This window comes from Xyrauchen texanus, chromosome 49 (genome assembly GCF_025860055.1).
Source record: "Xyrauchen texanus isolate HMW12.3.18 chromosome 49, RBS_HiC_50CHRs, whole genome shotgun sequence".
In the NCBI taxonomy this organism is placed as follows: Eukaryota; Metazoa; Chordata; class Actinopteri; order Cypriniformes; family Catostomidae; genus Xyrauchen; species Xyrauchen texanus.
Genome location: NC_068324.1, coordinates 8686050 through 8807945, shown reverse-complemented (window position 1 = coordinate 8807945; position 121896 = coordinate 8686050). Strand labels below are relative to the sequence as shown.

Sequence of the window (121896 nt, the reverse complement as noted above, 5' to 3'; positions counted from 1 at the left end):
TAAAGATATCTCACCCTTTCTCAGCTGTCCTCATTGCCACCGTATTGTAGATCACCACAGTCCCACAGGTTTACAAAATGTGTATATAAGAGGGGTGCCCCAAACCCCTCTAAATCACCCCTCTAAGATTTAGAGGGGTTTGGGGCACTTGTCAGCTGGTCCGTATGGAAAACCAGCAGGCCAACCATCTAAACCAGCTAAACATCAGCTTAGCAAGTATGGGAGACCAGTTAAACCAGCTGATAACCTGCTTGGCAACCAACTAAACCATCTAGTAAACAGTGTTTGAAATAACAAGAGGCAATAATTATCAATGGTATTTTGAAACTATGGGTTCCCATGGTACAAATTGCAAGGCTAGCTAGCCTAAAACAAATGAAGCTAAATGCAGCTAATCTATGGCACCATGTTGTTTAGTTTAGTTTATGGAGTTATAGGTTACTAAATATTGTGGGTCTCTTAAATTAAATTATGTAAAATATCACTGTGAAACATATTTGGCTATGTAGTAATCTTCATAAAAAGGCTCTGTAAATGTTGATTATATAGAAAACACTATGTAACACAATTTTTGTTTCTGGGTAGTAAATGTTATTTCCTAATTGCTTATGCCTCAATAGTATAGAAAATTGCTATTATTCCCCACAAACTTTGCTTTTGTGACCAGGACAGTGATATTTGGAAATGTTATGAATTTGTGTCTTTTCGTTCACATAAAGTCAGAAAAAAACAACATATGAATCCAACGTAACATGTATTTATACTACAGTAATACAAAAATGACTATAAAAGATTTAGAAGTGAGTAGTTTTTTGAGATTTAAGATTATACTGTAAATCACTTTCACAAATCAGCCCCCAAATGTACTCATCATACTTCAAGACGTCCAGCAAAGTCTTGATGCTGTTGTAATCCTCTTTGAGGTGCACTGAGTGAGCCAGGGAAAGAGACGGGTACTTGTTACCATTGTGGAGCAGCATGGCTTGGAGGCTCCTGGATGAGCTGTCAATGAAGAGGCGCCACTCATTCTGGTACAGGTGATGCCGATTGCCTTGAACAGACTGGTCACATTGTGACAGAAGCAGAGCCCATCTTGACGGGTGAAGAAGCTGGAAAAAAGTTGGTGATGCTTCCTCTGATCTGCGACTTGCACACTTTCATCCAAGAAGTTCCACTGCTTGAGCCTAGATGTCAAAAGCTCAGCATTGAACTTGGTGAGACCAAGATGTGGGGTAGTATGGGTTTCTCTCCTCAGCTCCACCTCTAAAATTGTCATCTGGATCTACAGCATCTTCCTCGCTCTATGACTTGCTGCTCTCTCTCCGGAGGAGTGGGGTCGGGGAGCTCATGGCAGTGTGGCACTGGGGCGATGGATGAAGGAAGGTCCGGATACAGGATAGCAGGTGCATTCTTGCCAGTCCGATATTTGGAAGGGTCCACCATGCAGAAGTTCAGTTGCTTGAGTGGTCAGTGGGTTCCCGCAAAATTCTTGGGATAGCGAACTTCATTGCTCTCTTTTCCCCTCTGTACAACCTATGACTAATGTGTAAGAGATTCTCGCAACATTGAAAATTGTAAAACATTTTAAAATTCCAAACTTTTACAATTTTAAAAAATTATCAAATTTTCTAACAAAATTCAGAGCAACAATTGTCCATCTTACCTAACAGAGTTTGTTTGTAGTGTTCACAGGTGAAATTAGGTTCCCAGGGTTTGTCTTGATCCCCCGACAGGCATGAAATATGAAATATGCCTTGTAGGCCTCACACATCTTAGTAGATGCTTCCATGGAGTACTTTTTCACTCTTGTCTTGATAAATTGGCCGCAGACATAGCAAAATGCGTCTGCCGGATACTTGCAGCCTCTTGATGCCATCTCAGAAAAATGCAGATACGTATGTATCCACTTAGGCAGCTGGAACTAAACTGAACTGGTGGGCTTAAGACCCCTGTATTAATACTACTTTTTATATTACTGGAAAGTTCTAGAAAGTTCTAGAAGTTTTTCCAAGTTTACTCTTTAGCACTGAATCTATCTGGAATGTTCTGGAAAATAGGTACATTTCAAAATATCACTGTTCTGGTCACAAAAGCAAAGTTTGTTGGGAATAATAGCCATTTTTTATACTTTTGAGGCACACGCCATTAGGAAATAACACTTGCTACCCAGGACCCCCCCCCCCAAAAAAAAGTTACACGGTGAAATTGACACGCTGCTGCCTCCTGTCGGCCATCTTAATAACGTCTCTTCAGAATTCCGTAAACATCCCGACGTCACTTCCGCTTACATTCGCCTAAAAATCGGCAAACGCTTATTTTGATTATTTCGTAGAAAGCGCTTTTTCATTTGAACAGTACTGTTCGTGTTCTCCATCAATATTAAAGTGCAGAGACGCCCCGTGTAAAGCACGGCTGTATTAATAGCCTCAGTTATGAAGGTGAGTGGAGGATTTGTTGTTGTTTTGCGTGTCGGGACGGTGCAGTATTAAAACGAGCACAAACTGTTGAATATTTCCGTTCATCAGCAGTTTTGTTTTGCATACGTGTCGCGTTTGGTTCTCGATTCATTCGGAAGACTGTTGTCATATCGTGCACTGATAATAATAGGCTATAATAATACATTCTTAAGCAGGTTAGCTGCTGTCATTGACTTGGGTCTTAAATATAATATTTCATCATCATCATCATCATCATCATCATGATGATGCAAAATGCTTTATTGCACAGAAAATTGCAGTATGCTTTTATGCATTATGCAGCCATAAGGTTTATTATTTTACCTAGGCTTTATCATAAGCTTGAAGTTGTTTTGAATGTTTCATTGTTGTACTTATTTTATGCATTGTAGATTGTTTATTTATTTATTTATCAAGGGCCCCAGTGAGACAGAGGTGATAGAAGAGAATTCAACACCTGCTGATCCAAACAATGAAGAAAATATTCCTCCTTACCTGCAAGATGAACCACCTGATGGTATGTTTAGTTAACATTCTCACAGCCTTTTTTAATATTGATGTTGTGTACTTAAATATTTACTTGCTATATAAAAAATATGTTCTAAAAACACCTTTATAGGAAATTCTAGAATCATTACAACGTTTTTTCTACAGTCATTCATAATGAACATATTGATAATGTACTTCGGTTGCTATAAAAGCACAAACATGATGGTAATTTTATTCATTTTGCAATGGAATTCCTATCTAGAAATAGGCTAATTTAGAAGTTTCTGTGGCAATTTATATGCATTTGTAATAAGGATATACTGTATATATGTGAGTATGATGAATATGTATTTGCTTTTGTAGAACCTTAATACACTCAAATTTTTTTGCAAATTTTTAAGATTTATGCATCTTTACTTCATTACAAAATTTCATCAAATTTGATTGTGTAATGTTTAACAAAATTATTTTTACCACAAAAAATCCCTTCTGTGCTTTAAAAAAATAAAAAAAAATAAAAGATTTTGTTACAGTGACACATTTACAATGGAAATGAATGGGGGCCAATTTTTGAACATTAAAATACTTTTTCAAAAGTGTAGCCACAAGACATGAACAATATGTATGTAAACATGATTTTTGTGTGCTAAAATTACATATTAACCTTTTCTGTGTAAAGCTTTAGCCAATTTTATAACTTCGTTGCCATGAAGATGTAATGTCAACAAACCCTATAACAACTTTACAGCTCAAATAATGCATGAGATTTTACTGAAGAATTAATTTAAGTGCTTTCATAAAATTACAAGCTTCACATTTTTACCTTTTAAACCCTCCAAAAATTGTCCCCATTCACTTTCATTGGAAGTACCTCACTGTACACTCAATTTCTGCTTTTTTTTTTTTTTATTTTTTATTTTTTTAAGTAGAGGAGTAGCAAATTGCAATGATTTTTTGTGGTACCACAAATGCTGTCGGCTGAGTTTAACTTGCATTGAACCCAGAATATTCCTTTAATGGAATTTTGTAATGAAAATGAAATCCATAAATCTTCAAATTATTTTTTGAGTGTAATCTCTTTAGTTTGTAATTGATCATTATTGGTCTAGATCCAGGACTTTATTTATTTCAATATGTGCTGCATTAATGAGATGTTAAGAATTAAAGAAGGCAATCATATGTGTTGGTTATTAAATAAGTTGTTAGTTATTATTGGGAGTTAATAATTTTCATAAAGTGTCATGTTGAAAAAGTCTTTGAGAAATATAGCCTTTGTTATTTTGGTGGGCCCCAATGGGGGATCATTGGGTCTGTTGATGTTAAAAACCCCTGTTGATCTAGATCATGAATCAATAGCAAGAATTGTCATAAATACACACTTCAATTTATTAACTTAAGGAAAAAAAACCTGCATACAAATCTTAAGAGTTTATCATAATTTACCAAAGAATACACACCAGTCCTGTTTTTTAATGCTGCAGTAAACCGAAGTGATCTGCAGAGGGCCACGCTGACTAACGGAAGACAAAGGAAGAGTTCAGTAGTTAAAAATCGGTCTAATGAGATCGCCTCTGGAGTGCCAGATTATACACAGGTCTATGTTAATTCACAGACTGATAAATCACAAATCCAGTCATTTTACAAAGAACCCAGAGAACCTCGCAGGTTCCCTCTAGTACACAGCTTGCTAATCTATATTTTGCATTGCTTGGTCTGTAGTCCACTATTGTGCCTTTCATTAAGAATTAAAGATATTTCAGTAACTGGGCATCTTAAGGTTAAACAGGGCTTTTGTAACCACTCTATGATCAGTGTCCTCCCTTTGTTCTCTCTGCTATTGAATCTTTATGTCCAGGGACCCTACAAAGACACAAAGCTCTCTTGTCTTGTCTCTTTATAAACTGTCTATTCGAAGTGAAGGCTCTGATGCATCTTCTTTGCCAGAAACAATCTCTTTAGTCTAAACGGCTGCATTAAATTGCTTTGGGATCCTCTGTGGCTGCTGCCCACCAGTGTATCACAGGTGGTTGCGTAATAGCTAATGCCTGCCCTCTGGCTTTTTGGCTGCTGCGTCAATGCAGTTCCTGAAATAGTTTATTGTGTCTCTTTGATTCTATAATTTTTTTTGTTGTTGCTGGAAACGCACATACCTATAAAAGGCTTGCAGGATCCATGCTGTATGCATTCAATTGCATTGTTCTGATTTAGGGATTGTTGTTTCTGTGGACATATAAAAAGCTATTTCAGTTGATTTTGATTGAAAATTGCATTCACGATGACTGGCGTGTTATTTGAAATTAGCTGGTGGTGAGCTTAGGTACACAAGTGCATTGAGTCTGTCAACAGGGAGGAAAATTGTTCAGATCAGGCTTATTATTGCTGAGAAAATAGCAAGAGGGATGGATGGATAAACACAATGATTTTAGATCTGTATCTCAGCAACCTCACCTCTACTTTGGATTTCAAAATCTGAATGGCATGTTATCTCAAATACATTTTTCAAAGATTAATCATAATGTAATAACGTTTTTGCCACACCTGCCAATGGTGAGTAAATTTACCAATGGTACATTTTTGTATCAGCCATGTAAAGCTATTTTGTATGATTTTTATTACATTTTATTTAAGTACATTTTGTCAAGCCTGATCCCATGAGGAAAATATATATTTTTTCAAAATGATATTATTGTGCTGCAGTTCAATGGTGAAATGTCCACTGAGTGACGTTAAAAGGAAGTTACATTTCCCCCAAACAGATGAGGTTCATAATTCAACAACCTACCTCCCTACCCTAAACCTAAACTTTTTATGATAGTGTCATAAAAAAAACAAGATAAAAAAACCTGCAATTGCTGATGGAACCAGGGATTACAATCGTTCTGAGCAATAACAGTATTTATTTTCATTCTGGTTCAAAGGTTCTGCAGCCTCCGTTCCAAATCGTAACCAGTTAGCTCAAAATAAAATAACAGTTAACAGTGTTCTTTTTAAAATGACTGTACTCTGAGCTAAGGGGTGGGTGAAATACCAATTGTTGTGTTGCCAGATCTCGCAAGAGAAACAAGCAGCCTGGTCTGGAAAAACAAGCCCAAAATAAGGCACTTGCCTCACACAATTATTTTTATAGCATAGAAATCATAACAATTATACCATTAATTAACAGTTAAGTCTAATTTTATTTACAGCTTCTCAGTCAAAACCCATCTGCATCAAATCTGTATTAATACATAATATCTAACAATAATTGAGTGAAGACTTTGGAACAACTGAGAATTTTTTTTTTTTAAATCTTTTTTCTTCTTCTTTTTTTACCTCTAATAATGTTTTACTTGTATCTGGATTAGACGTGCATGTACAGTATATGAAGTAAATATACTTGGGGTGGGTTGCACCAATAAGTATTAAATAAAGCAGAGATTAGAGCTAATCCAGGGTTTGCTGAATCAAGTTTTATTTTAAATTGATTTGCATTACACCACTTAATTGTAAATACTGAGATTAATATGTTTACCTGTGATTACAACCTTCACCTGCAAATTATGAATTCTGAATTTAGCAGTATCGTTAGTACACATAGCTGATCAGGTAGGTTGAGGAAATGTATCGGCAGTGTGTACAATGCCACAAGCCTTCAAATATGGCAGCAAGTAGCATAATTAAGGAAATGTTGTGTCCATAAATGAAGAGCCCAGGCTGACGACTGTATGAGAGAGAGAGGGGAGCAAAAATTATCACTTGATGCTTATAACCGCTCACGTTAAATGCCAAACTAACACAGGCCTCTCGCTTCTCTTTGAGAGACTGGTCTCTGTCCCGTGTCCCTGCATGTACAAAAAATTTTGTTCGTTTTTGGTTTTCATTTTCGGTTTTCATTTTCATTCCTTGAACCGTTTTTAGTTACTAAATGGAACCATAATACTTGGCGACTTGCGTGCTCCTCAGGATGCATATCCCGGTACTTTGAACAAGCTTGTAGATGTAGTTGGTAATATAATACAAACGTTAAAATGTATCATCACCTTTCAAGTCATGCGCTACAGTAAAAGTGTTTAGATGTCATGGAATAGCATTGTGTGAGGAACATGGCAAAAAGAGCTTATGAACTGATAATCTGCTGTTTTTCTCGTGATTTGTGTGAAAGGAAATAAAAGTCATAGTTGGTGTTGCGCCTCTAGTGTTCATTGCACCAGGAAAACGTTGCGATACAAAGAATGAGCCACGTCAAAATCAAATTTAGCAAATATGTTGGTATAGTCATGAGACCAGGTAGGTTTTGTCCTTATTTAAAAAAATAATAATCATTTTGTAACCATTTATACCAATTGTGATATGTCTAGTCGAGCCAGTGAGGTTGATTTCCTGTCCATTTCGCTATGTGTCCCTAATGTTTAGAGTATATGGCCATCTGAGGTCAGACATGCTCACAGAGAATTTTAAGCAGAACCAGACAGACTAGCCCACATGCTAACATTCATGTGGAGAAATACAGCCAAAATGGAGCTGTTCACCCTGAGGAGAGTATGCTACAGCAGACCGCACGAGGTTTACAGACCGTTTCTTCTCTTGATGCAATATTTGCACCTGATTTTCATTGCAAGCTCGCTTTGTTACCTCATCTCTAAATGTAAAATGTGAGGACACTTAGAACAGAATGAAAGGCAGGATTGTAATTTCAGGCAAATTACAGGTGCCGCATGTAGATGTTTCACAATTATGTTCTTTGTGTGTTTTAGTCTAGAGAGTGTTGGCAAAATTCAATCAGGGTTAGATTGACAAGCCCTGTCAGAATGATTGCGCTTTATTTTCCAAGCAAGCAAAGAGGTTTGAACTGCTGTAAACCTGAGAAACGCAAGGGCATAGATTCTCTCAGTGCACTAATTTGTGCTTTTGTTATATAACTGAAGATATTTGAACGCTGTGGTGTCTGTTCAAGCATTTTTAATGTGTTGTAGATTTAGTTGGGCCACATACATAAAATGACTGAAATAACTGACCAGTGGAATGAATGAAGTGAAAGTATTAACTTTTAATAAAAAAAATAATTGAATGGAGAAAAATATGCATTAAAAGTGAATGATGACTGAGACAAATATACTGCCATCTCCCTTGTGTTCCACCAAAGAAAGCAAGTCTTACAGTTTTAGAGCAACATGAGGGTGAGAAAATGATGACAGAATTTTCATTTTTGTTTTCCTTATAGAATGTGGTTGTCACTTTCTTTCATAACCAAACTATATTTAGACTGACAACTGTATTCTGCTGCTATGTAAAAAAAATGTCTACCTTTTCAAATAAACTGTATCTTCACCTAAGCACAAACCCTGCAATCTTACAAAACCGCCCTGTTCAATTACAAATCAAGGTAGGTAGCACTTGCCTGTCAGAGCAGCCGAAATTAAATCAATCTCACTATTAGGTTGAAAAGAAGGAATCAGGTTAATAACAGGTAAAAACAATGTATTATTGAGTTTGTGCGACTCTGTCCTGTTTGCTCAGTGCCGCATGGATAGTTCCATCATCTTGACAGATCCAGTGCACATGAGGGGCTCAATCTGATGTGCTGTAAAAGCATGATGGATGGACCATCAGGTAGACGAGACTCACGGTGCAGTGTCCACCTGCGGTTCTACCTCGCCGTTTTCATTAGGTCCCCACAACCAAAGACACAGATCAACATGTGTGCTGATCAAAGAACCTGAGCAACATGATGGATAGGTGCAAGTGTGGGGAGAAACTTGTAGTTTCGAGTTGGTTGCATTTTTTGGCATACAGTTGTTTTTTATCTTAAGTGATGTGTTTAATTAAAGGTAGTCTTACATAGATGGATGACCTAAGAATGATCTGATGCTTTGGTGCATGAGAAATTGTTTGTGTTGGACTGCAGAGGTATAGAGAAGCAAAGGCAAATTGAATTTTGGATAATTTAGCTGAGGATTTGTAATTTTTCTGGTTAAAAGTTTGTTTAAAATATGTTGAAAAAATTACGAAACCCCCTTAGTTAACATGGGAAAACATGTTTGAAAACAGCCATTATTTTTGCAAGAGCGCCGCAACATTGCTAGCCCACTTTTTTTTAACCATCTTGGATACTGAAGTGTTTTTCATGTTCATTTTGGTTTTTCTCATAGAGATTCTTCTAAGCCATGAACCAAACAAACCACCTTCGAGGTGAATTGCAAGCTTTGATTTGAAGGTGCAAGACTGTGTTCATTAAGTCTTTAATGAGGGAATGAAGTATAATGCCATGAAATGTTAAAAAAATAAAAAATTAAGGAAAAAAGTTTTTTTTGAATTAAAGTTGGTTATAATAGATTTTAAGTGTATTGCAAAATATGAAGATAAATACAAACATATAATAGTAGGGAGACTTGATTATGTAATTCACAGTGCGTCCCAAGTAGGTATATCTGCAGGACGGAGACCTCCAAATGGGGGCGGGATCTCCAAAAGAATGTGGGGTTACTCCTAAAGGGGGTTTGGGTATTTTATTCACCAAAGTGGCATTTAGCCAGGACATTAATAATGTGAAAAATTACTATTACAATTTGAAAAAATATTCAGAACTTCTTAAACTACTTCTCGTCAAACGAGTTCTCATCAAAAAATCCTCCACGTGCAGCAATGACATCATTGCAGATCGTTGGCATTAAAGCCGTCAGTTTTCCAGATTCTCGGGTGACATTTCACCCCACACTTCCTGTAGTACTTGCCATAGATGTGGTTGTCTTGTCGAGCACTTCTCACACACCTTACAGTCTAGCTGATTCAACAAATACTTGATTGGTTAAGATCCATAACACTCTTTTCCAATTATCTGTTGTCCAATGTCTGTGTTTCTTTGCCCACTCTGAACTTTTCAAACGTGTCTTTTTCTTTGCAATTCTTCCCATAAGTCCAGCACCCCTGAGTCTTCTCTTTACTGTTGTACATGAAACTGGTGTTAAACGGGTAGAATTCAATGAAGTTGTCAGCTGAGGACATGTGAGTTGTCTATTTCTCAAACTAGAGACTCTGATGGACTTATCCTCTTGTTTAGTTGAACATTCAACATCTCTTTCTGTTCTTGTTTGAGCCAGTTGTTCTTTGTCTTTGAAGACTGTAGTGAACACCTTTTGTATGAAATCTTCAGTTTTTTGGCAATTTCAAGCATTGTATAGCCTTCATTCCTCAAAACAATGATTGACTGATGAGTTTCTAGAGAAAGCAGCTTCATTTTTTTTTGCCATTTTTGAACTAATATTGACCTTAAGACATGCCAGTCTATTGCATACTGTGGCATCTCAAAAACAAACACAAAGATAATGTTTAGCTTAATTTAAAGAACCAAATAGCTTTCATCTGTATTTGATATAATGTCAAGTGATTTTCTAGTACCAAATTATCAATTTAGCATGATTACTCAAGGATAAGGTGTTGGAGTGATGGCTGCTGGAAATGGGGCCTGTCTAGATTTGATCAAATATTACTTTTTCAAATAGTGATGGTGCTGTTTTTTTTTCACATCAGTAATGTCCTGACTATATTTTGTGATCAGTTGAATGCCACTTTGGTGAATTAAAGTATCAATTTAATTACATTATTATTCCAAACTTTAGTGTGTGTGGGTGTGTGTGGGTGTGTGCATATATATAAATGAAGTTAAAATAACGTGGACTGATGGCTTCAGCAAAAGCATATATCATTATTTTAATAACCTGGTAATATAAGCTCATGGTAGGTCTGCTTTTCAAGGTTGAAAAGTTATCGTTAAAAACCAATTTTCCCTTTGTAAAAAATTCATGAGATTTTTACTTCTTTAACCAGACTGTTGCGGTCTATTCCATTTGGTGACACATACTTTTTTTTCTCAACAATTTGGAATGCCCAATTCCCAATGCGCTCGAAGTCCTCATGGTGGCATAGTGACAGGTGGTGGAGGACGAATCTCAGTTGCCTATTCATCTGAGACCGTCAATCCATGCATCTTATCCCGTAGTTTGTTGAGCGCATTACTGCGGAGACATAGCGTGTGTGGACGATTCACAATATTCTTCGCGGCATCCACGCACAACTCCCCACATGCCCCACCGAGAGCGAGAACCACATTATAGGGACCACGAGGAGGTTACCCCATATGACTCTACCCTCCCTAGCATCTGGACCAATTTGGTTGCTTAGGAGACCTGGCTGGAGTCACTCAGCATGCACTGGATTTGAACTTGCGACTCCAGGGGTAAGCCCCCCACCCCCGCAATTCACCTTTAATGTTGAACCCAGTTCTTTTGGACGGATGATGGCACAGTTATTCCATCGCCCACAAATGTAAGTGAACCTGCCAACCATATTCTTCATAGAAATGCATTAAGGAAATGCAGCCTTTTGTTGTTTTATTTAGCTGTTTGTTTTTTTTGGCCAGAATCACTCTTTAAGCTGATGCCCCCAAGCCTCTGACTTTAATGGTTATAGATGAATGGAACCTGTCCAGTGTAATGATCCACAAATGCATAACTCGGCACCCAGGTATGCACATACAGACACACATAGATTTTGTCCATTTACTTTGGACAGTAGCTGTAGGCACCATCTGTGGAAGTTGGCTCTCCATGCTTGTCTGATTGCAGGGAGACATTTGTCACTTGAATGCTTTGTCACAAATCAGAGGAAATGTGATGCTTTTGGGCCATTATATGCACGGTCATGCTGGGCCATCTCACACACTCAGTATAGAGACTCAGAAACCATCAGGACTGATGTGCATCAGCTGGCATTACGGTCCACTTCATTATCTGTCATAACACAGCCAGAACTGGAACTTTCCTCAACTTTTTGATCAGTGTTTTCTGTAGCTTTTTGATGAATTTTCAGTGTGCATGGCTGTGAAGTTTGGCTTTAAAAGGGATACATGATGGAAAACTGTATTTGCTTGCTCTTTTTAAAATCTGAGCGTTTAATGTACTTTGTAGACATACAACATTCACAACGCAAAGCTTCCTTCCTTGTCTATGCAGACCATTTATGGCAGCTAAGCTATAAAAATGGGTCATATAGAAATCATCATTTTGATGTCACAGCCACCAGTACATTAACATCTACTACCAGCATTTAAAAATTGCTGGTAGTAGATGTAAAAGCATTGAAAGATCGCCAAAAGTTAATTTTTAAGTAGCAAAAGTAAAAATTCACCGGAATGCTAATTTACATCTCTGTTTTTAGTGTTCATTTAAAACTAGGCAAACTCTGCATTATTTTTTGTCATTAATCCATGCATTATTTCTGCCAATGCTGTGGCTTTGTTGTGTAGTCATTGTCAAGTGTCAAACTTATGGCTATAATATAGGTGCTAATAAATGGCTTTTAATGACATAATATTTTAGTTTAACTTCTATTTATTTTAATTAGATCAGATACAGTTGTTAGTGGATGATTTTAAGCTGTCATAACGGTCATGTTACATTGTAACATTTCACTTTCCTTTTTTCCAGGGAGATGGCGAAAAAAGTATATGCTGTCAGTGTTTCCCATTAATTACCTACACTGTGGCGGTGATATGGCCTTCATATTCAGAAATGCATTCAAATTAGACCTGGTAAAGATTCTAAAGTATTTTATTATTATAATCTCTTAAAAATGTTAGGATTCATATCCTGCAATAGTCCTTTGAGCATCAAATTGTGGGATGAAAGAATGCACCTTTTGTGAAAATGGTGCAAACAACATTTAGAGAATTAATATTTAGTGATAGAGAAAAAGGGAAAAGTGGATATGTATTACATTCAAACATTTTAGATTAAGAAAGGCAGAGGCTGTCTGTGACTGAATGTTGACCGTTCTTTTCACATCCAATTATTTCCTCTGCCACGACGAGCAGAAATATTTTTTTAGAATGGGGAATGATACATAATGGTGGGTGCACTGATGGGTTGAGTGCATGCATCACTCTCCACAGCTGTTTTCAAAGGCTTGACAGTTGTTCTTCACCGGCTCCTTGGCATAGTACAATGAAACACAGCAAGAAGCCGACTTACCATCTGTTGTACAACTGGTAAATTATGACACTTCATTACAGTTTCCTCTTCCTCTATCTCTTTATCTCTCACTCTAGGTCTCTCACCCCTATCTGTTCTTTTCCTCACTAACTACCTCTCAGTCTCTTAGGTTTTTACTAGGGGTGTAACGGTTTTCTGTAAAAAACAGAACCGTACGGTTCGCCACCCACGGTTTGGTAAGCATTTGCACCGCGGTTCACCTCAAGTTTAATGACGCATCTGGATCATACAGTTTGGCTAAGAAAATAAAGCGTCAAATAGACATGCGCAGTTATAACCTCTGCTAATGCAACTGTATCGCACTTTAGACACGCTCTTCCTGTTTCACATGGGTCAACTTTCTACAGAGAGAAGCTGTACTATTAACTGTAAGTATGTTAAATCAGTTGGTGACATCACAGTTCTGCACACGTTAGTGTGAAGTTGAAAATGGCAAGCTTAGAAAACAAGCCCCAAGATAGAGAAGCCTCTGTGTCATTCAAGTCTCCTGTCTGGAACTTTTTCTTTTTGCAGTCAATCACAACAGCGATGGTCATAAATCCTTTACAAAACAGGCACTGTTTGTAGACATTGCTTGACACGAGTGCCGTATACTGGTTGTAAGAGCCATTTCAATGTTTATGTCCAGGTTTGGCCATTAGGTGGTGACATGTTCATGGTATAGCTATTGGGGCTCAACTACTTAGGAGGATAGGTGTAATCAGACACAGGTGTTGCCAGAGGGAAAATGCCAACTAGTTTTTGACCGCCAAAGGAGGCTGTGGCTGTATGTTTGATAATGTGACAGTGTCGATGAAGATGGAATATTGTTTCGTTGTGGATAATGAAGACCTTGTGTAACAATAAATCATATCTCTCACGACAGAGAAGAAATCAGAACTTGAACTCCTGTAACATTATTTCTGTACCGAACTAAGCGACCACGGTAAGCGCGTCAACTAGCCTACTTCAACCCTCTGTGTAACCCTCAGCTGTTCTAAGCTTAGGCTGGCTTAGCGGTTACACTGGTAATACATCAATGTTTGATTATTTATTTACGCCGACATTACCCGTGGATAGAGAGCACGTGGCGCACACTGAGCCGCAGGCGAGCCCAAAACTGCACACAGGCACACTCCCTTCTGTCTTTAAGGACCTCCGTACTAGTTAGGACATATAACAATAACTAAAGCACTTGTAGTGTTCATTGCCAAAGTTATGTTGCCCTACTACTCCATTGATGAAATTGTGGGATTGCCACGTATGATTATAACACTTGTGTTGCGTTAAAACATCCGTGCTTGCATCCATTTTAACAGCAAGGTTTTTCCTTCTGCAGTGATGTACAGCTTCCGAATGTTGAATATATGTTGAGTATGAAATGCACTTTATGTTGATGCATGTAGCATAATAGCAGGTATTAAGTTAAATGTTGAGTTAGTAATTAGAAATAAAAACAATTTTTGTTAAGGGCACTAATGGAAATTACTTTTATTCAGTAATACTCTAGTAGCCATATAGTAAACATCTATCGAGAGGTCTCTCCTATTGCGTAAGTAGCTTACGCTATGGGAAAACTCAGTTTCTCGAGAAATATTGAAGTCTTTATGTAAAACGCATTGCAGCTGCACAGCAGACAGTGATGAGCGAGGCAGCTCGGTCATTGGCTGTGCCGCGGCAACTGCTCGAACCAATGACGGGGCGACTCTGAATTCGCGCGCTCAGAGCCTGCCGAAATTAGCATAGGCAGGCTATATAATGGGCACCCCGTCATGCGAGTTCCTTTAGATTTAATCTCCTTCAGCGAAGACCTTCTATTCGCTGGATCCTCCGGATTGTTGGAGTCTTTCGACGCCGTTGACAAGCTTACAGCGGGACTGCTAAGAGGACGGCGGCGCCTTCAGCCGCCTTCGAAGCCTTCTGCTACGCCATCCGGCGCGCATCGCATATCCTTTACTGCAAGCACTCACCCCCGCGACGCTTTTAAAAGTAAAGAGTAATTTTCCAAGGCATTGTTTCAAATGCCTTCAGCCTGCGCCTCGTGCAGAGGCCCTCTTCACGACGGAGATTGGCACATCATCTGCACTCGCTGCCTGGGTCTGGACCACGCAGAAGCTGCACTCTTTCAGGGCGGATGCCCCGAATGCGACTCCTTGGGCCTCGCCGAGCTGCGCTTCGCTTTGCCGTTTTCACCGCAAGCGAGCCGGCTTCCACCGTGCTGCCACCTCCGTTCGAGCAGCGCAAGAAAAGCGCCGCTCACAGAGGCTGCCAGAGCACGCCGACTCGGTGACGTCACGCCCGGCCCAGTCCCGCGTGCATCACCGCTACCAGAAATCTCCCGCCGCCAGTCCATTTCACGAGGCGGACCTGCACCCCTTCAACAAGGCGGTGGGTCTCGTCTCGTTCGGCACATCAGGGGCGGCGATGGAAAGGATGACAGCCTCTCCTTGACGCTGCATCCGGCGACTGGCGGGCTCGTTCGACCCAGCGCCATCGACATCAGCGGACACGAGCGCGGGCACCTGCATGGACTCGGAAATCGTCCGTATCCTGTCAAAAGCCGTGGAAGACCTCGGGCTCGACTGGTCTTCCCCGGAAGAACCCGCCCGCAGCCGGCTGGACGAGTGGTTCCTGCAGGGCTTCGAGGGGTGAGAAGCTCTGGCCTTCCATCCAGCGGTGGATGGTGGGCATAGATGGTTGGCCTCACTCTCCTCTTTCTCTCGCGCCGTCAGCTCTCACCGGTCACGCATACGCCGCCGCCGGCCAAGCTGCGTCAGCGCTGCATTCGATGGCGGTCCTACAAGTTTTTCAGGCCAAACTCCTCCGCACCATGGACGAGTCTGGACCTGAACCCGAGGTTTTCAAGGACCTGCGCAGCGCTACGGACGTAGCCCTGCGAGCCACAAAGGCCACCGCCCAATCCATCGGCCGGGCCATGGCTAATTTGACCATCCTTGAGCGCCATCTGTGGCTAACGCTAACGGAGATGAAGGACGCGGATAAGGCACCATTTCTTGACGTGCCTGTCACTCCAAGCGGCCTGTTCGGACCGGCGGTGAGAGAATTCACTGAGCGCTTCACTGAGGCTCGGAAGGATTCGCAAGCTATGCATCACTTCCTGCCCAAGCGCTCCAGCTCGTCTCAGAAACCGCCCCAGCAGCAGCAGCGAGCCAGGGCAGAGCCGCCCGTCTCCCAGCCGAAGAGCAGACCTGAAAAGGACGCTTGACGCCGCTCGCGTTCCGCTGGCCGAAGAAAGCCGCACGAGCAACGAGGTCCTCGGCCAAGAATCACTCTGAACACGGAGTCTCGTAAGTCTTCCTAGCAACAGGAAGAAAAAGAGATAGTATGTGTGTCACAAAAACCGCTCTCTCTCAAACATCTAAAACATTACCCAGTCCCCTTACAGGCGGCTGGAAATGTCTATACAGCAGTCAATGGGCCAGTCATAAAACTCGCTCACCTGCAATCAAATGCCGTTTTTACGGCGACACACAGAAATCACGAAAATAGTCATTTTCTGCCTGTGTCACTAAGGGTTCACATGTCCACACTAAAGTGCGCATTTCCACATATCAATACTGTCCAAATAGTGCCAAATACCTCCCCAGTTCAGGCTGATGTCCCAAAAATGTAGATCGTGTGCCTATTGTCATGTATGCACCACTACACACAAGCACTGTTCCCACAGTTATAAACACTTCCCCAGTAAAAACGGGAAATACTATAAGTGTAGCGCGCGTGCCTGCTGTACTGCACGCACCCCTACACACAGCTACCCATACAGTTTCAAACAGCTCTCTATTTCATGCACTAAGCATCACAGATGCAATGCTGCGAGCAAAGAAACTCCCCGCTAAATCGCGGAAAGCTTTATGAATGTGGCGCGCGTGCCTATTATGATGTATGCACCCCCACCCCAAAACAGTGTTCATACAGTTTCAAGCATCTCTCCGACTCATGCTGTGAGCATCTCGGAGATAGCGCACGTGCCTGTACTCTCACACGCACCCCTGCACTCGGCATTCAATACGGCTGCTCAGTGCGCACCTGCGCCTCTGAGAGCCGTAGACTCTGTGTTAGCACAAATCGATTTGCCGGTGGGGCCCATATGTCACTGTGACACGCCCCCAGCCAGCATTCAGCCCATATCTGTGCGAGCAGAAGCCTGGGAAAAAATCCCTGACATGCCGAAATGGGTTTTGAACATAATAAAACACGGATACTCACTTCAGTTCGCTCGCAGACCACCCCGCTTTTCAGCAGTGGTCGAGACGAAAGTGAGAAAAGATGCGTCACATGTTCTACGCACCGAGGTGCTCAAACTGATAGAGAAGGGCGCTATAGAAACTGTTCCTCCCTCTTTGAGCGAGGCAGGTTTTTACAGCCGCTATTTTCTCGTCCGAAAAGGACGGTGGCCTTCAGCCCCATCCTGGATCTCAGACATCTGAACAAAGCTTTAATGATTCGCTCGTTCAGAATGTTAACAACCAAACATATCCTCGCGCAAGTTCAGCCCGGGGATTGGTTTCTATCAGTGGATTTGAAAGGCGCTTGCTTTCACATTCCGATAGCGCCTCATCACAGGCCCTTTCTGAGATTCACTTTCGAGGGACAGTCATACCAGTACACAGTACTACCATTCGACCTATCATTGGCCCCCCGTACATTCACGAAATGTATGGACGCTGCACTTTCCCCCCTGAGACAGCGGGGAGTGCGAATACTGAATTACCTCGACGATTGGCTAATCATAGCACAATCAGAGGACCAGTTAATGATGCACAGATCTTGGATTATCAGCCATCTAGAATGCCTGGGTCTGAGAATCAATTTTGCAAAGAGCGTGCTATCCCCCAGCCAGAATATCTCTTTTCTGGGAATAGTGCTAGACTCAGTGCAGATGACAGTGCGCCTCTCATCAGAGCGTACGCTCTCTATTCGACGCCTTGCAACATCGTTCAGAACGGGCGCGCACACCCCTGTCAAACGATTTCAAAGAATGCTCGGTCTCATGGCCTCGGCATCAGCTTTACTCCAGCTAGGATTGTTGCACATGCGTCCTCTCCAGCGCTGGCTCAAGAGCCGTGTCCCCACTCACGCGTGGCGCTCGGGCCACTTTTTGATCAGAATGAATCACGGCTGTATAAAAGCCCTGACGCCCTGGAAAGCCATCAACTGGTATCAAACCGGCGTGAGTCTGGGCGTGAGTACGCGGAGAAAAATGATCATGACAGATGCCTCCAAAATAGGATGGGGGGCCCTTTACGAGGGCAGGCCTGTCTCCGGGTTTTGGTCAAACCCGGAAATGCGCCTACACGTAAACTGTCTGGAAATGAAGCGGTCGCCTTGGCTCTCAGAGCCCTGCTTCCGTACCTAAAAAGCGAACACGTCCTGGTCCGAGCGGACAACATGACGGTAGTTTCAGTATATAAATTGCCAAGGTGGACTCAGGTCGAGCTCCCTGCACTCTATGGCCAGGAGCTCATCCTATGGTCACAACACCACCTGCGCTCGCTAAGGGCAGCGCACGTGCCAGGTGTCCTGAACCAAGGAGCGGACATGCTATCCAGAGACAAGGTTCTCCCAGGAGAATGGTCTCTCCACCCTCTGACCGGTTCAGTGGTTATGGCAAACCTTTGGCGAGGCAGAGGTCGACCTCTTCAGCCTCCAAGGAAAACGCAGCACTGCCCTCTCTCTTCTCAAAAAGCACGGACGCTTCGCCCAAGTTTGGCCGAGCCGCCCCTTGTATGCTTTTCCCCGATCGCGATGCTACCTCAGGTCATCAGTCGGATCAGGGAGGTGAAATGTGCAGTGCTCCTGGTAGCCCCACTCTGGAAAAACCAGACGTGGTTTCCAGAACTGATACAAATGATGCAATCTGCCCCATGGCCGATTCCGCTGAGGCAAGACCTCCTCGGACAGGCCAGCGGGATGATTCTTCATCCCGGCCCCGATCTGTGGGCCCTCCATGCATGGCCCCTCAACGGCTTCCCGAGAACCTCCCCAGTGGAGTTTTGAGAACCATTACTGAGGCGCTTGTATGCCCGAAAGTGGAAAGTGTTCAGTGACTGGTGTGATACCAAGAGTTTGAACCCCAAAACGTGCGAGATACCAAGTGTACTCGCCTTTTTGCAGGAGCTGCTGGAGGCGGGCCGCACACCCTCCACGCTCAAAGTCTATGTGGCTGCCATAGTGGCGTCACACAATCCTGATAAAGGACATTCATTAGGGAAAAACGATCTGATCGTTCGTTTCTTAAGAGGCGCTAGGAGGATGAACCCTCCTCGCCCACCTTCGGTGCCGATCTGGGACCTGGCCACGGTCCTGGACGCACTCAAGGGTGCCCTGTTCGAACCTCTCCGAACCGTGCACCTTAAGCAGCTCTCGCTCAAAACCGCACTCTTGCTGGCGCTCGCTTCAGTTAAAAGAGTGGGCGACCTGCACGCGCTGTCATGAAGCGCTGCTTGCCTGGAATTTGGACCTAACGACTGCAGAGTTGTCCTTAGGCCAAAGCACGGGTATATTCCTAAAGTGCTCTCTACACCCTTCAGAGCACAGGTGATATCTCTGGCAGCGCTATCGTCCCCAGCAGACGAAGGCGACGCAAATTTAGTCTGCCCGGTCAGGGCGCTCAGAGTATATTTGGAACATTCTGCCCTGTTCAGACAGACGGAACAATTATTCGTATGCTTTGGCGGCCGAACTAAGGGTCTCGCTGTCTCAAAGCAAAGAATATCAGCTGGATAGTGGATGCTATAGGCTGGCTTATGAAGCCAAGGGCCTTCAATGCCCCTTAGGCATCAGAGCTCACTCTACGAGGAGCATGGCCTCCTCGTGGGCATGGTCGAGTGGGATACCCATTGAAGATATTTGTGCGGTGGCAGGCTGGGCCTCGCCTGACATTTATCAGGTTTTATAACCTACAGGTCCCCTCATTGCATTCCAACATTCTATCAGCCTGACTATAGAATGGAATAGAGTGTGTGTATGCTGGGCATCACCTCCTCCCTTATAAGGTCCGTCTCTGACCGACTTAGAGGATTTATTATGCGTACCAGTACATAAAAAGCTCAGTACATAAGATGTGTGCTTGTGTTTGTACAAAGAGTGCCCCGCCTTGGGCAAGGACGCTCTGTAATATCCCAGTATATAGCTCGCCGTTGGCCGGCTCGGGGAATAATCACTTTGCTTTAAAGCTCAGGCACCTGCCTCTTGTTTTATAGAGTGAAGTCAGCACGCACGGCGTTTTACATGGTGTTCCCATAGCGTAAGCTACTTACACAATAGGAGAGACCTCTCGATAGGGAACGACTCGGTTACTAGCGTAACCTCGGTTCCCTGAGAGGAGGAGCGAGTATTAGCGTAAGCTGCCGTGCTTGTTCTTGGTCAGTTCAGCTTCAGTCGATTGAACCTAAAGGAACTTCGCATGACGGGTGCCCATTATATAGCCTGCCTATGCTAATTTCGGCAGGCTCTGGCAGCTGAACGCAGGCGCTAGCCCATTGGTCGCGCGTTCAGAGTCGCCCTGTCATTGGTTCGAGCAGTTGCCGCGGCACAGCCAATGACCGAGCTGCCTCGCTCATCACTGTCTGCTGTGCAGCTGCAATGCGTTTTACATAAAGACTTCAATATTTCTCAAGAAACGGAGTTTTCCCATAGCGTAAGCTACTTACGCAATACTCGTTCCCTCCTCTCAGGGAACCGAGGTTACGCTAGTAACCGAGTCGTTTTACTATAGTAATATTGTATTAGCCATGACTGAGCAATGACTGCTGTCACCATTGATTTTAGGGCTGCCCCCCGATAGTCCACCAAACGTTAGTTGATGAGTCTTGGTTACCAAGTTTTGATTGGTCGGTTTGTCGCAGTAAAAAAAAAACTTCACATGAAACCGACGAACACAAGTATTACCGCTAGTCGGACGCTAGATGGTACTATGGGGTAATTTGCTTTAAGCAGGGTTAGGGTTGACCCTACACAATTAAGCAAGACACCTTGATTTCAAACTTTGAACTTTAATTTTTATTTATTTTAACTAAAATTCTAATAAAACTGGAAAAACATAAGTGCAATTAAAATGTGTGTTGTTCTACAGTACTTTTTGAAATATGGTTTTACAACAGTTGTGAAGGGCAACATCTCTCTGGCAAAAAACCTACTTCATTTCGTTGTCTAGGAAAATACATCATATGTGTAAATACATTCGTTTTTTACCCTCCTTCACGATATATGCATATCATATATATATGTATGTGTAATCTCGCAATATCCGATTACATCAGCAACCCCAGAGCTGAGGGATTGGTGAATATTCTTGCTTTTGTGATTTTGCATTGAAAATGACATTTTATTTATTTAAAAAACTAAAAACTTCAATCAAATACATTTCTAAATTCAAATTGCACTCCAAACGAAATGAAAAAGCAAATAAAATAAAGAAGTGATGAAAAAAATTATATATATAAGTAATCACCTTTCCATTTACCGTCAGGCAAGTATCTGTCTAAACATGCATGTCGGAAAATTACTTGACAAATGAAGACATAAAAAGAATTCAAAATGTAAAAATAATCATTATGATGATAATAATCACTGAAATATAATAATATATTTATGATAATAATCACTGAAACAATGGTTTGATGTGAATGTGTTTTTGTATTATTTTACAGTATGTTTTAATCACAGATGTAGGCTATAGGCTGCAGAGTTGTGGTCACAATGAACTGTCATTTGCAGCACTCATAGATGTTACTGTTCTTGCAGTAATGAATATCAATAAATAAAATATTCATAACACAGAAACAAAGAAAGAGTGAGAACTTTATATATATATATATATCTACAAGTCAACTAGGAAAATCTTTGGTCTGGGGCAGCCCCAACTGATTTCTTATCAGAAATAATAGTTTTGACACAATTTGATACCATTGTTTTACAACAGTAATACTGGTTAAACTATGGTTACTTTAGTAAAACCATGGTGATTTGTAGTGAGGGCAAATCCCTTGAAGTGTTTACTGTAATATTTGGATTTGGCAGTAATATTTGTTTTTTCTGAACATACTGAAACCATGAGATCCGAATTGTGAGAAATATGAACCATTACACCCCTAGTTTTTACTCACTCTCTCTGTTGCTCTCTTGCGCTTTGTCTATCTCCCCTGACATCTATACTCAGCCATGTGCTGCTTTCTGTAAACTAGTAAATCAGGACACCGCAGGGCTTGTGGGCTGATTCGATGGCAAATATCTTATTTAGTTTTTTTGCACAATTACATTTTCTGTCATGTACAGTATCATTGATACATATTTCATACAGTTCAATGCCATTTTAAACAGCACAAAAAAAAGAGGAAGATAAAACAGCAGATTTTGGCTGGGATGACGAATTAAACTTGAATAACCCAGAGTTAATAAATAAAATTTGTTTAAAGAAAAGTGCTTGCTAATGTGTTGGTTTTTTTTAAGAGTGTTGCTATGCCGTTTCTAGGCATTCTGGGTGGTTGCTAGGTGGTTGCTTACTGGCTTTTCTTTTTTCCTTTTTTTTATTTTGATGTCCACTAGTAAAAACCATTAGCCGAAATATTCAGAATAATAAGTGCACATCTCATGCATGATTTGAGGGATAATTAATTTCCATAGCACAAATCATTTAGGACGAGTTATGAAGTTCAGTACATAAGGTTATGAGTTGAAATCCTCACATATGCACAGTAGTAATTGTCATGGCAAGAAACTTTGCAAGAAAAACAAAACTTGGAAAAACACTGGAACATAATTAGAATAGTTTACTTGTTCAGTTCGATTTCAAAGTATGCAGTCTGTGTTTTTTCACTGAATAATTACTTAGATTGGTGTAGTGGTGTAGATGCTTTTTCCTGCATTTCCTTGCAGTCATTTTTGATCATATCTGGTTTTGAGAGTCCTAACCAGTGACCGTGATAAAACCGCAGCAGAACATCTGTCCTCAAAAAATGAAAGAATATTAAAGTTATTTCCTGCACGTCTCGCCCCTGGTCAGCAAACCTCTCGTTGGCACGTTGTTGCACATTTGCTATCATTGCAAATCCCTGCTCGGCAAAACTGACAGTAAACAAACAAACAAAAAAAAACAAAAATGTAGAGGGGGGTGTTTGCCTGCACTGAATTATTTAAGATCTTACCTTGACTATTCTGCACACCATCTGCTTTGATGAATTATGCAAAGGACATGCTTAAGGTGGGAGGCCTTAAATGAAGCACTCTACACTGAATAGCCATGGTGTGTTGTGGGTCCAAATATTATGTAGCCTAAATCCTTTGATGTGTGTGAGATGAGAAATCTCCTCATAAGAGATCTCCACTTTTAAAAGCCTTTTAATATATTTTTCAGAGCCTGTACCACAATTTCCAGTGACACATGGGTTCTGTTCCAAAACTTGGTGAGCTGCTAAGCGGCCTTTCACAACTAAATTATTTTTGCATACATCTGCACTGCTTTTCAATCGTTTTTTTGGTTAACGTGCACTAGATGGACATCTTTATTTGTTGCCCCGTTTTTTTCAGTGTCTCGCACAGGAGTGGGGTGTTTAAGACAACCTGTCAAGTAAAATAATTTGTTATTTTTTTTTGTCTCGATACCTGAGTTTTATTTGTTCATTGAGCTGCGTCTAACGTTTGTTTTAGTGCTAGAATGCTTTCTGTCTGAATGGCCTCTAAGACTGTATCCTAACAGAGATGAAACCTCATAAATGGCTGATTTGGTATGCTCTACATTGACAGCAACTCTGTGCCACACGGAAGATTTAAATCATGATTGATTCCGATAGAGTTTGACGTTAGCATGTTGCTAAGCTACAAGTCTCTTTCTGGAAATGACATGATGCCCTAATAAGCAGAAAAATACATAGCACACACAAATATTGTGTAAAATAGTCTATTTTGTATTGTTTTTAACTATATTTTGTAAATAATTTTTGGTATTGAATGAATGTTTATTTTTTTTATCAACATTTATGTTGCTTCGTCCACCATCTTGGATTTATTTTTTCATAAAACATAAAAAAATACTATTTTTGTTTTTAATTTAAAGTATAATTTTAAAATACTCTTTATTTTTGTATTTTTTAACTTTATTTTTGCGCAAACTTTTGGTATTTCATTATTCGTATATTTTGTATCAATATTCCTCTCACTTCATCCACCAACTTAGATTTATTTTTCATAAATCTCTTTTATTTTTGATAATAGTCCGTTTTTATTGTCATTTCAACCATATACAGTTAGTACAGTACACAGTGAAACGAGACAACGTTCCTCCTGGACCATGGTGCTACATAAAAACAACATAGGACAAACACAGGACCACATGAGACTACACAACTAAATAAAATACCTATATATATATATATATATATATATATATATATATATATATATATATATATATATATATATATATATATATATAGTGCACGTGCAAAAAGTACGGAAATTTCTAACAATGAACAGGACAATAGGCACAATTGTTTTGTAATATAATCTATTTTGATTATATTTAACTGTTTTAGTAATAATTTTCAGTATTAAATGAATACGTTCATTTATATTCAACATTTCTCTCTTCATCTACCAACTTGTATTTAATTTTTCATAAATCTATTTTATTATTTTTTTTTTCATTGTATTCTTTTTCTGTGAAGGATACATACGATGCTGTCTTAGAATTTGACCAAAACTATGTGTCTTAAGGGCAGCATAATGAAGTTGCCTACTTTTTAAAACAGCATTCGTGTCGGCAGCGAGACGATGATGCCTTAAAATATTTACCTCACTTGGTTTTGGAACAGAGCCTTGGCGTTTCATCTGTGAGAAGTAAGGTCCTCTGTACACTGTGGATTGACATGTTTTTCTGAATTCCCAAAGCACTGGGTCTGCAAACCCAGCTCTCCTCCAATAAGCCCAGCAGGAACAGGGAAGCTTTTTTTTACTCCCTACATCTGTAGCTACTGAAGTGCAAGTGTGTGCCATGCACCTGCCAATCATACACTGTATAACAAAGAAATTTGTTTGGGGGAAAAAAGAGATCCCTTGCATTATTAGTGTTGGAGTGCCAAAGCCAAATCATTATTCTTGCACATCCAGTGACTTTAGTTCCTTATGACAAAGAGAATTTGGATTCAAGATCAGTGTCGTTGCTTTAACCAAAAAATGGAGACCCTGGGTTTGGAATCAGACTCACTGTCTTGGGCTCTCTGTGACTGAAAGTTGAGATTAAGAACTAGTTTTTGACATAAGCGACACTGAATGGAAATCTCTGTGAAGGAGGAAGCTCCGGTTTTCTTTTAGCTTGCTGTTTTGGGATGCTGTGAACTGCTCTTTGAACCTAAAGTTAAGGCTGTTGTAAGACAGCAAGTTTTCAAAGCTTTTTTATGGAATAAATTGACTTTCAAGGCACTTGTCCCTTAAATAGGAAAGAATAACATTTTCCTCAATGTTAACAGGATTGGTGTATTAGCAAATACATTACAACATTTTCTGAAGGAAATGTAAGTTGTGTGTTTCCATGCTCTAACAACAGCAATGCTGAGAGTGGCACAGAGCCACAGTGTTTACTTTTCAGAGAATGAAAAATACCTATGAATTTATAGTTGACTCTGCAAATTAAGCTGGGATTGGAGAAGGTATTGTAATATTAAAAAAAGAATCCTTGCATTGGTGCTTGCGTTTTCTTTTTTGATGAGCGCATTTGATTCACATTTGCTTGTCTTGTTGATGTATTCCTACTTGCTTAATTCAGATGGTATCAGTTGTGGTTGATTTGATGTCTCCCTACGTTGACGTTTTATGGTAGCTGTAAAAAAATAATCAAAAAGTGTATTTCTCTGAACTCCCCATAGAAACGCTTGACGCTCTCACTCCATTAGGAAGTCTTTTCTCCCAAAAGTCATTGTCATGATTGACTTGGATGGAGAATGTTTACATAACAGTCTGTCTTCGCTGAGTTAATGACTCAGAGAATGTCCACAGAGATACAGACTTTTTTGGACCACATTCACTGCATCAAACTAGACATCTAAGCAGAGCTTAACAGAGAATCGATTCCTCTCAATTATGGCTGAAACTAACGATTATTTTGATAATCGATTATTCGGCGATTTATTGCAGCGATTAATCATTAGCTCTTAACCTATTATTCAGCTTGTGGCCCAACTTAAAAGGTTGTATTAAATGTGCTTACTAACAATAGAGGACAAAATCATCTTTTAAAAATACCTCTAAATGATATTCACTGAATTAAAGGGGAAAAAATACTTTTTATTAAAGGTGCAATATGTAATATATTTACTATACTAAAGCATATAATTATCATAATATGTTATCAGAGATTTAGGAAACATGCTAAGTTGAAATACTGGCTTCTCCGGAAACAGTGCTACAGCCAATATATTCTACTTTGAAATGTCCGTTCAGTTTTTGTTTGTGTTTTGGCCTTTGTGATCCAGTCCACTGCCCATTTCCCAATAGTATTTCGACATCCTGGGTTGCTAGGTGCGCTGCAGCCGTGCAAGCCAGAAATACACCTAGTTAACAGTGACAGAGTAATACAAATCCACAAGAGCTGGTTTATAATTTGCAAACAGAATAAACATTGCAAACATATACATTAGCTAATCAACTTACACTGTGAGGCTCGTTGCTTGCCATTGTCAGTTTGCTCGTTCCTGTTGCTTGTCCTCAACCTGGCAACCCATGTGAGCTTCAAGTCTGGGGAGGAGGGGGCGAGGGAGACAACTGTCTCCAATATTTAGAATTTGTACTGCAGTACCCATTTTAAACGCTTTATGTCAATGTTACTTATTGCTACTTGAAGTCTAATTCAGTAAAGAAATTCACTGCAAAAAAATCCTATTGTTATCAAGTGTTTTTGTCTTGTTTTCCATTTAAAATTGTCTAAAAATCCTTAAAACAAGATACATTTACTTGAGAAACAGCATATACGATATTTAGACTTGCTGGAAGAGAATGTATTTTGTGTATTTTTTCACTTGGTTCTAATTCTGCAAGTGCAGTAAAGACAAAATATACTAATATTCAAGATCTGTTCTCTAAAAGCAAGTCTAAATATCTTATATGCTGCTTCTCATGTGAATGCATCTTTTTTTTAAAGGATTTTTAGATATTTTTAAATATTTGTATTTTTAATATTATATTCAACATTCTCCGATAACAATTTTTTCTTCTGCAGTATAGCTGCTAAAGAAAATGTATGTTGTTTTCGATATTTATATTGTAAAAAATATATTTTGTTGCGGTGTATAATGTGGCAAACACTACCCTCTCACACAATTCTATTCACTTCAATCCATCTTTAACTCACAAAAGACAAAGTTTCTCTTATCAATAAAGCTGCGTATTGACAATTTTCTTCACGATAAGAAATGCACAGTGACATATATTATGATTCAATAAGTCACAAGCCATCACGTTATAATCTAGCTGTATTAAGCATGCGCACTCGAGGGACAAGCGTCCCCGTGACAGTATGCCTCAGCCGAGTGCAGTTTCAGTCTCTACCCCTTAGATCGGGACATTCGTTCAACTCATAGAAGAGGTGCTGACAGCACAGAGAAATGCCAGTTTCAGAGTTTGTAGTTATTTACATGACTTGCTTCCTTATTATATAGCCGGGGTGTTTCCTTTAAAGGGGTCATGACATGAGAAACCAAATTTGCCTTGATCTTTTGGTATATAAGAGGTCTTTGTATCATTAAAACGTCCTGCAAGTTTAATATTTTAAGACGTCCTCCCCATTCTAAACGAATCATTTATTTAATCAAGCTCAAAATACAGCTCGTTCTGGATTCATGGTTAGAAGTGACGTGACGGTTAGAAGTGACGTACCAGCGTTTGCATATGACCGCCTCCAGCACAAGATAACTACGCTTTAAGCGCCAAGACAACTACGCTCATTTCAGTATCGCCGTGCGCCTCACAAATGTTCAGTCGATGGACAGCGAGCTCTGACAGAGACTACTTGTGCACAGGAAAATTACGATGCCACACAGATGTGCTGTTCCTGGCTGTGGTCAAACAAAACCTCTGAATAAGCTGCCGAAAGATCCAGACGTCAGGGAAAAATGGATGCAGTTTATTTTTGCGGACGTCCCAGTCACGGCAGTGTTAACTTAAGCGTTTGTTCTGTACATTTTAAGGATGACTGTTTTGAGAACAAATCTCAATATGATGCTGGCTTTGCCAGAAAACTGTTGCTCAAAGATAAGTCCGTGCCGACTATTCTGGGAACAACGACGATGCAAACTGTAAGTAATCTATTTTAAACTTTAAACTACTTTTTAAAGCGCAATTTCATTCATTATGAATAATCACAGTGTTTTTACTTAGTTTACTTGCATATTGTTCTGGCTGGGAGCGTCAATAATTGTTACATAGGCACTGACGTTAGCCAATCATAACAGTGGGCGTTAACACTGAAGTCTTAAATGGAAAACGCCCCCAAAACAGACTGTTTGAATCAGAGGATGAGAAACAGGGTGGGAAAAGGTCATAAATCACTAGATTTTAAAAGTTTTTCTTAAAAAAAAAATATATTAATACTATAATTGCACCTAAGGGAACATAATAATACAATAAAAAAACCCATGTCATGACCCCTTTAAAGATGCTTGACACACATGTTTTGCTTCAGCGGAGCGGCAGCTCCAGCTTTTATTTATTCCACAATGAGGATGCTTCTGTATTTACTTATTTTGTATTTTTGCATTATAATTACCTCATATTTTGCGATCCATATCACCTGAAGCTGTGAAAGTTTAGAGTGCATCTGGACTGTGAGCTGTGTAATTCTTCCTCTCCTCAGTCAGGCGTGAACTGCAGTGCTGTTCTCGCTCGTCATCATTAGAGTTTAATATGATCTCATGTTACACTAAATGAGATCAAACGACTATTCGACAACGACATGAATTGACAATTAATTTTTTTTATAATCGTTTCAGCCCTGCTCTCAATGGAATAATATCTAATGACGATTTTAGGTCTGTGTAAAGTGGGTTAAGGGAAAGGAGGAGGCGAGGCTTGGAAATATAAATAATAGTTTTGATAATAAACTGAACGATAAACACAGAGCAGTTGCATGTCATTCTCTCTCTCAAACCATTGTCACTGGCCGCCTTTATCCCTCGTGCGCCCCCATCAGGCTGATTGGGGAACGGGCGTGCGTTGTTCCAGCCTGGCCCTGCCCTCCTCCGCTCTACAGTCTGTTCTAAACCCTACTGGGCTTCCTCGCTGCCTACGTGAGCTGCTGCCTTCTAAGTTAAGTTAGATAAAGTATACTCTATAAAGTAATAGAACCTCATGTGGCTGCTTTGGAACCTTCTAGATAGGAAGCAGCTCTGTGTGGTACACAAATGGTGCTCTGAACGGGAGACACAATTCACAATTGATTCCAACAGTATGTTGTTAGCATGTTGCTAAGCTAACTGTCAGCGTAGCATGCACAAAGCAGCATACCTTTCTGGAATCGGTGCAGTCCCCTGATAAGAATAAAAATACATAGCATACAAACTGAGCTAATGTGTCCAGTGAGCTATAACAATGAACTTTGTAGGGTGTATCGAAGACACAAATTCATTAAACTCCTAGTATTTGTTCCGAAAAGGGCATGCTTGTGAATTTTAAAAGCTTTGTTGGGATTGACATTGTCAAGATGACATCCATGGATTTCTGTCGCAGGCTTGTGAAGCGACTTTGCTGGCATTTAAAATCACAATAGATCTTGCAATAAATATAAACATCGAAGGGGAACATTTCTAGTGAGTCATTTGCACACATTATCAGATCCTGGCTCCGCAATTTGGTGGGAAATGGTCCTTTTCTTCTTACTGCTAACCTACATTGGGAGGACTGGGATGAGAGAGCACAAAGGTTTGAGTGTCATGCATGTCTCTACTGATAGGTCAGATGCAAGCAAGCTTGTGCACCCGGTGGAAAAATTGACCTTTTTGATAAGTGGTTCACCGGTAGTTATTTATTTATTAATGCAGCTGGATCAGGCCAATGGGGGAAAGGTCACATTCAAACTCCATTTCAGCCTCTTGTTAGTCCCATAATTGCCAAAGCTCAACATTGAACAGAGCTTCTAATCATAGCAGTGTTGACTTCCCCACAAGTGTGGGCTCTGAAGAGCCAGCTGCCATTGAGTTTTTGAAGACTCCTCCAGGCTTTTTCTTGTCGTTTTTCAATGCGTACTTGCAAATCAAACGCACATCATGCACATGTGTCCATTGATCTACTTGGATGCTGGAAATGCACTGATATGCAATTTTTGCATCCATAATGATTTTGGGTAATCAACTGCTGCTTTTGGCTGTTACAAATAATTCAGAATTTAATATTTTTGTTTTTTTTAAATAAATTATGCCTAGACCATTTTCTCTCTAGGAATGTTTGGATTTGTATGTGAAAAACGTATAGTTGTCGCATTTTTGTTATTACGTCATGAAACAGAGAGCACAGAGAATTTGGAACACAGAATATGGAAAATGGCAGATTGTTAATATCAGCAGATGATACCATTGAAAACAAGCACAATGCAACACGGTGCACAGATCATGAAATAATCCACAAAGAGGGACGACATGCTAACTTGGTGAAACTCGGGTCGCTAGTGGCTTTACGTGGTTTTACGTGCACATTACAGAAAATAAAACAATGCCACAAATGTCATGAAACACATTATTGGTTCAAATTCACAGCTGTAATTCAACTATTTTTATTGATTAAGCATAATTACATATTCCCAGTTATCAGCAAATAATATATCGGGCATGAAATATTGTGCTTCTCTAATTTTAGTTTACTGAATCCACGTCAGATTTTTTTTTATCTTTTCCTGTTTGTTAGCAACTTTTTTGCATATTATTCTGACTCCTTACACCTTTTGAACTAACAGCATGTTTGACAAGATCCAACAGTAATTCGGCATATTCCCTTCCAGCCCGTTCTCATTTTAACTTGACCCTTCATTGTGTTTTGCCCAAGGCAACTTGGGCACAGGGATTAAAAATAGAGACCTCAACAGGGACGGGGCTGACATGGCTCTTGTTGTTTAGAGGAGTGAAGCGTCAGAGAACTGAATCCCGCTGGGGGTTTTTATCACTGGGGAAGGTCCTATTTACCCCTCCCTTCTCGTACTCTTTCTTATTTCCCTCTTTCTCTCACTTGCTCTCTTGCTCGCTGTAAATCTTGGTGCCAATTGAGGGGAACAATATTTTCACCATTATTTTTCTGCACTACAGAGAGATGATGCGGGTATTGATATGGACTCATAAATTTACAGAGGCGACAGATTTACGCCGGAGGCTGGCAGCCCACCTCTCGTTCGAGAGCATGTTCGGCTTTGACTGGTTGGGAATGGATTCGAGGCTATCCAATTCAGCTTAGGCCAGGCAGGTCTAAATCATGATGACTTTATCATTGTTTTTTATAGAGGCGGCAGTTTGGTACATACAGTAAGCACAATACTACAGTAATTTGTCTCCCCATCAGGAATATGTGTCCTGCTGCATAACACTTGCTAATGCAAATTACAGATTCTCTTTTTAAACCAGCACTTTATTATTGCTCATACTTAGGGTTAGGGGTTGTTCTAAACCCCTATTCAAAGTATCAACAACCCATACTTTTCTGTGACCGAGTTGTATTTCTTTGAATTAAAATTAAAGCCAATTCTGTTCAAATTTCAGCTTATGAATTGGAAGGAAGTCTATTCTTAAATTTTGAATTGTATCCAACCCTGATGGATGGTAGAATTTCTTGTAGTGGCAAACTAGAAAAGACAGGTTCTGTTTGCCAGTCGGTAAACAGTAACACTCTTCTAGAGTTCTTTATTCAGTTCAACTTGGACCTAAGCAGAAATCTATGGTTCTTTAAAAGCTTTTAGCACTTTAGCATACTCCATCCAGTCTTTTTGTGAATGTTTATTTAACTGTCAAAGTGAACACTGTAACATTTGTATTGGGCTTGTTGAGTGGGTTTTTAGCTACTGATGATCACCCTTCACAGAGCTCAGGCCATTTTTTGAAACCGTAAAACACCTTAGAATATCTTAGCCTTTTCATCTAAGCCTTCAAATTTCACTGTTCTCTTTACAGCATCTGAAGACAGTTTTACATTTTCTCTCTGCCATAGTTTTGGATTGATCTTGAAGGTTCCTGTCAAAAATAATAAATTGGTCATTCCTACAAGGAACGGAAATGGTTTGGTGTTTTGTTGTGATTAGACTAGGGATGGGCGGATCGATACTAAAGTATCAATACTTCCGTTTCTGATATCGATCCTCACAGAAAATATCGATTTTTAAGTTTTTGGGGTTTTTTTAAACACGTAATCTTATTGTTTAGATTACATGAATATTAATGCGTCTCATAAACTTCAAAGTGGAAAAAAAGAATTATATGAGCGAATAGTTGCATGGCACCGATACAATTTTTTCTTCTGCTCATCTTGACGCACCAGAAATTCTAACATACACTAGCAGTCACAGACAGCGCTCACCCATTCAGTCATAGTGCTTGTTTAAATAGGGAGCAATGCTTTCCTATGGTAATTACAAAAAAGAGCATCTGGAGCTATACACACCAAGTAATAACAAACCTAGACGTGACATGTATTATAATGGGGCTTCTGTGACCATTTTTACAGGATTATTTAAATTCAGAGTTATAATCCTCGTTAATAAATGATACTTTATGAAATGATTATGCAAACTACCCATGGATTTACTGTAGTAATATTGTATTTACCATAGTAACCACGACTTTAGTAACCTTGTTTTTCTTTTTGGCAGTAACCAAAGTTTTGATACAATTAACCATGGTTTTACCACAGTGTTACTGTAGTATCCATATAGTAACTTAGTTTTATTAATAGTAACCATAAAATAATATTTATAGTTAATTATTGAGGTTTTATATGTGGCTTTTATTTAATAATTTGTAAATGGTAAACAAAGCAGCCTAATAATGTTCTGTTTAGCCCTATAAAATTTATATATAGTAATAATAAAGTTACTACTTTTATCCACAGAATTCGTAAAAATGTAATTTAATTGAGGTATTTGTATCAATATCGGTGATACGGGCCTAAAAGTACTTGATATTTGATCGAAAAGAAAATAAGTGTTATCTCCCATCTCTAGATGAGACATGTGCTGGTGTTCGTTATACAGTATATCACGGTAAATAACACGCACAATATTGTTATCGTGGGCACTTAAAAATATAAAAAATATTTCTAGATAACCTTTTGGCCAATTTTGTTTTAGGGTTGTGCCGATGGACGATATCATCGTCCATCGTGATGGCTGACCAACATAACGATGTAGAGCCACCATCGTGATGCCACGCCCCCTTTTGCGAGTCTTGCTAGTGTGACTCACTAATCCTAGTCTCTTCTATAGTTAACCTAAAAACTTTGCAGGGATTGCTCTGTAAATTAAATTGAGAATATAACTAATGCATATATGCTATTTTAAATACTGTAGTATATGCCAGAGACATGACGTGTTAGTCTGTGAAAATACCGTGTCAGGCAGGCTACACAAATATTGATCTTGACATTGTTAGCTTCTTGTCTTTTTTTACATGTCTTACACTGTACATTTAGATTAAAATATTTTATGTTGTAGGCTACAAGAAAATAGCCTTTATTAATGAATTATTAGTAGTTGTAGTGTCTCAGAAAATCTTGCTCATTGTCACATAGCTCTTGTATACACTGAAGCGGCAGTTTAAGATAAACCCAGACCAGCGAACGTCAAATAACTTTTGTCTGGTTAATACTTTTATAGAAAAATTTCCTTGGCCATAAATCCATAATGTCAAATCAAATGAAAGAAACAAGGTGAATATGAATAACACACATTTATTAAAACATAGAAGAACAACAAGAAAACGGGAACAACACTCAGACCGAAACTCGGCATTAACATTTCACTTATAATTAGCAGCACAATTAACTTCAGCACAGGCTACAAAATAAATTATGTTATTGAAATATTGTAAAGTGGTCATATGAACTTGGTCATTTCTGCCTCGACCTTTTGCTCATCAGTGAGTAAAATAACGAAATTATAGTTTTTAAGTGGAAAATAGTATTTATGTAAAGAGATATATTAAAATAAAAAGTGCACAAATCTTAAGTGAAAGCTAAAAAAAAAAAAATGCTTCACGTGTCGTGCAACCTACGGATAAAGCGCCGACGAGTCATTAGTTGGGTTAGTAAAATAACGAAATTATAAATTATATAATACCCCCACCAACGATATCATCGTCCATCGCGATGTTTTACTGTCAACATCGTCAACTGCCAATTTAGGGGACATCGCCCAACCCTACTTTGTTTATATTTTTCAGATTGCACTGTAGTTTGCGACTCGGACGTTTCACAACACACGGCACAAATGACACGTGTGCCTTCTGATGTTAAAAAAACAGCGTGGAAGAGAAATGTAGCTAAAAGGAGGAACGCTGCTGACCCTTTATCCACATTCTAATAGGGTTAAGTCAGTAGAGTGGAAGTATTTTGGGTTCCATAAAAATACAGAGGTTGGATTGTGCATTGTTGGTTGGAGATGATTTCCATTTGAGTAAAACATGTGGGCGCGAAACTGCCGTAGACAAATGTCTGCTTATCCACGTGACAATCATTGCGTTCAATTCAGCGAGATAAAGGCAAGTTATGACAGTTCTGCGTGTTTTTCCAAACTGTTTTTGAAAACTGAGCGACAACAATTTAAGAGACAACTAACTAAGTGACAACTAAGATGAAAAACAAAGTGAACTCCTGTTGCCATTTGCAGATAATGTGTAGCTTGATTTCTAGTGGCCAGAGAGTAGTTCATTAAAACTCTGCTATAGCTACACAATAAAGTTTGCCTCTCGTAGTAACAACTAAAATACAGTTAGAATCCAATAATACTAAGTCCTGTAATTAATAACGCCAATGTGGCACAATGATGATTTCAATATTAATTTCAAGTTTGAACTCAATGCAATCGTACGTTCCCAAACAGTGAGAGGGAACTTGCAGTTTCTATAGTTGTAGCTGGTGCCTAGCTATATATTAGCAACTGGCTTGCTATCCAGAAAACAAAAACATGCATCCAATTGTTGTACCCTAGTTGATGGCTCGATAAAATGAGTCTAGCCTTTCTTTAACAATTGCCTCAAGGCAAGATCTGTCCTGATCTGTAATGATCAGTGGCCCTGTGGCAGAATGATCAAAGTTCTTTGTTATCTGTTATTTTAAAGGCCAGTTTGGTATAGAAAATGTAATTAAACTTTTTATTACGCAGTGTAGTATGTCTCCCACATTCGGATGCATTTGAATGGGAGTAAATGGAATACAAAGTGGAGTGTGACTGCCCCATTAGGGGAATGCATCAGGTTTGATAGAAGTTAGTGCTGCATGATTAATCACATCGCAATCGCAATGTCAGCCTGTGCGATTATATGATGGCAAATGCTGTGATTTTATTAAATAAATAAGTGCATGTGTGGACGTGACAGCCCATTCTCTCGGAGAGCTGTTTGCCCATTTTCCGCACCGCTAATGAAAAGATGACCAGTTAGTCTCAGTTTAGGGAGTGGCACATGTGGTCATGTCATGTGAGATTCTGGTGTTCAGTGTGGAAATCAGGTGAAGATGGATGCCGAGCAGACCGACACTGAACTGGTGGCCAGAAAAAATAACACAAACACAGATCACAGCTTGGCGATATGTATTTATTTCATCAATAATTAAAGTTAATATAATACGGGAGAGTGACATGTAAATAAGCTCAAACTCCAAAACTGTCATTCTCTGTGCGGTTAAAGCTGCTTCAACCAGTCGCAGAAGAGACCCAATCTGAGCGGGAGTCAAAACCGGGAGAGATTTAAAGTTCTGCCGGCTGATGCGCACTCTAACACGGACACGCTCGTCTTTCACCCCCGCAGTCTGCATCTTGCAACGTGTTGCATCATTGATGAGATCATCATAAGATCAATCTTATATGAAAAATAACATTCAAATTACAACATAGTGTGTGTGTGTGTGTGTGTGTGTATATATATGTATGTATGTATACAGTGTATGTAACAACAGTTTTAGTGGTTTGATTGAGTGAACCACATTTTTATATCCAGTTTCCTTTTCAAAAGAGTTTATACAAAGTACATGTTACATCCTGCTTAAATGTCATATGTTCTTATTTATTGTTCTGTTTTATTTGGGTGAAATATTGAGAAAATAACAAGTTTACAGTAAATGCAAAGATATTATATAATTTTGTAAAAATAATTTAATTCGAAAAAAACTGTGCATCTAGATTTGTTGCTAGTTTGTATGTATGAGTTGAAGAATACACATTTCAGCATTATCAGTAATCTATTTGTGCATTTTCCTTAATAGCCAAGCAAGTTGACTCATGATACCATTTGTTTATTATATCGCAATATTAACCTCAATAATCGCAATATGACTTTTTTCCCAAATCCTGCAGCCCTAATAGAACTAGATAGAATAATAGAATAGATCTTCGACATGTCACCATACCATATTTAATTCCATCTCACCAAAAACACCAAAGGGACATGACGGAACATTCTGTTTACATGGAGCACATTCAATACATTGGAATTGCATTGATTTTGCATAGCAGTTCATTCACCATCCTCTTAGTTGTGCCATCTCTTAAATTGATGATTTAGACAACTTTACTGCTCAATCATTGACACAATTTCTACAGAGAAATTGCTTAAATACAATTTTTTAAATGTAACATTTAGGCCTATATAAACATTTATTTCACTTAAACAATTTTCCTTGTCATGTAGACTCCTTACCAAAAAAAAAAAAAAGGAAATTATATTTGAACTAAGGACTATAAAGATTTTTGTTTGTTTGTTTTTGCATTATTTGAATGAAAATGATGGAACTCGTTAAGCACCACCTCTGCTAAACATAACATATTTTTTTTTAAATGTATAAAAAAGAATACACATCATAGTAGTATTTGATGTTGTACTGAATTTAATTTATGCTGATTTTATTTAAAAAGAGCATTGTTTCTAAAGGATGATTGAGAGTAAAGGGATATCGTTCAGATTATAGTAATGAGAATCTTAGGGAAAATTGTGCTTAATTGTAATAAATAATAGGCTTCATTATACTTCATTGTCTTTATTCAAAATATAATGTAATTTTTTTTTTTACATTTAATTAGTTATTTTGTTTTGGGGGGTGATGGACATTAAACTGAGGGACGAGTCAAAATTATACATTTGCTTGTAGTTATTGACAGCATGTCACAGAAGCTGTCAATAGACACATTTTGAACTTTTAATGTTGTGATGTACCACACTAATTTGTTGGCCTTAAGTTGAGTCATTTGAACAGTTGAAATGACTCCTCCTAATGCTCTGTACATACCACACCCCAAATACAAACTTTCTCTCTCTCGCCAATGAGATTCTACCAGCAGTATGTGTCCATTCTTCCTGGCCAGTAAGTGGTTAAAACAGATTTAGGAAAAGGTCTTTCCTCCCTGTGCTCAACAGAAATCATAAATAATGTAAAAGATGTAAACATGCATTTGTCATTGTGTGTTTGTGATTAATAATATATATTAATGTTACACAATAAAAAACAGAGAGCTTTTTGCACATTATTTGCATGTTGTGAGTGATTAATTTGGCTTTAAGGTGTGGTGATGGCTTATGCCATATCCTATTCTAAACAACCATTTGTGTGCTAGATAGACATTGCCAGAAATTTATAATATTTATACATCATGTTGACACATGTTGCTACTGAAAACATTGCTGATTGCTTTAGTTTGCCTTAGTTATTTGCATTTGGTCTCCAAATTATAGATAAGTCTAATAGTTTTTCATTTGTTTTACCCTTGCACAAATAAGAAGTTCCATATTTACGTCCTGTTGTTCAGTTGAACGTCCTGTTGAATGAGTGGTTATCTCTGACTTTATCATTATGCCTGCATGGAATGACGCCCATCATTCACCAAGTTCTACATATCTCCAATCCTTGTGTGTTCGTTTTAAATATTGTTGAGCTAGTTTCATAATGCCTTCAGCTAACTTTAAAAGCCTAGTACTTTCAAAGTTTAACATGTTTTAAATTTAAAGGAATGTTCTGGGTTCAGTACAAGGACAGCTCAATCAACGGCATTTGTAGCATTATGTTACCACAAAAATGTATTTCGACTCAAGAAAAATCTAGGTTACAATGATGCACAGGAAGTGAATGGGACAATGTTTTTTAAAAGAATCTGAAGCATACATAATATAATTTTACAAAAGTCCCTGCATTAATTATTCTGTTTAAACGTGTATTATTTAAACTGCAAAGTTGTTTAAATCATTTTTGTGGAATTTCAATGTTCAATGTTACATCGTCATGGCAATAAATTTGTAAAATTGGATATAACTTTACACAGAAAAGGTATGTAATTGATTTTAAACACACTAAAATAATGTTAATGGTGCCGCAAGTGATTTTTATAAAAATATTTTTAAAAAATTATGACTCATGTTACATGTCAGATATCACTGAAATAGGTGCCATGAAATACAGGGCTAGATTTCGATCCCGATTCACAAGCTTTCGATTTCATTTCATTTTGATTCAATACGATATCGATTCATATGGGTATACATCGATCAGCCACAACAATAAACCACTTGCCTAATATTGTGTAGGTTCCCCTTGTACCGCCAAAACAGCGGCAACCTTCATCTCAGAATAGCATTCTGAGATACTATTCTACTCACCACAATTGTACAGAGAGTTACTGTAGACTTTGTCAGTTTGAATCAGTCTGGCCATTCTCTGTTGACCTCTCTCATCAACAAGATTTTTCCATTTTTTTGTTTTTGGCACCATTCTGAGTAAATTGACTGTTATGTGTGGAAGGAGATCAGCAGTTACAGAAATACTCAAACCAGCCCATCTGGCACCAACAATCATGCCACGCTGCAAATGACTGAAATCGTATTTTTTTTCCCATTTTGATGGTTGATGTGAACATTAGCTGAAGTTCCTGACCCGTATCTGCATGATTTTATGCACTGCTACCACACATTTGGCTGATTAGATAATCACATGGATGATTGTTGGCTCCAGATGGGTTGGTTTGAGTATTTCTGTAACAGCTGATCTCCTTTCACACACAACAGTCTCTAGAATTTACTCAGAATGGTGCCAAAACCAAAAAACATCCAGTGAGTGGCAATTATGCAGACAGAAATGCCATGTACATGAGAAAGGTCAACAGAGAATGGCCAGACTGATTCGAACTGACAAAGTCTACGGTATCTCCGATAACCACGTTTTACAATTGTGGTGAGAAGAATAAAATCCCTGAATGCTATTCTGAGATGCAGGTTGGTGCTGTTTTGGTGGCACGAGGGGAACCTACACAATATTAGGCAGGTGGTTTTAATGTTGTGGCTGATTGGTGTATTTCAGTTACAAAGTCCATTTTGCTGTCATATCAAAGAAATTCTCTCTCAACTAATGCTGTTTTAGAAGGGGACCGTCTAACTTTGTACATTATGAAATTATTAATTTTGTAAACTTTATTTTATTATTAGTTTTTCACAATTTTCGGTCACATTTTAGCATTTTAAAAATGCACAGATTCCATGTATCCCATCAATAAATATGGTGTCTTAATATGTGATAAATTGTAGATATTGTTACATGTTTATTATTTACATGCTTAATTTATACTATTTGCATAATTTTTGAATCTGGAACATTTTATATTCAACTCTGAATTTTTTACTTTGTGAGTTCTGCTAGTAAAAAGGTTTGTTTTCCACTCCATACATAATTTTCTTCCATCAGGCTCCTAATGATTGAGGTGAAGTAATCATACTGTGGTAAGATCATTGTAAATATTTAATTTTTACTTTTTGCCACAGTTGTAATAAAAGTGTATAATAACATTTCTGTCAAATTATCATAGAGTGACACAAATTGAGATAAATTTAAGCAAAGGTGATGTGTAATTTAAAAAAACTTGTAGAGTGTTGTCTGTCTTCCTAGTCCGTACTGAAGAGAATGTCGGGGCTGTCCAGCTATTTGAAAGGTTTGACTTCCTCGATAGTGCTTTAAATGAGAAATTTTCAGAATTCAAATGGGACTTAAGTTTTGAAGTCTGCACAACAATATCAAGGTAAGCCTTGTGATCATCAAGGGAAGCCGCAGCGATATCAAATGATCAGCTATGCACTATCCCATCTCTGGAGGGCTGATAGTGAGGGAAGCCCGGTTGAAGCACTCAATCCAAAATGACAATAGAATAGAGCTGAGCGCATCACTTGCGCAAGTACTGTGATGTCTCGCGCCACACTCATGTGAAAACCAGGGGTCAACTGCACTGCGCAAATGCGTTTAGAGCCCATCAAGTGGCGGACGCCAGCTTTGGCGGCTCGAAAGTGCAACATTTAGTCGCATGTTCTTTACTTGAATCTATCTGAGAGTTTAATCATCGATATCGAGATCGTTCAGATAAGGATTTTGATGCAGCGGAAGATTCGTATTATTACCCACCCCAATGACATATGTAAAAGCATCTTTAACAGCCCTAGGCTTGGTAAACATTAAAAGTAAAAGCAGTCAGATCATTTGTTTAGCCAATAAAGACTTTCTGCCTGTCAATCATTGTGTGCGTACACATGCCAGCCCGTATACAGTATGCTCGTATAAGTGCCGGTGCACATGTTCTTGCAAAACGTGCAGGGTCGAAAGGTGAAATGCTCAGGAAGACCCTCCATATACTCCAACCCAACCATCTCCACATGTCTTTGGAGTGTGGTGATTTGAAAAGAGGGGGCGTGGCTTAAGCACAGAAAAGTGGCTAAAATCACTACCAGCACATTTAGCACGCATATTATTTACCTCTTGTGGCGATACTTGTGAAACAGTGAGTATTTTAATGTTTATCGATTGGCCCCATTCACTTTAATTGTAAGTGCCTTACTGTAACCCAATTTGTTTTTCTCCGAAAATTTCGTTCGTTTTCAGTTTTCGTTCCTTGAACTGTTTTAGTCACTGGTATTTATCTTAATTTAAAAAAATACAAGAATTGCCATTGTCCTTGATGTAGTGTCTATCCCCCTCTCATTCTTTTAGTATAAATCATTGTAAACAATGCAAGAAAATGCCACACAGATTTTGCTCACTCAAGCTTAATGTACAAATGGATGATTTCTGAAAGTACTGCTCTTTCCCCAGGCCCAGACACTGGTAGCTAGTTCTTAATTGCATGTGTGGATGGGAATCTGTGGAGGTGTAAGTTATCTACCCACCAACACCATCAGCGATGGTTGTTTTACCGCAATTGTCATTGACCACCTCCGCTGCAGAGGTTCTTCCATCCTGACATGATTGTTATACTGCTGTGCATTGACTAGAGGGCATGATCTGTTGCATGATTTGAAGTTGTCTAGATGTTTGACTCTGTGAGACACAAAAAGAGAAATTTAAGAATATCTTGGCTGATAGTTTTCCCATATTATGAAAGCAAAAGGGGACTTTGGCTGTTAAACTCCAAAATTATAGAAAAAGCACAATTAGAGTAACCTACAAGCAGTCCGTAGGACTTATGCGCTATGTTCCAAGTCTTCTGAAGCCATACAATAGCTTTGTGTGAGGAAAAGAACAAAATTATTATTCAATGAAAATATTCCACTCTGCTGTTGGTCTAATCAAATATGGCCCCATTGAAGTTAAAGACGTTTGGTCACGAGACACACAAGAACCAATGGCGTAGAAGTCCCGTTGTTGTTGTTCATACAGCTTTTGTAGTCCATTTTAAAGCTTTTGCGGAGGGGGTAGAATATCAGTAAATAATGACTTAAAGGGGCCAAGATATTCCACAGCAAAATAAAATTCATACAGGTTTCAGTTATCAGACATTTAAACATTTAAAAAAATAGTCTGTTTCAGGGCTTTGCTGACTGAGTAAGCAACTCACAGTATAGGTACAGTGTTTGTAGCTTTATATATCCATATTTTACATTTTGATACTATATAGATATTTGCGAGAGTCCGGGAGGAAAGGAAAGCAGGTTATAGTTAAATCTGATCATCTCCTCTCTGGTCGTGTCCCAAAAATGTTTCACATTAAGGTCACTTCTGTTTATCCCTGCATGTGTCTGTTGTTGTTTATGCGTGCGCACATCCGCGCGCACGTATAAACAACATGTTGTCTCGCGGGACTCATCTGAAGATGCTGCTTGTCATTCATGCTGCTTCTATGTGGCTCATCGATTCATGGATGAGCTCATCGTGCAACCCGACCACATGGTCCTTGACAGTATTGAATGAAAGTAAAAGATATCATTTGTGTTGCAGGTGTATAAATGCTAGTTGTCTGGTGGAAGGAAAAGAGTGTCTTGTTTTCTGTCAGTGGAACAACAAAGGGGAAATATGATGCCATTTGCAGGGTGTGTTTGTGTTTCAGAACACATCTGCTCAGTGTACTCAGTGTGTCAGGACTGTAGATGTGAGCTGATTTCAAAATGTTTCTTCTAAGCTTTCAGTCTCACTAAACGCCACAGAGAAATAGTACTTACAGGGCCTGTACTAGGATGCAATCTTTGGTGGGGCACTTGTATGTTACGGTGGGCAACGTTGATTGTTTCACCCTCATTCCAAGACGCAGTCCCATCCATGCCTACCTACATATGGAAAATACTATTATTTTTGTCTGAGTGTCCTGTAGCAAAATGATGGCCTTAGAAATGAATTGCTCTTACCTGGAAAATTGCACTGTTGAGAAAGTTGATAGTGAATGGTGGAGATCATAATTCTATTTGCCATGGATTGATCCCTAAATATGTTTTGTGGCTAAAGAAAGATCCAGGAACATTATCATGGCACCGGTTTTGTTTAGATCTATTTGATTTGTGCGTGCGTGCGTGCGTGTGTGTGAAAATCTCTTGAAATTTAGGCAGGGTCCAACATTCATTTTTTGCCACACATGCCAATGGTGCAGGCTTCCAATGGTCATTGAACACCTGGAAATATCAAGGAATTTTTAAATTGTGTTTTCCAGGCCAGGAATAAAAATAAATTATTAAAAAAAATTTATGGAAATATCTATAGTCTACAAATAAATTTTCTACTAATGCACTGCTGTAAAAACAAAACAAAAAATAATAATCTGCTAGATATTGCATAGGGTCCAATTTGTGTATTATAAGTAATCTTATTGAGCAAACTGGATTGTTTCATTTGTCTGAAGAAAATTTGATTGGTGCTTGTCTGTGTAAAACTCTGTGGTTACTTAGGCATTGCTTTGTGGTTGTTAAATGGTTGCATACTGGCCCAAGACAAAAAAGACTAAAGCCCTTTTCAGTGTAAGACCAGAACCTAACTTTATTCAAGAATGCGTACGCAGATGTGAGTATTGGCCAGTATATTGCCAACATGTGGTTAACACGTGTTGTTACATTACTGTGGCAGTAACAAACCTCAGTACTCAAGGGGGTGATAGGGTTACCTTCAAAAGTCTGTACCTTTAATTTGAACATGTTATTTATTTAGGTATGTTGCTATAAATATATTGCCTTGAAACTGTTGCTCTGCCATGACAGTAGTTGATTTGGAAGAGAAAATTCACCATGAAGCGACAGTTCACATTAATGACCGCTGAAGACTTGAAATGTATTTCATTTTCCCTGTTGTGAAATCACAGAGCCAAACACCAGTTACTTTGCCTAGAAAATGTAAATGTATTAGTTTTAGTTATCAGACATAGGAGAGAAAGTTAAATAATGGTGTTATGCGATAGTCTTCTCTGCATTTCCCATCTTTCTCTGAAGAGCATACTCAAACAGGCCATATTTAAGTCCATCCGTAGGAAAAAAAACCACAACATGGTCTTCCGTTGTCTAAAGCAGACCCCACTCTTCCCCCTTAATTTGATTTGATCTGTTTACCATGAGGTAATGTAAATAACTTATGTAATACTTGCAGTAAATAATAAGTACATTCTTACAGCCATGTGTAAGTTAAATTTACATAAGACACATGATGTAAAAGGATAAGTAGAATAATGTAATGCAAATGATCAGGGATTTTACAAAATAATTACAAATACTGATGATAATCAATAATACAGACAAACATGAAAATTTTAGTCATCAAGCACCACTTGTGGCAACAATCTACGAAATCGAGCTTGCATAGCTAGAAGCATCTGTGTTGGCATACTTGAGGTCTGACATATTTTGGAATACAACCCACGAATTAGAGATTGCGTAGCTAGAAGCGTCTGCTTTCATGAACTTGCAGTCTAACACATTTCGTAGCGTAACAACGCACAAAATCAATCTTAGTGTAGCTAGAAGCATCTGCATTACCATACTTGATGTTTGATACATTTCGAATGTGCCATGTTTTTTGTTTTTTTGTCGTACAAAGTGTGCTGTGGCAGAAATAAATGTTGGGAAACATTGGCATAAAGGATGTTTCTTTCTTAAGAAAATATTTAGTCGCCCTGGTGAAAATCTTAGAATGGTTAAAGTAATCATCATTCATGTGCATTGCACAAATGGTGTGGGAAAGTTATACAGTTTAATACTTAATTTCTTTTCAGATTATTAGTGGACATATCAACGAGTTGGAATATTGACTATGTATCGCTTTGAAAAACTCATTGCATTGTTCACACTCTTTACACTTCTCTTATGTCAAATGTCTTCTTTTTCCAGACTTGGAGAAGGACCATCCCAAGAATGAAGCTGGCATGGTCTGGAGAATGACAGGTGGGCTATTCAACTTCACCAAAGGAGCGGTGGGTGCCACCCTCGGAGGCGTGGCCTGGGTAGGCAGCAAGAGCTTTGAGCTTACCAAGACGGCTGTGACAAGTGTTCCCGCAGCTGGAGTGGGATTGGTCAAAGGCGGTGTCTCCGTGGTAACGGGAGGGGTCGGGGCAGTGGGGTCTGCTGTGGCCGGTAAAGTTACACCAAAGAAAAAGGACAAGTCAGATTAGAATGGCTGCTCGCTTCCACCCTTTGTTGCTTGTCTGGGTTGTGTGTTCTCACTTTCAATGGTTTTGGAGAGGTGGCAGGTTCATTTAAACCATGTGAAAAAACAGTAACTGGTTTACATTGATATCTGACAATAAAGAATTTTGGATGTTCATCCAAAAATGAAGTTCTGGCCAATATTCACCCTCTCTCATGTTGTTTCAAACCTGAATGAATGAATATCTTTTTAACATGGAACACAAAAGTCCCTAACATTCTTCCCAATGTCTCCTTTTATGTTCAACGGAAGAAAGAAAGTCATACAAATTTGGAACAACATTAGGGTTCTGAAAATGTTGACCGAATTTTCATATTTGTTTGAATAATCCCTTTTAATGTAAAGAACTGCAAAACTGGTCTCACATCAGTTCAACTTTGGCCGACATTAAAAAGCTACTACTACGTTACATGTGACGATTGAGATATTATTCCTTTTGTTTGCTAATCAGTTTGTATGTGTTTTGTGTATTTTGATTGTTTGTGCGTTGGCGGAATTGTTTATCTGTGTTATCGGTGCAGGGGAAAAGTAGTTTTAGGACAAAGAGGGTTGACGTAATATCAAACATGTTGAAAACAATTCTCATGAATCTAAAATAAAATAATACATTTCACCTTCATTACCATGAAATACATTTTATATAGATTCAGAGTCAGACAAATTCTCTCTCACCTGAAACAGACTAAATACTTGGTTACATTTAAATTTCTGCAATATCAATTTAAAATGGCATATGATGTACACACAAAATAATGAAAAATGAGATTTCTGTATTAAAAGTGTCAATTCAAGCACACTTCACAGGTTCCTTCAAAATGTGAGTTTGATATTTTTTCAACAAAAAAAAGTGTTATTATTTTTTTGTTTAATTAATTGAAATAATGTGAAACTAGATTACTTCACGTTATCATGTGGGATTTACTCAAATATTCTTTGATTTGAGGTTGGCACAATGCAATGCAAAATAAACTGTGTATGAGTGACCATAGAGTTTCTTTGAAAGAGATTTCAGTGCACCACAAAATGTGTTCATTGATTAGTCATTTGGCTATGTTACGTTCCTAGCGGAGGATTGCATGTTATCATTTAAATCACAGTTACTGTAAGTGTACTGAAGTCTCTTAAGTGGTCTAAGTTCACACATTCCATTTCCTTGGCATAGATTAAATTTTCTCCTTGACCAAAATGCACCATTAATGGTGAATTTCCAGTGTAAACACTCCATTTTCTAAGACAATGGTTTAAAACATTAAAATTCAATCTGTTTCTAGGAAACGGGAGCCTGGAGTTTAATTATGAAAATAAATTATTTGAATCTAAAAGGATGCTTGAGAGATACAGGGAGGTAAACAAGCCTGACTAGAGAAACCATTTTCTTCAGTACATCTATAACAGCTTTTTAGGAAGTTTGTATTGCTCTATCTCTCTAGAGCATCATTCGTAGCTCATTTGAGATGTCATTTTGCTGGCCGTACATGTGCCTGAATGTCTTGGGAGTTGTAAGAGCTTGTGGTGGGGTGTTTAGTGTTTCATAACCGTACAAAACAATCACATATGTATTTTCCACCCCCAGTTTACTGCTGTTTACATCATAAAACTGCCACAGTTGGAAATGTGCAAATCAAGTATTTGTTTCATTTGTTTCTGTTGCTTTTTTTTTTTCATTGCTTAAATGTTTGACTAATTTTATTTATGCAAAAACCTCATATGGCATATTATACTGTTGCAATGCATGCTTGAAGCTCTAGTTTTGCTCTGTTCAACATGCTGTTCACCTTAAATGTGACAATGTATATGAAATATGCTTTGTCCTGTTTTTGTCCTGCTATCTACAATCTTTCTGGTAGGTACCCATGTCTTGAAGATGCTGTTACTATAAACTGGACTTTTAAGACCAAGTCGATTTTGTCTATAATAGAACTATTTTTGCTAAATTGATGCTGTATTCTACAAATAAAAGCATTCTGTATTTTAGAAACGTTTGCCTTTTTTTTTTTTTTTTTTTTTGCATTTGCATTTGCATTTGGTATTTGATGCATTATTTGATTGCTTTCTTTCATGTCCAACAATGTGAATGGAGAAAAAGTAATTATCTCAATAATCTGGCTCTGGCATATAGGTGTGTGGAGATATTTCTATACCATTGATCTATTATTAATTTCAGCTTCAATAATTGATGTAACATTTAACTGCACTAGACTGCATTAGCAGACCAGATCTGGATTGCATTAGCAGTTTATAAAAAGTAAGTGACCCACATAATTCAGATCACATGGTAAAATAATAATTATATTAATCCTCCAACACTCATTGGCAAAAGGTAAAATATTAAACTGCATCCACATCTACATATACAGTACATCAGGTGATAAACAGGTTTTTCATCGTAGAATAGGTGAGAAGGTTTTGTTTCTATGAGATGGAGATAGAGAGATGTTCTTATGCTTGCACACTGCATTACACTCCCAAGTCCATCTTTGCCCTTTATATTTCTCAGTGCAGCACCGTTCCCCTGCCATAATTTGTGACCCTCTCCGTTGTCATTGTCCAGTATGGGCAGACCGAGGTGCTCATAAACCTGTGTTTCATTTTATCATGGCATACTGAATCAGCACAAAAATGTATTGGACCAGTCAGGTGTTTTATTTTCAAAAACAATTGCATGGCTCAGCAACATCATTGTTCCAGAATGTTAACCAAGATATCAGTGATTTTAGTATCAAGTAGTAAAAGCACCATTTAAAAGGTTGTTTTGTGGTCTTTAACCTTACATTTTATAATACAAGGTGACATACAAATACTGTCCCTGTTATGAAACTACCTGCTTACAATCAACTGTCAAGAGCCACAAACCAAAAGGCATCTCTCATAAACCGAGTAGTAGTAATTGGGAGAATGTCATGACAAAATGGCCTGATCACATTTCACCCCAAAATCGAAAGAAATAAGAAATGTTTAATATTAGGACCAATATAATTTTTGCATTGAGACATTATTTTAATGATAACCACATTTCCTCTCAATTCTCTTTTGTAATTTTGTTTGTAAAAATGACCAAACGTCATCTTAAAAAATTGGATAAAGCAAGAACTTTGGATCCGTTAATAAGCTGGTAAGAATCCTGGTAAAGGTGTTAACATGCAATGCAAAATCAAGGAAATAGGCAACAATGTTTGTGTGTCAATCGGTTTATACTTAAACCATTTATGACATTACCTTGATAAAGGAAAGCTGTTTAAGACAGTCACTTGCACTTACACATTGTTGGCTTATGAAACATATTTGGTGTGAGACTGTGCATGTAAATGTGGTCATTGAGAACGTTGACAAACCAATATGCTGATAACTACCAAAAATAAGTTTACTGCAAAAATATTACAAAGAATGTGAACGGTAAAAACGCTGGTAAATGTGTTTCCATACGATGTGAAATCGGGGTAATGGGCAAAAATCAATGTGTGTCGTTCGGTTAATGCTTAAACCGTTTATGGCCTTACCCTGATAAAGGAACAGTGTTTACATGACCTTACACAGTGTCTGTTTATTAAGCATAATTGTTGTATGTCTATATTACCCTCAGCCAGGTGATTAATGCAAGAGCTAGAGCAAAATGTTCCAAATATAGTTGCATCCTGGAGTCACTTAATCACTATAAGTGGTCTCAGTGAACAACATCTCTTTTTAAAATATCACAAGCATACAAATGGGAAGTTGTTTGAAAAACTTGCCTCATGAGCACTGGAAAACTGGCTTTATTTCTACAAAAAAGAGGTTAAGTATATGTTGGTCTTATTTGGTTTTCCATAGAATGAAAGAGAATGATGACTGACTTTGGAACAGAATTACATAATTCACATTTTTGGGAGAATTTTCCCTTTAAGTGGGTAATTTCCTTTCCTTACAATTATCACATTTTACATCCCATTATCCATTACCATGTGATGTGCTAAAAATGACAGTAAAGCTGACTTTGACTTTGATTTAAGTAACATTAACACCCTGGTTTTAAAACTTCCCAGCCAGCTCATTTATTTGCTGATTGTACCATAGTCTGGTGTGATTAAAATCAGGTTCAGACAAATTATTTGTACCCTTTCTGGCAAAGTGTTATGGGAGATGACTCAAAGACCCAATTACTTATGCACTCGTCTGGGTTAATGGAAGACGTTCTCCAAACAAATGCCTTCAGTAGGAGAAATATTGGTGATATGTCCAGACCTTGGGTAAAAGAAAAAGCCACCTGCCAAGAAAGTGTATGTGCACAGCTTCTTAGAAAATTAAAAAGGCCTTCAACCACTTGTTTTACTGAATTACAAATTCCACACTGAAACTGGTGTGTGATATTCTTTGTTTCCAAGCAATGAAACTCCAAATGAATTTTAATGTGACATTTTATTATTTTATTTTTGGCCTTCTTCCACTTTTATTGACAGGAATAGTCAAGAGATGCCAAGAAATGGTGAGTGGGAAAAAAGCCAGTTTTGAACTCAAATTGCATGCATGCGCACCAAGGCTCAAAGTCTCATAGCTTCGTGCTCTAACTACAAGGCCATGACTTTGACTTAATGTGACATTTTTCTTTAAAATAATATTCATTTGTCACTAATTTTGATGTAACTGAAGTTCTTTTTGCAGCAACCGTGGTTCCAAGTTATTTTTACCCTTTTTGTCTTATGTAAAATTTTGCATCTTGCACAAAACAGTTACATAATGGGGGCCCATGGTGACACAATTGTATCTCCAATGGTTCAAGATTAAGTATACAAAACAAATTCCGACCCTCAAAAAAAAAATCATATGCATGCTTATTACCTGAGATTTATTACTTCATTCTGCCCTCATTTTGTACTCTCTCACTCACACTTGTGCAAGCCACATATACATGAGATTCTGGTCTAGCTGAAGCACTGAGGACACAAATATTTTGGAATTCACTGGAAATGTGGCCCATTTCTATTTATAAGCTTTCAAATTTTCTGAATAGTTTTGAGAGATTTACTCTTCAGAGACTTTACTCTCAACAGTCATATTTCAAAGTCTGTTTTGAATATTTCATATGGATTATTACATTTCCTGTCACACTCTACCAACATAATATTGCAATAGTCCTTGAAACAGCCACACTGTAAACCCTAATGGTGTCATTACTGGAAAAATGAAGTTCTCTTAAATCACTCGAAACATCAGGTTTGGGGCTCATAACTCATAATGTTCCTTGAACTTTTTTCTTAAAAATCAAAAGACTTCAGATTTTAAGTGTTAAAACGCAAACTATTGAGTACAAAATCAAGGCTATGGGGAATACCCAAAATGCCTTTGTGCTTGACTGATTCAATTATGATGAAGAGAACATATGGGGACATCTAAATAGTTGTTATTAGGAATTTAGTTTTTTTGTAGTCTTATTTATGTTGTTTTGTTGAGAATAGTTGTTTCGTGTGATGTCACCATGGGTCCCCATTTGGTCAAGATGGATCCTGTTAACAGTATCTCAGATCTCCTTGTGCATAAGCAACTAAAGTACAAGCATATATGCATTTTTATGGAGAATTACCTTTATTTCATGATTTACCAATAATCTTATAGGTAATCTTCATTTATTAAGCTGTTATTGTATGACATATATTTGAGTCTGTTTAATTAAAATTAAGTTCAAACAACAACATTTTAATAACATACCCGAGTTAAGAATACATGCTTCTAGTAGTTAAGTAAATAGTTAAGTTCATCTATATGAACACCAAGTTTTAGGTGAACCTTCATGCACAAGTTATGTAGATGCCATTACTCAATTCCATTGAAGGAAAGAGTTTACTGAATCAATTGAGTCAAATTAAAGTTTTCAGTGCAGAATATGTCAACACGTTAACAACATTTTGCCTTGTAATCTATGTATGCTTAATATAACCCTGAACTCGTAAACTATCAAATCCAGAACTGTATTCCCACATGTACACTAGAAGTCAGAGGTTTACATACACAGGTTGACGTCATTAAAACTAATTTTTAACCACCCCACAGATTTAATATTAGCAAACTATAGTTTTGGAAAGTCGTTTAGGACTTGCACAAGTCATTTTTCCAACAATTGTTTATAGACAGATTGTTTCACTTTTAATTGACTATAGCACAATTTCAGTGGGTCAGCAGTTTACATACACAAAGTTAACTGTTCCTTTAAGCAGCTTGGAAAATTCCAGACAATGATGTCAAGGTTTACACAATTAGTACATGTGGATGTATTTTAAGGCCTACCTTCACACTCAGTGCCTCTGCGGGAAATCATGGGGAAATCAAAAGAAATCAGCCAAGACCTCAGAAAATAAATTCTGGACAAGTCTGGTGCATCCTTGGAAGCAATTTTCAAATGCCTGAAGGTATCACGTTCATCTGTACAAATAATAGTACATAAGTATAAACACCATGGGACGATGCAGCCATCATACTGCTCAGGGAGGAGACATATTCTTTCTCCTAGAGATGAACGTAGTTTGGTGTGAAAAGTGCAAATCTATCCCAGATTAACAGCAAAATACCATGTGAAGATGCTGCAGGAAACAGGTAGACAAGTATCTATATCCACAGTAAATCAAGACCTATATCAACATAACCTGAAAGGCTGCTCAGCAAGGAAGAATCCACTGCTCTAAAACCGCCATAAAAAAGTCAGACTATAGTTGACTATAAGTGCACATGGAGACAAAGATCTTGCTTTTTGGAGAAATGTCCTCTGGTCTAATGAAACAAAAATTGAACTGTTTGGCCATAATGACAATCATTATGTCTGGAGGAAAAAGAGTGAGGCTTGCAAGCTAAAGAACACCATCCCAACCGTGAAGCATGGGGGTGGCAGCAACATGATGTGGGGGTGCTTTGCTACAGGAGGGACTGATGCATTTCACAAAATAGATGGCATCATGAGGAAGGAAAATTATGTGTTTATATTGAAGCAACATCTCAAGACATCAGCCATGAAGTTGTAAATGGGTCTTCCAAATGGACAATGACCCCAAGCATATCTCCAAAGTTGTAGCAAAATGGCAGAAGGAGAACAAAGCCAAGGTATTGGAGTGGCCATCACAAAGCTCTAACCCCAATCCAATAGAACATTTGTGGGCAGAACTGAAAAAGCGTGCAAGCAAGAACTCAGTTACACCAGTTCTGTCTGAAGGAATTGACCAAAATTCCAGAAACTTGTTGTGAGAAACTTGTGGAAAGCTACTCAAAATATTTGAAGAAATTTAATGGCAATGCTACAAAATAGTAACAAAGTGTATGCAAACTTCTGACCCACTGGGAATGTGATAGAAGAAATAAAAGTTGAAATAAATAATTCTCTCTACTATTATTCGGACGTTTCACAATTAAATGTCCAAGAACTTGTGAAATTTTAAATGTATTTGGTTAAGGTATATGTAAACTTCTGGCTTCAACTGTATATTCCTATATATTCTTAGAATTTCAGATGTGTATTTGATAGCCCTATGAAGAAGATTTTGGAATTTCATAAGCTCAACACAATAAGTGAAAATCAGTTGGTTGAAAATGACATCACATTTAGTCAAAGACCTGCACCTGTACTGGCTGTATTACTGGTATTATTAGGTATTACTGGCTGGTGTAATCGGTAGTGGGCAAGAATGATCAAAATTAAGTTGGCACACAGGGATAAAGATGCTTGCCAAGACAGTCCTGGAGGCAATTCTCATTATTTGACCACATTTTAAAAACTAGTTTGATATGCTCAAGACGATCTAAATCCGAAAATGGGACTATTAAAGGAATATTGTGGGTTCATTAAAAGTTAAACTCTATCAACAGCATTTGTGGCATAACAATTACCACAAAAGCCAAATTTTTTTTTAAAATGTACTTGTCTCAAATTTATTTAAAAGAAAAGGTGACTATGATTACAGTGAGGCACTTACAATGGAAGTGAATCAGGCCAATTTTTGGATGGTTTGAAGAAATGTGAATCTTATAATTGTATAAAAACTCTAATATTAATTCTCCTGTTAAACTTGTGTGTTCTTTGAGCTGTAAAGTTGTTTAAATTGCCGTTTTTGCAGGATTACAGGGTGTTACGTCATCATGGCAGCAAGTTTTTAATCGGATATAACTTTACATAGAAAAGGTCAGTTGACAAGTTTATTACACTGAAATTATGGTAACAAGCATGTTGTTTGTATTTTGTGCCAATATTTTTTAAAACAGTAAATATTTTAACGTTTACGTATCGGCCCCATTCACTTCCATTGTAAGTGCCTCACTGTATCCCATATTAAATTAAAATAAATGTTTGTGATAATCAACATTATACCATAAATGCTGTCTATTGAGCTTAACTTGTTTTGAACCCAGTATATTTAACTTTAAATCCCTCCATTTGAAACAGACATGGGTAAGGAATCTAGAGAGTGAGGATCAAAAACAAAATTTGTTCACTGGTTTACTTACCTAAATGTAAATCCAGATTATCTAGATTATGTAAAATCAAAGACGGATTAAAGCAAATTAAGGTCAATGTGACAAATCAAAAGTCACATACACAAACTACAGCAGGCACAATGTAAGAAATAGTCTGCATTCAGTTATTTACACTAGTTATTTTACATACACTGAGCCAAACATTTTTCCCATGGACACTAAATATAAATCTATATGCACTGAATCAATGAAAGACACAAATTAGTGATATGATGATAAGGGATAAAGAATTAATAATACCATGCATTTCATATGGAAATGTATCATTTATATAATATAAAATGTTATATTATATTATATAAATTATATAAACAATTATTTTTCCACACTATAAACTGGATAGCATTATGTTTCGCTGTAGTGGTTTTATGACATCTAGCAAGATATAACAACCTTCTTATTATTGTGTTGTAACAGTAGTTACTGATTATTAAAATCTTTTGTAAAACATATCCAACCCAAACAAAACAAAACAAGCAGATATAAGAGCACAAGTTTACTTTTGGTTACCCCATTTTTAATTTTTTCCCCCTGGTTACAGCACCAATTCATTATGCATTCTAAAAGCAAAGCAAGTCATATACAATCCTGAAGGGATGTTCAATACAAATTAAGCTCAATCAGCAGCATTTGTGGCATAAAGTTGATTACCACAAAAATAATTTTGACTAATGATAACTTTGAAGTTCCCTCCTTTTCTTGAAACAAAAACAAAAAGGTAAATTGAGACACTTACCATGGAAGTATTTTTAAGGGGTTTAATGGCAGAAATGTGACACTTATAATTTGATAAAAGCACTTTAAAAACTTGTGTATTATTTGAGCTGTACAATTGTTTAAATCATAATTTTTACAGGAGTCTTAGGGTTTATGTTGTAAAACTGGATGTAACTTTGCACAGAATATCATGTTAACATGCACACTGTTTACATCTAGTGACTATACTTTTGAAACAGTGAGTGTTTTAACGTTTACGGATTGGCCCAATTCAAATTCATTGTACTGTGTGTGCCTCACTATAACCAGACTTTTGCTTTTTTTTAAAGAAAAGGAAGGACAAGTCAAAATACTTTTTTTTGGTAATGAATTTTGTGCCACAAATGCTGTTGATTGAGTTAACTAGTACTGAAACCAAAATATTCCTTTAAACTTCATTCCTAATTGTGGCAGTCAAGAATTTACACTGAGAAACAACCTGAGAAATAGTCTGGACCGTAACATTCACAATTTTATTGCACGGCTGTTATTATACATGACAGCATTTCAGTCCACATTAGGTCTGCTTTTCTTGAAAATAGTTTTTGGGTCCTTCACATTCACTTTTGTCGAAGCAATGACCAGCATACAGAAATTTTCTTCAATAGTGTGGTGCTCTGTTCCAGTATATAAATAATGAGCATTAAAGTTCAAGTTCCGATCTCTTTACAGCTAAGTGTTTTGGTTCTTGTGCTGGTCAGAAAATCATAGGGTGACTGTGTAGGGGGTCTCCAAAGTACAAAAACAGTTCATAGTGCAAATGTCAATTACATTAAGGCAAAAATATAAATGTAAAAAAATAGCCGTGCATGCACACCGTTACCTTTGTTACAAAAAAGGAATGAAGGTTTTGTCCTCAATGAGTGAGAGTGACATGTTTTTCAGCTCCTCGGGGGAGTTGACAGCTTTGTAGCCTAGCTCGTCTAAAATGTGCTGACAAACATTTTGCGTGTAATCAACTATGTCATGAGACAGTTTCAACCTCCAGCTTTCCGCATTGGCCGCTGAGTCCCTCAATGTTCCATACTTATGCTTTGCTGACAAATCATTATTACCTCTGGTGTTATTGTGTATCCAGTCCACCACGCTCTTTTCCATAGAAAGACCCAGGAATTCGTAAACCTCCTTGGTTTTTTGGAGTGGGTTCCTTGCCAGGTCCTCATACCTCACTAGCATGTACCTTCCCCGAAGCCATGGCGGCCGGCTTAAGCCTGTGGACACTGAGTTCAGGAAGTCATCACACACTGTTGTGAGCTGGCTCAAATCCAAGTTGTAGGGTTTACGCCCTGTGGCTCTCCAGATTCGCCACAGGCGGTACGTGTCCCTAAAGGTTTCAATCCGTGAAGATAATATCCCACGTGGGTCCCTCACCAACTGGATCACTTTCAGGTTAAGCCGAGGGTCTTCGATTAGCGCCTTGAGGTCACTGACCTCCGGTATGCGCACTGTTTTAATGGCCACGTGGCGTCTTTCTCGACACGATTCAGTAGCTAGGGTCAAGTTGAGGGAGGCACACTTTCGAACACAATCCCCCTCATCTATATTGCCTTCGCTGGGGCTGTAGGCATCACAGACCGGCATTGAGCAAAGGGCTTTGCTGGCTCCTCGTCGAAAGAGTTTGTCCGTGGTGTGGTTCGCAGGCAGCGGTTTGATGTAACTCTCCAAGAAATACAAGTCACAATTGTACAAGCTTCTCAAAAGGTCACGACTGGCTCCCAGCATCACCCTGCGCTCGACAGCATATCTGCTGGGAGAAAGGTGAGGGATTAAGGTAGTTTGAATGTGATAGATTGGTTCAAAAAGATAGAACACATCTGAGTGCTGGTTGAACAGCTGTCCAACGAAAGACGAGCCGCTTCGGGTGGTCGCCAAGATGAGGATGTGAATCTTCCTGGAGGAATTGTAATTGAAATACGGGTACTCATCACACGTCCGATCGAAGGGCTCCACATCCAGTCCCAAGCCGCAGTTCAAAGGGTTAGCAACCGGGCACATATGAAAAGGCTTGGCTGTGAAAGTCCTGATTGCTGTGTATTGGATCGCTATTGAGACCAATGCAAGCAGAATCAAAGCCTTCCAGGAACATTGCATGGCTGGGTAACTTCATTTAGATGATGCAGTCTGGTTTAATCCAACCAACAAAGGCACAGCTGGGAAATAAAATAGATCTCAGATTGATAAAATAAAAAACAGACCATAATGTAAGAAATGGGGAGCTTTTGAAAAATATAAAAAGTATAACAATGAATTACAGTTTTGAAAATCCATTTACATTCAGATCTAAACTAAAGGAAATGAAGGTTTTGTAAACTAAATCAGTTATTGTAATTTCCAAGTCTAAATTTAAACTGTATAGACACATCATATGTTAATTTCTAGCACTGAAAGACTGTAAAAAGAAAAACTGTAACATTAAGGAACAATTTCTTGCTTTTTGTGCAATCTAGTGAGGTTGACTCAGTCATAAGAAATAGTAATATTTTGACTTGAATAAAACCAGTTAATTTAGATGTTCCCACATGAAGCGCATTATTAGGTTATCTGACACAACACAGAGTACATGTCCCTTCAAACTATAGCTATTGTCTTAAATCCTCCAAGCACTTTGCCTTTGAATTCGATAAAGTTGCCACTCTTTATTTCAATAGCTACACCTGAACTCTCAAAACAAAACTAGCTCCTGTAGACTTTTATAAGTCTATGGTATTTTGTTTTTCCCTTCTGAAAAAGGTGCATGCAAACCAACATCTAGAATGTAGACTGGCTCCTAAATCTTAGCAGAAACTGGCACCAGTTCAGGCACCTGTAGAGAGATGCATTAACTGCAGTCTTTCACAATACAGCATACCTAGATTTGAAAGGCAGCCGCCGACTACAGCGCGTCGATTTACCGCAGTGCAACACAACTCAGTATTCAGTCGGAAATAACCAAAAAAAATTAAAAAAACAGTAGGCTACCAGATCTGACTGTCGGCTATCTAAAACGGCGACCAACTTAGTTTCGTTTATTCCAGCGCGAAAATGTAAGGCATCCAATGGACTTGAAAATAGCATAAAATAAATAGTTCAGCTAGATATACTTGCCTTATATTAAGCTGTGTGAGAGCATGCTGAAAATTTCAACAAAAGAAAAAAATCTCCATAAGCCGCGATGTCTTTGCGTAGTAGCCCCGTAACGCCCGTCATAAACACTTAACGCTTTTTGCTCATGTGTTTAAATATCGATGGGCTCCTTATTGCCTTAAAAACCGCCGGCGGCGGCGATGAAAAGGGTCGTATATCCTCAAGCAGCCCCATTCATGCTCAGGGTAAAACATTCAAAGACGGGCTCCGTGGGAGAGAAAAGAGAAGAATAAGGTATTGATGCGCATCCTCGGACATCTCTCTGTGACTAAACGCGTAACGCCGGACGTATATTTCATTCGTCGTGAGGTAAAGAGTGAAGAGAGGCGTGCCAGTCGGTCCCAGATTAAGTAGAACGTAAGCAACACTCTACGAATATTCATTCCCTTCCCTCAAAACCACAGTTGACAAAGGAGGAGGGGAAAAAAACAGCATGGGGGGAGGCAGATTAGGTTCACTTCTCGTCCCCCTGAGAACATGTCTGTGCTTCATTATGATGATGATGATGATGAATCCTTTCAACGCGGAGTTAGTTTTGGATGAGGTGAAGTCGCGAGGTCTAGAAATTTCAGTGCACTTTTGTTTTTCTGGTCTTCGGTACATTTTTTGACGACAGCTTGATATAGAGAATATAATTTATGGAATATATGCGAGTAAAAATGAGCCAGACATGGCCGGCTGTTGGATTTCAGTGCTGACTGACTGAAAGGCTGAAAAATTATTATGTAATGGTACAGTGTGTCTAGGAAAAACAGCATTGTGGTTTAATCTGGGTATTCTGTTTCGTCATAAAATCAATTATATGTTGATATATATTCAACTACAGTATTAGGGCTATTTTGTTTTCTGTCTAAATTAAGCTTTTGCTAATGTAGGCTACTGTTACAAATTTTAAGGGTTTGTGCACAATGTTTGGCATATTTATTTTGGTTTTAGCTGGAGAGAAGAGTATTCTTTACTATAACAGTTTTTAATCCCCTTCTCTCCCAGTTTGGAAAGCCCAATTCAAACTATTTAGTAGGTCCTTGTGGTGGCGCGGTTACTCACCTGGTGGAGGACAAGTCTCAGTTGCCTCCGCTTCTGAGGCCGTCAATCCGCGCATCTTATCACGTGACTCGTTGTGTATGACACCGCAGAGAGTCCCAGCATATGGAGGCTCATGCTACTCTCCGCGGTCCACGCACAACTTTCCACACGCCCCATTGAGAGCGAAAACCACTAATCGCGACCACGAGGAGGTTACCTCTTGTGACTCTACCCTCCCTACCAACCGGGCCAATTTGTTTGCTTAGGAGACCTGGCTGGAGTCACTCAGCACACCCTGGATTCGAACTGATAGTCAGCATCAATACACACTGAGCTACACTGGCCCCCAGAGAGTAGAGTATACTGTAACTTGTGCACTGCATTCAAAGTCTTCCAAAGCCATACTACAGCTTTGTCTGAAGAACAGACAAAAAATGTAATTCACTGTTTGCTAAAAAATATTATCAGTGTTTGACAATAATCTTACAAAAAAAACAGTCATTAGGGTAAATGCTGACAAAATGTTTAATTTTGGTTTAACTAACCCTTTTAAATTATGTATGTTAAGTGATCCAAGTAGATTAATGTCTATTGGCATAGCAACCAATCTAACCTGGCAGAAATTTGGAGTTTATTTGACCCTTCCAATCAACACAGAAAAGCTCTATTCAATCTTATACCAAATATTGCATTCTATTCCATTTCTCTCTTTATCTGTTGTGTTTTTCCTCTCTGTCCTTTTACCTGAAGCCACATACTGGCATTTGAAATGGGGTTTTCCCCCAGTTCAATGTCTTGCAATCCTAGGAGCTGCCAAATGTGAGATTATGGTTGGCTTTTGCTAAATCAGTTTTATCTTTTGTGTGCTCAACGCAACCACAGTTTCAATCAGCGTGTGTGATCAAGCATTCGAAAATGTCGGCTTGCATATTGGCAATGCACAAAGTGTGCAGTACTGGGGTGAAGATGGGTGTGTGTACTCTTTATCCTCACTGGTGAGAGCTGGAAATAAGCTTTCAAACGCAAATGATCTTCCCAATTCTGTCCACTGAATTGCACAATGCTTTAGTGGTTATTTTCTAGGGCTCTGAATATGTGGATCATCCATGACAACCGTGTCCAGAGAAATGAGAAAACCCAAAGCATGAAACATGATTTCAATGTGTGATTGTACTGTCTGCGTGAGGCAGATGAAGCAAAACCATAATAGACTTACGAGAAACTCTGAAAGCTCTCACATACTGGCCTGGTTTAATAAACTAGCTGAAAAGCCCACAATTAAATGATCTGTTCAAAATTTCTCATTTAATTCCATGAATTGTACCACAACATTATGCTTTCTGCGCAGCCAACATGTCATATTATCGACCAGTAAAAGCTTGTCAGGCATGCAGCCAAATTTCCCCAACTCAATAACCCAAACTTCACCTAAACTGGCTTAATGAATATAAGAACAGTCTGAGCATTGTCTCTCTCTTGATGGTTCAAATGCGAGCCAGGAACATTCGGGTCTTGTCTGGTCAAGGTTGTTCCTCTTCTGGCAGCTTTGGATTGGTGCCTCTTGAGGAGACAGCTGACTTTATTTAGTATAATTAAAAAGAGTCTGTCTGAGAGAGAAAGAATAGGAAAATGGTGGGCCGTTAAGGCCGACTCTAATTAAGACAGGAGCTGCCATGTTGTTTTCATTAGACCAGATAGCTCCTAGAATTGGAGAACAAATGACACATACTGTATATGTGATTAGCTGACTTAAGAACAAGATGTATTGTAAATAATAAGTGCCTTTTATTTATGTTTACTTTTTAATTTTGTTTTCTCGAACAGAGTAGTCTGATTTTATTGGGCAGGGGCTGAAGTGTCTAAGACAGTTGTTGAAAAGATGTTGAAACAGTGTGGGTAGTGTTGCATGTAATTGTGTTGTTTTTCAGCAAGATTTGCCACACAGAGCTCCATGCCTGGTTGATTTTCTCTTAAATCCGAGTCAGAGGTGTTGTGCACACTGGAAAAACATAATTTTTTTTCTCCTGGATTGTAGCATGTCTTTTTCCACCCACTGATGATATAGGTCTTAAGGTGGGCCTTCATTATTGGCAGAAATGTAGGGCCAAGTGCCTTTGTAGGCATCGATCCAGATGGCAGTCTGTTGCTTAGGGCACAGAGCATGTCAAGACCAGGCTTCCTGGAAGATATCCTGAGGTCTCGGGACAGCAATATCATCCTGTTCCTACTCAAAGATTGTTGGACCTGTCCTTGGTGAGCAGGAGAAAAGCCAGACATGTTTAATGGGCTCTTGTAATACATTCTCCCTTCCTTCTTGCAAAGTGTGTAGTGGTTTTTAGGGTGCACAGAGAGCATTTTAAGTAGGCAAAAGCCCTTGACGAGGGAGTAATTGGCCAAATCGCGTATTGATATGTAATGTGTGGAGTTCTTTGGCTATAGTAAATGACTGCACAATTTTTGTAATAGGTCAGTGGAAAAGGACAGGGCCAAGAGCATGAAAATGAATACCGTAATTTCCGGACTATAAGCCGCAACTTTTTTCCCACGCTTTGAACCTCGCGGCTTATACAATGACGTGGCTAATATATGGATTTTTCCGCTTTCAAATGTTATTAAAAAAAAATTAAAAAAAAAACATTCTGTGGCGTGCTCAGTTTTTTGGCGTGAAGCTTTCATTAGACCAATGAAATTGCCGAGCGGGTTAAGGTCAAAACAACTTTTTTTGTTTACTGTTTAGATTAAATCGAGCGCTCAAACTTCCCATCATTCTGATTACGGTAGTAATTTTGACACCCTCACCATGGCAAAGACATGGAGAAACGCATATGATGCTGCTTTCAAGTTGAAGGCGATTGATCTGGCTGCTGCACGGGAGCTTGGTCTTAATGAGTCGATGATAAGACGTTGGAAACAGCAGCGTGAGGAATTGACTCAGTGCAAAAAGACAACTAAATCTGAGGCTATTCAACTCCGACACTGAAGGAGATGACTTCAGTGGTTTCAGTGCACAGGACGAGGAAGATAGTGACCAATGACTTTCTTGGTAGGCTACTGTTTACTGCAATGTTTTATTACAAGCCGTGTGTGGCAGCGGGGGCATGGTCAAGTGCCCGTCCGGGAGAGAAAAGCTGTAAGGGTGCTTACACCTGCGCTAAATTATGTCTAACACCGTGTCTAATTTCAAGTGCCCTGCTTCACGTGTCCTTCTTGGGAAAACTGTCACACGGGCACCAGTGTGACAGTTTTCAGCAGAGCACTTGACGTTCCAGGTAAGGCTTTTAATGGCCACAGCAATGTTTACAATCAATTTTATAAAGTTTCTCAATTCTTCTATGCGCCAACACTAGACTGACGTGTGTCACTCTCTCAGCTCTGTGGCTGCTGCCTTTTTATGCCGCTCTCCCCATGCTTACTGAAATTAGACACCGGTGTTATACATAATTTAGCTCAGGTGTAAGTGCCCTTACCGCTTTTCTCTCCGGACGGCGCTTGACCACGCCCCGCTGCCACACCGTGTTTCGTTAAAGCCTATTTATTTTTGTTACAAGCCGTGTTTCGTTAAAGCCTGAGTAAAGTTAATTTGTTTCAATGTACCGGTAGGCACCTGCGGCTTATAGACAGGTGCGGCTTATTTATGTTCAAAATAATATTTTATTTAAAAATCAGTGGGTGCGGCTTATATTCAGGTGCGCTCAATAGTCCAGAAATTACGGTAATTCAGAGTGTCCTCTTCAAGATGAGGCTTGCAATTGTTATTCTTCCATGAATAACAATAATTCCCATTAAAAAAAAACACTGTTTTACAACATTGTTGCCATGATGGTGAAAAATAACTAGAAGTACATCCATCTAAAACAGTACTCTGCTGCAAAAAAAAGTACTTTTATAAAATAAAAAAAAACTTCACATTTCTACTTTAAAATCCTCTACTTTTAAATTGGCTCCATTCACTCCATTCAGAGCCTCACTTTAACCTCAATTTTTGCTTAAAAAAAAAGGAGGATGAACGAAGTACATTTTTGTGGTAAACAACATTATGCCACAGATGCCATCCATTGAGCTTAAGTTGTATTGAACAAGGAATATTCATTTAATGTTAAAGACTTATGCATTTCTGCTACACAACAGAAAATGTCACCCATATTTTAAAATGCAGAAGAATTTTTTGTAATGTTGTTGATGAATTTGTCTTGTATGTCTGGTATTTAAGGTCACTTCATAAGCCGCTCAGGTCTAACAGTGTTAAAAGGGTTATTAAGTGTGACAAGTTTGGTGGCATTATGATGCGGAATCACAGAAAATGAGATCGAAGGGAGAGGAGATTGAAGGGAGATTGCGTAGTCATTTGCACTTAAACGAGAGGCTTAATTACACATTCTAAATGACTGTAGTTGAGGGCTCATCCCTGTTTCTAATTAACCTCACAGAACCATGATGACTCTCAGATCACATAAATTACAGCCATCAGAAATATTATTTTTTGCTCAAATGTGACCGTGATTTCAATGTGTATGACATTTATGGACCGCTAATAATGATGTATGCCAAGCAAATCGCTTTTAAGTGAGAGCAATGGCTTTCTCAGCCCACTGCTCTTGTGCTTTGTCTAATTGAAAGAGAGTCATAACAAAAGCCATATCATCCCTAATGCTACACGAACAAGAACTGTAATGACTTCACAGCAGAATATAAGGTCTCAGGGTGTTTAGTAACACTTGGTCCATGGATAGTTTAAACATTAATGGAGATGTTGTTTGTGCTATAGAATGAGTGGAAGTGCTCTCGATTCAGGTCATAAAAGAAAGAATCATAAAAGATTCCCAACAATTGCCACTGGTGTAATAATAGATTTCCTTTTATTGTTTATTTATACTGAAAGTGACAATTAATTGGTAACAAAAGGAAAAGGCCCTTCACTCATATGCCATTAGTTTTTTATTCATGGAATGGAAATTTGTCAACAATCTGAATAAATGTTTAAAGTTCCTGTTGAAATTTGCAACCCAGTCTCATGAAAATCCGTACACATTTTACAAGTTGGCTATTTTGTATGATTTTGAAGTTCATTCGTATAAATTTGTATGGTTTCATCACATGCAAATGCCCGGATTTGTAATGTAGAAGAGTGTAATGCGTGAGTTTCACGCACCAGGCGTTAAGGACATGCTTATTAATATTTTGCCCTTACCAAAACCCCTTATCTAAACTTAACCAATCAGTAGAGTGTGTAAACATGATAGGAAGCTGTTGTGTGTGACAAAAGCAAGTAATTGTTGTGTATTAGATGAAAACGATGTCCACCGACGTCATTGGCTGTAGTGAAAGTCATACGATTTCATGCGAATGCGGTCATGTGATATCATCCGAATTAGCCAAATTTAGAAAAGTAATTTGATTTCGCCATGAGTGTGTAGGAAATTTGAGTTTACTCAATTGTATATCTGTTTACTTATTTTTATGGGCCTCATTTATGAATAAAAGTAGAACAATTTTCTGTTTGTAAAACCATTCTTTGGTAAATTGTAAATTGAATTGCACTCAAATGTTTTTACACAGATATTCATTAATGAGGCCCTTCTACCCAGTCTCATGCAAATTGTAAAAATAGTACAAAACAGCGAAATCGTAGAATCAATGGCTTGTAAAAAACATATATGACTTTACGTCCATAGAGGAAAAATAAACTAACCAAATGAGTGGTGTTATTACAATTGTTCTTCAATTTAACCCCTCACCCAAATCTAAACCTTACCATTAAGTCACATTAGGTTAAATGTTTTTTATTTATTTATTTATTTTTGCCAGGGGCTATTTGCACTAAGTGTAAAAAGCAACAAAAAGCATCTTCTTTGCATTAAGTGCAAATAGCGTTAGATGCTGTTTTCACACTAGTGCAAATAGTGGCAGATATTCTTACACCCTTGTTTAAATACTAATACCGTATAGTGACGCTGCAGTATTTCCTTTGTTTTATTTACACAGATACCCTATACCAACCCATACCCCTAACCCTACCTTACAGAAATTAACCATGGTTTAACTACAATAAGCTTTGTATAACCATGGTTATTTTTTTAGTAAAATCATAATAACCACAAAATTAAACATGGTTACTATTAACTACTATTAACAACATGTTACTAAAATAACACCATGGTTAGTACAACAGAACTATATAGTTTCCACCAAAATGCATGGTTACTTCAATATTACTACAGTAAAACCATGGTTCATTTTATCACTCAACTCACTGTGAACAAATCACTGCGAGGAATCTCTTTCATTTATTACTATAAGTAGCATTATAGGAAATATTAAGAGTAGAGACATGGGAAAAGTATATCAAGGGGTGGGATTCTAACCCAGCTCTCCAGCGTGACAACACATACACATACCATAACACCCAGAGCTACTACAGCTATGGGGGAGCAGTTTGTTGTAAAATTCTGTGTTTCCACCAGACTATTGGAATGCAAATAGTGATTTAATTATCCAATCTCTTAATCCACGAAATGTCTAGCCCGTTAACCAATTTAATGTCTCTGCCCCATCGCGAAAAATATCAATATGCCCGCCTACATTATATCAGCAGTTAACTCCAAATAAATCTATCATGTGTGTCTTGAGTTTGGTCAGAGCAGTAGTGGGCTGAGTAAGAGAAATAGCCTCTGCTAACAAGATGGGCTATTTGCACTTAGTGTAAATATACACACCTTTTTTTTTTTTTTTCTGGTAATGAAATGTAAAAATGTTTTATCTCTGTGGTGTTATGAGTCGAATTTGACCAATAGTGGCTCATGGAAAATGGTAAATAGTTTAACAAAAATATTTCAAATGAAAAATCATCCAACACAATTTTGTCCCAGATTAACCGCATCTTAATCACAGATATACAGACTGTATACTTCACTCCTAAGTAGGGTTGCAACGGTATGAGATTTTCACAGTATGATAACTGTCTCAGAAAATATCACGGTTTCACGGTATCACGGTATACGGTATTACACAATTACTATTATCAGTGAAAACAGAAGGGTTATTTTTTATATATTTATACATATTTTTGAGCAAACACTTTATTATAATTGAAACTTGAAACCATTTATTTTATTGAAGTATGTGTAAAAAAAAAGTCTCCCTTTTGAAAATAAAATAAATAGAATAAATAAGAAAGCTAACAGAATTATATTAAACAGAATTATAAACATGATAAAAAATAGCATGTAACTATAACATGTTATATAACTAAAGCATGTTAGTTTACATGTTAAATGAACTTCTAAATTAAAAATAACATCAGCTGTGTGAGCTTTTAAAGTAATGTCCTGTGATTACTAACAGTTAACATATACTGTAGGTGCACGACAGCGAGGACAGACAGCTCCTGTCTGTACCTTTAACTCAGTTAAATGGTTCTCAACTAGTTTTGCTTCAGGACAGATTGAACATTGGATATCAAGTGTCGACCTGCCATAGATTAAACATAACCTGTATTTAATGTATCTTGGGTTGCATTTCCTTTTATGTTGCATAGTTTTGTTCATGGTTTTCCAGTACAAGGACAGGCATCAAGTGACATTATTTTTGTTGTTGATGTCAATTTTTGACTTTCATCACACAACTGAATAACACAGACTGCATGACTATTAGAAATGAATACTGCAAGAGTTAGATTAACATACAGGCGTGAAGGGACTTCAACGTTTCTAAATTGCACAAATAATAAATACATAGGCCTATACATATTCGTCTCTGGCTTGCTTTTGCTCGCATATCAGTGATTACTCCTCCGTGTGTCAGTGATGCCGAGATCTACTTTTATTGCTGTAAACCTTACCAAACATCACAAGCAGCCTCAAGAATGGACACAGAGTAGCCGTATAACACTTTTCCTAGAGCAGAATATTGCACTACAGATCAATTTATGCAAGTATAAATCTCAATCTGGGGTGTTTCGTCTCTTATCTGGCAACCATGAGCATGGTAAATGCTTGTGGAGACGCGTTATGTCAAGTTAACTGAAATATCCAATGAAACATAAAAACGCTTTTACGATTTCCCCTGCTGTCCGCGACCCAGACCGAATAAACCAGTTGAGAAACACTGCTTTAACTCTCACTCTCACACACACACACACACACACACACACACTCATGTCAGACCCCCTCAGCTCGCATCTCTGACATTTTCTCCGCTGCATTTGTGTATGTGTGTGTGTGTGCCGCAAGTTGACCAGTCTGACAGGCAGACGAGGAGGAAAGGAGATGCGCACGCACATGTGACATTCTCCGTCGGTTGCATTTTTTCTCAATACCGTAGATAAGCAAATGTACATGGTATGATAACCGTCAATTTTCAAACCCTGGTATACGCGTGAAACCGGTATACCGCTATGGCAAGCCGATTTTAACTTTTATTCATTTCCAGGATATGAATTCTTGATATTAACAATTCAATTCAGTTGTCACTAGTTGAAATGTCTATTCTTGATATCAACAATTGAATTGCTACTAGTAACAATGTTCATTTTTGATCTCAATAATTAAATTTTCACTAGTGACAATGTTCATTTCTGATATCATGAATGTGATTGTTACTAGTAAGAAAGCCATTTTAGATATCTGAAATTGTATTGATATCAGAAATACATTTTCAGATATCAAAAATTTACATTTTTACTAGTAGCAATTCAATTGTTGATATCTAGAATATAAATTTTTACTAGTAACCACGTAATTCTTGATATCAAGAATTCACATTTTTACTAGTAACAATGTAATTATTGATATCAAAAATAAAGGTTTTTACTAGTACGAATTGTATTTCTGATATGTGAAATTGGAATTTCAACAAGTAAGAAATCAATTCTTGATATCAACAATTGATTTTGAATGGCAGCCTATGGTGACATTTCACTAGTGAAAATACAATTACAGATATCAAGAATTATAGTTTTTACTAGTTGAAATACAATTCTTGATATCTAGAATGAGCATTTAACTAGTAAAAATGTAATTGTTGATATCAAGAATTAGCATTGTTACTAGTGGAAATTTAATTTCTGATATCAAAAACTGCCATTGTTACTAGTAGATATCGAATTCCTGATATCAATAATTATCATTTTAGCTAGTGAAAATTGAATTGTTGATATCAAGAATTCATATCCTGGAAATGAATAAAAGTTAAAACGGCTTGCCATATACCGCTGCAACCCTACTCCTAAGTATTGTTGTGCACGTAAACACAAAACATGTTGTGACAACCGCCAAAGGAAGGGACGGAAACAGGCGTCAGCTTAAGGGGTAAGCTTTTTATTTTACTAAATATACATGTATTTTTGAGTCACAGTCTTTCTTGGACGGGTTGTCGGGCTTCCCATGCTCCGTCGCTGCTGCACTTTTATGCCGCTCTCCTCATGTTACTGAAATCAGACACAGGTGTTAGTCATCATTTAGCTCAGGTGTGAGCGCCCTTACCGCTGTTCTCTCCCGGACGGGCGCTTGACCACGCCCCCGCTGCCACATACCCCCACCGCCCGACTCAGGCCGGGGCGTCATCCGGCCTGCCTACCACTCCCCCCCATTTCTGGAGAGGAAGTCAGCGGCAGCCATCTGCACCCCCGGTCTGTGGACCACCTTGAACTTAAAAGGCTGGAGGGCCAGATACCAATGGGTGATCCGGGCGTTAGTATCTTTCATGCGGTGGAGCCACTGCAGTGGGGCATGATCCGAGCAGAGGGTGAAGGCCCGCCCCAGCAGGTAGTATCGGAGGGTGAGGACCGCCCACTTGATGGCCAGACACTCCTTCTCTACGGTGCTGTACTTAGTCTCCCTCAAGGAGAGCTTCCGGCTAATGTACAGCACCGGGCGCTCCTCTCCCTCCACCACCTGCGAGAATACGGCCCCCAACCCTCTGTCTGAAGCGTCCGTCTGCAAAACAAAAAGGAGAGAGAAGTCAGGTGCATGCAAAAGCGGCCCCCCACAAAGTGCAGCTTTAATCTGTGTAAACGCCTGTTGGCACTGCTCTGACCATTGGACCGGATCTGGAGCCCCCTTTTTAGTAAGGTCAGTCAGCGGGCTGGTGACATCCGAATAATTAGGTACAAACCGTCTGTAATAGCCAGCCAGCCCCAGGAACTGCCTTACCCCCTTTTTGGTCTTGGGTCTAGGGCAAGTCGCAATCGCCGCGGTCTTGTCAATTTGGGGACGCACCTGGTCATGACCCAAGTGGAACCCCAGATACCGTACCTCCACACGCCCAACCGCGCACTTTTTCGGGTTTGCCGTGAGCCCCGCCCGCCGCAGCGATCTCAGGACGGCCCTCAGATGTTGCAAGTGCCGCTGCCAATCATTGCTATAAATGATGATATCATCTAGATAGGCAGCAGCGTAAGCAGTATGCGGTCTGAGGATCCTATCCATGAGGCGCTGAAACGTGGCTGGTGCCCCGAACAAACCGAAAGGAAGCGTCACGAATTGGTGTAATCCGAACGGCGTGGTGAAGGCCGTTTTTTCATGGGATATTGGTGTCAAGGGATCTGCCAATAACCCTTCGTTAGATCCAAGGTCGAATAAAACCGTGCAGTACCTAACCGATCGAGCAGTTCATCAACACGGGGCATTGGGTACGCGTCAAATTTAGACACCGCGTTGACTTTTCTATAATCCACACAGAAACGTACAGACCCGTCGCTCTTGGGAACAAGGACGACCGGGCTGGACCAATCGCTGTGAGATTCTTCTATTACTCCCATGTCAAGCATCGCGTCCAATTCTTCCCGAACTATTTTCTTTTTATGTTCGGGCAAGCGATAAGGGTGGCAACGTACCACTACGCCCGGCTCGGTCTCGATGTGGTGTTGTATGATGTCTGTGCGGCCCGGTAGAGGAGAGAACACGTCTGCAAACTCCTTTTGTAGTTCGGAAACCTCTGCGAGTTGGCGTGGTGAGAGGTGGTCTCCACAAGGAACCGGGGTGTTAGGATTGCAGGCTTTGTTTACCTCCGGTCCGAGCTCCGCCCTCTCCGGAACTACCGTTGCCAACGTCACAGAGGCCGCCTCTTCCCTCCACAATTTCAGGAGGTTGAGGTGATATATTTGACGCGCGCCCCCTCTATCGGTACGTTTAACTACTACGTCCCCTACTCGTCGTGTGACCTCAAAGGGTCCTTGCCACTTGGCGAGTAATTTCAAGCTCGATGTTGGGAGTAATACAAGCACTTTATCTCCCATAGTTGAGCACCCCTGTCGTACAGCCGGCGTTGGCGTTCTTGAGCCTGGAGCAAATTCTCCTGTGTTAATTGCCCCAGTGTGTGGAGTTTTGCTCGAAGATCAAGAACGTATTGAATTTCATTTTTAGCATTAGAAGGTCCCTCCTCCCAAGCTTCACGGATGACGTCGAGGACCCCGCGTGGGCGTTATCCGTACAGCAGCTCAAATGGGGAAAATCCCGTGGAGGCTTGCGGAACCTCTCGTACTGCGAATAACAGGGGGTCCAGCCACTTATCCCAATTCCTAGCGTCTTCGTGCACGAATTTACGAATCATATTTTTGAGTGTTTTATTAAATCGTTCCACCAGTCCATCCGTCTGAGGATGGTACACGCTAGTGCGAATCGACTTAATGCCCAATAGTTCGTAAAGTTTGCGAAGTGTTCATGACATAAAAGTAGTGCCTTGGTCGGTGAGGATTTCTTTCGGAACCCCCACCCGGGAGATTATCTTGAAGAGTGCCCCGGCAACACTACGTGCTGAGATGTTGCTCAGAGGCACTGCTTCCGGATACCGCGTTGCGTAATCCACCAGGACTAACACAAAGCGATGTCCGCGTGACGTCCGTTCTAATGGCCCGACGAGGTCCATTCCAATTCTCTCGAAGGGAACCTCGATCAATGGAAGGGGGCGCAAAGGCGCTTTTGGGGTGGCCGGTGGGTTTACCAGCTGACATACGCGGCACGCCGCACACCACCTGCGGACGTCGCCGCCAATGCCCGGCCAATAGAAACGGGCTATTAGACGAAAAAGTGTTTTCTGTTCCCCTAGGTGACCGGCCATAGGATTATAGTGAGCCGCCTGGAAAACCATTTCCCGGCGGCTCCGTGGAATCAACAATTGTGTCACCTCCTCCTTTGTTTGAGCGTCCTGCGTCACTCTGTATAACCGATCTTTAATAACTGAAAAATACGGATATGAAATGGCGATACCCGGCCGGAGTTGTTGACCATCGATTACTCTCACTTGGTCAAAAGCGTGCTTAAGGGTTTCATCCCGCGACTGCTCCAAGGGGAAGTCCCCCTCAGGGAACTCCCTGAGAGGAGGGGTGACCCCCTCACCCCTTCCCTCGTCACTCGGAGCAGCCGAGGACGGCCCCGCTCCGCCTCCCTGCCAAAGCATCGCACATCACACACCTCTTCACTTTCATGCAGGACCCATCCGCACAAACTCCCTCTAATACATTTCTAAAATTCGGCCAATCAGTACCCAAGATTAGCGGATGGGTGAGGCGGAACTAACCGCTGCCTCCACACTATGTTTTTCTCCCCGAATTTGATCGCTAAAGTCACCATGGGGTACTTGTGAATATCCCCATGCACACACCTCACCCTCACCCGTTTAGCTGTGCCCAAAGCCCCGGGTTGAACCAAGCGTTGGTGGATGGTGGTCTGATTACAGCCGGTATCCATCAATGCTTGGTATGTACCCCCCTGGATCCTTACCGGGACCCGGTACGCTCCAGCCCGACCGGGGGCAGCCTGCGGGACATCGGAGACCCGCACCACCGTCCCCACCTCCATCAGCGGACACTGATCCCGGAAGCGGTCCGGGTCTCTGCACCTCCAGCAGACCGGCCCAGGCGCCACGGCCGCACCCGTGCTGGCGGGCGCCACCACCTGAGGAGGAGAGCGGCTGAAGGACGGGGAAGGGTTAGGCGGGTTCTCCCACGGCAATCCTCCTCTCCACAGGAACAGGCCCTGGGGAGAGAGCAGAGTGAGAGGGAACGGGGGGGGGGAGAAGCAGGGGAAGACACAGGGGAAGGGGAGAGAGAGAGAGAGGGGGAGTGCTCATCCGCCCTCGGTATCGCCGCCAAGTGGTCCTCCGCGAGCTGAACAGCTGCCTCCAGCGACGCCGGGCGGTGGCACTGGACCCATTCCGCCGTTCTCCTGGGCAGTCGTTGCGCGAATTGCTCCAGTACCACCTGATCGATGACTCCCTCGACGTCGTGGTCCCCCGCGAGCAGCCACCGCCGACAGGCGTCCCGGAGCTGTTGAGCAAACGCAAACGGGCGGTCGGACTTCTCAAGCTTCATGCTCCGGAAGAGCTGGCGATTCTCTTCCGGGCTCCGACCAATCCGTTGCAGAATGGCCCTCTTCAGGTCAGAGTAAGCCAGGAGGTTCGTCGCCGGCAGTTGTTGTGCCGCGAGCTGTGCTTCCCCGGCCAGGAGAGGAATTAGACGGGCTGCCCACTGTTCGGGCGGCCAGCCCCAGATTTCAGCCGTCTTCTCGAACAAGTCGAGGAAGGCCTCAGGATCATCTGCTACCCCCATCTTCTGTAACGTGGGCGGGGGCAGCGTAGCGTGGGTGTCTGGGGTCGCGGCTGGGGCCGACGCAGCCTCCTGGCTGAGGAGGCTCCGGATAGCGAGTCGGTCCTCTGCCTGAGCCCGCATGATCTCGAAGAACCACCGATCTTGATCCTGCCGGAGCTCAAGCAGGGATTGTTGGTGGCCTTGATGGAGTAGCGAGGGACTGGAGGATTTCCGCCAGCTGGGAGGACTATATGGGGCGATCTTGTTCCATAACAAAAAAAAAATGTTCCTGGGTTTCTGCACCAATGTGACAACCACCAAAGGAAGGGACGGAAACAGGCGTCAGCTTAAGGGGTAAGCTTTTTATTTTACTAAATATACATGTATTTTTGAGTCACAGTCTTTCTTGGACGGGTTGTCGGGCTTCCCATGCTCCGTCGCTGCTGCACTTTTATGCCGCTCTCCTCATGTTACTGAAATCAGACACAGGTGTTAGTCATCATTTAGCTCAGGTGTGAGCGCCCTTACCGCTTTTCTCTCCCGGACGGGCGCTTGACCACGCCCCGCTGCCACACATGTATACTCACAGTAGGTTTTTAACAGTCGTGAACCCATTCAAAGTGAGTAATGAGTTAAAACATAGTTTTAGATGATGACAACTAATGTATGTTTTGTAATGTTACATGGCCATTATACTTTTTATCTTGTTTGGTGGTTGTTTTTGAACAAGGAACCTGAACGTTGGCTAATTAACTTTCTCTGCGGCATTCATTAAGTCTATTTTTTATGCTACTACTTTGATATCTCTATGATCATATCTTCATGCCTGCTCCTAACTTCAACTTCAAAAGCTCATGACATAACATGAAAAATACTCTCCGAGGTTGTTTCATCATTAGCCACAATTAAGTGACTTTAATGAGTGAGTAACTAAGTGACCTAAAGATTTAGTGATCTGTTCTGCACATAACTATGATTCATGGTTGTCATCATCATTTCACAATCATATTCATGGTTTATTCATTTTTAATGAAAAGGTGCCCCATTTCTTTTCGATGGACTTTCTTAATGCGCGAATCACAATGCAATTCCATTCAAAGTATATTGGATTTCCATATATATATACCAAGAGGCCAAGAAGGCAAAGAGATGATGCTGTTTTGTGCTCCCAGATCCCACAGTAATGATCTTCTCTCATTTGATGTGCCCTCTCCGCTGTCACTTTGCCTCTCGAGAGAGAATCTTGCATTACTCTTTTCCTCTTAAAAGCTTGACCTGTTTTATTTGCATCTCTGACCAGCTCAAGTGCACAGCAAAAATAATGTTTAAATAAACATTTGAGGATGTTTGCAGTCAGAGCATGTTTTTTTGGGAGAGTTAAACACATTTATGTCTTAGCTGAGGTAACCTAACTCCAATTTTGAATGCAGCTTTTTTCAAGTCTGAAAAGAAACTTGAATTTCCTTGCATGAGTCACAGCATGATCTGCACTTTTGAGGACATCATTAAAGGCACAATTATAGTCCCAATATAAATCATAGTTTTCAAATTGTATTAAACAGCAAACTCAGGACCACACAGCCATCGTTCAAGACTTTCAGCATCATTAAAATTACCTTCTTTTCATCCCTCATACCTAAACACTCCCATTGCTTCACATTAGAAGGATCGTTTAGTGAAAATACATCACCTTCATCTAATTACTTTGCCCTCTGTTGGAATGAACTCTTTCCATCCATTTATTAAGTGTTACGGTTTACTTGAATTACTGCCATACCTCTCTCCTCTCCAACTTTTTCTCTCTCCCTCTCTTCTGTTTTCTAAATAGATGCATTTCTAGCTGTCAGAGTTTGTGGGACAGGCTGAAATATGGAATCATGCTGGCTTTGGGTGCTTTAATGGTTCTTCTATGGAGACGATTACAGAAACAACACAAAGGGCCTATGCTGGATTAGGGCTGGTATATTACATTGTGATGGATCGAGCAGCCAGGATTTGGCAGTCAAACAGCAGGAGCACAAAAGAAGCCCATTTTTAGATACAGCCCATCAAACCCATCCCACCTGAGAATCATCAGATGTTCTTTTAATTGGAAATATTTCATCCAAGCTCTGATGCTTTGTTTACAACAACCCGACAAAGATGAGTCAGTTCTAAATGTAAATTCTTAACAATGTACAACCAATATAGTTTCGTGCATGATACAGTGCTAATAGCTATCGCTTTCGTGTATATTTGAGTTTTTTACTTAGCCGTAACTGTGACTAGTGACATGCCAATGGGTAAATGAATAATATTAATAAAAATAATAATAATAATACATTTTATTTTTATATCACCATTCATACATAAAATGCAGCTCAAAGTGCTTCACAATTGGAAGTATAGAAACATAGAATTCAAAATTTCAGAGACAAACCCTCACAATAAAAATGAAACAGTACAAAGATACAAAATGTAAATAAATAAATATAATTAAAACAAATGTAGGGAAATCAAAATTAAAAACATGCTAATTTAATATAATCATAATCAACAAAAAAACATAAAATAGATTAATCAAAAGCTAGTTCAAAAAGATAAATGCTTTTTAAAAAATGTAAATACTTGGTGCTTGTCTAATTTTCAATTGGTGACTTATTCCAGATATTTGGTGCATAGTGGCTAAAAGCAGCTTCACCAGATCTCTTAATATTTAGATTACAGCATGTAAGATATTCTGCATTGGAAGACCTCAAACTGCAAGTTGGAACATAATTTGATAAACAGTCAGAAATGTATGATGGTGCTAAAGCATTAAGTGCTTTAAAAACCATTAAAAGAACCTTAAAATCAATCCTGTATTTAATGGTTAACCAATGCACATCAGCTAAAACTGGTATAATGTGCTCTCTCCTCGTGGATCTTGTAAGAACTCTGGCTGCAGCATTCTGCACCAGTTGCAGTCTATCTATACAACTCTTTGGTAAGCCAGTATAAAATACATTTCAATAATTGATGCCAGAAAAAATAAAAGCATGAATAATTTTTTTGCATCAAGTCGAAAGGGTTGAATTTTTGCAATATTTCTAAGATGATAAAAACAGATGTTAGAAACATAAATTATATGAGATTTAAAATTCATTTCACAATCTAGAATGACACCAAGGTTATTAGTACCTAGAGCAGTTTCAATTCTTTCCCTCTCATGTTTTGAGCCAACAATAAGTATCTCTGTTTTATGTTCATTTAAATACAAAAAGTTTGTGTTCATCCAAAGTAGGATGTTGGACAAGCATTCAGACAATCTCTTTAATTCTTGTGTGTCATTTGGCTCTACAGAGATATATAGTTGAGTGTCAATTCAGCAAATTTCTTCCCCTGCGTCCATATATGCATACTTCCCTACTAGTATGCCAAAAGCATTTTTCAATTGAATAGGATGTCCGAATCTTCAGTATTCATAAAACAGTAGGCAAGAAATACCCGGATGGCCAATGAAGTATGCATCCACTGGACACTTTAAAATTGTACTACCATAATCCCAAGAGAGCTGAAGAGATGTCATATTCAAAACACTAAATTAAAAAAACAGAGGAGAATTGTAAGTGCTAGTCTATAAATACCAAGACAGTAGTTTCTTGTAGTTAAATTGTATTTGTTTAATAAAATCTGAGACAATTATTTTCACGTTTGAGTTAATACGCCATACTTTCAGATCACGGTACAATTTCTAATGGCGGAGAATTACATTCTTTATTAGTGTGCAAATTCAGATGCAGCTCGGGTGTCAATTTTACAGTGTTGGCCCTGCCCAAGCTGTGATGTAATTGGTCCAAAATCCTGCTTCAAATTACTGTAGATGAAATATCAGATATGTTCATATTGGCTGACATTAGCCACTTTACCACGATCGGGCCGAACGGTTCTTAGCATGGTGAGGATCAGTTCCAGTAGCATTTCCTCTTGAGCATGGTTCGGCACGGCACTATTACAAACTGTTCTCGGTCAGGATTTTTCGGCATGGTTAGTTAACCATGCTTATCTGCGCTCTTCAATTCTGGAGGAATGGATTAACTACATGGTGACTCACGATTCCCATAATTAATTTAGTGAAAAAGGTGCTAAAAGAATGCAGACACTATCACTATCAGTGTAACTTTACTCTTAGTGAATTTTCTTCTTGGTTATTAATATCTGAATATAGAAGAAGAATCTTGATTCTCAGATGGCTGGGCTGTGATCTTTTATGGAAGACCTAGGACTGCATATATGTATTCACTGAATGAAATGTTCAAAGCTGACAATCACCATCGCTGCCCCCCTCAGTGAAGGCAACGACAAGCTAAGCCATCGCTCAGTAGGTTGAGAAGGGCCTAGAACAGGATCCAGGCTCTTGAGTGAGATGCTAATGAAGATAAATGGTGTATGTGTGGATTAATGAGAACAGAAGGCCAGGCGAGCGAGAGAGCAGGGAGTTCCGCGAGAAAACCTCAACGGCATCTCCAGCCATCTCGCACTCCTTGTGAAGAGCTCAATCGCCAGTGATGGTACTTAACTGTTTGCCCTTGAAAAGCAGGTCCGGTAATTATCAGTCCCCTGTGCTGAAAAGGGGGAAGGGACAGACCTGCCTGGAAACTTCCTCATAATTATATGCTGCCTCTCCAGCAGGATCAGATGAGATTATTTTACCCATGAACCATCTGTATTACTCCACAGTTATTGGAGAATGAGGATATTGAGCAGTGTCTGGGGTTTTTAAGTAATAGAATGAATCTCGCAACTGTGCTGCTTTATCTCAAGGACAAGTATGAAAATGAGAATAACTTTTAGAAAATCTGACTCAACAAATACATAATTTGAAACTGGCAAGTCTTTGTTTGATGGGATATTCTCTAGGGTTTGGAATCAGCAGGAGCATGGCAATGCGATATTACATTGATATCTAGGTCACAAAACTATATTATTGCATTTCTTTATGTTTAATTTATTGCGCTTCAGAATGGTGACATAATGCAATCTTTCAATCTCTTGTTTCTCATTAATCTTCAATGGACTTCAATGGAATTGCTGAGTTCCTGCATTACTTCATCACAAAGCCATAACTGTATGGATGCTCTGTATAGACATCCTTACACAAGCAAGTTTAACCCTCCTATTGCATTCAGAATTTTAATTCACCTTTTGCATTCACAGGTCAAATTTGACCCAGTGAAATTTAAGCTTGTAAATAATTTATAACCTGATGGTTTTCATCAAAAGCTATATTGAATGCCATTAATAACTTCTTAAGTTTTCATGCATGTAATTATTATTATTATTTTTTTTTTTTTTTGGCATATTAACAAATATAAAAGTTACTAATTAAAATGGCATTTTATTTTAGATTAAAAAGAAAATAAATTATTTGACATTTCAAAATATACATTAACTACGACCAAAATCAGTGTGATACATATGAAGACATATTTTATCAACATTTATGTGAAATTATGTTTCAATATTATATAACATAACATTTTAATTAACATCGAATTTCTAGTAATTTAATTTCTGTGATGAGGAGGAGGGCATGGCCGGGCCGTGAGGGTGCACAGCCGGTGATGAATCAGATGATCAGAAGAAGCGCGAGATAAAGGGGGGCCAGAGATGCCAGTTTGGGAGAGAGAGAGAGAGCGTGCTGCATGTGGGTGTATGTGTGTGTTTGTTTATGTTTTATGTTGTTTTAAGTTGAGTTTTACACTAAACTTTATGTAAACTGTTCAGCCGGTTCCCCCCTCCTCCTTGCCAATCCTGAACCCATTACAGTGGTGCCGAAACCCATGAGGGAGGAGTGATCTGCTGCCCCTGATTCCTCGCTGCTGCCATCCGCCAGGGGAGCAGCCACGGCCATCTGCCTGGGGATGGAGGGGAAGCTGCTGGCTGCCAAGAGCCAGAGGAACTGCTGCCTTCCGCCGAGAAGGGGAGGAGTGGTTCTGTCCGCCAGGGGTCGGAGGGCTCGCTGCCATCTGCTGGGGGAGGAGTGAACTGTTGTCCGCCAGAGAAGCAGATGGGGAACAGGCGACAGTGCATCCTGAAACTGCCGAGCAAGTTTTTCTCTCTTCTGTCTCTCTCTCTGTGTCTCTCGCTCGCCCTTTCCCCTTTCCCCTTTCCCCACACCTCCCCTCGTCTCTCCCCCAGGTTCCCAGGAGACAGGGTGGACCACCGGCTGACAGAACGGCCGAAAGGGCAGAGTCTCCCCTCCAAAGATTGGGGGTGAGTCAGTCTTTTTTTTTTTTTTAAATGGTTATATCTCCTAAACCATTATACTTAAAAATAAGGAAAAATGTATTTATATTTCGATAGTCTTGACAATGTCACAAAGTTTGGTAACCATACTAAAAATGATGTGGTATTTAAAAGTTATTATCTACCTCTTCCTGGGTTAAGGCGTTCTTCGCTTGTTCTGACTTGCTCTGCATTGTGGCCAAATAGATATAACTGAGTGTTACAAATGTTGAAGTACACTTAATCTTTTTACTTTTACTTTCTCAGAGTGGTGTTTAATCTGTTTTACCCAAAATAAGTTTGTATTAAACTGCTTTAAGCTATGACATATTGCAATCTTTAAATCTTTGTCTCTCTTGTTCAGCATGAAACATCAATATGTTAGCATTGTGTTGGGTTGCCATGTAAAATCTGGTCCTTGATGCCAAGCCAGTAGATAACTACTGTTGTAGATTATGATAATGCAAGCTTAACAATGCAATGCAAGTGTCATTATGCTAACCCTGAAGATGCTACTAAAAACAAAATGAATATCCATTGTGACCATACTGATGGATTTCAGAAAGCATTAGTCTAAAATTAAAAGAAGATTCAATTTAAAAACCACTCTTTTCAGATAAATAATACAAACACAAGCTGCACAGTCCATTTTCTCTTCAATTAACGTTTTGATTGGCCACATTAATCACAAACTGCAACAGTTCAGGCTGTATCTCTTCAGCACATCCCTAAACAAAACACAGCAAAAGAGGGGAACAAACGAGCAGATAAAGCAAATTGGATTGGAAATTTAGTCCCCCCAAATTACCACATAAATTATTAACCATGCAAATCATCCCACTGTTAAGCGTCAAAGAATCTACCATACCGTCGATACCGTCGACCATAGACAATACCGTCGATCTCCATGTGGATCATGCAGAGCTAGCAAATGCATTACTTTGAAGAAACAACAGAGATGCCCGATCGTATATTGTCATTGACGCATGCCTGCAGCTTGAATGTGTAATGAGCAATAGCAAGACAAACAGACCCAAGAGCAGAGGAACAGTTCAAAAGATTTATTAACAACAAATATGAACAGTCACTGAGTTGTGGAATGTCGAAGATCCCGGCACCAGCTGCAGCAGCTGGAAGCAATCTACGATAAGCATGCGTGTCATGGTGCAAGGGGAAATCCATGAAGAGTGTGTTCGTAGGCTGGGTGTGTGCATTACGGAAGTCAGGAATAGATTCGTAGAATCCTCTGTTGAAGCTTAGTGAGGTGCAAAACAATGCCCAGCTGAGGTGGGCAATTTTAATCCCGGAACACGGGCAGAGACAAGGTCTCCTCCATGGAAGACCAGTTAACACACAGCAAAACTGAAAGGCAACCACACATCCGACACGTGGGCAACCAACAGATCCACGAGACAGGACCAACTAGGTAGAGAGCAAGTTAGATACTCAACATCAAACAACAATCTAGCAAAGATACTGAGAAAACGAAGGGCTTAAGAAGAGAGTGAATTAGAGGAGAACAGGTGTTGCTCGGAACGCTAATCAGTGGCATGATCAGCGTTCCCCCGGGAACAATCCATTTTCCCATGGAGATACCGATCAGGCATGCCGGCCACACCCACAAGACATGAGGGAGAGAAAATGACAAAACAAACTAAATAAACCGGCAAACTCACCGGATGGCTGCTTCTCGGTGTCTGAACATGAATTTAATTTAGTAAAGTCCCTCGGAGACCACTAGAAAGCCAGTGCAGCACTTTCATTGTAAATATGGCCACCGGAGAAATTAATGGAAATGTGTTCTGAAGGCGTTTTTGAATTTGCAGTCCTGAATAAGATATAAGTAATGTGAGGCTGTGGCTATCTCAGGAGACTCATCTTCTTGAAGCTTTGAGATTGCAAAAATGTTTTTAGAACCACCAGGAACCTCTTCTTCACTCAACCACATGGCAGCCCCTTAAATGTGTTTATGCTTCGGGTAGAGGCAGATAGGTTTTTTTTTTCACTGGGCTAAATTATTATTGATTTAGAAGCTGAATCCTTTTCTCATGAAAGGTACAAACCATACAAGTGGGAATAATTTGAGCAATTTGTCTTGCACCACACACAAAAAAAGAGAGTGATAATGGATCATTTCATTTTTCTTGTATGCGGCTTTGTTGGAAGCCTTTTCAAAAAGCAACAGATTTTCATAGATAGTACTTGAACATACATTTTATGAAAATCATCACATGTATTTTTTTTTCTCCATTAAAGCAAATCTAAAGAATCCAAACACACTCCAATAATACAGCTTTTAAAATATTTCATATTTCAAATCCTACTTTCCTGTGCATCATCCCTAAAGTAATGTTAAGTGATAATGTGGAATCGTTTTAAGAGAAAGTTCAAGGTTGAGATTTTCTTCTGTATAAAATGATGCCTGAAAATCCTCCACACTCTTATTTTTTTCTTCACTGATGTTCAGCTCCTCTAAGCTCATTTAAATTTCAACAAGAAGCTGGTTGACGCTTATGTCAGTCTACACAGATTAATGGAGTGGAACGTTCCTCACAGTGTGCGGGCAAACACAAGGCCCTGAATGTGTAAACAAGCGGCACAGACTCAGTACGTCAACCCAGAAAAGGTCTTGCACATAGAGTGTCAGTGTACTAAGGGATATGATCCATGTAGCAGCCTCAGAAAATAGTCATGAGGTTTGCATTTCAAGAAGCTGACTGGCTTGTCCTCGATTTCTCCTCTAACCCTTCACATCAGAGCCCTACTAGTTCGTATTCATGTTTTGGCATACTCTTTCCAGGGAAAGAAAGACACAACTGCAATATTAACTACTGTCTAGTGGGCGAATTCACTAAGCAGTTTTGTTCACGGAGTCCCCACAATTCTGTTAAAGCAAGCAAAATTGGAAAAATTGCACTGCGCTGTGTGTATTTAAGTTAAGCAAGGATGTACACTTACTTTTAAGTAATAATATTTGAGGGTACTTATATATATATATATATATAGTACCCTAATATATATATGCAAATATCATAATTTTTAAATACAAATGCAGGCAAAACTGTTGCCCTGTGCAACCATGCCATTCAGCCTTTTCAGCTTTTAGTTTCTTCATGTAAATTAGAGTTATTATTTATTGAGCCTTATTCACAAAACTCAGTGCTCTTTGCCTGACACAATTACCATAGCGCTATTATCTATTATCTACTATCTATTAACCAAAGCAACAGTAATTGGCCAAATGATGATCAAAAGATCGAGAAGAGTGTTATAACTAGCCATATGTCCAGATGAGCAGTTTAATAAAGCACATTTTTGGCATTTTAAAGAGCTGATTCAGGTGTCTGGATAACAGTGGTGGAGCGGTGCTGTACATTTCCAGTAAAGTATACCAGATACATATACTCAAAACCGGCCCGCAAGATCCAGCATTGCACTGTGCAAATTGTGTTCAGCACAATATTTTTTACCTGATTTGCATAATCCCAATTGTGAATTGGGTACTAAAATAACACAGACAGCATGTGCAAATAAACCATGCTATCACTGAGCACAATTAATTCGTATTCCTCTAGGTGCCGAATGGTGAGGCTTAAATTGACACTACACTATTGCTTCACATCCTACCATTTAGGGTTAAATCTCTTCCTCTTTGACATCACAAAAATATTAGAGGCTGCATTTAAAAAAAATTCTGGATCAATGGGCCATTTTAGTTTTTTGCTACGTCTCCAATTGGAAGGGAGGAGTCTTTTGCACTCTGTGTTTTCTCAAAGATCTGGTGTAAATACTGTAATCTTAAAGGTAAGGCAATGTTAGCAGAGAATTCTAAGTGCCTCGCTAGTGATTCGCCATCTGTAGAATTAATTGTCTGTAAAAAGTTGAATGCTGTGGAAAGGAGGTGTAGAACTGATTCCAATTGATTTGCTCCAAGGCTTTGATCCATGAGAATATGCCTTGTAATCATGCTTGAAGTGCAATAAAAGAAACTAAGAGCTAAGACATTAATAGCAATGTTTTTTCTATAAATAGCATTATAAAAATCTCCTTGAGGTGATAAAGCGGTACGGGTAGCTGTAAGTTAAAGCACTTTTCATGGAGTTCTGTTTTCATAAGCCCTCAAACAAATCAGATGATTTGGAAACAGAAAAAATGGGAGCCAGTCATGATACAATGTGGAAATAAGTTGGTGAGATGCTAACAATGTACAACAGTGAATGCCCATTTTCTACATGGCCTCGTTTCTAGAAGTATTTTTCCCATTCATTCTATTTGATTCAATTCCCATTCCATTCACTTTAACCAAAAATGAATTTTTAATACAGGTCTCAGCCTTGAACCAAGCAAATCAGCTCTGAGATAAATCAAACTTTGATTTAAAGCAAAAAAAAGGGAAGTACCTAAGTCTGAAAATTGACAAAGGTACAAAATTGTTTGCATAAACGTTAAAGTCTTAAACGAGTGAATGAACTATTCATCCCATGAAGCACTGCGAAAGACATAATCGAAGGACAAGTAATGTTAAAATATTACATACAACTGTTGTCTAAACTAAACTGGTAACACTTTACAATAAGGTTTCGTTTGTTAAAATTATTTTATTACATTAGTTAAAGGGATAGCCCAGATGTGTATGAATTTCTTTCTTATGCAGAACACAAACTGATTTTTAGAAGAATAGTTCAGCTCTGTAGATCCATACAGTACAAGTGAATGGTGACCAGGACACAGAAGGTCCAAAAATTAGTGGGCCAATGCGGTTTCCATGGTATACCACGATTCCATGGTAACAGAAACTTCGCTGATTGGTGGATCTCCCTCCAGGATTATTGGTAGTGTAGTTCTTCACTGGGAATTTGGCTATAAAACATTATTTTATTTTTTTTACAAATGAAGTTGATATCACACAGTCGAATTGTCCAAGACCAAAGCTCCATTGAGAATGACTTAAATGTACATTTAACAGACACTTTTATCCAAAGCAACTTACAAATAAGCAATAGAACAAGAATTTGTCATACAAAAGTCAACAATATCTGCAGTATTTAATTTAAAATCACAGTTGAATTGTCCCAGACAAAAGCCCCAGTGAGAAAGATTCACAGTACATTTACATCTAGTCATTTAGCATGCATTTATCCAAAGTGACTAACAAATGAGGAATAAAACAAGCAATTTGTCACACTAAAGTCAACAATATCTGCAGTATCACACTGCCAAGTTCCAAAAGTGATGATGACCTGGTTTCAAGGTGTATTAAAAAAAAAATTCACACACAGATATGTAAAAAAAATGTGTCATTGTTTATAAAACCAATAGATCCAACTCTAAATTCTGATTGGATGAGCCTATTTCAAAGCTGTTGAAAAATCACCTACAGTGATGTTTTCTGATATCAGCTGAATTGTAGACACACGGTTTATGTCTTGCTGCAGCGACCTCATTCTCTAAACACTTTACACCTGTGATTGGCACCTGCCCTAACACAGGCTTCTAGATGTGAGGTCACAACAAGTCGAAGGGTGGAGATGACATTGTCTGTCACAGACGATAAAAGTGTCAAAGAGGTGCCATTTCACCTGCCTGTCACAAGCTTGTCCATTTGCTTTACCCCATGAGAATACATGGGTAAGACAACTAAACAGTCCTAATGCTGCAGAGCTGTCACTGTTTGTCACAGTCATGTGGAGAGGCTGTCTTAGAAATGAAGCCAGAATGCAGGATGCAAGCTGGAGCAGAGGTTAAAATAACCCCCGGAGAGTGACTCATAGAACAGGCCACTGCTCTTTTCACAGGGAGGAAGTTGATCTACTTGATGTCGAAGCTCAATATCTGGCCATGTGAATGCAGAACTGTGCAGAGTGTGCCGCAGGAGACCTTACAAGTGATTAGAGACTGATTGACAACTGCAATCCCTTTGTCAGTACAGACCACAAAATAACATGTGCTTTGTGCTCTTTCTTTAATCTTGCTTTCCAGGACGATTATCTGATACTTTTTGAAACAAGATGAATTTACTTAAGAACAAAACTGTGTAAGATAAGACTTGTATTGTAAAATTCTTAAAGCTGACATTTAGGGCTGAAACGATTAGTCAAAATTATTGACAACGTCGACAATAAAAAAATGTCAAACAAAAATGTTCGTTGTCAAATAGTCGTCTGATTTCATTTAACACAACATGAGATCTTTTGAAACGCTAATGATGACGCAGGAGAGCAGCACTTCAGCTCGCGCTTGATTGAGGAGAGGAAGAACAGCTCACAGTCCAGACGCACTCCAAACTTTCCAAACAGATTAAGGTGATGTAGATCGCAGAGTATTATAATACAAAACTGCAAAATAAGTAAGTACAGAAGCAGTGTCATTATGAAATAAAGCAGAGCCGTGCCTGGTGTTCCGCTTAAGCAAAACTTGCCTGTCAGAGCATCTATAACACTGCGACGTTATATACTGTATTTAATGCATCCTTTATTACATTTCAGATAATAAGGAAGCGGGCTGTATAAATAAGCACAAACTCCGAAACTGGTATTTGGCTGTGTGTTCAGAGCCGCGAGTTTCAAACTTCTCCCGGCTGATACACGGTCTCGCGAGAAGACGCTCATCACAGGCGCACGCTTGCTGCAGCTAGACTTTGTTTATAGTGTTTGCTCGCGACATAGTGAATTATAATATGAGTGTCACGGTGTGTATCTTATGGTGAAGAAAATCGCTGATATGCAGCTCTATAAAGAAGAAAGAGTTTGTTTTTTGTGAGTTAAAGTTGGATCGAAATCAAGTGAACCAAAAGGTAAGAGGGTGTAGTCTTAGCCCATTATCAATGCAAAAATTATAATTTTTGTTTTACTTTTTTGGTTTGTTTTCCAATGTAAATATCTAAAACTGATGTACATTTACTTAAGCAGCTATACTGCAGAAGAAAAAATTGTTATCGGAGAATTTTGAATATATTTCATTAATTTTAATATTTAAATAGTTTAAAATATCGAAAATCCTTAAAACAAAATACATTTACCTGAGAAGCAGCATATAAGATATTTAGACTTGCTTTTAGAGCAAATATCTTGAATATTAGTATATTTTTTCTTTAATGCACTGGCAGAAGTATGAACAAGTCAAAATACACTTATATTTAAGACACATTCTTTTAAAGCATGTCTAAATATCTTATATTGTGTCTTCTCAATTAAATGTATCTTGTTTTAAGGATTCTTAGACCATTTTAAATGGAAAGCAAGACAAAAACACTTGATAAAAATTATATATATTTTTTTTTTTGCAGTGAAATTTGTAATTAATTAAACTTTAAAATCCAAGTAGTTTTCCCCCATTAATTCAGTGAATGTCATTTAGAGGTATTTTTAAAAGATTATTTTGTCCTCTTTATTGTTAGTAAGCACATTTAATACAACCTTTTAATCGAGGCACTAGCTGAATATTGAGTTAAGAGTTAATGATTAATCATTGTAATAATTGTCTGAATAGTCGAATAATTGTTCTAATAATCATTAGATTAGTTGATTATAAAAATAATCGTTAGTTGCAGCACTGCTAACATTCTGTCATTCATCTTATATGGATCAGTAGAAAGTGGAAAGTCATACTGTACAGATTTGGAACAGCATGAGGTTGAATAAATGATGACAAATTACATTTTTGGGTGAACTATCCCTTAAGTTATTTTTCTTGCCCCTTGGTTAATTTTTTTTAATTTTTAATTTTTTTCATTTTAAGTATAAAACAAATAACATTTTGTTACATTTATGATTAAAACAAGGAAAAAAAAACTACAATTTTGACAATTGGTTCAGGAAAATAAACTTAATTCCATATATAAACTCTGAAAACTAGTCTTAGTATCTTACACAATTTAGCTTCTCAAGTAAATGTATTTGTAGCCTTCCATTAATCATTTTTCACTTCAGTTGTGATGTACACATGTAATGTTCATTCAAAAGCAAGTGCTTCTTCCTATATGGGCAATTACACGTGCTGCGAGGGTCCAATCACTTCCAGACCAAGTGTGAGAGCCCACTGAAACAATTTGACAATCTATTTTTTTCACCTGTAAAAGAACAGAAGAGAGGCCACTTAAGACCATTTTCTAAGCCTGGCCATGTAGCTGTTGGATTACAGTGATTTTCTGTCATTCTCAGTCTGGGCTGGATTATGGCTAAATCCCACGGGTGACCCAATACTGCTTTAATACAGATGCTCAAACAGTCTCTGTGTGTTTGATATTTATGTCAGAACAGACTGTCCAGCCCTTGAGATAATGTACCCACGAGGTTCTATCCTGAGAACAGAGAATAGCAGGAACAATAGAATTGTCCCAGACAAAATCCCAGTTGAGAATGATGACCTGATTATGATAAAATATTATTGTTTAAAAAGTTATTCATTCACAGATGTATGACATTTTTATTATTACTTGTGAAACCGATTACATTATCCATGTTTGAAGCCGTGGTAAAGTGCAGATGATATGCAGATAAACAGTCCACAGTTAGGTTTAATAGAACATTCAACTTTTTAAATTATATTTATAAACCAAATAGTTCTGACTTCTGATTGGATGAGAAAATGTGTTATTATAATTTATAAAACGCTTAGTTCTGACTCTAAATTCTCAATGGATTAGAAAGTTTTTTTTATAATTATTTATAAAACGTTCTGAGACTAAACTCTGATTGGATAAAACATGTTTTGTTTTTTATTATTTACAAAACGCGTAGTTCCAGCTCTAAATTCTGACATGATAAGCCATGTTCGAAGCCATTGTAAAATGCACATAGTGTAAGTCATTAATGCACCAGGTTGATACATTCCTTGGGAAATGTAAACAACCTATATTTAGTCTAATGAATGTTTGCATATACATATATGTATATACAATGTACTGTATAAATACAATAACTATATTACTTGTCAGATTAATTTATTTATTCGAGTTGTTATTATTAATAATACTGGTGTTTTTTTATCATATTTCTGAGGCTGCCATTTTTTTAAAAGCAATAAGTCACTTGAGGCCATGCATTACCTTTATAATTTTATGGTAAAGGGGTTGTTATACTTTGTATTGTGCTTAAGAACCCCCCACCCCTTACCATAGTAAAATCATTGTAATGCATGGCATTTGTTCCTTAATGCTTTATTTAATGGGTTCCTTGCCTTTAATTGAACATGGTGTACAGGTAGTGGTGAAATACAAATTTTCGATTTCAGTCCTTGTGCCCGTTATATGGCCATATCTCTGCCCATATTCATTTTGATGTGGCAACAGTATGTACACACCTTAGTTTACACATGGACTTTCCTCAAAATTGTATGTTTTATGTGAGTGAGTTGATTAGTCGAAAAAATTTAGATAAATATTTAAATGTGCAGCATGTAAATGCTGACTCACTGTGAGGAATGAGATTAATGTTTGAAAAACTGTTGGTTAGTTCTTCAGGACCATTCATGGGCTGGCAGTTGAACTAGTTTAGGAGTACTCTTGTAAGTCAATTAAGTTAAATTCAAATTATGTCTGTTGTCAAGTTGCACTGTACTGTAGACACACACTGTGATCTCTTAGCTAATTAGTTGGGGACACAAACAGCTCAGTAATTACCTACTATTTTAGATCTAACCGATTAATTTTCCTTTTTTATCTTACATTTTAATAACAAGGTGCATAACAGCATTATGTTTATTGCACACTCTCCATGAAGGCCAGTAATCTATTCCTGTTTTAAAATACCAGTTACCCAACATTTAACAAGTAATCATTTGTAATCTGAATTAAAATCATAATGTCATAATATTTTCCAAACATTACATTGTGGTTGTGGGAACATGAAAAGTTCCCCTTCTGTCACTCACTCAACATGGTTTCAGTTGTAGTGACACAAGGGGCTTCTTTTAAAAAAACGCTTCTTTTTCAAGATGCCCTTCTGCATTTGCATTGTTCCTGGATGCAGCATATATCTCTAACAACCTGCCCCCCAGCACGCTCGATTGCTTCCGTCTGGGCTCGGCGCTCGACCACATAGCCAGTGCCCGCAAACACCATTCTCACGGCGCCCCGGCAACAGAACCTTACAGGTGAAGTGGCACTCTGGACGTAGAAACTTCACCTCTTTGTCCATATCTGTACAGCGTTCACAACCCCGGCTGGCCGGTTCTGAAGAGTCCAGAGGACGCCTCACTAGGACCTCAGTCACTAAACTCCCTACCAGGTGCGTGGACCAAGGTAAGTGCCTTGAGTTCTCTCTCAGCACACATGCCTCAGGTTGCATATTTGCCTTTCTTGACACAAGTCTACCTGCTCCCCACCACTGCAAAGAACATCAAAGTGCAAAGTATGTCCAAAACGATTGTCCCTTTAGTGCCCCTTGCACAGAGCTGCAAAGTGGCTACGCGATTCAGTTCGCCAGGCGTTCGCCCCGTTTCAGCGATATCCGCCCCACTTCGGTGCATGGCAAAAAAGCCTGCGCACGGAAATCGCTACACTTTTGCAAAAGGAGAAAAAAAAGCCTGTCCCTCCCCTTACTTCATCGTACCCAGGAGGTGGATTGAGGCCAATCTTTGACCTGTGAGTTCTCAACCGGGCTCTGCACAAACTCCCGTTCAAGATGCTCCTGCTAAAACACATTCTAACATGCGTCCGGTATCAAGATTGGTTCGCAGCAGTAGACCTGAAGGACGCGTTGCCCTGACACCAACCCTTTCTACGATTCGCATTCGAGGGTTGAGCATACCAGTACAAAATCTTCCCCTTCTGTCTGTCCCTGTCCCCTCGCGTCTTCACGAAGGTCGCAGAGGCCGCCCTTGCCTCGCTAAGGTAATTGGGCATCTGTATACTAAACTTCCTTGACGACTGGCTGATCTTAGCTCACTGTTGTGAGATACTATGCGCCCACAGGGACCAGGTGCTCAGTCACCTCAGCCATCTAGGGCTTCAGGTCAACTGGGAAAAGAGCAAGCTCTCCCCGGTACAGAGCATCTCTTTTCTCTTCATTGAGTTAGACTCCGTCTCAATGGTAGCATGCCTCACAAATGAGCGCATGCTGTTGGTGCCGATTTGTCTCTTGTCATTCAAAATAGACACCTGGTCGGGCCCGATCTGGGACCCTGATCTAGGACCATTATGGCAAAGCACATGTAGACCTGTTCGCTTCCCAGGAGAACTCCCATTGCCCGCTGTGTTACTCCCTCAGGTCGGAGGCAAGTCCACTTGGGACAGATGTGTTTGCACACAGCTGGCCCCGGGGGCTGCGCAAGTACGCATTTCCCCCAGTGAGCATACTTGCACAGGTGCTGTGCAAGGTCAGGAAGGACAGGGAACATGTCACTCTAGTGGCCCCTTACTGGCCCACCCGGACTTGCTCGCTTCCGGAGGTTGAACCCTCCCAGGCCATGCATGTTCCCCTCATGGGTTCTATACGTGGTCCTTGCAGGCCTCCAGAGAACCCCCTTTGAGCCCCTAGAATCTGTCGAGCTAAGTGCCCTCTCCTTGAAGACGGCCCTCCTTATTGCGCTCGCTTCCATCAAGAGGGTCGGAGACCTGCAAGCCTTCTCTATCAGTGGCACTTGCCTGGAGTTCGGTCCAGCAGATGCTCATGTCATCCTAAGACCTCGATCGGGCTATGTGCCCAAGGTTCCTACGCCCCCTTTCAGGGACCAGGTAGTAAACCTGCAAGCGCAGCCCCGGGAGGAGGCAGACCCAGCCTTTTCATTGCTTTGTCTGGTACATGCCTTACGTACCTATTTGGACCGCACACAGAGCTTTAGGCTCTCTGTGCAGCTCTTTGTTTGCTTTGGTGGACAGCAGAAAGGGAACACTGTCTCCAATCAGAGGCTTGCCACTGGGTAGTTGACGCCATCACATTGACCCATCAGACCCAGGCCTTGCCCGCCCCCTTGCGGGTTTGAGAACACTCTACAAGAAGTTTCTATTTGCAAGATTCTAGTCTCTTGGTTGAGTCTGTTTCGTCCCCTGTTTTGTCAGGCCCGAGAATGTAGAACTCGGTAACAGGGCCGGGTGTACTGCTTGCGCTGGCGCCTTTCCCCTTTACTGAGGCAAACACGTGCACTTTTTTCTCCCAGGTGAGTCCACTAAATTCGCGCTCCCTGGATGTCTTTCCTCCCTAGCACTCTGGTCCGCGAATTCAGTGAAGGAATTCTGGAATAGGTGCTCCACAGGGTTTGGCCATCACGGATTAATCCCCCTGTGCGTATTATCCACTGTACAGTCCCCCTGCCGGTGGACCCGCATCTCCCTCAGGCACCGAGGAGCCGAGAATAAGGTCTGGTCATCACAGCGGCTTGGTACAGTGATGTGGCAAGGGGGACACAATGTCTCGTTCCCTCCATCAGGGAACAGAGATTACACTAGTAATATAGACGTTTTTCTTAATGTAAGTAGAATGTTGTTTAGGTTAGCATAACATTCCTGAAAACATGACATTTTATACAGACAATGTTGCACTAAGAACATTTTCTCTTAACATTTTGAAAACTTTTATTGAATACTAATAACATCATAAGGTTGCACCATTAAACATTTTTAACAATGTTCCTAACCTTGGCATAATGTTTGCAAAAGTTGTTGGAACGTTCACTGTAAGGTGGGCAGAAACTCCAGCATAAACTTGTTATGTATGGCAGATGGCACAACCCTCGCTTAGTCTTCAACTCACAGCAATTGGTTACTGTCCAGCATTTTCTTCCTCTCATTTGCATAAAGTTCAGCATTTCCTTGCTTTTTGACGCTCTCAAACTGCTTGCTCTGCTCCACTGTCAATCTCACAACCAAGTCTAGCTCCCATTGAGAATGAATTGGAAAGCCCTACTCATGCTCCTCTTACTTTGCACCAGTGGACAGATACTTTAACCTTCAACCTACCCAACAAAGGAAATTCTGAAATATCACTGTTTCTAAACAGCTAATCAAGACTGCCTACAAGCAGTAATAATAGTTTTAATCAAGAAGGCTTTCTCATTAGAGCAAGTTTTGTGTGCAAACTTATTTCAACAATAAATTCTGTCAAAAATGGTATCATAAATTTAACTTCTGTAGCTCAAACCCAGCTAAATGCAGGATTTCCATTCAACAGCCACCATAATGAGTGTTGTGAGTCTGTTTCTAGTTTGAGACATACTGTAGTGATTATAATGTATTCAAGATATAATCCAAGGTTGTTTCATAAGACGAAACTTCAGACTGGGCAAGTTGTGTTATAAACTTGATTTATTCAATTAGTTTTCTACTTTTCAAATGTATTGACCACTTAAAGTGTGAGCTATAGCCAAGGCAAAACATTCTACTAGCATGATCACCCATTCTGGGGTATTGCATTAAAATGGTTCCACTGGATCCATGTTCCAATTTACATTTCAGGTCTTGTTGCAATTCAAATCATTCTCTACCATATACAGTTTTATACAGTTTAATAAAAAAAAAAATAGTATTTGTTTAACTGCTGTCCTTTTCCTTTCCTCTCTCACTCCCTCACTCTTTTCACTCTCTATCTAGGTCATCGGAACTGCAGAGTGTCTCTGTAGCAGCAATAGCTTATTCCCTTACTCAAAAAAACAGAGGTTTGTTTTTCGCCAGACACACAACAGGCCAAAGATTAGACCATTATCGAGAAAAGTAATTGAAGCATCAAAGATCCATAAAGGGTGACAATAGTTCCCCTCTCCCCTGATGCAAGTCAACACGTTCGCTGTGAAACATCAAACCCCTTTAATAGCAAAATAAAACTACATCTTTTTGTTGATTGCTGAGACCTGGCCGACAGGTTGCAAGCTGGGACTTTAAACTGGTATTACCAAATCTCCCACAAGTAGCTGTGTCAAAAGCCTTCTCTGGGTTTTGCATGAATACAGTTGATTATTCACAGAGAGGCAAACTATGATTACAATCAGATTGCATTATGGTGATCAACACCGTATGACATTCAATCAGGGGTTTTAATCGAGGAAATGAACGATAGCAGTCAGGTTGTTAGCGCTAAATAGAGTCTTCTTGCCAGAAATCTGCACCACGTTTACTACCAACTACAGAATGATCAGGAATAGCACATGAAATATTAAAAAAGACATTAACCTGCCCAAAAGGCTGGTTCGTGATTCTGTAGTTCTCTGTTGATGCCTCTGGGGTTGTGATGGCCTATAAAAACTTTTGTTCCACTGTTCAGGATTGTACTTTACAAGACAAACAGTGGAGAGGTACCTGGAGTTACATACATTAAAGCCAGTTGTATTCCTGTTGTGTAAAAAGCTTTTCTTCTATCATTTGTTTGTGCCTACAGGGAAGCAAAAGTTTTAAGTGCCTGCGGAGCACCAAGGTAAGACATGACAATGAAAAGGACAAAACAATGTGGGGGTTATTAGTGCTCAGGGGTGGAAAGAGAATTGAAAAATCATATTCAAGTAGAAGTACTGTTACTTCCCAAAAAATGTAGTGTGAGAAGAGTAAAAGTACCTGTCCTAAAAACTACTCAAGTAAGAGTAAAAGTGTAGCTCATTTAAAAGTACTCATGAGTAGTGAGTATTGAGTACTGAATTGCAAACCTATGCCCCATTATAATGAACACTGTATGGCAACTTTTAAAATACATCACTTATCTATGGTAAACACTACATGAATCTGATTCCAAAAAATAAAAGGGAGAAATGATAACAGAAATGAAAAGATTCAAATTAAATTTTCAATACACTGATCACCATTTTAAATCATAATGTATGAAACAATTACATTAAAATCAGTTTATGTGTTGGGTCAAAATTTCTCTTAATTATTGCCGACAGAGCATTATTGTTGTGCATAAACATGTTCAAAACAATGCAAGGAATGCCAAAATAAGCAGGATCACTTGGCATGTCATGTCCTGCACAATAGAGGAGGTAGAGTAAGCAAGGGAAAAGTTGTTTGGTACAGGGGCTACATCACACTTAAAAAGGAATAAATCACCCAAAACTTTAAATTCTCTCATTATTTACTCACCCTCATGCCATCCCAGATGTGTATGACTTTCTTCTGCAAAACACAAATTAAGATTTTTACAAGAATATCTCCATACAATGAAAGTGAATTGATATTGTAGCTCCACTAATCATATAAATCAGCATAAAAGTATTCTAATCCATGTGCCTCCAGTGATTTAATCCATGTCTTCAGAAGTGATATGATAGATGTGGTGAGAAACAGATCAATATTTAATTCCTTTTTTTACTATTAATTCTCCTCCCTACTCAGTCAATCTCCACTTTATATTTCATACTGTTCGTCTTGTGTTTTTGGTGATTCACTTGCATATTATCACCTAGTGGTCAGAGAGAAGAATTTCTAGCACAAATTAATTTCACCAGGAATCTGCTGCTATACGTACAACAAGCCATGAAAAACATATTTTGCAAAAATGTAATGTGGCAGCGGGGGCGTGGTCAAGCGCTCGTACGGGAGAGAAAAGCGGTAAGGGCGCTCTCACCTGAGCTAAATTATGTCTAACACCTGTCTCTAATTACAGTGGAGCGAGGAGAGCGGATAAAAAGCCAGCAGCCACAGAGCAGAGGGAGACGGACGTGCAGCAACTCAGCGTTCCTGTGCTTACGTGTGTGTGTGTGTGTGTGTGTATGGTTGCACATTATAAAGAACCATTAAAAGACTTACCTTGTGCCAGATCCCCAGTTTCCCTGTCCTCCTTGAGAAGGTCGTTACACTGGTGCCGAAACCCGGGAAAAATTGATGATGGAACAGAGTCGCCCCATAGAGTCCTCCCAGCTGACGGAAGTCCTCCAGTCCCTCGCTACACTCCATCAGAGCCACCAACAATCCCTGCTTGAGCTCCGGCAAGACCAGGATCGTCGGTTCTTCGAGATCATGCGGGCTCAAGCAGAGGACCGGCACGCCATCCGGAGCCTCCTCAGCCAGGAGGCCGCTCCAGCCGCAGCCGCGACCCCGGACACCCGCGCCACATTGCCCCCACCCGCGTTACAGAAGATGGGGCCGGCAGATGACCCAGAAGCATTCATCGACCTGTTCGAACGAACGGCGGAGGTTTGGGGGTGGCCCCAAGACCAGTGGGCAGCCCGGCTAGTCCCTCTCTTGTCCGGGGAAGCACAGCTCGCGGCGCAACAACTGCCGGCAACAAGCCTCCTGGTTTATCCCGATCTGAGGAAGGCCATCTTGCAACGGGTTGGTCGAAGCCCGGAAGAAAGTCGCCAGCTCTTCCGGGCCTTGAAGCTTGATAAGTCCGACCGCCCGTTTGCATTCGCCCAGCAGCTCCGTGATGCTTGTCGGAGGTGGCTGCTCTCGAGGGACCGCGGCGTCGAGGAACTAATCGACCAGGTGGTACTGGAGCAGTTTGTTCAGCGTTTGCCCCAGAAGACGGCCGAGTGGGTCCAGTGCCACCGCCCGGCATCGCTGGAGGAAGCCGTCCGACTCGCGGAGGACCACATGGCGGCGATTCCGAGGGCGGATGAGCCCTCTCTGTCTGTCTCCCCTTTCCCTGTGTCTTCCCCTGTTTTTTTTCCCTCCCCTCTTCCCTCTCGCTCTGCTCTCTCCCCAGGGTCCGTTCCTGCCCCCGCAGGCGTGGAGCGTTCGCGCGCCCAGCTCCCCGGTCTTGGGAACGCCCACCAAGCCCTTCTCCATCCTTCAGCTGCTCTCCTCCTCAGGTGGGGGCGCCCGCCAGCACGGGTGCGGCCGCAGCGTCTGGGCCGGTCTGCTGGAGGTGCGGAGACCCGGACCACTTCCGGGATCAGTGCCCGCTGATGGAAATAGGGGCGGTGGTACGGGTCTCCGATGCTCCACAGGCTGCCCCCGATCGGGCTGGAGCGTACCGGATTCCGGTAAGAATCCAGGGGTACATACCAAGCTTTGTTGGATACCGGCTGTAACCAGACCACCATCCACCAACGCTTGGTTCAACCCGGGGCTTTGGGCTCAGCTAAACTGGTGAGGGTAAGGTGTGTACACGGGGATATTCACAAATATCCCGTGGTGACTCTGGCGATCAAATTCAGGGGAGAAAAACATAGTGTAGAGGCAGCGGTTAGTCCCCGCCTCACCCATCCGCTAATTTTGGGTACGGATTGGCCGAATTTTAGAAAGTTATTGGAGGGAGTTTGTGCGGATGGGTCCTGCGCGAGAGTGAAGGGATGTGTGATGTGCGATGCTTTGGCGGGGAGGCGGAGCCAGGGCCGTCCTCGACTGCTCCGAGTGACGTGGGAAGGGGCGAGGTGGACGCTCCTCCTCTCCGGGAATTCCCGGAGGGGACTTCCCCTTGGAGCAGTCGCGGGATGATACCCTTAAGCACGCCTTTGACCAAGTGAGAGTAATCGATGGTCAACAACTCCGGCCGGGTGTCGCCGTCTCATATCCGTATTTTTCGCTTATTAAAGATCGCTTATACAGGGTGACGCAGGACGCCCAAACAAAGGAAGAAGTAACACAATTATTGATTCCACGGAGCCGTCGGGAAATGGTTTTCCAGGCGGCTCACTATAATCCTATGGCCGGTCACCTAGGGGAACGAAAAACACTTCTCCGTCTAATAGCCCGCTTCTATTGGCCGGGCATTGGCGGTGACGTCCGCAGGTGGTGTGCGGCGTGCCGCGAATGTCAGCTGGTAAACCCACCGGCCACCCCAAAAGCGCCTTTGCGCCCTCTACCATTAATCGAGGTCCCCTTCGAAAGAATTGGGATGGACCTCGTCGGGCCATTAGAACGGTCAGCACGCGGACATCGCTTCGTGTTAGTCCTAGTGGATTACGCGACGCGATATCCGGAAGCAGTGCCTCTGAGCAACATCTCCGCACGTAGTGTTGCAGGGGCACTCTTCAAGATAATCTCCCGGGTGGGGATTCCGAAAGAAATCCTCACCGATCAAGGCACAACTTTTATGTCACGGACACTTCGCGAACTTTACGAGCTCTTGGGCATTAAATCGATTCGCACTAGCGTTTACCATCCTCAGACAGATGGCCTAGTGGAACGGTTTAATAAAACGCTCAAAAACATGATTCGTAAATTCGTGCACGATGACGCTAGAAATTGGGATAAGTGGCTAGACCCCCTGTTATTTGCGGTACGAGAGGTCCCGCAAGCCTCCACCGGGTTCTCCCCGTTTGAGCTGCTGTACGGGCGACGCCCCCGCGGTGTCCTCGATGTCATCCGTGAAAATTGGGAGGAGGGACCTTCTAATGCCAAAAATGAAATTCAATACGTTCTTGATCTTCGAGCAAAGCTCCACACACTGGGGCGATTAACACAAGAGCATTTGCTCCAAGCTCAAGAACGCCAACGCCGGCTGTATGACAGGGGTGCTCGGCTACGGGAATTTGCACCGGGAGACAAGGTACTCGTATTACTCCCAACATCGAGCTCTAAATTACTCGCCAAGTGGCAAGGACCCTTTGAGGTCACACGACGAGTGGGGGATCTCGATTATGAGGTTATACGTACCGATAGAGGGGCGCGCGTCAAATCTATCACCTCAACCTCCTGAAATTGTGGAGGGAGGAGGCGGCCTCTGTGACGTTGGCCACGGTAGTTCCGGAGAGGGCGGAGCTCGGACCGGAGATAAACAAAGACTACAATCTCAACACTCCGGTCACTTGTGGAGACCAACTCTCACCGCGGCAGCTCACAGAGGTTTCTGAGTTACAAAAGGAGTTTGCGGACGTGTTTTCCCCTCTCCCGGGCCGTACAAACCTCATACAGCACCACATCGAGACCGAACCGGGCGCGGTGGTGCGTTGCCGCCCTATCGCTTACCCGAACATAGAAAGAAAATCGTTCGGGAAGAATTAGATGCAATGCTTGATATGGGCGTAATAGAGGAATCCCACAGTGATTGGTCCAGCCCGGTTGTTCTTGTTCCTAAGAGTGATGGGTCTGTTCGGTTCTGTGTGGATTACAGAAAAGTCAACGCGGTGTCTAAATTTGACGCGTACCCAATGCCCCGTGTTGATGAACTGCTCGATCGGTTAGGTACTGCTCGATTTTACTCGACCCTGGATTTAACAAAGGGTTATTGGCAGATCCCCTTGACACCAATGTCCCGCGAGAAAACAGCCTTCACCACGCCGTTTGGATTACACCAATTCGTAACGCTTCCTTTCGGTTTGTTTGGGGCACCAGCCACGTTTCAGCGACTCATGGATCGGATCCTCAGACCGCATACCGCGTACGCCGCTGCTTATCTAGATGATATCATCATTTATAGCAATGATTGGCAGCGGCACATGCAACATCTGAGGGCCGTCCTGAGATCGCTGCGGCGGGCGGGGCTCACAGCAAACCCTAAGAAGTGCGCGGTTGGGCGTGTGGAGGTACGGTATCTGGGGTTCCACTTGGGTCATGGCCAGGTGCGTCCCCAAATTGATAAGACCGCGGCGATTGCGACTTGCCCTAGACCTAAGACCAAAAAGGGGGTGAGGCAGTTCCTGGGGCTGGCTGGCTATTACAGGAGATTCGTGCCTAATTATTCGGACGTCACCAGCCCGCTGACTGACCTCACTAAAAGGGGGCTCCAGATCCGGTCCAGTGGTCGGAGCAGTGCCAACAGGCGTTTACGCAGATTAAAGCTGCACTTTGTGGGGGCCGCTTTTGCATGCACCTGACTTCTCTCTCCCTTTTCTATTACAGACGGACGCTTCAGACAGAGGGCTGGGGGCCGTACTCTCGCAGCTGGTGGAGGGAGAGGAGCGCCCGGTGCTGTACATTAGCCGGAAGCTCTCCCTAAGGGAGACTAAGTACAGCACCGTGGAGAAGGAGTGTCTGGCCATCAAGTGGGCGGTCCTCACCCTCCGGTACTACCTGCTGGGGCGGGCCTTCACCCTCTGCTCGGACCATGCCCCACTGCAGTGGCTCCACCGCATGAAAGATACTAACGCCCGGATCACCCGTTGGTATCTGGCCCTCCAGCCTTTTAAGTTCAAGGTGGTCCACAGACCGGGGGTGCAGATGGCTGCCGCTGACTTCCTCTCCAGAAATGGGGGGGGAGTGGTAGGCAGGCCGGATGACGCCCCGGCCTGAGTCGGGCGGTGGGGGTATGTGGCAGCGGGGGCGTGGTCAAGCGCTCGTACGGGAGAGAAAAGCGGTAAGGGCGCTCTCACCTGAGCTAAATTATGTCTAACACCTGTCTCTAATTACAGTAGAGCGAGGAGAGCGGATAAAAAGCCAGCAGCCACAGAGCAGAGGGAGACGGACGTGCAGCAACTCAGCGTTCCTGTGCTTACGTGTGTGTGTGTGTGTGTGTGTATGGTTGCACATTATAAAGAACCATTAAAAGACTTACCTTGTGCCAGATCCCCAGTTTCCCTGTCCTCCTTGAGAAGGTCGTTACATGTAAGTATAGTAACATGATTCTAGGAGACCAAATTGAGCACACAGCAGAGCAATGTCTTGGCAACCACCTATATCACACCCTAGCATCACAGTGGCAAGATTTACATGGGAACAACTCACATTATCTCAGAATTACCAGAGCTGGCAAATCCTAAATTTCATGTGTGTTGAATAACAATTCATACATCTGTGCCTTCAATTGCCATTAAACCATAGGATCACCAACCAGCCTTGAAAACCCATTGGGTTGACATGGAAATGCACTGAAATGCCTTGGCTTGCAGGCTAATGGTTTGGACACATTGTGCGGTACCCTTTAATTGTGTTTTTTGACATACTGAAACCAGGGTCACTCAGATTGGACAGTCCATTAAAATCTACCCATGTTATGAAAACCATTACAATGTTGTTTTTAGTACAGTGTGACCCGTTTCCTCCTCTTCCGTTGGCTTATTAATCACTCTATCAATATGTAACAATGTCTCTAAACCAAAGATTAATGGAACGTGTACAGTGACTGTGTGTTTCACATCAAGACTAAATCCGGCATCAAAACTAGACCAGCTTGGACTCGCCCTGCTGCACAGTAGGCAGTCAGACTCTCCTCTCTGAGCAGTCCTGTTTTCATTTATGTTCTGCATTGTCTAAATTGCTGTTCTTGCAGGCTAGGTCACGCTTGTGTTCACCGGAATAGGACTGTGACCCATGTGCCGCACACCAGTTCAAGCAGCTACTTTCTCACTGCCACCCCTGTGCTAACAGTAGCTGGGTGAGGCCAAGAGAAAATGATGAATGGGTGTGGTGTGTGTGTGTGTGTGGTGGGGTTGCTGATGAATCTGTAGCAGAGGACATTGTGTCCATTCCACCACACACACACACTCACAAACCCAGAACCAAACAAGACTCAGAGGTCAGCCGTCCCAACAGTGTAATCTGTCCCCCCAAATTGGGTTTGATAACGCATCGGCTAGAGCGGCAGCGGGCATAATAGCTTCCTCATGCCAATTGCTATTACATGTGCCTGTTTTAGAATCTAATATAGCACCTGTTCTGGAAGTGAAAAAATTTATTTCAAAAAAACAGTTCACCCAAAACATGAAAATGATGTCATCATTTACTCACCCACTTACTTTTAGATAAGTCCCCCTTTTTTTAATTTATTTTTTGCTGTTTAATATCATAAAAGATATCGTGAGCCCTATCTGTCAGCTCACACTGTATATTTCCAACAATAACCCGCTCAGCAATGACAATCGAAGACATTTTCATGGAAGAAATTTCTTCCATAAGAGTTTTATCTACATCACAAGGGGTCATTAAAACTTCTTCAACTATGCTCTTGACTAAAACTTTCTCAGACTATAACGTAATCTTGCGCATATAGGAAGTCCTCTTGCAGTGTTTTATAGTGCCAATGCTTCCCCCTATTAAATAAAGCAATGAGTTTCAGAGATATATGACTGTGTTGCAAGGCTATGCCTCTCTTTCCAATTTTAACACCTACCGATCCCAGTATTTCATATTGAGCTCTCATTTATATTTCCCAAATGTATTTTTCATTGCTTCATATTTTCACATCTCAAGTATCGATTTCATTGGATCATTTCAGTCCATTACAATAATGCAAAAAATTTCCTTCCTCTATAGATATTTTTATCCCCTTTGCGTTTTCCCCTTTTGATACAGTTAGAGTTGTTTAAGGAAAAGCATCACTTTGACTAGCTTTGTTATTCTTCCTAACACTTACATTTCAGCGTGTCTGCAGCAGAAACAGTGCAAGCTACATTAATGATGCCTAAAACTGTGTGTGTTGTTGAAGAGAGTATTACTAGTATTACTGTTCGAAGCGTTTAGACTTCATAAAATGGGTGCAACAAATCCCATAGACTTGCACTGACAGCAGGACCCAAACCATATGGATGGCGATAAGAATATCATAGAGACTTGCTGGTGGGTTTTCTTGACATAGGCCTGTAAGCAACCTAGGAACTACCCAGAACATCCTAGCAACCACATAGCAACAAGCTAAAAAACACTCCAAACACCTTAGCAACTTCATAGCAACACCCTTGTTAACCATTCACAACATCCTAGCAAAAATCTAGTTCTACGCTTGTATGAGGATTTAAACCAACATCCTATAGCATCCATCTAACAAATGGAAACCTTCAGGCAAAAAAGTAGATGCCACCATCCTTTGCAGGACACAGCTGTGCACCACGTTATCTGTAATGGCCACTGTCTGATGACTGAGTGTGTGTGTGGGAACAAGTCTACATGTGTGTGTAAATGTTATTACTGCGCTGGCTTAATGTTCAACTGTGGCTATATTCTATTGCTGACCCTCATTAACAGCAGAAGGAGAAGGAGCAAATATATTTATTGCTCAAGCTAGGCAACTTCAGCTCTGTTTTTGGGCTCTTGAAATCAAGGGCGTAGATTTAGCTTGAACATTGTCTGAAGCATTTACCCATGTTTCCATTGATCATAGTATAAATAATGGGGTTGTTGTGCTTGGTTGTTTTAATTATTGGGGAGGTTACCTCCCTCCCATTCCCCCTGGAATTTACACCACTGCTTGAAATAAACATACATCATAATTTCACTGAATTAAAAATGACAGAGGCTGTTTGTTAGCTGTTTCTATTTGCAATATCTATATTCCCCAGAAATTACTTCATATCTTATTCAGCCACTTTCATAGATAACACACTGAAACAGAAAAGTAAACAGTCCATTAGGGGAGTTCCAGAGTCAAGATCTTCTTATAAACTAGTGAGTTTGTGAAAATACCCTGATAGCAAAATAACAACAGTTCCATGATAAATAAATAGTATACTTAAAACACTTTGGAGATCAATAGGAGACAACTTAGCTTTGCAGCATCTCAATCGGTCCATCAGTGTCTTAAAAACACTAATGCATCTATTTTGGATGAAGCACTCCTCACCCAGTGGCTGTTGATGGGATTCCGATAAATGTGAGCGAAAGTAATTTTTATATCTGCTAAGAGCGGCAGGAAGGGGGAGGATAAAAATCTTATAAACTGCAGTGGAATGATCTCAGGGGAAGATTCTCAGGAGACTTAATTGAGTTCTCAATTATGTTCCAGTCACAAACCAATTTTAGTTTAGATATTTCTCCTTGATTCCTAAGGAGAAATAAAAATAGACACAAATGAGAAAACCGTTGACATGCTGTAGAATACAGAGCTATAAAATGTATGCAATGATTGCATATACTCCAATATTACGCATTTCAATTTCACAACAAAGTTACATACAATTAATTGAGAAATCTTCAAGAAAAAAAAAAAACTACGTATTTTAAGTTTTATTAATGTAATTTTTTAAATATTTTTTTTATTAAAATACACAATGCAAGTTGATGGAATTTTGTAATTGAAATGCAGAAATCCTAAAAAAAGGGCTAAAATATTTTTAAGTGTACATTGGCTGTCAAGTCATCATTTTCCTTGAAAACAAATATACTGTGTGTATGTATGTATATATATGTATATATTAGGGCTGTCGATTTAATGCGTTAATTCTATGCGATTCATTTTATAAAAAATAATGCATTAAAAAAATTTACGTAATTAATCGCAATGCCTCCGGACCGTAATAAGGAAGATTCCTGAGAAATGCAAGCTAGTAGTACCACCTGTTCACTCCAGGGTGCAGTAAGTGAAACTGCTGTGTAGGCAACGTGCAGTTTATACAGTGAAGAAAAAAACCCTTCAGTAGGCAGAACAACACAAATATGCATTACGTTCTTACTTTCAAAACATTTGAAGGAGCGCAAATTTGAACTAAGAGATCTCAAGATGTGTTCTAAGTATTAAACTATATTTAACTTGACACAGTGACATAAAATGTATGTTTATAACGCAACACACCTGAGATGCTACACAAGCATGTCTGATGCAGGTGTGCATTGACGTGTCCTTAAACAAGCCCTCAAAATTAATTTCTCAGCAAATATTTGTATATGCGGTTAATTGTGATTAATTAATCGGGACACCGTGTAATTAATTTGATTAAAAATGTTAATCGATTGACAGCCCTAATATATATATATATATTCTCAGGGTATTTCCACTATTTCAGTCCTCTAAAACACATGTGAGATTACTATGGTCTTTTTGTTTTTTTGCTCATTGAGTCTCATTGATTTCTATGAGAAACAATTAAGATTTAAAATAGATCTCATGTGATTTTTCTTTCCTATGAGATGGAGCTGAAAAGCTGAGGTTTGCATATTGAGCTTTTGAAAGAAGGTATTTTAGAGAATATTCACAGTAAATCATTCCTAACCTTTGGGGACCTTTTTCTCTCATTGGTTCTTTTATTGCTTGGTTCAGGTAAAGATTGAAACTTTGCTGTCATTTTCTGTAAAGTTTCTCCACAAAATGCAGTCAAAAATGTCACTGGATATCCATTAAAACAGGGAGCAAAGCAACGGAAGATAATTTACCATGAAGTGCCCATGTTTCAAAGAAAGTGGGAAGAAGAAAGAAAATGAGCTTTGAGGAAAAACAGCTTTAAAGCACCCCCACTGTCAGATCTATTCATCCTATTTAAGTTTACAATTGAGTCTGTAGCCATAGTTTTAGAGGAATGAATTTGTAAGGCTGCTTTTTGAAATTGTTTAGTGTTCACAGAAAATCGGCCATCTGTCAGATTAAAACAGATCCTCCATTAACAAATGAAAGGAATTGTCCAGATGGCACTGAAAAAACATTTCAGTATTGTACCAAATGTCACTATAGAGTGGTTAATGCTCTTTAATTTTAGTGAATGTGGGCATATGAGATATTGTTTTTCAATAATCATGATTTGTTTTGAATTCAAGGACAATATGCAACAGCTTCATGCATCAGTGAGTATTGTTTACTGTTTTAACATCCTTGCTTTTATACACTTAAAGGTATAGTTCACCCAAAAAAGCAAATTCTGTCATAACTTATTGTCATGCGGTCTCAAACCCATATGACTTTCTTCCGTGGAGCACAAAAGGAGATGTTAGGCAGATTGTTAGCCTCAATCACCTTCAGTCACTTTCAATGTATGGGGGAAAAAATGCGATCAAAGTGATTAATTGAAAAGTATTCAATTTGTTATATTTATATCCTAGACAAATAAGTATTTTGGCAGTAGGTCCAAGCAGATATGTAGATAGTTTGATATGCTGAAATTTGTTTACCATGATATTTACATTGTACTCCAAGACAATGCCAAGAAAACCATGGTACTACCATTGTTCAGTAAAAAAAAAAAAACAAGATAGCACTGTATTGCTTTTGGGAACATTTTGTAAGTGCAAGAATTGCCTATGCTATATGGTTCTTTTGATTAAAAAACATTATTCAAAATCTTTGTATTATTTTCCTCTTGTCCCTGATGTATTGTTTGGGTTGGCTGATAGAAGAACCTCTGAGATCCCATTTTAGAGAAATCTTCATTCTGTCTCACATCAGTGTGTGCCTTCCTTTGTAACTCATAATAAAGCTAATAAGACCGAGAATCGATGAGAGCTCTGGATGTCTTTCCGTTGCCAGATATTAGTTCTGAAAGTTCTCTAAATTGCCATAAATAGAAGCTTGAAAGAATTTGTTTACTGTATATGAGCAGTCATGGAAGAAGGCATTTTTAAAAACTTATATTACATTGCTTAAAGTAAGCATGTGTGGACAGAGAAAGATCACGCAAGGAGCCTTGGAGTGATCTTTGACTCATCGCTACTTTTAAATTGACATATCAGTGCTGTTGTTAAGAGCAGCTTTTTCCATCTGAGATCAAATGCAAAAGTAAAACACTTTCTCTCTAAATCAGATCTAGAAATTGTGATGCACTTGCTAATATCATCAAGGTTAGATTACTGCAACTCATTGTATACCGGACTGCCCAAAACTGCTTTGTCCAGTTTACAGTTGGTCCAGAATGCGGCCGCTAGTCTCCTTAGAGTGTCTATAAAGTTTGACCACATTACGCATCCCTACACTGACTCCCGATAAAATGGAGGATAGATTTAAAAATTCTGCTCCATGTATATAAAGCTCTATCTGGTCTCGCACCTCAGTATCTCTGTGATCTTATCCCTTATTCTCCTACTAGAGCATTTAGGTCAGCTGACCAACTTTTGCTGAAAGACAATTCCTCATTGTCACTACAAACTGAAGGGCGAATCTTGCATTTGTGTTGTAGGCCTCAAACTCTGGAATAAGCTTCCACTTCATATCAGGACAGCTCTGACGTTTCATTGCCACATGCTCTTCTGTCTTGAATGATAACCCCGCCATCTTGTTTGCCTTGTTATCGGTTCGTTAGTTGTAAAATTGTTTAAATCATCGTTTTTACACTTGTTTTTAGGGTTTATGGCGTTACATTCCCATTGCAATGACGTTATACAATTGGATATAACATTTTCACAGAAAAGGTTAGCAAGTTATTTTATCACTAAAATCGGGTTAACACACATATTGCTTATGTCTTGTGGCTATACTTTTAAAAGCAGTTAGTATATGTTCACGGATTGGCCCCATTCACTTCCATTGTTTGTGCCTCACTGTAACCGTAATTTTGGCCTTTTTTTAAAGGGACGAGTCTAAATTAATTGTTGTTGTAATTAACATTATCCCACAAATGCTGTCAATTGAGCTTAACATGTATTGAACCTGGAATAATCCTTTTTTATATCATAATATGACAACAATTATCATCTGTAAACAAATGATTCTAGACCTTTTCTTATAACTAGCTTGAGAACACTTATTAGTGGATGTATAAAATAATAAAATAAAATAAATATTTGTTATAGTTATTGCATCTGTCCTATAGAGTTCACTGAAAAGTTTGCGCCCTTCCACAAAGAGAAGCTTCAACGACCGACACAAACCAGTGAACAAACATTCATATCGTTTTACCCCTGCAGCCCTTGAGTATCACACCCTGTGCTCCAAACGGAACTCCCAAACCCACGGGGTGAAGAACAATATTTCCCTGACTCGCTACACCTGCTAAATGAATGCTCCACTAAAAAACAGAATCACCACCGGGGGTCTGGTAACGACTTACTGCTGACACGAGAAAAAGTGATTTTCAAGACTCTGGTAATTAGCACCACAAAGACAGAATGTTACCAGGAGAGAAACAGCCACTACATCAGTGCGTGTTCTGCTAATAAGGGCGAATGCTCCTGTTTATCTGGGAATTGAGACAGTCAAACCACTTTCCCACCTACACCAATCAATGAAGTACTTAGTTGATGACTTGGACAGTGTGGTTCAATCATTTAGTCAGGAAGGCCAAGTAACATGATGTAATTCAGGCCTGAAACGCTGTAAAATTGTTGTATAGACCATTTAACATATATGCAAAATGCAAAAACCAATGTAGACTATAGGCTGAAGTACAGTAAAAAAAATTAAATGTACAGTATGCAAACTGTGATACAGTTCATGTAACGGGAGCCAGCTGGTAGCTGTGAGGTATGTGTGGAGTGGGTCGCGCAGGGCCAGTTGCAGTGGTACCGTGACCCATATGGGAGTGAAATTTAGGGGGATGAGTGTAACGGGAGCCAGCTGGTATGTTATAGCTGTGTGGTATGTGTAAATATCAATCCCCTGGCTTCAAGAGGCACACTAGCGACTAACGCTAGGGGCTGTAGCCTTTAACCCCATCCTTAGCGTTCCTACCTCCCATGCCGGAGACCCCGGTTCGACTCCCGCTTGGAGCAGATAGAGCAGGACCATTTACATTCACACAGATTATAGATGGATCAGAGGATTATACTGTTCATAATATGCTGGAGTAAAATGTATGTGCAAATTGTTTCTAAATTTGGGATACAAAAAAGTCCTGAGAATGTTAATGGTGCTTGCCCACCCTAAACTCATCATCATGATGATGATTGTCTTTAGAATGTTGCAGTTGTGTGTTTGCTACATGCTTGCTTATTGGCCAAAGTCAAAAGAATCTTATGTCTCCATGATGTTCTGGTTCTTAGATTTGGTTTGTATCCCTCCTTGAATGCTAGAGAATTCTTTGCCTGTTTTATCATCCACAGAAGATCGTAAGTCAAATCACTTTGAAAAGTAATATAGCACACCTCTTTATTCAAACTCATAACCCAATTGTAATACTGATGATTCCTTTACAAATCACCAATAACAAGAAGTCCTCCAATAAGTCTAATAAGTATCTATCAGAAATCTGGTGCATTATTTATGTAAGCCTCAAGCAACAAGCTACCACATGTTGTGCAAGCCTGACCAGAAATTATCATAATCTTGCAGGATATTATCAGCTCTCTTTAGACATCCTAGGAGACCCGACATCATCCAGTGAGAATATTGCTCACTTATTAATGAATAGACTGTCTCGTTTACCTTACCAAGCATCATTTTTAGATACTTATCTGGTTTTAAACATCTCTGCTTTTGTTAATTTCATCCGATTACTCATCCCAGGGAATCGACAGGATGTGGGCAGAAATAAACATGTATCGAACAGAAAAGGAAAGTTGGACCCAAGGGTAGACCCCTTGGGTCCAACGAAGAAGACCCCTTCCTTATGAGAGTGTACCCCAAATTCGCACACACACACACACACATACACGGCCACTGATGGCTTATTCCAAACCTATTCCACATCAGATTGTAAAATTAAAGACTCATCTGGAATTTATGCCAACAGAGACTTCTGCCAGTTTGACTCTTTTTCAAAAGTTGGAGCAGAGTGTAGTACTGCAAGTGTTAAAATTGTTAACAAAAACAAAGTGAAAGCATTAATAGAAGTAATACATTTAAGGAATAGTTCACCCAAAAATTCAAATTCTCTCATCATTTTCTCACCTTCATGACCATTCATCCAGATGTGTATGACTTTCTTTCTTCTGCAGAACACAAATGAAGATTTTTAGCAGAATATTTCAGCTCTGTAGGTCCATACAATACAAGTGAATGGGTGCCAAAATTGTACCGCTCCAAAAAACACATAAAGGCATCATAAAAGTAATCCATTGTCACGTTTCTGTGTTTTGTTTTTGTTTTCATGTCTTTTATTTTCAAGTTTAGTTCCTGTTCAGGTCATGTGGTGTCATGTCATGTGATTTCCTGTTCCCTCATGTGATCTTGTCATGTGGTTCCCCTGTTCATGTGTCTTGTTATCATTGGTTCATTGTTTGATTACTTTGTTATTAGTCTTGTCTTTTCATTGGTTAAAGTTCATTTTGTCTTGTTTATAGTTTACTCTTGTCATTGGTCATCTTTGTCATGTGTTCTCCCATGTCCAAGTATTAAAGCCCTCATGTTTTCCATTGTCTTTTGTCAGGTATTATGTTTGGTAATATTGTCATGTTTTGTCAAGCCAAGTTAACATCAAGTCTAGTCAAGTTTATGTTTCCTTCATGTTTATAGTTAGGGTTTATTGGATTTCACATTTATAAATACATTTCACTTCGGTTCTTCACGTCATCGTCTTCGTCATTGCCAATGAAAGCAACATTTGTTACATCCATACGACTCCAGTGTTTTAATCCATATCTTCAGAAGTGATATGATAGGTGTGGGCAAAATACAGTTAAATATTTAAGTCCTTTTATGCTAGAAATTGTACTCCCTGCCCAATAGGGTTTGATATGCATGAAGAATGTGAATCATCAAAAACACAAGAAGAAGAATGTGAAAGTTAAAGTGGAGATTGACTGAGCAGGGAGGAGAATTTCTAGAAATAAAGAACTTTATTATTGATCTGTTTCTCACCCACACCTATCATATCCTGCCTGATTTAACCACTGGAGTATTAGGGATTACCTTTATGGTGATTTTGTGATTTTGGGGCTTAAAAAGTTTGGCACCCATTCAATTGCATTGTATGGACCTACAGAGTTGAGATATTCTTCTAAAAATCTTCATTTGAGTACAGCAGATGACAGAAAGTCATACATATCTAGGATGGCATAATGGTGATTGAATAATGAGAGTATTTCCTTTCAAATAATAGTTTACCCAAAAATGAAAGCTCTTTTATTAATTATTTATTATTTACCCAAAATGATTTACTCTATTATATACAATAATGTCACTTCAAATCCCAAATGTCTGACTTTTTAATACGTTTTCACACTGATTTTTGTCATATAATGAAAGTTTATTGTAACTACAGGCTGTCAATTTCTAAAATGTACTTTAGAGGACAAAACAAGTAATAATAATAATCCAAAATCATAGAAGCGTACAAATCAAATATGGTGACTACAGCACAGTCTGGATGTCAGTAACATCAAACCTCATTGGTTACTGATTGTCTCTTGACCATACATTCCGATATCAAATCTGCATCATATTCACCATATTTTATTTGGGTGCTTTTTTTATTTTGGGTGATTTGTTTATCCGTTTTTTAGAGCTTGAAAGCCTGAAGTCACTATTCACTTCCATTATATGGCAAAAATCTATGTGAACAAAATCCTTTTGTACTTCATGGAGGAAAGAAGGTGGGTGAGTAAATAATGAAAGAATTTTCATTTTTGGCCAACTATAGTTTTAACGTAACTGGATAAACTGAAACAAAACTCAAATAAAGGTTAGGGTTAGGTTAGGGTTAAATTAAATCTCCAAAACTATCTAAAATAAAATAAAAATGACCACAAATTAATTTTAGTTTTAGTTTTTGATACACGGTATATTATTCATTCATAGAATATAATACATATGCACTACATTCATATCAACACTTTTAGACTTCCAAAAACTAAACTGAAAGGGCAAATTATAATAACTATAAGGCCAGCAAAGGTCAACAGACAGCTGTTGGATTTCAAGAGCCAACCACGTCTGTTTGAGCTGTAATGTTTGCCATGTTTTCCAATTATAAATGATGGGCACAGACAAACATACGACTGGCTGAAACACAGTCCCACTCAATGCATATGACCACATTGGTTGACAACTTCCTAATTCAGAACAGTCCCACAGCATGAAATGCGGCTGATATACATGAGGATCAAACCCTCCCCCTTCTTCTTCCTCCCACCAGCCACGTTCAAATCAGACCGGCCAACCGATTTATCATCCTCACCTGCGGTCGCTCCATTTATCATCCTTAGATCATATCTCCACCAGACAGGAAATGTTTATTTTCGCTCATTACAGTCGCCAGCATTCCCTCTTCCACCAATGCCCCTCCACCCCGGTGTGATACCGTGCCCATCTGATCTCATTGCATGTACCCCTGTCTCATACAGACCATGCACTGCTGCCCTCAGCTATCAACCCCTTACTAAGAGTTGGACAGCCTCCAGAACCACCCTATTTGCATTTAAATTGCCAAAAAATACACATTACACAGCCTGTTATTAGATTACGGTCCTCCTCCCGTGATATCTCTTATTAGCAACCGGAAAGGTTAAATGGCTAATATTGATGAGTCACACCAGTACTTGTAATAAAATGTATGCAATGCTGCACAAAGTCATATGTATTTTTTACACCAGCGGCATCCCAATTATTCTGTCAGACCTGCGGTGATGGCAAATAACACCCACTTTTCATACTGAAGTTAACTCATTCGGTCGAGACTACATTAGAATTGAATTATGAAGAGCCAATAGGGTTTTGTTTCCTATCCCGAATAAGATCCTTCATTCTCAGCAATATGATCAAGAGAAAAATATCATTACAGTGACTGCTACAAGCTACCCTTGATTGCACACCGTGTAGTGCAAACGGTAAACAACCATCTTCCTCCACCGATAAGGACACTTGAGCCCCATTTCACTCTTTGCTTTATTCAAGATAAACTATTACAATCCTCACTCAGTAAGGAAAAAGGACTGTAGTTGGCAGCAAACATCCCACTTGTTCCCCCACATGCTGATCAGTTTAGAAATTTTCATCACCAACCAAATCCTTCCAAAACGTTCTGTTTTAGTTCTTAGTTAACATTGATGTGTTTCGAGACCTTTCTGTTTGTACGGAACACGAATGCTCAATGACTGGTAAATTGGCTACTGCTTCAACTTTTCATTTGTACATTTTCACTGCTTGTGTTGCTTGGTTCACTATGTATTTCTGGACCCTAGTTACTAGACTTGGTTTGGCTGGGATGAAGCAAAGCTGCTTATAGAGCCCTTCTCCCCCGTATTTAGCTGAAAACAGAACTTCTGTCTCCGCTGTCCCTGCTGACAAGTCAATCCAACACTTTTCTTTATTGCAACAGAGCCTGGGAGGAGATATCAACTGCATCCTTAGGTCTTGTTTTGTGTATTGTAATATACTTCCTTAATAAGGGAATCAAGGTTGTTGAAAAGTGTGTGGGGGGGGTGGACTTGCCCTGCGACCTTGATATCATTAATGCAGATGTAATTGGTCTGGTGGGGGTGGAGGCTTACATGATGCATGAATTCCTGTTGATGTATTCCATAATTTACAACCAAAAAAAATACAACTCGCTTTGGCGCTACTCTGTCTGAACTCACACGTGCCCATCCCTCCAACAACACTTCCACTTCCGCTTCGACCACTGGGGGCAGTGATTCTATTTTCACAAAGCACAGACCGATTTCAGCTGCAAAACTTTCTACATAAATTTGTCACAAATTGTAATGTTTTGCAAAACTAGAATATATTGTTCATGAGGTCTTTTTTTTTTTTTTTAAATAAATCTTATGTCTTGTATGAGATGGTAATTTGTAGGGTATGCATGCAGTGTGTGTGTGTGTGTGTGTGTGTGTGTGTGTGTGTGTGTGTGTGTGTGTGTGTGTGTGTGTGTGTGTGTGTGTGTGTGTGCATATAAGTGGTTGTCCAATCGCACTGGAATATAACTGATGAGATTAAATTGTCTGAAGTCTCCATCTGAACTAAAGTGATTCACACTACATGGCAGAGAGCCCAAGAGACAGTAAGATTTATTTGACAATAACACAAAATGCAAGCACTCCACTGCCTTTGCATAAGCACAAGTAAGAATAGAAGAATTAATCGCAAAAGGATGCATTTATCTATTGCTACCAAAACCTGTAGTTTTATCTGGATTCCAGAGTCACGTCAATATTTCAGAGCACCGAACTGCTGAATTAGACATGCTGAGTGCTATATGAATTCTTAGTAGTCCTAAAATAAAACCCTTTTCCATTTATCCAATTTTATAACTGCCAGTATTACTGTAATTAAGATATTGCAAGTCCAGTTTAATTGGTAATTATTTACTTTATTCACTTTCATTATATGGAACAAAGATGCAATGAAATTGAATAGTGACTGAGGCTAACATTCTGCCTAACATCTCCTTTTGTTTTTTCATGGAAGAAAGTGAGTCGTACAAGTTTGGAGTAAACGCCAACAGTGAAATAGCCCTTTAAAGTAGGTAAAATTTGAAAATGAGAAATTTCAAGTAGCGTTCACCAATGCTTGTTATTTTGACAAATTCAGTTCCATGCACGGTATGCAGAAGTGTATTTTGATTAATTGAACTGCCTATTGCTCAATTACTCGTTTCCAAAGTGACAAACATGACAAATCTTATTCCAGTCTTTTGCAATTTCTTCAGACACAGACTTATAACCATGAGTTATGTATTTAATAAAACTCAGTTGGACCCTAAAACTTTAAATATTTTATGCATTTGTTTCATACGAGTTAGTAAAAGTGACAGAATACACAGCAGACTTATGATAGTTCATTGTATAACTAATTTCATAGTTAGATTACTTTGAAGTTTGCTTGTATTATGCAAGAGCACTCTGTATGAAACATTTATGCTTACACACCAGTCTCAAAGGTGAAATGAAACCCTTTATTTTGCACTAAGAACCTGAGCAAGAATAGAAACACATTAAATAAATTGCTATAGGAAATATCCAAGCAACTTTGGCACAAAGTATTTGACAAACAGCAGATGGAAACTGGCATTAGGGGTAAAAATGCTGATTTAGGGAGAACAGACCTAAAAAGCGATCTGACACTGACCCTTACTATAGCCACCACTGGATCGAGTTTGATATTTCTCCACAGGGGAGAGATTTGACTGGCAGTTCAATTAAATGAAATGACATCTCTTACTAAACCATGGTTGCATTTTATGCAGGCTAATAATATAAGAACTCCTCCATGCTTGTTTGCCTCAGGTAAGAGATCAAAACGCATGATTATTTTCAAAGTCTTTCCACACCCTGCTGAGGAAAAAAAATCTTAAACCAGCCTTAGATTATTTGCTGGTCTTAGCTGGTTTAACAGATCTCATATGTTTAGTTGGGTGTCCAAAACTCCTCTAACCCCCTTTAAACCAGTAAACAGACCAGACTGACCAGGCTGGGAAACCAGCTAAAACCATAAAACCAGTTTAGGCTGGTTAAAGATGTTTTTCAGCAGGAAGGCCAGTTTCTAATCAATCAATGTATTCCATACACTTTCTTTGAATACTTTGAACCCTATGTTTTGCATCAGTGTTCATTTACATCCGATATTCTGACATCTTCACTAAAGCTGGTGAGGTAAAGAATGCTATTTTTGCATAATTGCATCTATTGAGTGGCCCAGCATGCTGTAATACACGGCTGATGAAGGGGGTGAGAACCAGCTGCCAGCTGTGGCGTAATAAAACCCTTTTATGCCTCGCGCTGATTGCCACGCCATGGAGGTAGAATTTATGACCACCGAGCTGATTTCCACCACCAGAATAGCCTGTTTTTTACCGAGATCTAAACAAGGCAACGTGGGGATACATGTTTAACCGGAAGTTTGGATTAATCGTCGTGTCCCTAATGAGATGTATGTTATAGATGCACGGCTGATGGCGTGCATCCATCATCGCACGGCAGCCTAGCGCTCAAGCAGCAAGTGGCCTCCCTCATAAACTTTTCATACTAACCATAGTTTATGACAAAGTACCATAATTACTAGGCTATGATTAATGTGACTACAATTAAATCTGGAACTGGTACACTGTAAATGTGCTTTATGCTGTTACATCTAAACTAACTGGGTTTTATCAAGTAAATATATTTTTTAAATATATAATATTACAAATAACTTGACTACAAAAACATATAGTACATCTCCAACTAAATTTTAAGGGTCAAGCCAGATAAGTATAGCTCATGAAGGTCACAACTTTACATTTTCACTTTTTACCATGTAACATGGTATATAAATATTCACAAAGGTTCTTATGTTGTAGGAGATCCTAAACGAATATTCTGGGTTCAATACAAGTTAAACTCAATTGACAGTATTGGCAAAATGTGTATTACCTTTTTACCTCATTTCTCTTTTAAGCCTAAATCTGGGTTACAGTGAGGCACTTACAATGGAAGTGAATGGGGCCAATCCATAAACTTTAAAATACTCACTGATTTAAAAGTATAGCCACAAGACATAATATATCTCTCTCTCTCTATACACACACACACACACACACAGGCTAATGGCCAAACGTTTGCAATAATGTACAGATTTTGCTGTTTTGGAAGGAAATTGTACTTTAATTCTCCAAAGTGGCATTTAACTGATAACAAAGTATAGTCAGGACATTACTGATGTAAAAAACTGAACTTTCACTATTTGAAAAAAGTCATTTTTGATCAAATCTTGACAGACCCCATTTCCAGCAGCCATCACTACAACACCTTATCCTTGAGTAATAATGCTAAATTACTAATTTGGTTATAGAAAATCACTTGCCATTATATCAAACACAGATGAAAGCTATTTGGTTCATTAGAAGATTAACATTGTCTTTGTTTTGTTTTTGAGATGCCACAGTATGCAATAGACTGGCATGTCTTGAGGTCAATATTAGGTCAAAAATGGCAAAAAAAAGAAACAGCTTTCTGTAGAAACTCGTCAGTCAATCATTGTTTTGAGGAATGAAGGCTATACAATGCTTGAAATTGCTACAAAAACTGAAGATTTCATACAAATGTGTACACAACAGTCTTCAAAGACAAAGAACAACTGGCTCAAACAAGGACAGAAAGAGATGTGGAAGGACCAGCTGTACAACTAAACAAGAGGATAAGTACATCAGAGTCTCTAGTTTGAGAAATAGACACATCACATGTCCTCAGCTGACAGCTTCATTGAATTCTACCCGCTCAACACCAGTTTCATGTACAACAGTAAAGAGACGACTCAGGGGTGCAGGACTTATGGGAAGAATTGCAAAGAAAAAGACACTTTTGAAACAGAAAAACAAAAAGATATTGTGATCTGCTGAATGCCACTTTGGTGAATAAAAGTACCAATTTCTTTCCATAAGAGCAAAATATGTACATTATTCCAAACTTTTGGCCGCCAGTGTGTGTATATATATATATGCTAACATTATCTTAGTATGATAAAATCACTTACTAACCTTTTCTATGTAAAGTTATATTTATACATCATAAAACCTAAAACGAATGTAAAAACAATCATTTAAACAACCTTTAATAAAGATCTATAAACAGGCTACTGAAAGTCTACTGAATGTTTGTTGAAACACTGTTTACTAGCTATAGCAAGCCAGTTGATAAGTCACTTATAGTCAGTTAAATTGTCTCTTATAGTCAGTTAAATATCTACTTGGGACCATCAAAATAAAGTGTTACCAAGTGCTTTTAAACAATAATATCTTTCACATTTCTGCCTTTAAACCCTCCAAAAATTTTCCCCATTCACTTCCATTGTAAGTGCCTCTCTGTAACCTCCATTTGTGCTTTTTGTTTTAAGAAAAGGAGGGACAAATTGAAATTATTTGTTGTGTAATCAACATTACGCCACAATTGCTGTTGATTGAACTTAACTTGTCTTGAACCTGGATCATTCCTTTAAATTAACTTAATGTAGATTTACCGTAGTAACAGTAACTGTACTTCTTTGTTGCAACTATGGTTACCACATTTTAAGGGCCCGTCCACTATATGTGCACACCTCACGTTTAACTGGATGTGTTGATTCGCTTCCATTACAAGACCTGATTCAGTTTGTAAACTGACCACTTAGTCCTTTTCTGGTCAATTGTTCAGTTTCTAGTTTTAGCAGATGTAATAATCAATAGTAATAATAAAAAAATACATAAAATTACTAGTTATAAAATAAAACAAAAATGAGAATAAATTTGTCATAATTAGAGGCTGAAAGTCACATTGTAGTCAAAGATCAAATGAGATGTGTGTGCTGGTAGTGACAACTCTCTCTAAAAATACACATGCACTTACTCAAATGATGCTGATTATTTTACTGGCCTAACTTAATTTTTCCTTTTTTTTTTTTTAAATGAGGGCATTAAATACAGTCATGAATCTTGTTCTTCCCCCCAAATGGGAGTGACATCAGGGGCAGCGGAGGATTAATGGTCATTCCTCCTGCATTCTCCTTTTTCTCCAGGGCTGGGGTTTCTATTCACCCACAGGCTAATGCAAATTAATATCCACTCTCCCAGAAAATGAGTCCTGCCGAGCTCCGGCAGATGCCGAAAGAGAGTTGCGAAGCACAAACACTTCATTAACCATTTCTTCTCGTATTAATGAAAATAAAATGCATGAATCTCAGCCACGGACTGGATGGTGGATGGTGGTAATCAGTTTTACGCTTCATTGTTTATTAGAAGAGGAATAGGAAGTCATCCACCCATGGCTGTGGCTCAGTTAGTGCTACGTATTACATCCAGGGAGTTTTGGGGACAAACAGAAACTCTGTTCACTGTGTAGTAGTCCTTGATATGATTTGCTTATCTTTCACTCATCCTTTCATTCTGGTTACCAATATTTAAAATGAGAAATGGCTAAGTTTTAGAACACTGTTGACCTTGACACTGATCGGTAGCTAAGAGTGTGAATTTCATCAATGTCATGCTACACGTGTACTGAAATTAAAGAGCACATAGGTAGCTGACATGAAATACTTCAACCCACTTTATATCAGGTGTCTTTAACTACTATGTACTTAAGAATTTGATAAAATGTACTTATTATGTACATACTGTGCCTGTTATTGCATTGCACTTACATTATGAGTACCTGCATTTACTTACATTTGTAATTACACACTTAACCCTAAACCTACCCTACCCCAAACCCTAAGCCTACCTCTAAACCTAACCATTCCTCAACATCAGTAGCAGCAAATGTGAATCTTGTGAAAATTTTGCAGAAAAACATGTAGTTATACAATTAATACATTGAATTGTATGTATTTTAATGTTTGTATGTAGTAAAGACACCTAATATAAAGTGGGACCAAATACTTTTTAGAAAGCTGATGTCAACATCTTGATGTAGATAAAAAAAAAAAAAAAAAGTAAATTATTCAGATACCGAAGCTTTCAAGTGACAAGACTCTCAAATCTTAAGACTTCTTAAGTCTTACATCATGATTAAACAGGCAGATTTTGGTAAACCTTGATCATGCTTTACTCTTATCGTGCTGCCTCTTATTACCCATTCTTTCTGTCCATCATCTGTTCCTTTTTCCTCTTGATGGTTGTTTGTTTATTTGTGAAATTTCACTCTTGCATGCGTTAACTGGGCCATGCTTCCCGCGGCCGCACGCTTTTCAGGAGGTTGCACAGATGGAGAGTCGCCTCAGGTGGATTGTCACATTATCTGCAATTAAACCTTTTAACCAACATGCCCTGCGGACTGCGTCCAGTGCCCATGACACTGTTTGTTAATGGTAGTTTTGGGAAAAGGAAGGTTTTGCACATGCCGGCAAATATTTGACAAATTAAAAGTGTTATGCCCTCAGGCTTGTGTGACTTTCATGCTGTAGATTTAAAAGAACCGGCTAATAAGAGTGATTCGTTCAGGAATCAGACAACACTTTTCAAGCTGTGAACGATTCAAAACAATTAGCTCATACAAGACAGTTATTCGAGAACCCCAATTCTGGTCACACTGTTTGTTTTGCACTGTAGATTCAAAAGAATCGGCACATAAGATTTATTCTATCTGGAACCCGACCATGCTGGCCGTGCTGTAGCTCATGGAAAACGCATGAATCGGTTTTGCTGTTGATTCAAAACAATGGCTCATAAGAGTCATTGATTCAGTGACTGTATGTTTCACACTGTAGATTCAAAAGAACCGGAACCTACGAGTCATTAGTCCAGGAACCACACTTCACTGGTCATGAGATAGATTGAAAAGAACTGGCTCAGAAGAGTCAATCATTCAGAAATCAGACTAAACTGGTTGCACTGTATGTATCGAGATGCAGATGGCATTGCAGTGGCACCGAAAAGTGCAGCAGAAAACACTTTTTTAGTACAATGTATTTTAGTAGGATGTTCCATTCGCATCAGGAAAAATGCACGTTCAAGAACCACTAACAGAACCGAAAGTCATTAAAATCATACTGTAGTTTTTTTTTTTGTTTGTTTGTTTTTAAATTGACACAGAACCGACTCTTGATTCCCAGCCCTCCATTTTAGTGGATAACAACTTAAATTAAAGACTGTTTGCTGCAAACCTCTTGAATGGCTTCAGAAGAATATAGCAAACGGGTCATATAGACCACTTTTATTTAAAAAAAAATTTATTTTTTAAGCTTGACAGCTCAAGTACCTATTAACTTCAACCATATAGGTTTGGAACAACATAAGGGTGAATAAACAATGACTGATTTTTGCTTTTTGGGAGAACAATCCCTTTAACCTCAAGCCACTCCATCTTCCAAATAGTCACTTTATTTAGTGCCACTCTCTAAATAAAATTGTGCTGAACTCCTAAACATGCAAAAAACAATATAGTTATTTAAAATCTTTCAAACAGAGTTAATCGAGCATATTTCACAGTTGCATGATTTATCAAGCATATGACACAGTGGCATATTTGCTTCTTAATTTAATGACCACTTTCTGCTTATCAAACAGGAACGATACAGAGGCAGTGGTACAATTTCCTGTTGTGAGGGACTAAATATACCTCAGAGTTGTCAAACTAGTCAGATTCAGTTAAAAAGGAGTAAAAATAACTCTGCAGCTCAAACACACAGTAGCTCAACAAAAGCACAAGGATAGTAGCTGTGTTCGTACAGTATGTGTAAGTAATCCTATATGCATAAGAATACGTTTGCATAAGGAGCCGCATATAAATGTGTGACTGCGTGTTTGGCTTTTTTCGCAGGAGGTGTGAATACAATGCAAAAGAACCTGGGTGCCCACGGAGAGCCCGCTCTAATGAAAATATTCTGCTAAAGGCCAGTGCCGAATGGAGTTATCGGAGAGCTGTTTGTTAGAGCACTTCTCCCACCTTTTCTCATTTGGTGAGCATTAAATTAAATTCAGCCAGTTACTGCCATCAGTTTTCAGCAGTCCATCCACCTTCTTTACTCTCTGCATTCTAATTTGATTCTCTTTCATTCCACATTCATTTTCCTCTCTCTCTCCCTCTCTGATTCACTCATTCACTCCCTCTTAAACTCCTCAACATTTCTGTCTCAGCAGTCCAATTTCATTCTAATCAATCCTCTACTGTCCAGTGAAAAAAAGGAGCCAAAAGCAACAATGGAAGGCATTGTCAATCCAAGCAGGTTAGTGATATTGGGTAGCACATTAAAGCAGAAACTGCTGATTTAGAATCACAAAATAAACAGACTGCGGTTCACATTTCCTAATGCGGATTCATTGGATTTGAAATACTTCCAAGTTAAACATTAATTGCAATAAGGGGACAAAATCAAGCTAGCTTTGTCCATATTGTTCCATATCCTTGTAAATAATGTTTTTTCTTGCCAACTAAGCTAAGATTTTCAAATGAAAGAGGAAGGGAGTGATTTTAAAGTGTCTCAATGGCACATTTGCATATAGAGGAGGTTGCAAAATCACGACCAGTGCAAAATGAGATTGGTCACTGATGAGAAAATAAAAATTATTTTCTTTGCTCCGAGAGACTGAAGTACACTCTGTTCTGCAAGGGATAAACACTTTATATGGAGCTTTACAAATCATTTGAAGGTCATCATCTGAATATTGCAATAGAAGCTGGAAATATAATTGAAAGTACATCCAGTAATGGATGACAATAAGAACAAATGAATCAAACTGTGTTTCTATCCCATTTACAACTTATCTTTGCCGATAGCAAGTAATTAGCAGGGTTATCTAAATTATGGCCCTTATCTGTTTAATTATTAATTTAAGTTTAAAGTGACTTCAGCATCTGTACTGTCTTATACAGTGTGGGGGTTCATGTTAGACATAGCTTAAAGGGATTGTTCACCCAAAAATATAAATTCTGTCATCACTTACTCAGCTCATGTCGTTCAAACCCTATAAAGCAACTGCTATGATTGTCATGCATTTAGACCTAAACTGTTTTAGTCAGAACATATTTAATATGAGGTGCCATCTGGTTGTGTTCATAGTGAGTCATCCTAAAGACCCAAAGAACAGGAGAAAGTTTGATCCTCAAATCCACCATTCATTTACAAACCCAAAAGCTCCAGTCTGCAGTTAGATTTCAGCACCACGGAGAGCTCACAAAGAAAACTAAGTGCAGCTGAGAGCTCTTGTTTCAACTAGGGATTTTCCAATTGTGGATGTGTGTTTTTAGGTCTGTTGAAATGTAATTTTCCTTCCTGACTGGATGGGTTTGTTAGATTGTTGCCCCAATTTTCTAAATGTTAGGCCCATTTTAGACATTTCATTAAATTTAATTATCTGATCCTCCAATAAAAAAAGGATTTTTGCTGCTTGTTCAACTAACTTAATTAAAACGAACCAAGGCAACACAACTCTATAACATTTGTCACAATTTGATTTCATTGTGTTCTATCTATTTATATTTGTAAAATGGAAGCTTGCTAAATCCATTTGAATTGGGACTACATGAATAGTTTTTGTGGTGTTAATGTAACATAGATGAAACTGGGCAGGGGATTTCCATTTCCCAGCATGCTTTGCATGGGAATGGATTAGAAGAAAAAGTGTTGAAATTAAGTGTTATTTTATGCATTTTTGAGCAAGATGAGTATGAGAAGATATTTGTTAATGCTTAAAGGGTTCTTTCACCCAAAAATGAAAATAATCTCATCATTTACTCACCCTCATGCCATCCCAGATGTGTATGACTTTCTTTCTTCTGCTTAACACAATCAAAGATTTTTACCAGTATATCTCGGCTCTTTAGGTCCACACAATGTAAGTGAATGGGTGCCAACATTTTGAAGCTCCAAATTCAACATGAGGGCAACATAAAAGTACTCCAACTCTGGTGGTTAAATCCATATATGCTGAAGCGATTTTATAGGTGTGGGTGAGAAACAGATCAATATTTAAGTCCAATATTTTTCTACCTGCTCAGTCAATGTCCACTTTATTTTCACTTTCTCATTCTCCTTCTGTTTTTGGTGATTCACATTCTTCTTGCATATTGCCCCCCTAATGGGAAGGGAGGAACAAAAAGAAGTTATGACAAAAAATTATTCAAATATTGATCTGTTTCTCTCCCAAACATATCATATTGTGTCTGAACACATGGACTTAACTACTGTGCTCCCTTTATGTGGAGTTTGGAGTTTTAATATTTTGGCACACGTTCACTTGCATTGTGAGGACCTACTGAGCTGAGATATTGAGTTTGATTAACCTAATAATGTTAAGTTAAAAATTCTATAGTGTATTCATTTGACATAATCCAACAAAATTTTGTTGGCTCAATGAAACTGACTTGAATCTGAATGAAAGACATTACATTTATTGTAAATAAATATATATATAATAACTTTCAACAATTCAATTAAATAGCCTAACAGTAATCAATTCATTTTGTGAGTGTGTAATTAATTGCACAGCCTACAAAATGTAAGCATGGAACCCATTTTACTGGGGCCTAATCTCATGAAAATACAAGACTGGGGCGACAGAGTTACTAAAGTATATTATGTGATTCATTAAGAGCAGGGACAGATTAACCGATTGGGCCGTTGCTTCGGGGCCTCTAAACACAAAGGACCCAAGCTCTAAATCAATTATTTATTTATTTTGATACATTTATTATAAATTCACGTAAATGTCAGCCTTGTTTGAAATACCATTTGTTCGGTTGAATGCGTGCTGGACGACTGAAGTGCATGCTCAGAGAATCTGCATCTCACAGGTGCAGTGTGTTTATTTGAAGGACAACAGAGAACAGCGTCTGATTTACAAAACGCTTCCAAACACAAGGTGCCATTTACCCTGGCTGTGTACAAAGCTGATGGTTTAAATTAATTTAAGTGACAGAATTTGTGCAACAGTACAGATGGCTTTAAAATGTTTAAGTCCTGCATGCATTTAATGTTTAATGATAAACCCAAAAGGGGGAAAACATGAGTTGTGGCACAATGATCGAAGATGTCCATCCAGTGCGTGT

The 121896-nt window shown here is 39.5% G+C and overlaps 2 protein-coding genes across 2 annotated transcripts; one reads left to right on the top strand and one right to left on the bottom strand.

Annotated features, from left to right (window-relative positions):
* The first annotated feature begins 2264 nt into the window (after nt 1-2264).
* Nucleotides 2265-47009, top strand: LOC127640506 (transmembrane protein 263-B-like). The gene is made up of 3 exons (XM_052123107.1): nt 2265-2438; nt 2874-2973; nt 44740-47009. Exons 1-3 carry the CDS (start codon nt 2433-2435, stop codon nt 45018-45020), a joined length of 387 nt encoding a protein of 128 aa, XP_051979067.1. The 5' UTR covers nt 2265-2432; the 3' UTR covers nt 45021-47009.
* A 7028-nt stretch (nt 47010-54037) lies between these two features.
* Nucleotides 54038-57862, bottom strand: LOC127640499 (carbohydrate sulfotransferase 1-like). The gene is made up of 2 exons (XM_052123101.1): nt 57383-57862; nt 54038-56448 (listed from the first exon to the last, which is right to left on the bottom strand). The coding sequence occupies exon 2, from the start codon at nt 56387-56389 to the stop codon at nt 55127-55129; it is 1263 nt and encodes a 420-aa protein (XP_051979061.1). The 5' UTR covers nt 56390-56448; nt 57383-57862; the 3' UTR covers nt 54038-55126.
* Between the last annotated feature and the right edge of the window lie 64034 nt (nt 57863-121896).

What these genes read in the sequence shown, in the direction of transcription:
- LOC127640506 (XM_052123107.1), top strand. An exon ending in GCAAGATGAACCACCTGATG is followed by an intron (nt 2,974 to 44,739) that starts GTATGTTTAGTT and finishes TTCTTTTTCCAG; the next exon opens with ACTTGGAGAAGGACCATCCC.
- LOC127640499 (XM_052123101.1), bottom strand. Translation starts at nt 56,389, where the DNA reads ATGCAATGTTCCTGGAAGGCTTTGATTCTGCTTGCATTGGTCTCAATA.